This window comes from Tiliqua scincoides, chromosome 13, assembly GCF_035046505.1.
Source record: "Tiliqua scincoides isolate rTilSci1 chromosome 13, rTilSci1.hap2, whole genome shotgun sequence".
Lineage (NCBI taxonomy): Eukaryota > Metazoa > Chordata > Lepidosauria > Squamata > Scincidae > Tiliqua > Tiliqua scincoides.
Window position 1 is genome coordinate 10,520,677 of NC_089833.1, and position 142,444 is coordinate 10,663,120.

A 142,444-nucleotide genomic window follows, 5' to 3' on the forward strand; every position below is an offset into this window, starting at 1 on the left:
TCTTCCTGTTTGAAAACAGGGAGGAGGAAGTTGCCAGGTTCCCCCACCCATCCAGAACTTGCTGAGCTTCTCCTTTTGTGAAGCTGACGCCCATGTGCATGTTGTACATTTAAAAACCATCAGTAATCTGTCACTGGAATGGTCTCTGAAATGCTTTCTGTTTCAGACAGTTGCTTGGTTTTTTTTACTTCAGATGTCTGTTTTGGGGTGTAGTGGCACAGGTGCCAGGCTCATTAGTAACTTAACAGTAGTCAACTGGTGGATCGCAGAGTTGCATAACAAAATAAATGACCGCAGGCAGAGTGGTCCATCTCCATCCCCCTGTAAGCAAGCAGCCATAGATGAGAACACCACCGTAAAAGTCCAACTCACAGCAGTTGGGTGGATTATGTGTCGGTGTCTCCAAAGGGATCTGATGTGCTGTCTATTTACAATATTTATTAATACATTGAGTGTCGCAAAACGTAGCCAACATGCCACAGTGTGTTGAACGCTACCTGTCAAGGGGGAAAAATATGTGGAACGCATCCTATACACACAGACTATTCAAAACGGCTATTCTATGTATTAACTGCATGGTTTTTCTAGTTCACAGCTGGCAAGGGGGTGGGGCTTTTGTCTCCCCAGGTGTTTACTTTGAATATCTATACAGTTGACCCCCACTATCTGCAGGTCCGGTGTCTGCGGATTCCACTCACCGCAGATGCCAAAGTGGGGATTCGGATTTAAATGCCTGTAAACAAAAAAGCACGCCAAAATCAGCTTCCTAACTTTTTGTAGCCAAACCACACAGTTTCCAAGCCTCTAGAGCAGTGTTCTTTAACCTTGGGGTCAAGAAGTCTCCGTTGTGGGGTTGTGGCAACTTATGGGAATGGGTTGGCAACCTTCAGTCTCGAAAGACTTATGGTAGAAGCCTACAGCACCCGCTATTCCCAGGCGGTCTCCCATCCAAGTACTAACCAAGCCTGACCCTGCTTAGCTTCTGAGATCAGACAAGATCAGGCATGGAAAGACTATGGTATAAGCCTACAGCACCTGCTATTCCCAGGTGGTCACCCATCCAAGTACTAACCAGGCCTGATCCTGCTTAGCTTCCGAGATCAGACGAGATCGAGCATGGAAAGACTATGGTATAAGCCTACAGCACCCGCTATTCCCAGGCGGTCTCCCATCCAAGTACTAACCAGGCCTAACCCTGCTTAGCTTCTGAGATCAGACAAGATTGGGCATGTGCAGGGTCACAGTTGCTGCTAACTTATGGGAATGAAAAAGGTTGAAGACCACTAGACTTAGAGCACCACCAGGCAAAGGGGGAGGCAGCTGGTGTACCCCTTCAGGAACTAGGAGATAGTGTCCCAGTCCTGCTCAGGTTCTTAGCAATTAGTGAAAAAGCTTTCACTAGTGCTAGACTTCATGGTACTGTTTCTGTTCTCTCTAATAATATTTTGGTACAGTGCATTACGTGGGCAGGGTGGATCCTGGTGTAATTGACAATGGTGTCCTCAATCTCATATACTGGAGTCATGGCATGGAGAAGGTTGAAGACCACTGCTCTAGAGCTATTTTTAGCACTGAAAGGCTCACTTCCAGGGGTCATCGCGATGCGTTCTGGGGCGAGACTGGGAGGAGGAGAACCTTTGCATGACCCAGAAGTGGATCTTTTGAGTGCTAAAAATAGCTCTAGAGCAGTGGTTCCCAAACTTGGCACCAGGGCCCACTTCTTAAAACGACACTCTATCGGGACCCAGCTAGCTTTACAAGATATTAAAGTAATCTGCAAAGAAACAATGTTTTGTTAATAATGGCCAGAAAAAAAGCTCCTCAAACTTTCTATATTTGCACATGCTTGCAAATTTGGCAGAAGTTCGGCTGTTTGCAGGGTAATTAGCAGCTATCTTGCAAACTGCAGAAGCTGAGCTCTTTGCTCAGGATCATTAGCAGCTACAGTATTTGGTTTTCAGTAGTCTCGGGGCTTGAGGCAATTATCTGATCTTTCTATCAAGCTTTAGCAACCCACCAAAAACAAGGTCGCAACCCACCAGTGGGTCCCGACCCACAGTTTGGGAACCACTGCTAGAGACTTGGAAACGGTTTGGCAGCAAAAAGGTGGGAAACCTGATTTAGGTATGTTTTAAGGCATTTAAGTTTGGACCCCCTGTATCTGCGGATTCTGTACCTGCAGGAGGGGGGGGGAGTGTTCTGGGATGGGGTCTAACTGTATATAATTTACATTTCCCTATATAGGTACATGGTTAAAAATGGATACCTGCCTGTTACCTGCGATCCATCCCTCCAGTATATGTGTCGTTTTTTTCTATACAAGTCTTCCCTGTTCTCTGAATATAGTTTATATGTAGATAATTCTACTCCTTGTCTTAGCTAGGCATGCTCATTTGAGTGGTCCATGCAACAGTAAAGGAGTCACCAACTGGGACGTTCAGCACATAACAGCGACTGTCAAAAACAGAACAGGAAATTCAACTATCAAGGTACTGCAGATGCTTCAGTCCTTTTTTTCCCTACAGTTTTCGTCCATTGGATCCATGGTGGGGGGTTGACGAGGGTGGAGCTACATGATGACACACTGGGAGGCCCCACAGCAATCCTTAATGATAGCGGTTCCGGTTTTGGCAATGGTGGGCTTGTTTGGAGGAAGCGGTGGAGGTTCCGCCTTCTTCTCTGTGGGCGTACCTGTGGGGTGGTTCAGGTAAGGAACATCGGTTAATATCCATGCTGGGGTTGAAATGGCACCTGGCCTTTCCCAATCAAGGTGCGGTGTGGCGGCTGCAGTGACTGAGTTACGGATCAGAAGTTCCAGGGGTTGAATCTTGCCCACAGGCACGAACGCACAAGGGAAAGGTTTCGACAGGGCCGAAACGATCTAAACCTTGCGTGAGTCACAACACTGATAACCAGTTAGCACTGTGAACCTTTGCATCTGATGCTCTTCCACTCGAGACCTTTAAGGCCCTCTCTTCCTTATCCAAAATGGCAGAAGGGGCAGAAGCAGTTCAGACCAGGAAGAAGCAGTTTAGTGCCTCTTCCCTCTGCCCATTTGAGATTTATTGCCACAAGTGGGCACCTAGACAAGTCAGGCCTGAACAGGGGACTGCATGGGTTGGGACTAGGGAGGTTGAGGAATTTTACCTGCCCAGCCATGCTTCAAGTCTGGATTGGATTCCCCCACAACTGTATCATGGCACAGTGAATTGTAGTCCCATTTCCACCAGGTTTTGAAGGGAGTCATTCTCCTTGTGTTTTTTAAAACTATTTGTTCCATCAGCCACTAATGTAGCTAATGTATGGGGGGTGAAAGCCCTTGGGTACCAAGCCTGGGGGGATGTCAAGGATGCCTCATTCACTTGTGGGCCCGCAACCGCCTGCAAGGGAATAAGGTGGCATTGATGGGGTGCGAGAGAAGATACTCTGGCAGCAAGGAGGCCTCCTCCCTGGCAAAGTACCTTCTTCTGCATCGCCTGTCAAGCATTCAGAGCGGTGGGGGAGGGAAGCAGTCAGCTGCTCCGGGCAGCACGCAACCACTCCAAGCATGCCCGGGAGTAATTGGTGGTGATGTCATGCCACTGCAATTACTTCTGGGTCAGGCATTTGGGGGGGGGGGCTGACATCTTGAGTCATGGTCCTGGATGCTAGCGAGGCCAACTACACCAGCGCCATCAGAACTGAAATGCCAGACTAGTTTTGGCTCTTAAGTACAGTAGTATGGCCTTAAGTAAGCGACTGGTTTGCAACCTTCAGTCTCGAAAGACTCTGGTATAAGCCTACAGCAGCCGGTATTCCCAGGTGCTCTCCCATCCAAGTACTAACCAGGCCTGACCCTGCTTAGTTTCCGAGATTGGGCATGGAAAGACTATGGTATAAGCCTACAGCACCTGGCATTCCCAGGCGGTCTCCCATCCAAGTACTAACCAGGCCTGACCCTGCTAAGCTTCGGAGATCAGACAAGATCAGACACATGCAGGGTATCCCCTTGTGATTGGGTCCATCATATTCTCTCCTTCACACACTAGAGTTAGGATTTACCCAGCCCCCCCCCCCCCGCAATCTGGCATTACCAGTGCCATTACCTCCCCCTCCCCTCCCAGATTATGGAGCAGTTCCCAGGAGGAGGGTCCCAAGAGTCTTGCTTCACAGACACCTTCAAAACCCAAAACTTACTGGCTGGACATCTTGCTACTTTGTTAAGGGGTTTCAACTTGATTCGGAGGAACTCTGCCATCTCCTTGTCTTCCTCTTTCTCTCTGTGGAAGCAAAACAATGGACTTGTGGGAGAGACCAAAAAACACTCCTGTTTTTGTGAAGCTGTGAGATAAATGGTTGGCAACCTTCACTCTCGAAAGACTATGGTAGAAGCCTACAGCAGCCGGTATTCTCAGGCGGTCTCCCATCCAAGTCCTAACCAGGCCTGACCCTGCTTAGCTTCTGAGATCAGACGGGATCGGGCATGGAAAGACTATGGTATAAGCCTACTGCACCTAGTATTCTCAGGTGGTCTCCCATCCAAGTACTAACCAGGCCTGACCCTACTTAGCTTCCGAGATCAGACAAGATCAGGCAGCACCACAAAAAGATCTTTAGTGTATGCTCATGAAGGGCTGGCCCATGCCTGAGGCTGGGTGAGACAGTAAATTGGAAGGAGGAAACCCACCTGCTTACCGCCATGGGTCCTCCTCCTGCTCCCTGGCTTAGAAAAACTAATGGTGGACAGAGCAGAAGAGAAAGCAAGGAGGAGAGGAGACTGGTTAGCTAAAGCTTCAGGGATGGGCTGACCCTGCTGTTGTATGCAAGTTTAGGACAAATGTAGTGAGGTAGAAAAAATAAGCAAGGGTACCTTGGTTAAAATAAAAAAGGCTCCAACCCATTCCTACCTCAATGAGCTATTCAATGCTCACTCTGTACCTTAATCGCTCCACTTCTGCGTCGTCTACGAGGAAGTCTCTCTTTTGCACCAGTTTGTGGATCTTCTGAATCAATTCATCTTCCCTTTGCTTCTCTAGTTTTGTCTTGTCTTTTTCTGTCCAAAATGGGGGGGGGGGGAAATATGCCAGGGGTGGGTGAAGATGATGAGAGAAAACATGAGTGTCCTCTTCTGGTTATTAACATAAGAAGAGCCCCATTGGATCAGGCCAAAAGCCCATCTGGTCTAACTTCCTGTATCTCACAGTGGCCCACCAGATCCTTCGGGGAGCGCACATGACAACAAGAGAGCTGCATCCTGGTGCCCTCCCCTGTGCCTCCCTTCCATCAGCTATTCAGAGGTAGCCAGGTGGTTGCATCTACTGATCATGGCTTGCAACCTGTGAATTCTACAAATCTGTCGAATAGCCTTTTAAAGGCATCCAGGCCAGATGCTATTACCGCAGCCTGTGGCAAGGGGTTCCCATTGGGTTCTCCTAATTCTGTGGCAATACCTGCAGCAAGCAAAGCCCGGATTTCTCTTTGGGTTCTCATGCGAAATCTCAGACTGGATTAATCCAACCTGGGATCTTGACCTCTGCCAGGCAAGTCCAAGCTGATAGCTGGGTGAAGATTTGGCCCCAACGCTCTCTCCCCAACATTCCTGCTACTGCTGGACTGTGGCACCCTGTGGAAAACTGAAGGGACATGCCCCTCCCCGCCAAAGCTGGCTTCCAAGCAGCATTAAATATACATCAGATGTGGGTTTATCTCCAGCTGGGGAACTCCATCCCGCTCAGACAGATCAATTTAAGTCAAAAATGCTGAAAAAGCCCTTGGAATCATGACAGGTTGACTATAAACGGATGGATCCAATATCTGTTTCGCTTCCAATTTTAATCGAGCCTTGAAATATTTCTAAGTCCAGACATTTGCAAAGAGCGGTTATGCCTCTTTAATCTTTTGGGTCGTTGGCGGCTCTTCCTGTTGAAGATGTGGGCAGTAAATCCATCTCTTTCCAAAGGGGGATGAACTATCTTTTGGCAGTAATGAAAAAACTCTGCAAAGGAGAGGTGAAGGGTTCCTCAAAGGAGTGTAAATTACAATGGGACTCCCAGTGGAGTGGGTAAATAAGGGCACAGTCCTAACCAGGTCTACTCAGAAGTAAGTCCTATTTTGTTCAATGGGGCTTACTCTCAGGAAAGTGGGGTTAGGATTGCAGCCTTATTCTTTAGCGCAAAGAGAGGCTGCTTGCTTCTGTAACTGAGGATCTGGCTTTGGAATGAATGAGAAGCAGTCGCTGGCTGCCACAAAGCAAGTCACGTCCCACCCTTTGCCATATCAGGTTTGTGGGCACTTCTAAATGGAAACCTTAAGTTAGTGGTTTCCGAAGTGTGGGTCTGGTATATTTCCTCAATCATTTCACAGTCACTAAAACAAGTGGTCACTAAAACAACTATTTATTTTTCAAAGGTGAGCTCCACATTTTGTTTTGATCCTACAGCCTTTGGTTGTGAACTTAGGTTGTTCCGCCCCCCCCCCCCCCACACACACAAAGTGTTTCCAATTAGGCCCCACAGATGCAACTAGAAACCTGAGATCCCTGCAATGGGGGGAAGGGGGGAGAGGTCTGATGATGCCAGAAGGCTGCCAACAATCTGGGGGATCTCTAAAAACCAACTTTGACACTACCCCACCACTATACCCCTAAAGTAAACATCACAAAGAAATTACCTGGAATTGCCACTAAATTCTGCAGCTCTTTCTTAAGGGTCATGATGTCCTTGCACAGCTGGATGTCATCCATCCTATGGAAACAGGCAAAAATACAAGAGCAGAAGGTGTGAGCCTTCCATTTATTTCCGGAATTAGCTGCCTGGGAGTCATCTATTTACTGAATGGGATCCAGTAACAGCTGACCCCTGAGGTTTTCCTTGGAAGAGCCTGCCCTGTGAGTCTGCTCCTATAGAGCAAAAATAGTTTTTTGCTTTGTTTTTTAAATGGAAACCCAGGGAAGTCTTGAAGTTGACGATGTGACGATCATGTATGCAGGGAGTCTCGTTAATATTAATATTTATATACCACTTTTCAACAGAGTAGTTCACAAAGTGGTTTACATAGATGCAAACCCATAAATGCTTCCCTAACCCCAAAGGGCTCACATTCTAAAATGAAAGCCCGCCACTCTCCTTGCCTCTCCTCCACACCACCTCTTCCTTTTGAAGGTCAGAGAGCAGGAGAAGGAGCCGTGGAGGCAGGCAGCCCCATCAATCTCCCATCTGAAGCTTCACTGATGATGGGCTGGCCCTAACTCCCAAAGACTCTCCTGCCTGCCTCGAACTGCATGGCAGATGCTACCTCGGCATTTGGAGCTTGGCCTAGTCAGGCCAACCACGGCCCATGAGAGGGGGTAATTTGCCAAAGGAGGGGGCCCAGAAATTTCCTGGGCTCTTCCATTTTCCAGTTTCACCCAGACTCACTTCACGCAAGGTATCCTAGGGGCACTACCACGGGAACTCACTGGCCGCCACCGCAATCCATATGCGCCGGGCCGAGGAATGCATCCATGACACTCCTTAGCACAGTGTCACATCTGGGAGGAAGCAGGCCTGCTCCAGTAGCTCTTTGGCTTGTGGATTTGCTTAACAGGAAGGACCGTATAGGAGCTCAGAGAGACAGCTGTGGGACTACAGCTGCTGCAGAAGGAGGTTTTGGTGCACACAGATCACGTGCCATTCTAGTGTGAGCCTAAATACAATGGTGCACATTTTCTGCCATGCTTTTCTATATTTAAAAGATTTTAGAGACACTTACGAGTGTGTTTGGTTTTCCAGATTACTGTATCTAGCAGTTGATTCCATGTGGGTAGGTAGACCTGGGTTCCACTTGGGAAGCCTGGTAGACCTGAGCTCCAAAGACTTCAGGCTGTTGTCACCTTCCACCTGCCCTGTTTCACCCCCCTCCCCACCCATGTTCTGCCCACTCCATCACCACCTTCCCGTGCTGTTTTGCCCCCTCTCCCTTGGAAAGGGGCCCAAAAGAAACTTGGCACCCCCTGATAAAATTCCTCTGGGAGGCCCTGAGACCACTCGTATTTGCTGGGAATGGGCCAATGTCCAACTCCTGATGCAATCGGTCTTCCCCTTCTCCCCTTTTACTAATAACCAACACCTTTCCTGCCCCATACATTAAAACATACCATAGATTGACTATTCTGCCTTTGTTGTGTGCACAGGATTCAAGGAAGCCAAACCCCCATTCCCTAAGCAAGATACAGCTATTTCCATTCAAGAGCCGTCCCTTGGCACAAATTAAACTCATTGGAGTTCTTTGAGGAGGGGAGGTTAAAAAGGCAAATGGAAGGAAGGACACCCTCTCTAATTGGAAACAGCAAGTTCAGGCCAGGGACTAATTACTTTCTCCGGACAGCGAACACCAAACAGTAGAAATGCCCCCCTGGGCAGCCGATTATTGATGCAAAATCAGGTCTTGCCATGTGCCCACGACATGAGAGATAATTGCTTCTGGGGTTATGAAGCAGCAAATGAGCTTAGCCAATATTCAAGTGGCCAAAGAAACAGTGTGCCTTTGGAGAATGGATGTCAGCTATTAATTGGGACGTTGGATGCTGTTGACTGAATCAGACTTTGGTCCACTTAATTGCCAATACTGATTTGGCAGCCATTCGCCAAGATCCCGAGCAGTGTTCTTTTCCAGCCCAAATGAATCCTGGGATTTTAGTGCGCAAAGTAGGCGCTCGACCAACAGGTTGCTTATAAGGCTCGCATCAAGATAATCCAAACCTGTTTTGTATAGTGGGCCGAACCACATTCATGGCGCCTGCTGAGGCCTAGAAGTGACATCATTAAGCAGCTGAGGGCCACAAATCAGCGCTTGGTTCTCACATCAACACTCACAAGCTGCACATGACCAAAGATGGAAATGTGCAAACCTGGTTCATAAAGATATGAGAGAGCCCAATTATCATGGGTTCTATATCATTTATATCATGATTTATATAATGATATAGAGCCCATGTTCTTATGTTCTTATCATTTATATCATGATTTATATAATGATATAAATCATGATATAAATGATAAGAACAAAAAGAACATAAGAACAGCCCCACTGGATCAGGCCATAGGCCCATCTAGTCCAGCTTCCTATATCTCACAGCGGCCCACCAGATGCCCCAGGGAGCACGCCAGATAACAAGAGACCTCATTCTGGTGCCCTCCCTTGCATCTGGAATTCTGACATAACCCATTTCTAAAATCAGGAGGTTGCGCATACACATCATGGCTTGTAACCCGTAATGGATTTTTCCTCCAGAAACTTGTCCAATCCCCCTTTAAAGGCGTCTAGGCTAGACGCTAGCACCACATCCTGTGGCAAGGAGTTCCACAGACCGACCACACGCTGAATAAAGAAATATTTTCTTTTGTCTGTCCTAACCCGCCCAAAACTCAATTTTAGTGGATGTCCCCTGGTTCTGATGTTATGTGAGAGTGTAAAGAGCATCTCCCTATCCACTCTGTCCATCCCCTGCATAATTTTGTATGTCTCAATCATGTCCCCCCTCAGGCATCTCTTTTCTAGGCTGAAGAGGCCCAAACGCCGTAGCCTTTCCTCATAAGGTGCCCCAGCCCCGTAATCATCTTAGTCGCTCTCTTTTGCACCTTTTCCATTTCCATTTTGCACCTTTTCCATTTATATCATGATAATCATATCTATTATCATGGGCACTATAACTGGAGAGCCCAGTTATAGTGGGGGGGTCATAGATATTGCTGCTGGGGGGGTGCATGCGGCTCATGGGCCTTATGTTCGACACCCCTGAGATACACCATCCAGGAAGGAGATTTGTATGGTGCTCCCAACTCTGAAGGGTTGGGGGTGTGCACTTCATCAAGCTTGATGCTCCATGATGATAGTTTTGGGAGACGTTTTTACCGCTGCTTCATCTTCCTTTCTCTTGCAAAGACCTGCGCAGTTTTATTATTTATTCTTTCAAACGCTATAAAAGCCTCTCACATTTGAGGGCCTTCCAGCTGGTTCTCAGCGATTGTCCCAAACCTTTGGGGGAAGATGAATTATGAGAAAAGGAGGCCAAACCCAGTCGAAAGGGCACGTTTGGCCAAAGCTCTCCCTACGGCAGCCTGGCTGTCATCGGATTGCCCGCACTTGGGTCTGCCTCGTCGGCCGCTTGATCCATGAAAAATAGCACGGAAACACTGGGGAAATTAAAAGGGCAAATGGAAACTGGGAACCGACAGAACAAAAGCCAGTGATGGGAAAGGATGACAGACAGATGGCTCCCAGCATAGCCTTTTCTCTGGGTAAATTTATTGCAAATCCTTTGCATTGTCGGCTTAGAAAGTGTCAAGGGAGTTCCACGCTCCAAGATAAGGCTCTGACTCGGAGCCACGATCTGTGTACCGAATTTGATCGCCGAGGCTTTGCTGGGTGATTAGACAGCGCCAGGTGTCCCACACCGAGCCCTGCTCTGGGTTGCCATCAGACAACCACACTGACTAGTATTTTGTCATGACGGTTTTAATGGCAGTACTGATCCACTCTAATTTCCAGGAGCTTTTCGGGTTGATGTTCATCCTACCCAGGCAACCTCACAGGAAGCTGCCTTGAAGCCGAATCAGACAGTTGATTCATCCCACTTGGGGAAGGGTTGTCAGGGTGGCTGTGTCCCAAATCCTGAGCTTTCTGGGTCAGAGCCTGGTGATGCAGTGGCGTCCACTGTGTTACCAAGGGGCATGCCTGCTGCCCCCCCTTCTAAGGCCTCTGGAGGGCCTGAAAACATCACTTCCAGTTTTGGGCCTAAAGAAAACCAGAACTGGAAACGATGTCTCTCCGGATACCTTCAGAAGGCCTTCGGAGGTTGGGAAGGTTACACACATGGCAAGGGTGGCCCTCTGGGCATCGGGACTGGGGCTGCAGTGGCACCTTCCCCAGCTGTGCCCCCCGGGGTCACTTGCACCCATGGACCCCCCTCCAGGTATGCCACTGCTGGTGAGGTCACAATCCCTTGACCAATGGGAAGAGAATCTTGGCTCAGGGCGGACCCAACAGGAAAAGGGGTGGAGCCAGCAACGGTCCACATATGGCCTGAGACCAATCTTTTGGTGCCCATTTGCCTGAGGAAAAAAGGGGGGGGAAACACAGGCCCCCTGAGGCAGCTCAATAGCTGCCTCCCCTTGCTGTTTTCACGACTTTCTTTGAACAGAAGGGAGGCGACTCTGCCTGCTGCCTCCCCAGAGCTTGCTGATGCAGGTATCCTGCCTTTTTTTTCATTGGAAGCCAGCCATGATTGCAGAGAATCAGCTGCTAGCTGCCTCCCTGGCTATTGTTTTGTGTGTATATGTGCTGCTTAACTCACCGACTGTGCCGGAGAAGAAAGGACTGGCACGGAAAGGCAAGGTACTTTCGTTTTGGGTTTGGTCTGGTGAGGCTCTGCCTCCCCTAGCCTCTCTCGACTACACATCACTGGCTTGAAGACCTCAAGCAAAAAGCTGTCTCTGCCATCCCCTCAATAATGGGTTCCATTGTTGAGTGCTGAGTTCCACCATTATGTTTCTCCTGCTGTTCAAGCAAGATGTTCCTCTCCTATAACTTTAACCAATTAGATCGTGGGCAGCAAAGAGCAGGTCATAGGAAGCAACTTCATACTGCCATCTAGCTCAGTGTTGTCTTTACCTACTGGCAATAGGTTTTCAGGAATCTTTTCCTGTCCTACCAGAAGATGCCTGAATGCAGGCCCTTCTTCAAGCATCTGTTTCGCCTCTAAGCTATGGTCTTCCCCGTTTGTCATCATGGTCCCCCCCCACAAGCCCTTTTCTATGTGAACCCTTCTAGTATTTGAAGATGCAACCATGTGCCCCCCTTTAAGTCTTCCAGTGTCCAGGCTAAATACACACAAGCCTTTCAACCATTCCTCACGGGGCTGGTTTTCCAGATTCCTGATGCATCTCCATGGGCATCTCAGGTTGGCCTTAATGTGTGGAGTAAACGTCTGGGTTCGGTGCACATAGAAGCTGGCCATGCTCTTGTCTGAAACACCAAGCAGACGAGTATCCCTCAAATGGATTGTGTCTCGCCTTTCTCTGACTCAGTCGCTCTCCGTCTCTCCCAAAAGGTTGTTTACTTACATAAACCGGAGCTCTGACTCTCTCCTGACTAAGACTTCCCGAAGCCGCTGGATCTTCGCCATCTCCAGTTCGATCTCCTCGGGCATCATGGTCGTCTCGGCCATGGAAATGATGTCAAGTTGATCTGTGTGGAGCGGAAGACAGGTAGGAAGCGGATGAGATGGGTCAGGCTGGCTTGCCAGTCCTCTTTCGGGAAGGCACAGCCGTTGGCAAAGGAGGCATCACGCTGGGAGTTTTGTGTAGGAGTGGCACATTGTGTTGAGGGTGGCATGAGTGTGTTCCTTTTCAAAATAAGACATTCTCAAGTCGGGTTTTGCAGGCTGAGCTCAGCTGAGATGCTCCCTCTCAACCGGCCCTTTTCCTTTTCACACACTGTGAGATTTCAGGGTGGAATTTTGGTGATATGAGGAGAGGGCATGACCCAAGACCATGCAGGGCTGGCGCAAGACCTCCCAGTATCCCCAGTGGTACATCAGAGTCTACCCTCCCTTTATCTAGCAGTGTCCTCAACACTCCTACTTCTCCTCTGCATTCCCCCTGCCACTCCTCCCCACTTCCTCTTCTGCTCCATTCTACTCTCTTCAAATCCAGGGAACAGGTCAGGAGGGGAGGAGGAGTGTGGTGGTTAGAGCTCGGTGTCTCCCCAATCCAGTGCCCAAGAAAAATGTGCTGTGTGGGACTGTGGCATCACTAGGGGACGTGGGGAGCTGCAGCTCAAACACAAGCTCACATCCCTGTACATGCCTGATCTTGGAAGCTAAGCAGGGTCAGGCCTGGTTAGTACTTAGATGGGAGACCGCCTGGGAATACCAGGTGCTATAGGCTTATACCATAGTCTTTCAAGACTGAAGGTTGCCAACCATCCCCACTGAGAAAAATTAGGCCTTGATTCATTACCAGGGCTCTACCTTCAGAGCGGCGCAATGAACACAGGGCCTTCAGCATGCGCTGCACATGCGCTCTCCTTGCGCTACAGTCCCTCCATGCACATGTTAATTACGGCACGTGAAACAAGTTGGCTGCTTTGCAGTCGGAGTAACTATCTCAGGGAGGGGAGGAGGAAGAAATAAATGAAGGAGATGCTAATACCATCAGAAGAAACGGGGGCTAACCCAAGAGTAATTACTGCAGAGAAATAGATCAATCAATTAAAGCCATTACACACAACATAAGAGAGGCTGCAGGGAAAAGCCAATTTCCACCCATTCTGGGTGTGCTCTCCAAGCAAAGCTGCTCTGCAAAACCAGGACCTTAGTATAATGATTGCCGTCTTTCTGGAACATGCCGGTAGCACTGAAGAATCAGGGAGTGTTTGTGGGCACTGGCATGAGTAAGGGGGCACATTGCTCCAGGTATCACGTCAGGAGAGGGTATCTTAGAGGCCTCCAAAAGGCCCTTTGAGGCTTGGGGGCTCAAGTGGCTATCATTAGAAGTGCAAATTTTTTGTTGGCAACCTTCAGTCTCGAAAGACTCTGGTATCGCGCTCTGAATGGTGGTTCTGGAACAGTGTCTAGTGTGGCTGAAAAGGCCAATTCGGGAGTGACAATCCCTTCCACACCGGGAGCAAGTGCAGTCTGTCCCTGGTCTGTCTCCCCGGCTATGGGCCTTCCTTCTTTGCCTCTTAGCCTCAGACTGTTGGCCAAGTGTCTCTTCAAACTGGGAAAGGCCATGCTGCACAGCCTGCCTCCAAGCGGGACACTCAGAGGCCAGGGTTTCCCACCTGTTGAGGTCCATCCCTAAGGCCTTCAGATCCCTCTTGCAGATGTCCTTGTATCGCAGCTGTGGTCTACCTGTAGGGTGCTTTCCTTGCACGAGTTCTCCATAGAGGAGATCCTTTGGGATCCAGCCAATGAAGCGCAAGTGATGGGTAAATAAACAGGGGATATAAAAGTCTACTGTCATGTAGTTGTGATTGGAAGTGCTTATTTGCTGAAATTGCTTATTTTTATGCCAATAAAGTAAAAAAAAAAAAATTAAAGATTGGCAAATAAACAGGGAATATAAATTCTGCCCTCTTGTGCCTGTGATTGGACATTTAAAGGACGGGTAAAGAAATAGGGGGTATAAAAGTCTGCCCTGTTTATTTAGCAATTTCATACAAAGTCATAGGACAGAGAGAGGAATGTAGCTCCTTACGAGGAGCTCTAGCAGGTCACTTCAGATCACCTTCACCTTTACTGTGTTACACAATAGACCAGTCGCATATTGCGAAGTGATCCTCTTGTCTCCAGACATTGCTGTCCTCCTTTGAATGACTGGTTGTAGATCTATCCCTGTTGACCACACAAGATCCTCACCTTTGGCGGCTAGTAAATTGCAAACAATATCTGTGTCCTATTTTATAGATAAGTGAACTAAATATGGGGCTTGGTCTGTTTGATGCAGATCATTGGTACCTAGGACAGAGCAAAAGCAAATGGCTATGCAGAGTGTTATCCTGCTTGATGATGGCACTTCTGACCATGACATCACTTCCAGGTTAAGGACACCCATTCCGGTGGGTCCTGACAGACCTTCATTCTAAAAAGCGGGTCCCTGTGCTAAAAGGTTTGAGAACCACTGAACTAGAGGATTGAGGCTGCAATCCTAGCCACACCTACCTGGGTGTAAGCCCCATTGATGGGACTTACTTCTGGGTAAACATGCATTAGATTGGGCTCTTAGCCAACTAGGGTATGCTGAAAATCTGTTCAGTTCTGGCAGCTTTTTTCACTGCCTGTTGGTCAAGCCAGCCCTGGTTTTACTGGTCTATCCATATATACAGAGTCACAAATTGGACAACGATGGGGGAGGGGGAGAGAAATTACAGTTCAGCTCTGTATGTGAGACTTTGTACCCACTATACTGATTTACGCCATCGATTTCTATATCCATTCCTGGAAAGCTTTCATGGTTCAGATACAGACTTGGTCTGGTACTTGTTAGATGGGAGAAATGAGTGCTGCTCATCAAATGTAAGAACATAAGAACAGCCCCACTGGATCAGGCCATAGTCCCATCTAGTCCAGCTTCCTGTATCTCACAGCGGCCCACCAAATGCCCCAGGGAGCACACAAGACAACAAGAGACCTGCAAGGTTTCCTGGGAATTGTAGTTAAGAACATAAGAACAGCCCCACTGGATCAGGCCACAGGCCCATCTAGTCCAGCTTCCTGTATCTCACAGCGGCCCACCAAATGCCCCAGGGAGCACACCAGATAACAAGAGACCTGCAAGGCCTCCTGGGAATTGTAGTTAAGAACTTAAAAACAGCCCCACTGGATCAGGCCATAGGCCCATCTAGCCCAGCTTCCTGTATCTCACAGCGGCCCACCAAATGCCCCAGGGAGCACGACAGATAACAAGAGACCTCATCCTGGTGCCCTCCCTTGCATCTGGCATTCTGACATAGCCCATTTCTAAAATCAGGAGGTTGCGCATACACATCATGGCTTGTCCCCGTAATGGATTTTTCCTCCAGAAATTGTCCAATCCCCTTTTAAAGGCGTCCAGGCCAGACGCCATCACCACATCCTGCGGCAAGGAGTTCCACAGACCAACCACACGCTGAGTACAGAAATATTTTCTTTTGTTTGTTCTAACTCTCCCAACACTCCATTTTAGTGGATGTCCCCTGGTTCTGGTGTTATGTGAGAGTGTAAAGAGCATCTCCCTATCCCCTCTGTCCATCCCCTGCATAATTTTGTATGTCTCAATCATGTCCCCCCTCAGGCATCTCTTTTCTAGGCTGAAGAGGCCCAAACGCTTTAGCCTTTCATATTTAAAGCACTGTCAAGGCGTAAATTCCTCTGTATTTCTTTGCCTGATCAATGATTGGTGGCTACCATGAGTGTTTTAATTTTGCTTTCTTGTTGGATTGTTTATGCCAATAAAGGTGGAATGAATGTATATGGGACTACGTGCCGAAAAGAAGTTACGAAGGCACACAGTTGCCCATTTTGTTGTGTTCTGTGAAATGTACACAGCTAGCTCTCTTCATGCCTCGAGGACCGAAAATGAACGTTGGCAGATAATGCGTGCAGGTGATAAAAAGGGCCCTTTGTTCACTCGCTCTGCCGTCTGCCACAATATTTTATTCTCACTGAATACTAAAAATGATGGGATTTGGTGCATACGTACTTAATACTGCCCGCCAGCCACTCTCTGCAGAGGGGGGTGGTAGTTAAGGTTCAGGCACATGGATCCAACAGGATGGCCTGGTACCAGAGATGGGTTAATGGGTGGAAAACTTGCAGGAGTAGCAGATTTGGCAGGCCTGAGGCAAAAAAAAAAAAAAAAAAAAGAACCTCTTCTGATGCTGTAGAGGGTGTTAAATTTGATTTTGTAGTATGGGGGGTGTTAAAAAGTTTTGTACCCCCAGGTACCTGATGACTTAGCTATGCCACTGGCTCCAGTCTCATCCTGAGTGTGAGCATCTCTCTCACGCTCTAGGAAGCCATCCCTCTTGGATTCAATAACACCTCGAACAATCATTTTTCCCACCTTGCTCCAGTAAACTGTCAATGTCACCTGCTGGCTCTTGTCACCTTCCTGGTGCGAGAATTCTGACTCACAATTATTTGTGATGGAGGGCATTTGTCAGTCTTTCTTTTTTTTTTTTTAACAGCTCTACTTCCCTTCAGTGTTTTATTGCACATCCCCATCTCATGATACTTTCCCTTCACCCTCCTGCCAAAGAGGGAGAGAGAAAATAAACCCTGGGCATGTCTTATTTGTTCCATAGAGGGTCCGACACCACTCCAGCTCACCACTCTCTTGTCTTCCTCTACTGATCCGCTCCTCTCTTGCTATTCAGAAAATGAACAGGAAATGGGGCAGCAGAAGGACCGCCTCGCAAGGAGAGCAGATTCAGCACGTTGCCTAAGGATCCTGGAAGTCCAGGGCCAGCCCTGGAAAGCAGGGACAATCAGTGTGCACCTGGGCAGGTGGATAGCTGATTTTTATTTTTTTTTGCTTTTTCTTAATATTTTTATCATTGTACTTTTGTGCCAAACATCCTCTCCAGAGCTTAAAATGCTCCATCACCTTAAGAACTGAAGGTGTCACATGCTTTTGGAGGGTGTAGCAAGTCTCTTGAGGGAGAACTACCAAAATCTTCATCAGCATCTGGGGTTGGCATTTGTGGGGCAGGTGCTAAGGATTCTAAAAATACAAGGTGGTCCCTGAGACCAGGACTGTAGCTATAGCCATAACGTAATGGCAGAATGGCTCTCTTGGGGCCCACCTACATAGGAAAAGGCCCATCCCAGATGGCATCAGAGGTTGGCAAAGACTGGCACACCCAATGGGGAGGGCCCAGCTGGCCAGGCTGATCTATGAACCCTCAGTACCAGCTGCATTGGTAGGATCAACATACCATCAGTGGGTTCCATGGGAACTTTGTAGGGAGCTGTTTTCCCAAGGCTCCCAGTAATCTGGCTCCTGGTATTTGGGCCCGGGAAGGCAGTTGGCCTAAAGTCAAAAAATGTTCCTGCTCAGTTGACTTGTAAGTGTAAGTGGCACCCAGAATTACAGCCTTGTTTACTCTCTGAAAATACACACAAGGTGTCGTTCACCTTGTTAGATCTTCCTGCCCTCCCCATGCTCAGCTTGTTAAGGTGTGAAGAGAGCTGGGAGTTCACACAGCCGTGAAATCTCTTGGAGATAACTCTGCTCTCCATTGTGTCGATATAAGCAGCCGACATGTTTGTGCAGTCAATAAGCCCTCTGCCTTAGGCCATTTTGGTTTCCGCTCCCTTAAAAAGCACTGACAAGCAACCCCTCCCCAAAGAATGCAATGTGGGAACTGCTCAGTGTACCTCTTGCCTTTACTGGAAAAAAAAATTCCTATTTCAAGAACATTCTTCCCAAGGTCTTTTTTCCAGCTCTCCCCCTTGTATGGAGTCAGGAAAATGAGATCAATCCAACACTTGGCTGCCAATTCTGTGGGGTATTACCTGGTTTTTTTGGTGGGCAACTGCTTTGCTGGGTGACTAGTACTATTACGTATTCAAATGACTACATCGGGGTTACCCCGACACTGGTGATGCCACTGCATTTGGGCCGCGCACATGATATTGTCATTGATTCTGTATGGTCTGGCACGGGAGGAGGTTCGTAATGGGGGTGACGCCATGAGCTCTCGCACCGGGTGACACAAGCCCTAGTAATGCCTAGGTGTGGTGAGAAAACAGGAAGCCTCCAGGTCACACACACAGTTGCACCGACGGCAAGGGAATCGCGTTCAGCACTCATGCTCAGAAACCATGCTCAGGAAGAGTGCCTGCAGAAAACCATGCCCCCGGGTTCCATCTCCAGCTTGAACAGGTGGGGAACAGGTGCCCGAGACCTCAGAGAGGCGCCGTCCATCAGAGGAGACAGCACTGCCAGGTTTTAATAAGCTGTCCAAAAGAAGCACTGGCTCGGGATTACAAATAATTTGGCTAGGAGATCAGCAGACATCCCTTCTGTTCCCACCTCAGCTGATATCTTAATATTGCATAAGGCACTTTTCAAAATCTCCGTCAAGTGCCACATTCTGTCACACGATGTTTTTTACCCTCCGTTGCCAGAACTGTTTGACCCTGCAATTGAATGAGTTTTCCTTCCCCCCGGGGGGGGGGGGGTGTCAGCTTCTGATTTTTCTACTCAACAAAGAACTGTCAAGAACAAGGAAGTGTGTGGCACCTCCAAGGGCAACGTGGTTTTCTGGATTGCCCTTTTGCGGACACAGATAGGACCAAATGCCATTGTGCATCCAAGTCTCTCTGCTTAGCAAAGCATTCAGGAAGACGACAGCAAGAAAGAGCTGAATGAGCGCATAGAATTGTGATGTTTGGTTCTGTTGCTTCTGGTCTGAATAAAGGCCAGTTTTTTTATGCCACGCAACACCGCTAATTAGCCGGGCACCGCTAGGAACGTGTTGCAATCAGCTATTCCTTATCAATTTGCCCTGCACATGCCCGATCTCGTCTGATCTCAGAAGCTAAGCAGGGTCAGGCCTGGTTAGTACTTGGATGGGAGACTGCCTGGGAATCCTGGGTGCTGTAGGCTTATACCATAGTCTTTCCATGCCTGATTTTGTCTGATCTCGGAAGCTAAGCAGGGTCAGGCCTGGTTAGTTTTTGGATGGGAGACCACCTGGGAATACCAGGTGCTGTAGGCTTATCCCATAGTCTTTCCTTGCCCGATCTCGTCTGATCTCTGAAGCTAAGCAGGGTCAGGCCTGGTTAGTACTTGGATGGGAGACCGCCTGGGAATACCGGGTGCTGTAGGCTTATACCATAGTCTTTCGAGACTGAAGGTTGCCAACCAGCCAACCAGCTATTCCTGCGATTGTTGAGTATCGCCATACTTGTATGCTATGAGGTACATCACCAGACAAGGCCACCTACTTGGATTCAGGCCTCTGATGAACATTACAACAACCCTATTAGATCAGTTCAAAGACCTGATCCCAGTACCTGTTTCCCACAGGGACCTACCATTTGCTCTGGATAACCCACAAAGCAGGGGCTGAAGGCCTGCACCTCTCGCGCCATTGCTCCCCTGTCACTGCTCTTCAGAGGTGCACTGCTTCTCAATCTGGATGTCTGGCCGTCATGACTAGAAGCCTGCCCTCCATGACTTTGGCCGATCTCTTTTGAAAGCCATCCAAGGAAGCGGTCGTTACCACAACGTGTGGCAATAAGGTCCACAGAACAAAGGTGCACTGTGTGAGAAAGTGCACTTCCATTTTTCTATCCTACACTAACTGCCAGGCTGTGTCACTGGGCGGCAGTGGCATAACTAAAGGGGGGCCAGGGAATCAATTGCTCTGGGTGCTATGCCTGGGGGGGGTGGTATCAGAGGGTGGCCTTCTAAGCCCCGTGAGGAGGTCCATGGCCTTCCCAAGCCTCGGAAGGCCTCAGAAGACCTGCTGAAGTCTTAGAAAGGCATTTCCTGTTTTAGCAAGAACCAAAAGTGCCTTTCTAAGGTGTTTGGCAGGATTTTAAAGCCCTCCCCCCCCAAGCCTTGGAAGTTTTTGCCAAAAACCAGAAGTGCCTTAAGAAGGGGATGTTAAAAAATGTGCCCCTGGGTGGCAGGTGGCAAAGCTACACCACTGCTGGGTGGCCCCTGGTTCTAGTGTTGGGAAAGGAGAAATCTCTCTCTCTCTCTCCCCCCCCCCCACACACACACAGACGCACCTGACATCATTTTATAAGCCTCAATCATGCCCCTCATCATCTTTTTTCTGAACTAGAAAACCCCAAGCATTGTCACCTTTCTCACAAGGAAAGCATACCATTCTTCTGTTGTGATTGTCCTCTTTTGCACCAAGTTCACACTAGGATCACTTAATGCTCTATTCTAGATTGTGCGTCGGCTGGTTTTTAAATGCGTTCCGCCTTAGCGAATCTATTTTTGCTTAAGACACAAATTGAGTTTGTCATCCTGGTTCCTTTGCTGTTCCCAATGTTGACGTGCAGACAGCCTAATAGCTCTGCTGGGGTGCTATGGTGTAAGCAAAATATTGGAAAGGGTAGCCTGAAAGAAACAGGGTCATGTCAGACCCTGATTCTGAGGAAGACTCCTTGGAAGCCTGCCTCCTTAGGTGGCCGTAACACCACTCAGGAGCTGGCCCTTGAGGGATCCTTCAGACTCGGGGCTCTAAGGACTTGGAGAATTCAGCACCCCCCATTCCAGAACACCCCTTCCCAGGAGCAGAAGCTGTGCAGCTGTACAGAAAGACCTCCTCTGGCACCCTATCATCTCTGGGCTTAGTTGGGAGGAGGGTTTAATAACCACCCAACAAATCAGTAACCAACAGAAAACCAGTAGCCAACTTGATGACACTCACTCAACTGAATAAGAGTTCTAGTGTTAACTCTGAGACATGGAAATGACTCATACTAACACCCGATTAGTTAAGAACATAAGAAGAGCCATGCTGGATCAGGCCAAAGGCCCATCTAGTCCAGCTTCCTGTATCTCACAGTGGCCTGCCAGATGCTTCATGGAGCACACAAGACAATAGACACAACGTGTGTCCTGGTGCCCTCCCCTGCATCTGGTAATCAGAGGCAGCCTACCTCTAAAACCAAGAGCTTGCACCTACCTACCATTACTTGTAACCTGTGATGAACTTTTCCTCCAGAAATGTGTCCAATCCCCTCTTAAAGGCATCTAGGCAAGGGGTTCCACAGACTAATTACATGCTGGGTAAAGTTCCCTGCCACGTCATAATAAAAACTCTTTGGCTCTCGGAAAAATCAGTCTCATTGGTCAATTTTGAGTAAAGGAGTTCACCGGCCACACCACACAGTGCTCTTGAGCAGGTCACATTTTTAAAGAGGTGACACTCTTAACAACTTGGGGTACCTGGCAATCTCAGAGAGGTTTCTCCAGGGGCCTCTGCCTTTTTTTCCCTGCACATGGCATCAAAATGTTTGGTGAGACTGATGCTTGCACGGCAGTGAACACACGAGGCTAAAACATGAAAAGCACACACACAAAAAAATTCCAAAATGATGAAAGAGAAGCTGAAATGGGGTTTGAGGAGGACCTCTATGCTGACATCTCCTAAGGGGGGTTTGAAATTCCCAAGCAAATGTGTTCAGAACACTTAGAGATTCACTCCTGAACCAGAGTATTAAAATTGCAGGATATCCTGAACCGGAAGTGAGCCAAACATTTAGCCAATTGTTATTTTTATGGTTATTGCTGCAATCCAGATGGACACCAGGAAAACGGTGGAGGAAGGGCATGACGGCAGGTGAAGAGTAGTTTACACAAACTTAAGTGTGAATTACAGTAGGGAGAGAGGCCTAAAGTTGCAATTCTAGCCACATTTACCTGGGTGTCAGCTTCCTTGACTATAACAGGACTTAGTTCTGAGTAGACATGCATAGGATTGGGCTCTAAGGCTGCAATCCTATCCACACTTACCTAGGCTTTGAAAGTAACAACAAAGAGTTCATATCCCTACATATGACTACAGTTGTAAAGGACAAACAAGGCTGGAGATAGTGGCATTGATCTGGTGTGTGCCAAGGCAGTCTTGGCATTAATTCTTAGGCCATAGTGTACTGGCCTTTTGACTTTGATGGGAAAAGAACATTCACAGCTGAGATAGGTTTTTGGGGTTTGCAATAGCAGCACTTGGTGTCACTTGGGTTTGCATGGGAGGCCATGATGGACCTCCTCCCATGCAGTAGGCATCACCCCCATGATGGACCTCTTCCCATGCAGTAGGCAGGGCAATGCCCCAGGTGGTGGGTGTGGTGATGAACCCTTGCCCCCCCTAGCTGGTTTTTTGGCTATAACGTTTGATAGAATAGAGATAGTTCAACGGGGTTTGTTTCATTGCATTCAGTGTGAAATTACACATCGATTGATATATAACATGATGATATTATTCAGAAACACCAAGATTTAAAAAAATTTTGGCCAGTAGTGGTGTCACACACACCCCTGTGCACATCATCCACTGCCCCCCTTAGCAATGCTACTACATAAGCCACAGTTTGAATGCTTCCTACCAGCAAAATGCATATCTATATGTCTTGCCATCATTGAACTGGCCTGCCCTGGCTGTGAAACTCAGCCCTAGCACCAAAGGAGAATGAATTTATTTTACTTTTTTTTTTTTCAATTCACTGAGAAGCACCAAGTGTGTGAAAACTCCATATGGAAGTGGGAAACTAGCATTGCTATTAATAGAGGCTGCAAATCAGGGGGTTCTCAGACTTCATCACACTCAAAGGTTTTGTCAGTGACTCAATGAATAACTTGTACTTTCCTTCCATGTAACTGAAGGCCAAAATTGAGCCAAGGAACCCAGCTTACATCATGCCCCACACAAGAGATTGTGAGGTCAACAGAATCTCCGGCACTGCTGCCGACTTGAGTCCATCCATGGACCTGTCTAGGTCAGTATTAGCAACACGGGCTGACAGCATCTGTCCAGGGTTTCAGACAGAGGGTTTTTTTTACAGTTCTGTTTCGAGGTGCTAAGGTAGCCATTTTCAACCGCTGTGCCGTGGCACACTGGTGTGCCGTGAATAGTCCTCAGGTGTGCTGTGGAAATTTGGGAGAGGGTCATTTATTAGTAGGGCTATTGGGGGATGTGACAGCACAGTGTGCCTTGTCAACTGTCAAACAACTGATGGTGTGCCTTGACCATTTTAGTGCCTTACCAAGTGTGCCATGAGATGAAAAAGGTTGAAAATCACTGAGGCATGAACCTGGGACCTTCCGCTGCAACAGAGATGCCCTACCACTGATCTATAGCTCCTCTCCCAAAACCATCAAAAGGAATTTATCGTACTTCAGTATCTCCAAGGAAGTAACTTCTCCAGACATTAAAAAAATGTCTTTGATGGATCTATTTCATTGGCCTCCAATCTTGTCTGTCAGGGGCAAAGCATCTAGTATAGTGACTGAAAAATGGGAAGAAGTTCACACATTTCCACCTGATCCACTTAAGACATACTCTTTGCTCCCCAGATTTTGGGTACGTCCACCAACCCAGCAACAATCCCTAGGGAAACACCCTTTTCCTACAGATAGCAATCAAGGAAAAAGACCAGTTCTGTGTTTGGACACAATGGGGAAACGGACTCCTGGAAGGGTCCAGACTAGATTTGGAGGGGGGGGGGTTCCACCACGGCCGACCCAGTTGCCAGAACCAACCCCAGCGTTGTTGTCGCCTGACTCTGTTGTGTTGTGAGTCATCCAAGCCTGAACTTAAGCCAAGCATTGCGGGCTTAAAACCAATGCTGCAATAAGAGCATCAGGTGTGGGGGAGAGTTACACTGACTGTATTGAAATGTCGCCATGCAGGTTCACCCTCAATCTCAGGAGGTTCACCCTCTTCCCCGTACTGAAAGATCTGTCTTTTTTTCCCATCAATCCACAGCTCGAGAGGGATTCTGCAAGGAATTCTGGGCAAAGTCTGATTTCATGGGTAACTGTTGTGAGCATCCATTGAGCATGTTATCCAAGTACAGTCCTCAGTGGAAAAAAAGGTAAGTGCTTTTGAGAGCAGAGGGGTTTGGACAGAGAGCTATTTTAAGGGGAAGGGATAAAACACATATTTTCATTGATGGTTCCGGAGCCATGGCTGTGAATGGTGACAACCTCAGGAGGGAGGAATGCACCACAGCCTTGGCTCTCAGGTCAGCCTGCCTGTTGGGGCATGAAACACGATGGCTGCTGGCCACTCCAGAGCACTGGGCGCAATCAAAAAGTGCGCCCCGAAACACACAACCCCTTGGAAGCAGTTTGCTGCAACTGTCACATCATGCTTGTTCCAACAACAAAGGAACACGTCCCTTCCCACCCACATCTCTCCTTCCCCCCCCTCCAGAACATCAGTGTACTTTGCTTTGATGATGGGCTCTGGTTCGGAAAGGGGACAGTGAAGTCACTCGAGCTTCAGAAGCAAACACCCAGGATATGAAACCAATGGGGAGAAGGGGGGGGGACCTTGTGCACCCCCCTGCCCTGTTTCTGATTCCCTTACTCCCTCCTAAGTGATACCAGGAGTCTTCTCTTTCTCTCCAGGTTCACCTGGCAACCTAAGAAGGCAAATGTAATAGTTGGGCGCTTTCTGGGCCAACCCTGGTCAAAAGCAAGAGGTAGATCCTTTGGGTTATGAGAAGTGGGGGTCCCTCAACTGCCTGCCTGCCTAGGGAGGCAGAGGTGTGTGTGTGTGTGTGTGTAAGGTGGAGAGATGGTCTTGTTGGCTCCTTGTTCCTGAAAGTGCTGATGCGGGGATCTGAGAGGGGAGGCTGCATCTGTGTGCCACTCCATCCCCCCCCTCCATACACAAACATACACACACCCCAAGTACTTACTTCTCCCCAGGCCGTCCGCTTTCCATTCAGTCTCTTCCACTGCCCCATAGCGTCTCAGTGGCTTCTCAGCCTCCATGCTGGCCGAGATGGATTTCTTCAACTCCATGCTGGTGCACAAGCCCCCCCTCCCGCCTTTCTGCACTCCTGTCCTTTTTTGTTTGGCTTGGTGCCCCCTCCCTTCCTTTTCAGTCCATCCCAGCCAGGCACCAAGAGAAAAAGGCAGGACTTTCCCAGCAGAGTCTGTTTTGGTCGCTTCTCCTCTTCCTCCCCCCCACCTCCTCAAAGCCAAACTGGGAAGCACTGATGTGCTCACCGCATCCCTCTGCCGCGCTGTGGTACCCAAGGAGGAGAAAGGATGCAGCGCGCATGCGCAGTTGGAGAGTGGACTTCAATGGAGCGCCTGGGCGAAGGGAGGGGGAAGGAGAGGCAGGCAAACAATGGGGACAAACATGCCATAGTGGGGAGGAAGCCTAGTGGCTGAGCATCCCTGTTTGGGAAGGGGGAGCAGGGGGCACACAAATGCCAGTTAGTGCCCACCCAAAACAGCAGATCTGGCCTATGTCTGAAGCTTTCTGCTTGTGGGAGGGGTGGGGAGCAAATGACTGCCCCCCCCAACCAAGAAAAATAACACTTTCTAGTCTATGTGAGAAGCCATAAACTGGGCTTAATTTTAATTCCAGGCTCGAGTCCTACTGGTTATCATAATGGAAGGAAGGTTGTCCCAATAACCCCAGCAAAATTCAATGGGGGGGATGGGGGAAGGGATAAAATCACCCTGCACATGTTCAGAGACACTCTGCTCCGCTAAATGGGCTGCATCCGAAGGTGGCCTGAAGGGGTGGCAAGATGAACCCACTGCAAACCCTGGTTCTTCGGCAAGGAGAGAATCACTCTGCACATGTTCAGAGGTGCCCTGCTCTTGACTTTCAGCTTCCCAAGCTGGACTGAAGGGGTTGCAGGAGAGACCCTGATGCATGCTGAAGGGAGGCCCACTGCATTTCCGTAGGACTTGCTCTCTGGTAAGCGTGGAAAGGACTACAACCAAAGCTTGGTGATAAAAAGCAGATAAATAAAAAACAGATACAAATTTTCTGCTTGATAAAAAGCAGAAGAAAAATAAGCAGATACAAATTTTCTGCTTGATAAGAAGCAGAAAAAAATATCCAGTGGAGGCACAATAGGGGCATTTTGGAGAGGGAAAACTTTAGCTCTGGTGCTTAAAGCAAAAGAACAGTTTATCTTAGATGCATTATCTCATCCTGAATATGAATGGAAACAATCTCACCATGAATTGGGCTTAATGTTTACAGGGAACTCAAACTTATTAAGAATATCAGAAGAGCCCCACTGGACCAGGCCAAAGGCCCATCTAGTCCAGCTTCCTGTATCTCCCAGTGGCCCACCAGATGCCTCAAGGAACACACAAGACAATAAGAGACCTGCATCTGCTGTGTGATAGGTGTAATTAGTCTGTGGAACTCCTTGCCACAGGATGTATATAAGAACATAAGAAGAGCCACACAGGATCAGGCCAAAGGCCCATCTAGTCCAGCTTCCTGTATCTCCCAGTGGCCCACCAAATGCCCCAGGGAGCACACCAGATAACAAGACCTGCAAGGCTTCCTGGGAATTGTAGTTAAGAACATAAGAACAGCCCCACTGGATCAGGCCATAGGCCCATCTAGTCCAGCTTCCTGTATCTCCCAGTGGCCCACCAAATGCCCCAGGGAGCACACCAGATAACAAGACCTGCAAGGCTTCCTGGGAATTGTAGTTAAGAACATAAGAACAGCCCCACTGGATCAGGCCATAGGCCCATCTAGTCCAGCTTCCTGTATCTCCCAGTGGCCCACCAAATGCCCCAGGGAGCACACCAGATAACAAGAAGACCTGCAAGGCATTCTGGGAATTGTAGTTAAGAACATAAGAACAGCCCCACTGGATCAGGCCAAAGGCCCATCTAGTCCAGCTTCCTGTATCTCCCAGTGGCCCACCAAATGCCCCAGGGAGCACACCAGATAACAAGAAGACCTGCAAGGCCTCCTGGGAATTGTAGTTAAGAACAGCCCCACTGGATCAGGCCAAAGGCCCATCTAGTCCAGCTTCCTGTATCTCCCAGTGGCCCACCAAATGCCCCAGGGAGCACACCAGATAACAAGAAGACCTGCAAGGCCTCCTGGGAATTGTAGTTAAGAACATAAGAACAACCCCACTGGATCAGGCCACAGGCCCATCTAGTCCAGCTTCCTGTATCTCACAGCGGCCCACCAAATGCCCCAGGGAGCACACCAGATAACAAGAAGACCTGCAAGGCCTCCTGGGAATTGTAGTTAAGAACATAAGAACAGCCCCACTGGATCAGGCCAAAGGCCCATCTAGTCCAGCTTCCTGTATCTCACAGCGGCCCACCAAATGCCCCAGGGAGCACACCAGATAACAAGAGACCTGCAAGGCCTCCTGGGAATTGTAGTTTAAGAACATAAGAACAGCCCCACTGGATCAGGCCAAAGGCCCATCTAGTCCAGCTTCCTGTATCTCCCAGTGGCCCACCACACGCCTCAGGGAGCTCCCAAGACAACAAGAGACCTGTAACCTGTGGCCACTCCCTTGCATCAGGCCTTCAGAGATAGGCTACCTCTAAAATCAGGAGGCTGCACACACCCATCACAGCTTGTAACCTGTGATGGACTTTTCCTCCAGAAATCTGTCCACTCCCCTTTTGAAGGCATCTCAGCCAGACACCGCCGCCACCTCCTGTGGCAAGGAGTTCCGCAGATTAATTGCACACCTATATGCCATCGCCTCATTAATGAATGGTTCAAGCAACTTCCCTACAAGGAAACATACACTATGGCTTTCTCATGAGGAAGCTGCTTGAACCATGCACTGGCGAGGCTATGTTTGGTCTCTGAAACTAGACAGACACACTAGGGCAAAACTGAAGCCATTTTTTTAAATCAGCACCCTAAATTCATATAAAACCACCATAAATAAATTAAAAAAACCATTTCTGACCCTCAATTTGCAGGCCTGTGTTATTTAATTTTTTTTTTAAAACAACTGATGGTTTTTACTGCCGCTGTTTGCTGCTGGTTGTGCCTTTAATATGATTTTTTTTTGTATTTTTATAGTTTTGTGTATTTTAAAGTAGACTGTATTTTTAATGTGTTGTGAGCTGCCTTGGTTGCCCTTCAGGGAGAAAGATGGGATATAAGTCGAGTAAATAAAATAAAATAAAATAAATACAAAAGCCCCCTAGCCTCCTGGCACAATTCTAGCATCTCCCACCCCACCTGGCGCTATTTATAAAAGACATTTCAAAAAGCATCTCAGAGTCAGTTTTACACATTTAGAATCTTGTCTCGTTGACCCCTTATAAAATACCCTGAAGAGGGCCTGTCAGTCAAAAGTAATAGCTGCACATGACATTTGGAGTGCAGTACATTATTCTTCTGTTTTTCTCTCATTTACAGCCACAGAATTGGGACCCTGAAGTTTGGGCCCAGGGGTGGAGGAGCTTGAACACTCCCCTCTGCCATGGTCCGAATCCACAGGGGGCCTTGATTGGATTGCAATTAGCTAACACAGAGTTAACTTTCAGTCCGTCAAGGTTAATAAAGTCTTAAACAACCCCAATCTCTGCACCCTGAATCCGTACAAGGAACCGTAAAGTGTTCGCATTACACCTCACTGATATTGCATATGCTCAGGGCTGTGGGGACTCTGTACTATAAATAAAAACATGTAGTTGTTGTGCGTTAATTGTTGTCTGCTCTGGTTAGTCACAGAAGTGGCCAGCAAGCTCTATGAGACGCTGAAGCTGCAGCCACGGCCGCAGTGAGGTAAAGGGACAGGGGGTCATATGTGGAGAAAGCAGCTTTAGAGAAGGGGTCTGGAGGACTGATCCCACAGGTGATCTAAGCAGGGAGGTCCAAGTATAGTAAGGGACAATGCGTGGGTTCTTTGAAGGGCAAGAAGTTTCATGGAGACTTTGGAAGCTGGGCAAACAAAGATCATGCACTGTGTTGAAGACCCTGAGAGCAGAGGGGTAAGGAGAGGCTTGACCAGGACTTCCTGATGCCTGAGGTGGCCCCCTTACCTAAGGTTGTGCCAGCCTCTGCTCTGCCCACTCTCCCATGTTCCTGCTCAGCATTCTCCGCCCCTCCACACTTCCTCTTTCTCTCTCTCTGGCTCTTCCTTTTCCAATCCAGGATGGAAGAGGGGAGTACATAAGAACAGCCCCACTGGATCAGGCCATAGGCCTATCTAGTCCAGCTTCCTGTATCTCACAGCGGCCCACCAAAAGCCCCAGGGAGCACACCAGATAACAAGAGACCTGCAAGGCTTCCTGGGAATTGTAGTTAAGAACATAGGAACAGCCCCACTGGATCAGGCCATAGGCCCATCTAGTCCAGCTTCCTGTATCTCACAGCGGCCTACCAAATGCCCCAGGGAGCACACCAGATCACAAGAGACCTGCAAGGCTTCCTGGGAATTGTAGTTAAGAACAGCCCCCCTGGATCAGGCCATAGGCCCATCTAGTCCAGCTTCCTGTATCTCACAGCGGCCCACCCAATGGCCCAGGGAGCACACCAGATAACAAGAGACCTGCAAGGCCTCCTGGGAATTGTAGTTAAGAACATAGGAACAGCCCCACTGGATCAGGCCATAGGCCCATCTAGTCCAGCTTCCTGTATCTCACAGCAGCCCACCAAATGCCCCAGGGAGCACACCAGATAACAAGAGACCTCATCCTGGTGCCCTCCCTTGCATCTGGCATTCTGACATAACCCATTTCCAAAATCAGGAGGTTGCGCATACACATCATGGCTTGTGCCCCGTAATGGATTTTTCCTCCAGAAACTTGTCCAATCCCCTTTTAAAGGCGTCCAGGCCAGACGCCATCACCACATCCTGTGGCAAGGAGTTGCACAGACCAACCACACGCTGAGTCAAGAAATATTTTCTTTTGTCTGTTCTAACTCTCCCAACACTCAATTTTAGTGGATGTCCCCTGGTTCTGGTGTTATGTGAGAGTGTAAAGAGCATGTCCCTATCCACTCTGTCCATCAAGTAGGCAGACTCAGTAGGAGGCCTGAGGCAACTGCTTCAGTTGGCCTCATGGTTGGGCCGGCTTGGCACTGGACCTCCAAGGTAAGGACTACAGAGGCAGCCTCCGTGCAGCGCTGCGCCAGTGCTCCCCCCCCCCCCCGGAGGGTTCCTTTGAACTATTTTGGGAGATCAGAAACATGATGATAAGGTACAGTTGGTTGTTGCCATCGAGTCAGAGGAAAAAGGGCAGACAGTGCAGTGAGTCACAAGCCCAATAGCAGATGGCGGTGTGATGTTTACGACTAATTTGGACTGACGACTGCGGGGCTACTTGCCGGGGTGGGCCAGGCTGAATCATAGGGAGCAGACCGTCGCATGTGAGTGGGAGGAAGGCCTGGGCCCAGGGTGGGAGATAGGATGGGAGGGGAGTCTGGCTGGAAAGACAAACCACCCATTTTGGAAAGACAAACCTGCCATTCTCCAGAAATGACAGCCAGGTGAGGAGTTAAGAAATGACTGTGTTACTCATAGAGTGGAACCTTTCATCCCAGTTCAAGACATAGTAATGGAAATGTGCAAGATCCCTCCAGGAGATGGGATGTGGTGTCAGCAGTGGCCCCTTTAAGGGTTAAGGCCTGGGCGAATGCCCAGCAGAGGCATTGGGTGTGCTGCACAGCTCCAGCCACTTGAAGGCAATAGGGACCTCAGGGATAAAAGCAGCACCTGATAAAGGGAGAGTTTGGTGGGTAGCAGGAGGAGGAAAGCTTGGAGACTGGATTGATGGACTGAGGAGCTAATGGACTACTGGAACTACTGACGGGTGAATGGACTTTGCTGGAACAGACTGCTGGAGACACTGAGATTGGTGTGTGGCTGCCTTGCCCAAGGCCTGCTGAGGACCAAGATGCTGCTGTAGTGGTGGGAGGAGCTGCTGGCAGGAGAGGGGAGAAAGAAGGACCTCTGCAGGTGAGCTACAGGTGAACTACAGGTGAAGGAGGACCTCTGCAGGTGAACAGGTGAGCTACCCTGGTGGGTAGGGGTCCAGCAGTGCTGCAGGGCTGAAATAGAGCCATTGTTGGGGAAGGAAGGGGAGCTAATTAGCTTAAAGTGGGCATAATTCTCTAAGCAAAGCTTAGACTGGGGATCTGGCAGAACAGACCCCCCCACAATAGATAAATTACGTATGGAGTCCCTCAGCTGATTTCACCACCCCACCTGGGACCCAATCCGCCCGACCCCCCTGCCTGTTTTCCCCTCTTGTGTCTTCACAACACCCCTGTGAGGTAGGCAGCCTGAGCACGTCCGGCCTTCGGAGCTGCAGGGCAAGACAGCAAGGCTGTGCAGGACTGCATCAAGAACTCAGTTTGGATTAGGTGGTACCGTGATTGGATTGGATCCAAGCCCTCTCTTGCATAGGCTTTGACAGGTTGCCCCCAAATGAGGCTTCGCTACCCCATTGAGGTCCTGCCCCACAGCTTGAAGAACACTGTTCTAGAGCAATGCATTGCTGAAAACCACACAAGAGCCATCCCCAAGTCCGTCTGTCCACCTGCCACCCTCATTTCTCTTTATCGAGCCCTGTCTCCAAGCGACAATGTCGCAGGTCTCTTGCTGCAGTTCCAGTGCCCAATGGCCCTGCGGGGCTTTGGTTGTGGCTATAAAGGTAGGTGATGCATGAAATGAAGTCAGCCAAGCATCTCTCTTTGGGCAAATAAATGGGGATCTCCATCTTCTAAGTTTTAGCAGAAGCGCCAACATTGACACACGGAGAACCTGCAAATGAACCATAGAGCAAGTTCGTCCAAATTCTGACAGAAGGATTGGGCCATTACAAGCATGTAGGTCCAGGAAGAGCTATAAGGACAATGAATGGAATTGGCTCATGTCCAAGGCATGATTGACATATGTGGAGCAGGGAAAGTATCTCCTTTATGTCAGATGGACTCGTTTGCACAGAGTTTTACTGAGCTACACATTGGAACTTCATCCGTTCATCTGCTGCAGACTCACCAGGTGGCCTCAGGCAAGCCATTCCCTCTCGTCCTCCGTCTTCCCCATCTGCAATATGGGGGTAACTGTACTTTCACATGGGGGGTCACTTTTCAGGGTTGTTGTAAAGAATGCATCCACTTAATACACGCAAAGCACCTTTGTTCAGCGCTCAATCAGAACGGGGACCACAGTCTCATTTCATCTTGTCCCTTCTGGACCAACAGTGCTCATGCACCACATGTCAAGTGAGAAACTAGAGAGATGCAGGGCTCAGGCATCACCTGGTCTTTGGAAACCACATTCCCTATGGTTTGAAACCCAAGTTTGGAGGAGGAGGTTTATTTGGAGGGGGAGGTGTCTAGGTCAGTGGTTTCCAAATCATTTAGCACTTGGACCCACTTTTTAAAATGACTCAGGAAGCTTTATGAGACTAAAAAAAAGTGTCACCAGCTCAAGGCTCTGCTTTTATCCGTTTTACTACTACTACTACTACTACTACTACTACTACTACTACTACTACTACTACTACTACTACTACTATTATTATTATTATTATTATTAACAGTATTTATATACCGCTTTTCAACTAAAAGTTCACAAAGCGGTTTACAGAGAAAAATCAAATAACTAAATGGCCCCCTGTCCCAAAAGGGCTCACAATCTAAAAAGATGCAAAAGAATACCAGCAGGCAGCCACTAGAACAGACACTGCTGGGGTGAGGTGGGCCAGTTACTCTCCCCCTGCTAAAAAAAGGAGCACCCACTTGAAAAAGTGCCTCTTATCCAATTAGCAGGGGTTAAACCTCCTGCTGGAGCATTTGTAGAGCTCCATTGGATAAGGACCATTCTGGTGGTCTTGAATTCCCCAGCACCTATGAAATGTGTTTGACACCCCTGGCCTAGACTATTCTTGTTTGGGGGCTGTATCGATGGTATACTGGGCTACCTGATTGTATACTGGGTGCCTTCCTGGAAAGTTCCAGTGGTGGTGGTAGAGAGTAGCACCAGATCTTCTCCTATTGTAGGAACAGTGATGTCATCAGCAAGAGTGATCAGGTGCTGCCTCTGCCTATGTTAGCGATTTATTCCAACTTCTAATATGTTGCATTTGATGGCTTGATTGCTTGAGATCTGTTGTGAGTTACATAAGGTGGTGACAGAAGGATGGGATAAAAAAAAAGTCACAAAGCAATAAGCACACTGGATTAGATGAGATATTTTAAAGCAGGGCTTTACCACCATGTCACAAAAAGCTAACTGAAACGTTGAACTGACAAGTTTATTTCCATCAAAGAAATGAATATCATTCATCGCTGTACACATACAATTATTATTATTATTATTATTAACAGTATTTAATACAACACACACAGTCAATGAAAAAAACATGAAGAAACCATTCCTAAAAAGATGACAAAGATTTGGGAAGGCTGTTTTCCCCATCAGTTATCGAACCACGCTAAAAGTCTTGCAAGCCTACATAATATATACAAAATTTGAGAATATAGAATGCCAACAAAACTGCAATCAAGCAATTTGGACTGTAAGATTGATGATAATAATAATTATTATAATATTATAATAATATAGCCAAACACTGGAGTGAAAACCATTTTTTTTTAAAAAGAGATCAAGGGTGTTTGCCTTTTCCCAGGCAAGTCTCAGCCCACAACCTGAGTCAGACCGAAGCCAGGAACTAGGTTAAAAATGTTTATCTTGGTCCCTGTGAAATAATCTTGTACGCAATCGAGCTGACTTTTTGCAAGTGTAAGTACATCTCTAGCTACAGGAAACATAATAACCCCATATGAAACCTTAATAATGAGCAAGTAAACAAACTGATGACTCACCCCCCTCCTTTTTAATACCCCCTTCCTATTTTATTTTTGTTTTTCAAGCAATTAACTATTGCAAAAAATTAAATTATACAGTTCATATTTCTCAGCAGTAAAACCGGCTGCTGAGACGTGCAAATGTTTGCACTACCCCAGCAAAGGAGCAAGCCAGCTTGGTCCCTGGAGGGCTTAGCTGCATGGAAATTACTCAGCAGGAATACAAAACTGGCCTTTTTTGCACAGGTATAAATGCAGGCAGGAATAAAACATCACACTACTAAATATGCTGATCGGAGAGGGCCTGATCCACAACTCGCTCCTAAGCCAATTATTAAAGTGTGCCAACCAGCCACATGGGCAGGTTGTACCAGGCCCTTAGGTAAGGGATCTGGACCCTGCGCATGCTCTCACCCACCACGCACACACACAGTTTTTTAATTAGAGAATACTCACTGTTGCCTCTTAGTCCCAATACAGTCTGACATCACTTTTGCACCAGGCATAGTGAAATTTAATTGAGCCTAACTTTCAGGTGGTAGACAATATGGGTCCTGGCCCTGTGACAGACAGACAGGCCTGGCAGACAATTTTTTTTTTTTAAATCAATCAATCAATAAAAAGCAAAAGCAATTAGTGTCAGGCTCTTAATCCCATTGCCCTCAGTGGGATCAAATGGGCTTACTCCTAAATTCTCTCAGTTACCGGGTGATCAAGTTGTAATTTACTGCATTGGGAATATGCATAGGGGGTCTTTTATTGACTAGACACATGCAGCAGAAAGACATGGGAATGAGATGGTAGAGTCCTGCGATGGTACTGTACCACTCAAGACCATAGGTAGGGGACCACGTTTTTCAATATCCTCCACAGGTACTACTCTCCGCAGATACCTGATCATCTTCTTGTACGGTGTGCCTATTCTTTTAGGGCAGCGTTCCTCAAACAGTGGATCGGGACCTACTGGGTGGGTCATGAGCCAATTTCAGGTGGGTCCCCATTCATTTCAATGTGTATTTTATTTTTAATATATTTGACTTGAATGCTCCCATGGTATGCGACTACATGTGGGGAAATGTTACAGAGCCGTACTTTTAACAGGCTACTATGTATATATGTTTAACAATGAGAGTCAATGGGGCTTACTCCCTGGTGAGCATGGATAGGACTGCAGCCTTTGGGATGTTTGGGGAATTTTTTTTTAACAGATCAGCAACTGATTGGGAGGGTTAGGAGGGTTCTTCTTCATTTTAAATAAATTTTTAAACTTATACTTTATTGTAAACTTTAATTTACTTACTTTATCAGTTAATTTAATTTTTTGTATGGTGGGCGTTAAATTTTCCTGCTTGATGATGTAACTTCTGGTCATGACACCACTTCCAGGTTAATGACATCACTTCCGGTGGGTCCCGACAGATCATTTTAAAGTGGGTTCCTGTGCTAAAAAGCTTGAGAACACTAAAATTTAGGGAGGAATATTTTTTTAAGTATAAACAGGTGGAGCTGCGCTATGCTGAGTCAGACCCCTGGATCGTTTAACTCAGCACTGTCAACAGGGATTGGCAGTGGTTCTTAAGAGTTTTTCTCAAATCTACCTGGAAATTCCAGGAATCGAACCTGGGATTTCCTGCATGCAAAAGCTCTAGCACTATAAAAAAAAGTCCCACCGCTGCAGAGGGAGTATTGAAAACTGTGTCTCCTGCCACCACAGACTGACATGGGGGCAGTTCAGTCTACCACCTTGGAGCTCAACCACTTCTTTGATGCGCATGTGCAGACTAGCATCTGTGGCAGAAGTCAGAGAATGGTAAAATTACTCACCCCCCCCCCCCCATGGACAAACTCTGCACCAGAACTCCCTGTGTGATTGTATCCCCACTGCAGTAAACAAGTACAATAGTTTGCCTTCAGTTACAGCATCACTGAAAAAGGCCATTCAGGTCCCACGATGCAGCTTTCCCCCTTGGACAATCGAGAAGCACTCCAGAACAGTGGCACGCTCATTTCTCCGGAGATTTCTCATCTGCGCTGCTTCTCTCTCCTCGGAACAAGAGAAAAACCGACTTGGCAGTTCCATCGCCACTTTGCTGGGAGAAGCACAAGAAAGCTGCCCAGATAAAACCACACAGACCAGTGTACGCCGTCCTCAGGTGGACGGGGACCAGGCTGAAGTTTGAAAGCTATTTGGGAGAGAGGCAAGATCGAGTTAGAGCTCCGGGCAGAAAGAGGGAGAGAAATGGGAAGATTCTGGAACGTTTGCACTGCAAAGCAAAGAATGTGCGTGCAACCTGGGGTTGAACTCATGGGTTCCTTACAAGACAAAGATCGGGGGGGGGGGCATTCAAGTAACAGTATATTTGGAAATATAAAATCCAGTGAAGGTGGTTTATGAAGCTGTAGTCAATTGGAGGCATATTTGCTGTATTATCTAAAACTGGGGTGTCATACATAAGGCCCATGGGCTGGATGTGGCCATTATCAGGTCCCCATTATAATTGGGCTCTCCCAGCTTGATAATTGGGCTCCCTCATATCTTGAAATTATGCCTGCACATTTTCTCTTCTGTCGTGTGCAGCTAATGAGTTTCTATGTGAGAGCCAAAGTGCTTCTTTCGGGCCACTGTCTCAGTGACGTCACGTCTGGCCCTTAGCAGGTGTCGTGAATGCTATTCTCCCGCTGTAGGAAATGAGTTTGACACAGCTGATCTAAGCTCATGAAAGCATCTCACCCTCTCCAGAATACAGCCCCACTGTCTGGTGGTAAAAGACCTCCGAGAGCTGTTAGGCATACAACTTAACTTTACAGTGGTATAATCCATTTGTTGTTGGGAGGTTTGAGTGATCAGCAACCCCACTCCCCACCCACAATTAAGCAATGGTGGAATGGTTCCAAGCAAGTCCCAAAAGGACTTCCCTTTTAAACCATTCATCCCAGAGGGAGTGGAGCGTGAGATGGGTAGCCAATGCTGGAGCGAATGTAAGAAGGGCACAGGTGGGCTTTGGTCACCGCTGGAACAAGCAGCCTCTTGGAGCTCTCCCGGCTCCAGGGATGGCAGCCCAGTACTACAGCCTACAAGCCAGAGTTTCTGAGACAGGAGAAAAGAACATGCAAAACTCACCTGCACAAAAGGCCAGTACATCAACCCCGTCTGAAACGAGAGCAATGGCTTAAGATCAATGTGGCACATACAGAAATAAGAGCAAAACCTTAACAGGATGCCGGTTTCTGCTGAGTCAAACTTGTGGCCTGTCTTTTGTGAATTTTTAGTTGAAAAGCGGTATATAAATACTGTTAATAATAATAATAATAATAATAATAATAATAATAATAATAATAATAATAATAATAATTAATATTCTGCTGCCATCAATGGCGGCACCTCTTCTAGGGTTTCAGAGAGGGGTTCTCTTTACCCTCCCTGGCTAAGAATCACACCTTCTGCAAGCAAAGCTGGTGCTCTACCCATTGGCCTGCAGACCCTCCGAAGATAGCTGAAGCTACTCCATGCCCACAGGTATATTTAAAATAGTTAATAAAGGTGAAAATGGATATAAATAGGAAATTTTTTTAAAAACATGTTCAGCACAGTTTGTTAAAAATGGAAGCATCACAGATCCAAATCACAGATCCAGATCCAAATCTCCATAATAAACATGCCTTGGCAGCTGGGACGGATAGACAGACAGACTTCTCTTTACGCCAGCCATTTTCAACCAGTGTGCCATGGCACACTGGTGTGGCACAGACGGTCTGCAGGTGTTCCAGGAGAGTTTGGGGGAGGGTCATTTGTTAGTAGGGTCACTGGGAGGGGGTGCAAGCTCCTGCAGTCAAGTGGGTGTGCCTTGCCAATTGTCCAAAAATTGATGGTGTGCCTTGACAATTTCAGCGCCTTGTCAGTGCGCTGTGAGATGAAAAAGGCTAAAAATCACTGCTTTATGTACTGTTTAACTGCCCCACTTTGGAGTATGAAAAGTCTATTTCACCTCTCTGAGCTGCCACCTTAAGAACTGCAGAAAGAGAGAGATCAAACGGCCTCCTTTTCAACACAGCAGGTTGAGCGTAGGGGACCAGAGGGATTACACGACACCTGATACACTCCATACTTTTGCCGGGTGAACAAATGTTCAGAGGGATGAATGCTTCCTTTGGCCATAAGTGAGAGGTGTTTAGGAATGACATATCCATTTCGCACCACAAAGCTCATTTCCTTCTTCCCATCATGCCTTTTCTCAGAGCTGAAATTTCATGAGTCTAAGTGCACTGAGAAAGGCTACCAAGGCTTCAATCCTATACAAAATTTCCTAGGAGCAAGCCTCATTGAACATAACCAGATGTACTCCTGAGTAGACATGAATAGGATTGCACTATGAGAGTCGAAACACACGTGATATTAGCATGGCTTTACTTCTGGGGCTTGACTTGAGTCAGTGGGGTCACTAGGGTTGGTATCACCCAGTGTGGGAGGTCAGTGTGACAACCCCATGATGGACCTCCTCCCGTGCAGCGGGCGGGGCAATGCACAATTGCTCCGCCCCACTGGTTTGTTTTTTTTTTGCAATATTTGATAGAATAGAGATATTTCAACGTGGCTTATTTCATTGCATGCTGCATGAAATTACACATTGATACAGTAATATGATGGTATTATTCGAAAACACCAAGATTTTAAAAGACCAACTGTAGTGTCATCCACCACGTTTCACCCGGTGTGGCCCACACCACCTGCAACCCCCCCCCCCCAGCAACACCACTGCTAGAGTGAAGACCTGGTTACTGCCTGCCTCTCCTTTTTTTTGTATTCTCATGCATGATCAGTCACTTCCTCTGCCCTTTATCATTTGACTGAACACCTTTCCAGCTTCTTCTCCTCTGTAGTCCTCAGTATCTGCATTCCAATAGACTCTGTGGTTAAGATCAATTTAATCGATAACTTGATCTATTGATTGGTGAGTTAAGTTTCAATGCAGTGTGGCTGAAACACCTCCTAATTCACGAAAGGGAAAAAAGACTCGCAGAACTGGAGTGTAAAACCATCTGAACTACATATTAAACTTATCTATCTATCTATCTATCTATCTATCTATCTATCTATCTATCTATCTATCTATCTATCACATTTTCCTTAGAGGGTGCCCTCCCTTTGTCTTCACAACAACCCTGTGAGGTGGGTGAGGCTGAGAGAGAGTGACTGGCCCAAGGTTACCTAGGAAGCTTCATCACTGAGTGGGGATTTGAACCTGGACCTTCTAGGTTTAAGTCCAACTCTGGAACCACTACCAGGCTCACTGACATACACGGCACTGTACATAGACCTATTTAGTATTTCCATAGATAACCTACGTGAATACCTATTAACATGCTTGATCACTAACTGGAGACACTTCCAGACTATTAAATGAACTGATTATTTAATGAATACAACTACTAACAAGACTTGGGGCCCAATCCTATCCAACTTTCCAACTCCGGTGTAGCCACAACTCAACCTCATGGTAAGAGAATACATGTTCCCATACCTTAAGAAGGTCCCAGTGACTGCCCCTCCACCACAGGATACAGCGCACACCCCACTGACACAACGACACCAGCACTGGAAAATTGGATAGGATTAGTAGGCCCTTAGTACTACGTTTAAAATCACGGCTGAAATGATTCACTGGATTGCAGAGGTGCATTGAATACCACATTTCTTTTGACCCTGAAGAATGTTCAAAAGCAGATTCACGGCTGGGAGAGCTGGGGGGGGGTCTGCACCCCTCAGGGAAATTCTAGATCTGTTTCTATAGTTGAATAATGAAAAGACACCCCATGACGCAATAAACTTACCTTATAGGTATTCCAGAATTTCTGCCTGCAGTCGGAGAAAATGTCTTCTTTTCCTTGAAGCAGACTCATGCCTGATCACAAAATATTTTCAGGAAAATCAACACAACGGGAAATTACGCTGCATTTTAATTGAAGCTTAACATTCTGTCATTGTGCAGCCAAGCAGTTTGTTTTTCTGTTTATTGGGGGGGGGGGGGTTGCCCTTGTTTCCCCTTGTTCACCCTTTTTCTCCCTAAATGCCAGATGCAAAGGAGTGACAACAGGATACAGGTAACTTGTTGTCTTGTGTGCTACCTGGTGGGATATGGTGTGCCTGATGTACCTGGTGTGCTTCGCTGGATCAGGCCAAAGGCCCATCAGCTTCCTGTATTGCACAGTAGCCCACCAGATGTCTCTGGGAGCACACAAGACAACAAGATACGAGAATCCTCGTACATGAATCCTGGTGCCACTCCCTTACACCTGGCATTCCAAGGTAGATTACTTCTAAAATCCAGGAGGTTGCACATACCCATGGATTGTAACCTGTGATGGACTCTTCTCCACCAATCTGTCCAATCCCCCTTTAAAGGCGCCTGGGTCAGATGCCATCACCACATCCTGTGGCAAGGCGTTCCACAGACTAATGACATCCTGGACAAAGAAGTACTTTTGTCTGTTCTAACTCCCCCAACACCCAATTTGAGTGGCTGTCCCCTGGTCCTGGTGTGGTGCGAGAGGGCAAAGAGCCTCCGTCTACGCACTCCATCCATCCCATGTGTCATGTGCAGCACATGGATGTTCAGTGTGTGCCCCTGCCTGGTGGGAAGCAATGCTGAGCTTGCATCATGCACAGTGCACAGATGTTCAGTGCACGCGCCTACTCGGTGGAAAGCAATGCTGAGCCTGCATCATCTGTGACACATGGATGTTCCGTTTGCATGCCTGCCTGGTGGAAAATGATGCTGAGCCTGCGTCATGCGCAGTGCATGGATGTTCGGTGCATGTGCCTGCCTGCTGGGAAGTGATGCTGGGCCTGTGTCATGCGCAGCGCATGGATGTTCGGGGCATGTGCCTGCCTGATGGGAAGCGATGCTGAGCCTGCATCCTGTGCAGCGCATGGATGTTCAGTGCATGTGCCTGCCTGGTGGTAAGCGATGCTGGGCCTGCAGCATGCGCAGCGCATGGATGTTCGGGGCATGTGCCCGACTGGTGGGAAGCGATGCTGGGCCTGTGTCATGTGCAGCGCATGGATGTTCGGGGCATGTGCCCGACTGGTGGGAAGCGATGCTGGGCCTGTGTCATGTGCAGCGCATGGATGTTCGGGGCATGTGCCCGACTGGTGGGAAGCGATGCTGGGCCTGTGTCATGTGCAGCGCATGGATGTTAGGGGCATGTGCCTGCCTGGTGGGAAGCGATGCTGGGCCTGTGTAATGCGCAGCGCATGGATGTTCGGGGCATGTGCCTGCCTGGTGGGAAGCGATGCTGGGCCTGCGTCATGCGCAGCGCATGGATGTGCAGTGCATGTGCCTGCCTGGCAGGGAGGGGCGCGGGCTGCGCGCACTCACCGGTGTAGAAGGCGAGCACGGCCACGGGCGCGCCGAGCAGCTGGTCGCACAGCACCTTGGCCAGCACGGCGCGGGGCGCCCGGCCGGGCAGGAGGCGCTCCAGCGCGCGCAGCCAGAAGAAGCTGAAGTGGCCGTGGAAGGCCAGCGCCACCAGCGCCACGCGCCGCGTCTGCGCCCAGTCCGCGCGCCCGCCCCGCAGCCGCTGCTGCGCCGCGTCCCCCGCCGCGAACAGCGCCCCGTACAGCAGCACGTTGCCCGGCCAGCGCGCCCGTCGAGCCCAGCGCCCCGCGCCCATCGCCCGCTGGCAGGCAGGCAGGCGGCTCTCCGCCCGGCCTCCTCCAGCGCGGGGCTGAGCCGGCCGGGCGCGGGCGGAGCGGGGACGCCCAGCAAGGAGGAGAAGGGCGCCTCTGAGCCTGCGCAGAGGGCCGCGCCCGGGAAAGAGGTGGCCGGCAGTAGAGAGCAGGGCGCCTCTGAGCCCGCACAGAGTGCAGCGCCCACGGAAAGAGGTGGCTGCGCAGTGCCAGGAGTAGAGAGTGTTGGAGTTTGGAGCAACTCCGCCTGCTGTCCAGAAGGGGTTAAGCCATGACCCAGTGACTCTACTCTTTATTACCTGTTCTCTTCTGTGACCCTTGTGGGGGTGTGGCCAAGACCCTAAAACCTTCCCTTCTTCTCCCAACACATCTCTCTCTTCTCTCACCACTGACCTGTCCAGATGGCACACAGCAGGGCTCTGCTGGCTACTCCATCTTGAGCACATGGCATGCAGCGCAGGCAGCTCTTTGGGCTTTGCAATCTCTGAGTTACTTAGCTGAACCTCTGATCCTAATCAGATGCTGTAAATATGCATTCTATGGAGCCGTGAGTAAACAGCTTCCTTTGCAACTTTAAGGAGCCATTGTCTCTTGTCTTTTATTGATTAGCAGTCAGCCATGTGAGGGAGGTTCCCTGGGGTGATACCCAATCGAGAGGGGGGGGGTCTGTTGCTGAAGCTACTCTGCTTACCCCCCCAAGAGGAAACCATTTTTTAGATATTAAAATTTCCTCCAACAGGTTATGGGCCCTGGAACCAGGCACAAAGAAACCCAGAGACCAGGTACTAAGAAACCTAGGTGGGTTGTGCACTAGGAAGCCCAGATACCTTGAAAGAATATTTTGTTTTTGTTTTTATTTTTGGGAACTCTCCCCACTCACTCTGTAAGGCTGAACTTGCTTGCTAAGTAAACAATGGCAGAAGGAACAGATGTAGAAGCCTTAGCTGTCCAACCAATGGTCAGGCTGAATCCCAAAAGGTTCCACAACTGGCATTGTAGAATAATGGCACAAATTCAAATGCATGGAGCATTGTCCGCTCTAGAGATAGAGTGTCCCACTAGTGGAGAGGCTGCAATCGAGGCATGGAGCAGAAAAGATGGGAAAGCCAAATGCCTCATTCTCAGATCTCTAACTGAGCTTCAACTGTCTTACGTACGAGAGGCTAAAACAGCAAAGGAAATGATAACAATCCTAACTGAAACCTATGCAAAAACAGGAATGAAGGACCAGTTCAGATTGATTATTGAGTTGTGTCGCCTCAAACTAGAAAGAAAGGAGGATTGTGATAAATATTGTAGCAAATTGACTCAGCTTCTCAATGACTTAGCGCTTACCAACTTGGTTTTTTCAGAAGACCAAAGAGCGGCATTCCTTGTAGGATATCTGGATGAATCGGTTTTTGGAAGTTTTAAGTCAGCAATATTTGAAAGAGAGAAAAAGGAGTATAAAATTATACTTGCAGAGCTGAGATCATATTGCAAACCCTTCAGATAAGGGGATCTTGCAAGGAGTGGATCGGATTACAAGGCAGAACCCCACAAAAGACCCCTGAGATGTTACAGCTGTAATAAAGAAGGCCATTTGGCTCGCTTTTGTTATTCAAAGCAGCCAGGCATGAAGGAGCAGCACCTAAGCTCCGCCCAAGACAGAAAAACAAATCACAAAAGGGGGAGTAAAAGGCCCACTGACAAAGTTGCAGGCAGCAGCTCAAGCCAAAAGAACAATCATGATTGTTGCATCAAAGGAGAAAAACCAGAAAAACAAGAACGGATTATTTATTCAGGATACTGTTTTCACACATGTTCAATCTAATGTTTTTTCCAAGAAATGGACACAAATGTAGACTGTCAGATTACTATAGCTGATGGAAAGAAAGTTGAAATTCAAGGAAAAGGGGAAAGTGAAACTGACCCGTGTGGCGAATGGTTCAATAACTAATGTTACAGTACATGGAGTTATGTATTCTCCAGATATAAGCGGAAACATGCTTAGTGTATCAATGTTAATCAAACATGGGTATACAGTTAACTTCACAAAAAATGGCTGTGACATAATACGAGAAAGTGATAATGATTTAATGGCTCAAGGTTTTGAGCGGGATGGAGTTTATGTTTTAGATTTGCACCAAGGAGAAGCACAGCTGATGAGTGCCAAGCAAACATGTACCAACGATTGTCTGAACTTGTGGCATCACAGGCTGGGACACAGAGACACAACTGTAGTCCTAGACTTGCAAAACAAGGACCTTGCAAAGGGCATAAAGGGAAAACACTGTGAAAACCATCCAGACAGATGCGTATGTTGCATCAAAGCCAAGGCAGTCCGTCCTTCCTTCCCAAAGAGGACTGAACAGCACAGCACCAAAGTTCTGGAAATTGTACACAGTGATTTAGTAGGTCCAATGCCCAGTCCCTCACTAGGAAACTATAAATATGTACTAACATTTGTGGATGATTTTTCAAGATATATAGTGCTTTATCTGAAGTTCCTGAGATGCTCAGAAAATACCTAGCCATGGTGAAGAACAAATTTGGAAAGAATCCTGGCACGTTACAGACGGACAACAGTGGTGAGTACACCTCAGCACACAAAGTCACTTTTAGAAAGCCAAGGAATCAAACATAAATTAACTGTCCCATACCATGCCACAACAGAACGCAGTTGCAGAACTCAAAAATAGAAGCCTCTTCGAAATGGCTAGATGCGTGCTAACTGATGCAGAGTGACCCACAAATTTTTAGAGTGAAGCAATAGTCACAACCAACTATTTGCAAAACAGACTACCCACTAAGGGTGTATTAAACAACAAAACCCCTTTTGAGCTGTGGCATGGCAGAGCACCAGACATGAAACATCTTCCTGTGTTTGGATGCAAAGTCTATAGTTATGTTCCAAAGGAGAAAAGCTAGACCTGAGAGCTGAAGAAAGTCTCTTCATAGGATATGCTCCAGGAACAAAAGGTTACAAAGTTATGGACATGCACACCAGAAAGGTGACCACTAGGCATGGTCTATACTTTGCTGAGAATGAAAGAGCTGACAATGGTCAAAGGTTCATTAATGGTCTATTACAGACAGATGGGGAACTCATGTATGTACCTGTTTATCATAACAGCATACCAGGACCCTCATCGCCAGAGTCTGAGACCAGTGCAGCAAAAGAAGAGGAGACTGATGGGGGAAGAGGAATTGTTGAAGCCAGAAGTTGCTGCAGAAGCAGACCAGGTTCCAGCAGAACCCAGACGTTCATCCCAAGAGAACAAAGGCGTACCACCTCCATAACTTGGACTGACCTACCTCGCAGGGTCGTCGTCAGAATGCGAACCAGAATCCTGGGAAGAAGTAGAAGCAATGCCTGCAAGTGAATTCAAGTGTTTGAAGACAACCAAAGCTGTATCAGATTGGCACAGTCAGAAAGCCACAATGCACGCACTAAGCACATAGATATCAGAAATCACTTTGTGTGTGACATGATCAAGAAAGGACTTGTCAGGTTGGACTACTGTCCAACCCCAAAATTGATAGCAGACATCCTAACCAAGCCACTAACAAAAGATAAATTCCAGAGTCTACGAGAAAGTATGAATCTACTAGGCTTGTGCATCCGGAGTTGAGAAGGGGTGTTGGAGTTTGGAGCAACTCCGTCTGCTGTCCAGAAGGGGTCAAGCCATGGCCCAGTGACTCTACTCTTTATTACCTGTTCTCTTCTGTGACCCTTGTGGGGTGTGGCCCAGATCCTATAACCTTCCCTTCTTCTCTGAACACACACCTCTCTCTTCTCTGACCACTGACCTGTCCAGATGGCACACAGCAGGGCTCTGCTGGCTACTCCATCTTGAGCACATGGCATGCAGGGCGAGGCAGCTCTTAGGGCCTTGCTATCTCTAAGTTAGCTGAACCTCTGATCATAATCAGATGCTGTAGATATGCATTCTATGGAACCGTGAGTAAACAACTTCCTTTGCATCTTTAACAAGCCATTGTCTCTTGTCTTTTATTGATTAGCAGTCAGCTGTGTGAGGGAGGTTCCCTGGGGTGATACCCAATCAAGGGGGGGGGGGTCTGCTGCTGAAGCTACTCTGCTTCCCCCCCCCCAAAGAGGAAACCATTTTTTAGATATTAAAATTTCCTCCAACAGAGAGCAGGGTGCCTCTGAGCCTGCACAGAGTGCATCGCCCAGGGAAAGAGGTGGCTGTGCAGTGCCAGGAGTAGAGAGCAGGACGCTTCTGAGCCCGCACAGAGTGCATCGCCCAGGGAGATGTGTGTGTGTGTGTGTGAGAGAGAGAGAGAGAGCCTCTGAACTTATGCCCAGCGCATTACCCAGGAAATAGATTTGTCACTAGGAGAAGAAAGCAGGGTGCTTCTGAGCCTGTGCAGAGTGCATCACCCCTGGGGGGGGAGAGAGAGGGGGTGTATTTCTCTCTCCCTCCCTCTCCCTATAGATATAGATCTATCTATTTGAGACACACACACACACACCCCAGGTTGGCAACCTTCAGTCTCGAAAGACTCTGGTATTGCGCTCTGAAAGGTGGAAAGGAGCCATTTAGTTATTTGATTTTTCTCTGTAACCGCTTTGTGAACTTTTAGTTGAAAAGCGGTATATAAATACTGTTAATAATAATAATAATAATAATAATAATAATTCTGGCACAGCGTCTAGTGTGGCTGAAAAGGCCGATTCGGGAGTGACAATCCCTTCCACACCGGGAGCAAGTGCAGTCTGTCCCTGGTCTGTCTCCCTGGCTATGGGCCTTCCTTCTTTGCCTCTTAGCCTCAGCCTCATATATATATCTCATATATATATAAGAAAAAATATATTATAAGAAATAATATATATATTATTATATATAATATAATAATATTTTCCTATAATTATATGTATTATATATAATTTTCCTATAATATATTTTGCTAATGTATATATAAAGGCAATATACATTTCTCTCTCAAATAGAAAGATAGATGGATAGATAGAAATTACTGAAATTCGTCACACTGAACAGTTGGCATTCAGACCAGCAAGCAGCCCCAAAATTGTATACGTGTGTGTGTGTGTGTGTGTGTGTGTGTGTGTGCATATATAGTCTTATTGTGCATATATATGTATTGTGTGTGTGTGTGTATACACACACACACACAAGACTTTTAAAACCAATAAAACTTGGATCCCTATTGTATTTATTTACAGCCTTCCCTGGCTGCGATGAGGCTGGGGCTACGCCTGCCTCCTACCGCAGGCGGGACTCGAACCCAGGTTCTCAGCACTTCAGGCGCTCCTCTCCCCCCCCCGTGAGCGCGCCGCGTCATCCCCGCAGCGCGCAGACTCAGTTCGTACCATGCCGTCACTGTCGGCCTCCTGGCGCATCCTTTTGGAATGTTCCATTATCAATCACAGGGAGGCCAAAAGCCCCAAAGTGACCCTGTTGTCTTCCGAAGTGCTCCACAGACCCCAAATCGATTTATAAGTCACTTTGAAAGGCAGGCGCTTCCTCGGGCTCCCCGAATCCTGCTTGTGGAGTGAGAAGGACGAGTGCCCCCCTCACCCCCATATTTGGGACTTGGTACATCCCACCCCGCCTTGGAACGCGGCGCGCGGGCGCCCCCTGTCAATCACGCGCGGTACGGAGGCCGGCGGGGGCCACGACGCGCTCTGGCGTCTCCTTGGTGTGCGCGGGCGCTGTTGCTTGGCACTGTCGTCAGCCCTGCCAGCGTGGAGCGGCCCGGCGAAGGCGGAAGTGCCCGGAGGGAGGGGGCGCCACCCGCCGCAGCTGAGGAACCTCCGGCCATGGAGAGCTCCTTGGACAAGGTCGGCTGTGGGAGGGGAGGAGTGCCAGGGAGAGGAGTGGGGGGCGAGTGCCAGGGGGTGGGGTGTCAGGGGTGAGGCCTCATGCCAGTGGGGACTCATGCCAATGGGGAGCTCCTGCCAGGGGGTCTCAAGTCTGGGGGGGAGGAGTGGGGTGCCAGGGGGCCTTATGCCAGGGGTTGGAGTGAGAAGGGCCTCACGTCAGGTGGAGGAGTGGGAGGTCTCATGCTAGGGGGTGAAAATGGGGAGCCTCCTGCCAGGGGGAGGGGTGGGGGCTGAAGCCAGGGGGGAGGAGTGGTGTGCCAAGGGGGAGAGGGTCTCGTGCAAGGGGGTGGGGTGGTGGACCTCATGCCAGGGAGAGGAAGGCTCATGCCAGGGGGGTGGAGTGGGGGGGCTTATACCAAAGGGGGGGGAGTGGGAAGGAAGGCCTCATGCCAGTTGGAGAAGTGCGAAGGGGGGCCTCATAACATGGGAAAGGTGTGGGGGGCTTCATGCGGGGGGGGAGATTGGGGGGCTTCATATGGGGGGAGTGGGAAGGGGGGCCTTGTGCCAGGGGGGAATGGAAGGCCTCATGGGGGAAGGAGTGGGGGGGGCATGTCAGGTTGGGGGCAGCAGTGGAGAGGGAAGGAAGAAAAAGATCCAGCATTTATATAGTGCTTTCCGAGTGTGTGAAGTGGTTCCCCATAATATCTTGATGTGACTCTTACAACAACCCTGCAAGGAAGTCAGCCCGATTCTTCTCCCTCTCCCCCCCTGCAGAGGAACTACAATAGGGGCATTTACAATAGGGGCATTGCACTAAAGGTTGCAAAAGTGCTGGTTTTCCTTTTGCTTGGGGGGATGGGATGTTTTTTGTTTTGCAGTTAGAACATGGAGCATGTCAATCCAATTTTTTTTTTCTTCTTGGGGAGTGGCAGGGATGGGGTAGTAGGTTGGGGGGCCTAGAGCAAAGAATGATGGGTAGTAGATGGGGGGGCCTAGAGCAAATGTTGGAAGGTGAGTGTGACACACTGAAGAGGTAACTGCTTGTTTGACATGAGTCATCGTCACCATAATCTGGATTTTTTTCTTCAGTTACATTGTATGTTGACAATTTCTTTTGCAATTTAACTATCTGAATATCTGATTGTAGCCATGCTGTGTGTTTTTTATTTATGTGTGAATCAAAAAAATGCACATGTAGTGGATCTGTCTATGCATGTAAACACGTTTATGTGCATACACAGACATTCACACTGGGTGTGTGTGTATGTGTGTATATAAAAATGCATGCACACATGAAATGAATAGAAACACAATAACCTTTGCAGTTAATGTAATTTGTAGTTATAATTAATGATTTGTGATTAATTTTGTGTGTTCCATATAAAAATGCACACAAAGTAAATATATAACTATACCCAGAATGGATAGAAATTGAGGTTTTGTACATTTCTTTTACCATTTTGTTCCTACTCATTTTGTATATTGTGTGTGCTGTTGAGAAACATTCAGTTTATTGAATTATTAAATTGTAAGCACATGTACGTAGGCCAGAGCCATCCTTTGGGCAGGGCAGCTGAGGTGGCCACCCTGGGCCCCGCACTTTCTTGACTAAATTATGGCCATAATGGGAGGCCACGTACTGGTTGAGGGCCCAATCCTATCCAACTCTCCAGCCCTGGTGTAGCTGCAGTGCAGCCCCTAGGCAAGAGAACAAATGGTACCTTTCCTTGTGGAGGCCTCCATAATTACCCACCCACCACAGGATGCAGCGCAAACCCCGTTGGCACGGCTACACCAGGGCTAGAAAGTTGGATAGGATTTGACCCTGAGTTGTCTCAGGCCCTCACTCTCCTAGGGCCAACTCTGTATAGCTAAACAGAAGTGTCTGATAAAGCTTTATCGTTATCAGTGAGCCATTATAAATACAAAGTTAACACTGAAAAGTAATATATCAGTACTCCAGTATGTTGGAACAAAGCTAAACCAGCAAGAGATACATTCTGATTAGTATGTCTGTTCCAATATAGTTCAAATTTTAATTTGACATAAAAGTTCTTTATCCGTTCTGGGTTCTCCCCTTTCTTCCTCTTCAACAGAAATTTTTCTGATCAGAAGAAGGTCTGTCCTATACAGGGCACTGAGCCACCTGAATTGAAAATGCCAGCTATAGGTAGTGCCAATTATAAGATATTCTAAATAATCTCATCTAACATAGGTTCAAATCTTGGGCTTCTCAGGTAGCTGGTGCTCTCCTCTCAGTTTGGAGATGGCCGCCAGGCAGAGGAGGCACTACTTGGTAGGTAGATCTAATGTGAGCCCACATCAGGAAGTGTGTCTGCTGGGCTGAGTGGGTCAGCATGAATTTCTTGGCCCTTCCAGGGAAAGGATCTCTGGTGGAAAGTTCTGGGAAAGGCTCTTTTTGGGACCTATGAATTTGACTCAGCATGGATCTCAGCCTACGGCAGGAGGGTCTCGCTGTACCTCCCAGACATGACTGGAAGAGTTTTCTGGTCACATCCAGAAGGAGTTCTGAGGCCCGGGGAGGCCGTGCATGGCCTCAGGAGGCTTGCTGGAAAAGCACTTCAGGTTTTGGGTGAAAACTGCCTTTCTGAGACCTCCAGAAGTCCTTTGTGCAGGCCTCAGAACTCCTTCCCGATTCAACCAGAAGGCACTTTTGGTTGCGTCCAGGAGGGTCTTGAGGCCCTCCCTATGGATTCCATTCTCCACAGTTTCAGTATCTGTGGGGGGTCCAGGGACGGATCCCCCCACAGATGCCGAGGGCCCACCTGAAAAGTAATACCTCCATTGATGCTGGGGATCCATTCCTGGAAAGCTTGGTGCTGTCTGAAGTAGTGCTATAGAGATATTTCTTTCTGGCGAGTAAGATAAGGTTACAGCCCAAATTTTACTGAACGCAAAGGGCTTACTTCTGAGTAAAATAAATAACACAGTTTCCAAACATTTCTAGTTATAAGACCTGTCGGTGGAGGAAAGGGGTGCGGATTGGCCTTGCCCTACCCAGAATTCACAGCTTTCATTGGCTACCATGGCTATCAGATTGTAGCAAGTTGGCGCTAAATGAGTTGGTATTATGAGGAGGTTTTTCCTGAACTAATAATAATAATAATAATAATACAGGTATTTCTATACCGCCTTTCTTGGTCCTCAGATTTCTCCTCGGACTTTATTCAAGGCGATTTACATAGGCAGGCAATTTAAATCCCTGTAGGGATTTTTACAATTTGAAAGGTTCTATCTTTCAAGAAACCACAACAACAACCACATCTAGTTAGTACATGGGCACCTCCCACAACACCATTTAGTGCTGACTGGTGACTCCGGTCACCCACTTCAGTGACCTGATTCTGCATTTGGTAGCTTAATGCGTTCATAGGCTGAGCTTAGTGCGTTAGCCTGTGGAAGGGTTTTGCAGGTGGTCTCTGGCATTTATACTTAGGACATTTTCAGGTAGTAGGTGCTGGTTCCAGCCTCAGAGAGCCACTGGCAGTCAGAGTAGGATGTACTGGATCAGATGAACCAAGGGTCTAACTGGATATAAGGCAGCTTTCCATGTTATCTTCTAGAGACTGACATTAGGCCACAGACTGTCCACACAAGAGATCTGCAGGTGATGACCCTTGAGAAGAATCTCTTGCTTTAAGCTGACGTGTCGGATTTATCTCAAGTCACGCTCAGCATCGAGAATGAAGGTTGTTACTTAAAAAAACAACAACAACTATATGAAAGGCATATATAATGCTATCAGGGCTGGACCACCTCTGTGTAGTTATATTCTCATGGATGTGCAACCTCTTGAAGTCAATACATCAGATTTGTTTTTACAACAATTTTCAGAACCAGGGTTTGGCAATGAAGGGTGGTCTGTTCTTTTAAAGCAAATACTTAAATGAATGCTTACATTTAGAGCCAAGTAGCTTACATAAGATGCTTCATCGAAGCTGCATTTGCATGCATCTCCCCCCCCCCCCGCCGCCGCCGCTTTTTAGTGGAAGTTCTTGTGTGGTGCAGGAGTGTACCGCTTTAAGCCTAGGTTCCATATACTGTAAATGAGGTGATAAATATGTGTCCACTATACACTCTTGTTCTTGTCTATTATTTAGATAGTACCCTTCTTCCAGGGTGATAAACTTGATGCTCCCACCTCTTTTTATGCTTACAAAATCCCTGAAAACCTGAGAATGAGTCCGTGGCCCAAAGTTCTCCATAGCTTCATGGCTGTGCCACTTTGGACTGGAGATCTGAATGTGGGTTTTTCAAATAGAGGAGCAGTCAAAGAGGACAGTGCCTTATCAGTGGTGCCCCCCCCCCAACCTTCCACAGAGGGTTGGTGGTTTTCCCTCTCTCCTGGCTTTTTCCAAAGGTCCTAAAGGGCCACCTGTTCAGGTTAGTTTTTAGTGGGTGAGTAGGTGCTGCAAGGGGTTGTGGTGATGCTGTTGTTCGGCTGGCTTATTGATTCCATTGGTTTGCTTCTCTTGGTCTCATTTATGTAAAAACAAACAGAACCCCTCTGTCCTTTTCTTTTAACCATTTCAGTGTTTTAAAACTGGTATTTTTGTTAGCCACCTTTTGGCGTGGTGATAAAGTAGGATGTATAACCAAAGCTAAACAAATGTCACTGTCCCTGTATATAGAAAACTAGCATGTTGGAAGGGGGACTTTTAGCCTGATCTTCTCCCTTATGCACTAGTTTTATGTGGGCAGGTATCTGTGTAGCTGTGTAGAGAAGATGTGGGTGATTAGAGTGAAAGTTTGAGCTGTGGTGAAAGAAAGGACAAGGTTTCATGTTTAGTTCTCCTACCACATCCTTTTTCATGCTTAGAATTTATCAGGCTAAGGTTGCAGTCCTATCTACACTTAGCTGGGAGTAAGTCCCAATGAACGTTAATGGGGCTTACTTTGGGCAGAGGATTGTACTGGAAACTGTATCTGCAAGCAAGGCAGTTGTGTTGGTCCTGTGCCTTGTATCCGTGTTCATCTCTTTGCTATACTGCCTCTCAGCCCACATGTACAATTGATTGAGGTATGGGTAGGGAGTGACAGTATTTTAGTCCTGCTCTGATGTTGTCTCTTGCTGAAGCTTAAGTGCCTGCAAGGCAGGGCCTTTCCTACAGTGGACCCCCCACCTTTGGAACTTTCTCTCATTGGAGGTTTGCATTACTCTTTTCCTCCTGAGCTACGAGGGAACATAAAATTCCATCTCTTCCGTAATGCTTGATGGTTGTGGGGCTTAATTGTTATGTGACTTATATATTTCCATTGTGTTTATTCTTACTGTGGTTTCACTATGGGTTGTATCTGTGTTGAAATCAGGGGGACTTAATTAATCACAATGACAGCCCTACATTTTGGTATTATTTTGGTTTTAATTATGTTCTTAGCTATTTTGGGATGACTTTATATGGGGAAAAATATGCCTTTAAAAAATGGACTCTTGGAAAAAATGGATGCTTGAATTAATTACTAGAGTAGTGTAATCGCCCACACAAACTCTAACTTCTCGTATCTTCTTTTATGAATTTAGTCATAGTGTTGAGCAGAGACCATGAGCTATAAACAGTTGAATGTATATACCTGGCATCTGTGTTCATGTTGTTCCGATGGTGTAGGGCAGGGGTGTCAAACATAAGGCCCGTGGGCCAGATGCGGTCCCTAGAAGCTCTGTATTTCGACCCCAGGCCCTCCCAGCCCTCCCATGAGCTGCTGAGCTGTGCTGAGGTGTCACTGCTGAAAGGGCAGCTCACGTAATAACAGGGCTCTCCCATATCTTGACAGTACAATCAAGATTTGTGTATTTTTTCTTATATTGTTTGTGACTAATGAATTCTTAAGAGATAAAAAAAGTGCGTATTTCTGGTCACGACCTGCTTCATGCCATCACGTCCAGCCTGTAGCAGGCGTCATGAATTCTGTTCGGCCCACTGTATGAAAAGAGTTTGACACCCCTAGTTTAGGGTGTGTATTGACACACATTTCCTTGGCCTTTGAGGAGTGTATATTGTGTGTTTTATAACAAGGATCTTACTTCCTGGATGCTTTTGAAGCATGAGGAATTTCCTTGTAGCTTCTCTCACTAGTTCTGGCTCTTACTGCATTCAGCTCCTGTCTTGTCCCACCTGTGTACCTTTTCTGATTTGTGGTACTCAGGTTGGTTAAAAACCCACCATCGTAATGTTGTCTGGTTTCTGTTCCACCAGCTCCTGAAACTTGTGACGGTTGCCTTAAAAACATGCGTAGCTCAGTCCGCATTTGTCTATTTTTTGTCGCTTCTTCGTGAGTGATTTTTCAGAAATCTATTTCTGGGTCGGCCCCTTGTCTGCTTGCTAAAACAAGAGCAGCTGTCAAACTGCAGTGGAGACCCACTTGCCGGGTCACCAGGGACGTGAAGGCAGTTGGTGGGTTGGTTCCACCGGCTATCCTTCTCTCTGCCCAGTAGTATTTACCATCTGTGTTTGCGTGACTTTGTATATATAGAACAGTTAATCTTAGATGTGTTAAAGCAGGGAAGGTTCAAACGGGTAGCAGTGTTTTTCCCTAAAGTGGTGTTTTATGGCTGAGCTCAAGAGAGCTACTTCCGTCTTTGATATGGCTTTTTATTCCAAGACCACAGAGAGTTTGCATGCGACACCTTGTCACTGGCCTTTTGCACTGCAGGCACACGCTGCTGGATCACAAAATGCTCTTCAACCCTTCCTTGGCTTCAGTGGCTTGTCCAGCAGCTGGAGGAAGCTGCTTTATGCGAGAGGCCAAGTCCTGAGTCACCCTGAGCGTTGGATCTTATAGTGTGGCTCTTTGGAACCAGGACTGTGTTGGTGGCAATTATTTTTCATTTAAAGGGTGTGATTTAAAAGTAGAAATGACCTGTCATCACCCCTATACTGTAGGAAGGCTGTTGGTGAACCTAGATGCATCGATACACGAGTGATGGTCACTTCCCAGTAGCCAAGATTATTCCTCTTGCCTCAGCCCCAGAATTTGCCCCCCTACACAAGTGCTTGAGTTATGTGGTTCCTAATGTAATAAACCTCCAGTTTCCGCTAGTTATGCCCCCCATAGTACAGGTTGGGCATCCCTTATCCAAAGTGCTTGAGACCGGTATTGGATTTTTCCATTACTGGTTGGATACTGGGTTTTTTTCTGAATACTTGCACACGTAATGAGAGATCTTGGGGATGGGGCCCAAGTCTAATCACAGAATTCATTTATGTTTCACGTACCCCTTATCCTCATAGCCTTTTATACAATATTTTTAATAATTTGTGCATGAAACAAGGTGTGTGTTTGAAACACTATTTGTGATTTTATTTCTTCAGGCAAAAATGTAAAAAAAAAAGTCATATTGGTGCTCAAAAAGTTCCATATTTCAGAATTCTGGGTAAGAGATGCCCAACCTGTAGTACTTTTTAACTAGTAGTTGAAAATTAGTACAGCTAGTGGGAAGAGGTCCTTCACCCCACTACCATGGTGACTACATGGCACTTCCACTCCTGTCCTGATGTCTCTGGAAGTGGAGATGGGGGAGTGGTATGGTGGACACCAATAGGCAAGATGTGACTGAGAAGCTGCCTTGCCCTTCTGAAAGGGCCTGTTTTGGGGAAGGATGAGACAGATCAGAACTCCAACATTAGGGCAAGCAGCCTGCTTCTGTGCACTTCTGTTGCCTACTTGCAAAAGTGGTACCCACTCAAGATGAGACTTGGAAAAGTCCTGCTCCATAACCATCTCAAAACACTCACAAAGGGCCCAGCCTCTTTCTGACGCTTTTGAAAATGGAACACTGGGGAGGAGAGATGGGATTAAGCCTGCAGGTAGAAATCCACACCTAGAGACTTCGAGGGGGTTGCTTCAGCTGATCTGCTCTGCAGTCCTTACGCCCACATTGGGCACAGGGGACCTTTGTGCATGACTTCTGCAGTAATGCTCTGAGTGCCTTTGTCGAAAGCCGCATTATCTTGCTTGCATATATGTTTGGAAAATTGGTGCTAAACAGGACATAACCTTGTACCTGGCCTTACTAGGTCAGTTTGGCAGATGGAAAATCTTTCTGGTTGTCTCTACTCTTTCATAATCCCCAAACCCAAACTTCAGCTGGCGCAAAATGTGCTAAGTCAGAGGTTCTCAAAATGTGGGTCATGGCCCTCAGGGAGGTCTCAAGGAGATTACAAAGCTCTGAAGAACTAGGTTCAATCCCTGGCATCTTCAGGAAGGTTCTGAGGAAGACCCCCCCCCTCTGAAACCCCAGAAAGCCAGTGTTAGTAAGTGTAGGCAACACCGAGCTAGATGGGCCAATTGTCTTATTCCAGGGGTTCTCAAAATGTGGGTCACAACTGATGAGGATGAATTAACATTTTCAGGGTTGCAGGAACATAATATTTGAGAACCCCTAAGCAACTGTAAGGCGTTTTCTCATATCCATCAACCCTTTTGAGTCAATTTTTGAGCCATCTGTGATGCGCGGAAATTTGTGTGCGCACATCTGCTGGTTTGTTTTCTCTGCCGCTGTTGTTCCACGACAAGTCTGCTTTGGGGTCATGCCAAGTCCATGACTTCTGAGTCTCTTTGTTATTTCTGTTGTTGCCATAACATTCTGGTGGGTTTTGCTGAAAACATCTGCCCAGGGATCTAAGGTAAACCATTCTGTGCAACAAGGAGGTAGAAAGTCTAACAAGAGATCTTGCATAAACAAATAATTAAATTGGAACTTGTAAATGGGACATTGGGGAGGAGAGATGAGATTATATGAAATTGACATGTATACTGACATATAATTGACATAAATTAAAATATATGAAATTGACATATATTTGTACATTGTTATAGGCTAGGGTGAGAGAGGCATAACTGGAAAATAAGGATAGATAAGAGTGGGGTTTTTTGTAGTTCCAGTGTATTTTTGATGTGCCATGTGCAGATTTGAGGTGTGTTTGGATGAGTCCAGAGACTGCACAGTTGTAACTATAGTCTGCGGTAAACACCAGGCTAAGCATCATGGAAGACAAAAATGAAATCCCCCAGCTCTTGGGACATGCACTGTGTCCTGGTTTCAAACCAGCCAGAATTGGCTGTGGAATCGAAGCTGACTCTACCCAGAATGTCAACATAAATTCAAAATAAAATAAACTTGGACTTGAACCCCAGGTTCAGATCCAGAGAACTGGTGCAGCGTAATGACCAAGAGACGGAGCTGTGGATTGAGCTTTCCCTTGGTTTGAATTCTACCTGTGCCATGAACCCATGAGGAAGCCTTAGAAAAAACGGCCCTCTTGGCTTCAGTTCCCTGACTGTGATATGGGGATAATAAAACACTCTTGCCTTACAAGGATGTTGCAACTGTTGGGCAGGTGCTTTGAATACCCAGAAAGGGCTGTAAAATTGCCAAGTATAGTAGCTGTTGTGTTTTATATTGAAATTCTAGTTAGATTAAGCCATGATCAGTCAGTTTGGACATCGTGGTCAATCCTGGCTTGTTCTAAACCACAATAGAAAGTAGAATTCTACTTCCCATCCATCACATGTTGAGGAGAAGGGGACCTGAACAATGATGGGTATCATTTAAGATATAGTAGAATATGTCTGTGGATGCCTGATCTCTCCCCCCCCATCATGAGATGATCACCCATACTGATTTTTATGCTCAGTAGGCCTGGATTTTTTTCTTTGCATGGATAAATGTCCTTGTAATTCACCTTTCACCAATTAGCCCAAGGGGGTTATGAGTTATATCTAGCTACAAACGCAGGTAAAAATTTTCCATAGCTATGGAATGTAGCTATATTTTAAGCATAATGTCCAAAACAAATTGCAAAACACACACACCCATTCAGCTGGCTTCAGAATTCTGGGGCGTGCTATATTTTAAAGCCATTCCTATGAGCCTTGAATAATTCATTGTGGAAAGAAACTAGTGAAGGCCAATTTACATTTTTTTTTTGGGTTCTGCTTTCTGCCAGTGGTACTAGCAAAAAGATTTACACACATGGCAGTGTGGCAGTTTGTGACTGGCTGTGTAGGTGTGTGTGTGGAAAGACACCTCTGCAAATATAAAAATTACAGCACCCTGGGGTGCCGTCACGTGTCTAGCACCCCAGGCCCTAGTTTGCTTCAAGGTAGGGGAGAGCTGGTATGGAAGAGCGTCTCCATTTATCCCAATGGAGAGCCCCAATCTGCACCCTTGCTCTGTTGAAAACGGGAGTGTCCAAGCACGCATCAGAGCTCAGATCAGCTCCTCCTGTCTCCATTTTAGAAGTTGCCACCCATCACTAATTGTGGCTACAGTTCACAAATGGGTGTTTTTTTTAAAATCATGATTGGCGTCTTGCTTTTGCACTGGGAGAGATCAGGCAAAATCACTCTGGGACTTCCACCCTCCACCTTGAGAACCTTAATAACAGATGCAGGTGGACCATTGGGAATCCTGTTCCTTCCTCCTGCAACCAAGCAGCATATTGCACCAGCTAGGAAATGTGAGCAGCATTTTATCTCTCTTGCTGCTTTTTTTTAAACCGTCCAGGTCTGAAGGTTAAAAACTAGAGAAGTAGAAAGAAATTCACATCTGCCTTGATCTTATAAGGAAAAAGAGGATCTTCTCTTTGTTTCACCTGATCTCTAAGGCACCAGTTTGCTTGTTATCTGGTTCCTATATTGTTGATTTCATGCAAAGGTTGCTGCTATTGATTCACCTTCAGCTCTTTGGGTATTCAAACTCACTTGCTGATCTAAGACATACCCAGCGCAAAAGTGGGACTTGTGTCGCCGTGGATTCATTGCAGCTCCATTGCGATACTGTGTGGCCATATCCACCAGGGATCCACTGCTTTTATGGTTCCGGTACAGTGGCAGTAGAGGGCTTCTTTTGGACCTGGTCTGACCAACTTACTTGGCACTCTGGGGCAGCCAAATCAATAGAAGCACATTCTGGAGTTTTTAAAAATGGCAACCAGTCAGTGATGTAGGATTTCCAGAAAACTTTCCCCAGTTTTTGTCCTAAATTGACCTGGGATCTGGTGTTGTTGTGTTCAATATGTGCCTTACAGACACATGCTGGATATGCTTTTTATAAAAACTCGGGCAGAAAAAGTTAATTTCTGCTTTGAAACAACCCATTTTGACTGGCAATTGTATGTTTTCGCTGTCTTTAATTTTAATTTTATGTAACGGTGCATTACTAGAAAGGGAACATTTTCTACCCTTTGTTGGTACTATCAGAGTGGAAATGAACCCTTGAAGGACACGTTAAAGTCTTTAGCATAATGTTTATGCAGTTAATGCTGTTGACTTTGTGTTATTTTTATGTATGTAAAGAGTGGTGGCTTAAAATTAACATCATTTTTTGTTATTTTTTAATAACAGATAGTTGACCCTACCTTAGTAGAAATGGGCAAGAATCTTAATGAGGCCATGAAGATGCTTGAAGACAATCAAAGGTAACTGCCAGTAGTCCCCTGCAAGAATGCCCAAAGCAATGGAGGGATACTGCTGGTTAGTAGCATAGCTACGGGGGGCAGTGCAGTAAGTATTGCAAGTGCTGCAATGCGCCCTGTAAGTGATCCCTCCCCCTCACAGTGGCTCCACTTAATGGTGAGTAGAGCACAGTGGGGCACCTGCAATACTTACCATGCATTCTTCCCCATAGCTATTCTGCTAACTTTTCTATGCAACGTGGTACTGCCACGCTGTGGCCAGAGTGACCCAGTTCAGGTGTGGTAGGTGAGAAGCAGAGGACCAGAGAGTGGAGGAACAGGCAAGGATGGGCCAGGGTTACAGTCAGACCATGGGCCTGAGGCAGAAGGTGGCAGTTGGGGCAAGTCTGGGGTCGAGTCCCAAGGGCATCAGTCAGGCAAGTCATCTTCACGATTCTGACTTGTTGCTCAAACGGGCAAGCTGACCTAGAGGCAAGTGTTTTATAGAACCCAGAAGTCCAGAGACCATATCAGGCTGAGCTCAGCCGACAGGGCTACACCCAGCATCGCACCCCAAAGGGCACTCTTTGATCCATGAGGTTTCAATTCCTTCAGTTTGCTGGTAGGCCAGGATGTGGGTGACTCTAAACATAAAGTGCTAGAGGTCGTCCACACTGACCTGCACAGATTGACCAGCAGTGTTCAGGTCTTCCTATCCCACACACCCAGCCTCCCCTTTAATTATGGGCATTCCACTAGTTAATAATGGCTCACTGTGTTCATACATGACTGATCCACAATGTAAATCTTAGCATCCCATTACGTTTTTCCCCTACCAGCTTCCTTTCTTTGATCCAATGTGAGCATTTATGTGTGTTCAGTTTTCCGCTTTTGGTTACAGTTGGTGTATGTTACAAATAATGTCTCCCACCTGTTCTTTTTACAAGAAAATTCAAGTTTCAAAAATGCAAATGAGAAGCACGTTAAGCTGTGGTGAGCAAAACCTCTTATCAACACAAAGGCAAACTGATCAGAACTAAGTTGGTGGTCACCCAATGCCTTGTGGAACAGTCATGCCTTTTCCTAATGGTGAAATGGGGCCAAGTGAGCCCCACTGGGGAGATCATTCCAAAGCCATGATGCCACAATGGAAAAGACACTGTTTCCTTTACAGCCCAATCCTGATAAGTTCTGGCACAGTGAGGCCGCATGGCCTCAGCTGTATCCAGTGCCACATGGCACAGATCCGAAGAGCCCCATGTAGGGCTTTCAGGCCCAGGATGGGGGATAGGATCTGGCAGCAGCCTCTGCTGTTGTCTCTGCCCCCCTCCCAGGCTTGAACCCTTGCCCAGTTTTACCCCTTCCCTTTGCCCTGGAATGCCAGGTGCCACATGGCGGCGTACTTCCTGCTGATAGCTCAGAGGGCTCCCCTGACCAGTGCAGAGGCCCAGCACTCACCCGCACTGGCCCCCACGCCGGTGCCTCCCTCCTTCTGGCCACTGCAAAGTGCTTTACGGCACTTTTGCAACAACCCCCAGACGGTCCATGGGAGAATGGCACTGATCAGGGGTTGAATGGGACCATTAACTTCACGAATGTCAGTGCTTTTTCCTTTGTAGTGGGAATTCTGTGACATTCAGCAGAAGGTCAACCTATAAGCAGTTTACCTTGTTATGTTCAAACTAGGAAAGCAGAGGAGGAAAATGAAAAGAAGTATGCAAGGAAGGATCTCCCTGGACCACTTCAAGGGAGGTGGGTAACTTGATTGAGGGTCAAGATTTTTCCTACCTCTTGTCAATTATTTTTTTAAGGCTTGGTCTCTCTAGATGTTGGGGCCCAATCTCAGTGGAAGGGGAGAGGTCACCATTCGGTGCCTTCCATGCAGAGGTTCAGTTTTCAGCATTTGAAACTGAATTTGATTATGCTGTCCTCTGGGAAGGTTTGTGAGGCTTGCAGCCCCCTCTGTGGGCTTCCTCATTGCTACAAATAGCTCCATTTGGTGACCAGAGCCCACTTCCGGTTTTCAATTGACTTCAGCCATGGGTCTGATGGAGCAGAAAGTGGCATTGTACATTTGATGTACTGCCATGATGGCACTTTATCCAAGGTGCTCTCATGTGCTCGGTGAGCACCTGCACCTCTGTCTGAAAAAAAAGACCTGTTGTTTGTTTCTTTTGGTGCTGTCCAGTCGTATGGAACAAGAATTTCTAACCTGCCATTTAACCAACTCGCCCCCCCTCCTGCCAGTTAAGTCCACAGCAAATTACATGTTTTTGTGGATCAAGCCTCTCATGATGAGAAGAAGCTACCAATGGTGTCTCTCCCCCCACCGTCTTTCAAATACTTTAAGTGAGTTGTTGTATAACATTACTAGAATGTAGTAATATATGTTATAATTTTGGAGTTTAGGGTTCAATTTGTTTAATGGCCTGCTGTTTATAGCAAGCTACTCACACGACCAAATATTCATAAGGGCTTCATGCATTAAAATGTCTAATTTATTATTATTATTTTGTCTCTAGTGGACAAGATATGGTGAGCATTCTCCAGTTAGTACAGAACCTGATGCACGGAGATGAGGAGGAGGAATCCTTGCAGTCTTATCGGTAATCATTTATTTATTTAATAGATTTGTATTCCACCTTTCTCCCCGAAGTGCACCCAAGGCGGTAATCATTGAATTGGTGGTGTTCTTTCCAACAGTGGTGTCTTGGCCAGATATCCCTACAGGTTCTCCCCCTAGTTTTTCACTGTTGGTTTTTTATCCAAAGGTATCTTGAATGCCTTGGAATTCATCCACTTCTTCCAACCTGTTTTACTTTGTGTAATGCAAGAGACCACATGCCCTGATCCATGTAAACCATTAAGGCATATCTGCCTACTTGCAAGTAAATGCACATGCGTGCCTCAGCTTTGCTTTCCATAGGGCTCAATTCATTTTCCTTGTCAGTTGGGGGGGGGGGGGCTTCCTTCTTGAGTGTTTTGGAAGGCCTGCATTCAACAGATTGGGACCGTTCTGGTGGTTTTGCGTTCCGGCCTGCCCTTCAAAGTGGACTGAGGCACGCTTTCTTCTCCTAAGTAAACATACACATGCAGCTCAGTTTCACTTTCTGTAGAACTCAATACATTTTCCTAGTCAGCTGTGTACGTCGTGACCCACAGTTTAGGAAACACGGATTTAACCAAATCCAGTTGCGTTAAAACTAGATTCACCTTCGCCCAACGTCTCCCCAGAATGCATCACAATGCATTCTCTTCCTGGTCACAATACATTCTGGGGCAACCCTGAGTGAAAGGAGGAGCCTCTGTGTGATCAGGTAGGACTGCAAGCAGCTCTCACGATCAGGTAGGACTGCCTGTGATCAGGTAGGACTGCTGTGAAAACACAGCAGTTTCACTGCACAAAGGTAGGCTGAACTATTTTTGGCTGTTTTCTCCAAGCGAAATAACCAGATATGCCCCAGAACAAAATGTACTTGATCGTTCCTTTGCTATCTTTATTATTCTCCATTTTTTGTAGTAACTCAAAGGTGTTTCTGGTTTGCAGACTTCAGAATGTTGGAGAGCAGGGTCATATGGCTCTACTAGGCCATAGCCTGGCTGCATATATTTCAGTGCTGGACAGAGAGCGGTTGCGAAAACTGACAACGCGGATCCTTTCTGATACTTCCCTGTGGCTCTGCAGACTCTTCAGGTTGGTAAAATATATTCTGCCTTGTAAACTGTTTCTGTGTACCAGCAACAGTAAAAAAAAAAAAATATTGGATCAACTGGCATCCGGAGATGGTTTAATGTGATTGTTGTAAGTTGTGGAACAGATGGCACTTGCACACCATATGTCTCTCTATACCAGGTTGTTCTTGAAAACAGCGTACTTGTCAATTATATACCAGTCATAAAACTGGCAGAATAAGGAAGTTTACAGCAGTTTGTTTGCCAGGATACAGCATTTCTCTGTGACTTTGTGCAGATTTCTTTCTCGGGGTTGTAATGATTATTTTTTACTTCCTGTGCACGAGTTTATGTGAGGAAAACTCATCTTTCTTAGTAGTCTGCCATTACGTGGCAACTTGTCAAAACACTGACATTCTAAAAAGTAACCTTTTTTTCCCTTTCATATGAAAGAGGGTGAATAATAGAAATGTATTGTCGTAGGAACTAATCCCAGGGCCCCTTCTCAATGCAGGGTTACTGCTTGCAAGGGGAACCAGCCCACTTGCAGTCTAGACCAGTGGTTCTCAAACTTTTTAGCACCAGGACCCACTTCTTAGATTGACAATCTGTTGGAACCTACTGGAAGTGATGTCATTAACCTGAAATTGATGTCATGGCCGGAAGTGACATCATCAAGCAGGAATTTTTTTAGTATCCTCATATGACACCATCTAAGTTTGGGTGCAATCCTAACCAACTTTCCAGCACCGAGGTAAGGGCAATGCAAAGATTCCCTTACCTTGAGGAGGTCTCCGTGACTGCTACCCAACTGCAGGATGCAGCGCATGCCCCACTAGCACAGCTATGCCAGTGCTGGAAAGTTGATAAGGTTTGGGCCTCAAGTAAATTGTTTACAATAAGTAAACATTATTTAAAATAAAGAACCCTCCTAGCCCTTTCAAGCAGTCGATGGTCTGTTTTAAAACATTCCCCAAACAACCCTGAAGGCTGTAATCCTTTCTACGATTACATGGGAGTAAGCCCCATTAACCGTCATTGTTAAAAGGATATACATGATAGCCTATTAAAAGTACAGATCTGTAATATTTTCCCGAATGCAGTCACATGACATAGCAGCATCAAGTCTAATATTGGCTCCTGACCCAGAGTCTGAGAAACGCTGGTCTAGACATCACGGGCCGCACAGGCATGGAGGAGGCTGTCGTAGGAGTCTGCCACTTAATAATAATACAGTAATAATAATACAGGTATTTATATACCGCCTTCCTAGGTCCTCAGATTTGTCCTCAGACTTTATTCAAGGCGGTTTACATAGGCAGGCTAATTTAAATCCCCGTAGGGATTTTTACAATTGAAAGAAAGCTCTATCTTTCAAGAGCTACAACAATTCAGATGTTTCGTTCTGATCTGGCCTCCATCCTGGCCTCCATCCTCCCACGCTCAGAGCAGATGGAATAACTCGGCTGGGCTTGTCAGCTGCTTCAAGGTCTTGCCGTTCACCGTGCCGGTGGCCTCCAACTGGCGACCTTCGGATGTTATCTTCAGGCAAACGGAGGCTCAGCCCTCTAGACCAGACCTCCTGCTCTTGGTCCAGGTATTGTCATCACCGACTGACAGTGGCCTTCCAGAGTTACAGGTCCTTCCCAGCTTTACCTGGAGATGTCGGGAGTTACTTCTGCAGGTGTTCTACCACTGAGCCCCAACACTGGCTGCCGGCTGTTTCATTTTGAATAATGCTCAGCACCAAGCACTTCCTGTGTATTCTCTTGTTCTTAGAGAGTCGCTGAAAGGATGAGTGAGTGTTATCTCCTTATTGTGGTTGAGGCCGAGTGGCTTCCCTAAGAGAGAGGTGAGGTTTGAACTGGGAGAGTCCTGATTTTGTTGCTCAGTAGCATAGCTAGAGGGGCAGCGTGGTAAGTACGGCAGGTGCTGCAACACACCTTGTAAGTGGCCCCTCCCACGCGTTGCTAGAGCCATTCAGGGCAGTGACAGCAATACACAGGAAACACCATTTGATTCTGCGAATAACTGTATGTTGCCATCACTGCCCAGGATGCCCACCTTTTTGTGGCTACACTGCTGAGCTTAATCTCTCAGCCACTCTGCTGCAGTCACTCTGCTGTTACAACAGGTTAGAACAGCAGTGGCTCAGAGCTGGGTGCTTTCAGTCATAGCTCTGGAATGATGAAATTTTCCTCCTGCAGTGGTTAGCAAAGCAACATTTTTCTAATTGAGCTTTTGGAAGAGCCAAGAGTCTTTTAACGAGTCTGTTTTTTTATCCTGTTAAGTGCAGGGACAGAAAGGGCCCTCGTAATGGCTTCGTCGTGCAGCGACACAAGCAAGCTGGCTGCTTCTTCTCTGCGAGCTCGTGTTTAATTCATAGCGTCCCTTAACAGGTTTGAAAATGGGTCAGCCTTTTACCACGAAGACGATCGCGAGGGCCTCTTGAAAGTCTGCCGACTGGTGATTCACTCGCGCTACGACGACTACACGACAGAAGGTTTCAACGTGCTATGTGGCCAGCAGCCAGTGATATACATCAGTTCTGCAGCCAGAGCAGGCTTGGGCCAGTTCCTCTGCAACCAGGTAGAGTCAGAGTGGTGAGGTCGTATCTGTACGTGCAACTTTTCTCACTTTAGTTCATTGTTTCCCAAACTGTGAGCCATGGCTCCCCGCGTAGCCGTGGAATTCAACCAGGAGAGCTGCAGAATCCTTGCAAAAAAACCTACAGTGTACAGGATTGTAGCCAGGATGGGGAACCGCAGCCAGTGGCCCAGTAGGTCAAGGGAGCTGCAAGTCGAGAAGGTTTGGGAGCCATCGCTTTAGTGTGACTTGTTTAAAAAGAAATTATTCAGTCACTTCTCACCATACGCAAATTCACAACCCCTAAAATGGACAAACCTGTAAACGAGCAAGTGAAAGCAGAATTACAGACTATATCTTTCTCCCTGCAGCTGGGCCTCCCCCTTTCCTGTATGTGCCGAGTGCCTTGCAACACCATGTTTGGCTCTCAGCATCAGATGGTAAGTTTTTAGCAAGACAGATGGGGCGTTGCCTGATGAACAAGCAAAGCTGCTTAACGCTGAGTCAGGCTCTGGGTCCAGTCGGAGACCTTTCCCGGTCCTGTTCTCTGAGAACCTTGTGGGGTGGGATTGAACCAGGGACCTTGGGCAAGTAGAACAGGAGTCGTATCACATGGCCACAGCCTTATCGGTTTGCATGCACAAATACCTTTTCCTGTGTTTGGTGACAGGATGTTGCTTTATTGGAGAGATTGATTAAGGAGGACATTGAGTCTGGAAAGCTGCCAATCTTGCTTGTGGCTAATGCTGGTAGGTGTGTTTCTCCAGTATCGCTTGTGGCTTCATTTCCTCCTCCCCAGCCGACTTCCCCATCCTCGGCCGAGCCTTGTAACTCTCATTATAAATAAATCAGAGTCCTGCAGCAAAATATCGCAGTATGTGCATTGTTCTGTCAGTCCCACTGCACTCTGGCTTGCATCAGAGAAAACATGCCCTGGATCATGCCGTGAAGCTGGGTTGAAATCTTCATTATTGATTAGGCAGCCTTCCCTTTTTCTCTCTTCCTTTATCTTCCTATTTCAAATCTTCCCAGTTCTGTACATCTTCCCAGTCTGTTCTCTCCCTGCCCCAACACACACTGCCTTTAAAATGAATTTTCAGGTTTTAACTTCATAGTGCAATGTTGACACTGAATATTAAAAAATAAAAGTAGGGGGAGTGGAACCTCTCTAGGAATCTTTACACACACACACACACACACACACACACACACACACACACACACACACTCTTTAACCCTTTAACACCCCATAAAACAAAACATAGGAGGGGGACTGCCTCCTTTGTGGTTTTTGTATTTAAAAGTTCCTAGCCTCTGCAAATCTTTGGAGTTCAGTAAGACCCCAGAAGCCTCCATCTTGTTTGTGGATGTTCAACTCTGGCTGCAATCCAGTTGGTCTGCATGACCTGAGTTTGCTAATGGGGAGGATAATCATTAACTAGTCAGCTGCCAGTATTCTAGAGCTGTAGTCTTATGCACACCGTACCTGAAGTCCCATTGGAATCGGTAGGATTTACTTCTGAGTAGACACGCATAGGTTTGCACTGTAAGTTAACTCTGTACTGTTGTGCTGAGGCCACCTTGAGGCGCAGACCTGTGTCTGGGCTGTACCACTCCAGACTGTGGATGGGGTTGGAGTTTATATGGTAGAAGTAAACTCCAAAAAACCCTTCTAACTCAGTGGTGCTCAAACTTGCGCCCAGAATGCGGTCCCCGTCCATCATCCTAGCGTTCTGCTCGGGCACCGCATGACATCCTCCTCTTTTGGAGGACAGGAATGCTCTGGGCAGTCACGTCGCCTGTCCAGTGTCCCAGAAGGCCACGCAACAGGACATCTGGGCAGACTTGACTGCCCAGAGCATCCCTGTCCTCCTATAGAGGAGGACATCATGTGGCACCTGAGCTGAACCAAAAGGACTGCCCACTGGGTGGACAGATCCACGCCAACACCGGATCCGGCCCCTGGGCCTGGGTTTGCTAGCCCTGCTCTAGCTCATGAAATTTAGAAAAATCTCCTTTTAAATGAAATCTGGGTTTTGTGTTTGCAGTGGGGAGGGAGGGATAGCATGGACCCTGACACTTGGCTGAGTTAAACCGGTTCACAGGCAAGAGCATTGACTGATTTCTCTCCCCCTCGTTCGATGCAGGGACGCCTGGAGCAGGGCATACAGACAAGCTTGGGCGGCTAAAGGAACTCTGTGAGCAGCACAGCATGTGGCTACATGTTGAAGGGTACGACCCAGTGATTAGAATGATCTTGCTTTTCGCATTAAGTGGAGTCGCTATGTGTGATAGCAGTCTGCAAAAGTGAATAAAATGCGCGTGCAAAGGGATGCAGCGAGGCCTTTCCATTTTGTTTCTTTAGCAGTGCTCCACCCTAAACATCAGTGTTAAGATCTCAGAAGTTTAAAGAGTAAGGGTTTTGTGCTGTTGAGAAGATACTAGTTTACTGGGAAGCCGCTGCAGCAGCTTGCTCAGTTGATGGGCTTCCAGGAAATAAATGTTATGAACAGGAAGTAAGCCCTTATAGACCTTTGGTTTGGTCCAGCAGGGCTATTTTGTGTTCTTGGTGCGCGTTGGGGACTGTGCCCTTGGAAGCACTCCATATCACAATTCCTCTGCTTGTGGAAAGCTTGCACAGTAGTAACCTTTCTGCATATGACACAGAGACATGGACAAGCTCATATGTTCTGGCATGGCGCTCTTGCACTCCCCCCATCAGTCAATCACACACAGTATGGAAGCCTGCTGGGCCCCAAGCACTCATGTGTATTCAGTTCTGCTGTGGTACTGTTGTGTGAACCAAAGATGTGACTCTACTTCTGTTAAGCCAAAGATGTGACTTCTGTTGAGCCAAAGATGTGACTCTACTTCTGTTGAGGTTCCCTCAAAACGCAGTTCTCCTTTTCCCATTCCTCCTTCTCCAGCACACTTATGAACTGAAACTGAGTTATAAAAGTATGGACAGTAAAACCCAGGTACTGGATTGCTAGCAAGTTCAGAAATGGGTTTCTCATTCAGATCTTGGAAATAAATGCCAGTTTCTACTGTCTGTGCAGTGAAAATACATGCATCAAAAAATAGTTCCCAAAATGCTGCATTGTTAGATACTGACAATGGCATCTGTAGCAAAATGTGACCCTTTGGTGGAAAGACAGTTAGTATTTCATCTGTGTTCCTTTTGTTTTTCTCACAGGGTGAATTTGGCCACTCTGGCGTTGGGCTACGTCTCGTCCTCCGTCTTGGTAATTTGGTGTGCTTGCAGGCGTGTGTGTTGACTCTTAAAACGACAGGCATTTTTTTTGTAAAGGCCAAACCTTTAGCATTGAGAAAGTGTGTGGGAGAAGATCCATGAGCTCTGAAGACAAGTGAAAAACTAACAAACGAGTTTTACTTCGAAGGAGGTGTAGAGTGCGCCCTTTCTTCTGTAGTAACATAAGATATAAGTTGAACGCAAGGTTGTTTCAGCCAAACTGTTGAAGTTTTGGTACAATAACATGCTCTGTGGTTGAACTCGGTGCTGGCAGAAGGTGGCCAGAGAACTGTTATAGCATAGTAGCAAAGAGACTTGAGATGTGAACTGGGATTTTCCCAGGTTGGATCTCGCCACCTGCCACTCACTCGTTGTCCTTGGGCAAGCCACACCTCAGCCTCAGATAAAGGGATGTTAGCATCAATTTTAAGGGGTGTTCTTGTAGTGCCTGTCAATTACTGCCTGGATCGGATTCCCTCTTTATGAAGGTGTTTTCATCTTCACTAGACGCTGCCTGTGCCTTCTCCTTAAGAAAGCCCACTTCTTGTTTTGAAATTTAGTTTCTGTGTTCCGAGTTGCCCTGTGTTGTATACTTGTCGTACATTTCTGGGTTTTGGGTGCTCAGAGTTCTTGGTTCTTGAACCCTAGAGCCTCAAGGGACCCCTGTTCGGTAGAACTGCCTCCACCCTGTATGTGCCAGTCCAGGGACACTGAGACCCTCTAGGCTTAATTCTATCCCTTGCAGGCACTGAGTACTTTCTTTAATTTAAAGCCTCAGACCTCAAGTTACTAGTCCTCAATGAGTATTTGGTAGCTTGCTGAACGGCTAGGCAGGATTCTGAACCTTTGTCCCCAACAGACAACGAACAACTTAGTAAAAGGATTTTTACTTTATTAAGTACATATGGTTACATAAAGTTACAAAAGGCAGCAAATACTAGAGGCATGAAACTTCTAGGAAATATCTCAGCATTAAAATAATAAGGCTAACTGGCTATCTCTATTATTCCCTGACTCTCACCTGGGTCAGCTTCTGTTGTAGCTCTTCAGCCCCAGTTACCTATGAGGCCCCATGGCCCTGGTGGGGCAGGATGAGCACCCACCACCTTTCCCACCAAGAGACAAAGACCAAAGAATAAGAGACAAGACACCCCTTTGGGCTTTGTTCTTATACTTCTCATGCTACAGGATGAGGTGACTCTGTCCTTATTTGAACTGACCAATCAGAACTCTTGGGGACAGAATCTTCTCGAAGTGGGGCTGGATGCCAGCCCTCTTAGTTCTCCCCCTCCCCACTGGGGATTCATGGGTGCCTCTCGGTCTGCTGAGGTGCTACATTATCACCTTTCATTGAGTTGTAAATTCCTTGCAGCTAGGATGCAAGCCACTTCTGTGTTACTGGGTTACTTTGGTTCAGACTTTGCCGTGCTACTAGGCCTGAACTGCACATATTCATGACACCCTGCAATAATAAAAACTGCCCTTTCCTCTCGTGTAGGCGGCAACCAAGTGTGACAGCATGACCCTGACGGTGGGGCCCTGGTTGGGTCTCCCAGCAGTCCCCGCGGTGACTCTCTACAGGCACGAGGACCCATCTTTGGTAGGCTCACTCATTTGAATATATCCTTTCAGCCAAATCTTGCATCTCCAAAGAGCTACAATGGGTGTGTGTCGTGCTCACATGTCTTTTGTTGATTTCAGCATCAGTTCTGTGCATACAGTAGCGGGATACTCCGGTAGAACTGCAGCTGACACAGAAGGGAGTGCAGAAGGCTTTGCTTGCACAAAGTGTACAAAATGACACATGACGTTTTTTTCTTTTAATTCTAGTCCTTAGCTGCAGGTCTCACCTCTACTCAGGCGGTGGAGAAGCTTCGTGCTCTGCCATTGTGGCTGTCGTTGCAGTACCTCGGACACGACGGGATCGTGGAGAGAATAAAGCACGCATCTCAGTTGGTAAGGAGGTGGTGATAGTTTGCTTCCCTCTCGCCCTTCAGTTGGACAACTAGGTTTTATTTCCTAAGTACATTGTGAAGCTTTTAATCTGATGAGGGGGCCAAAGTGAAGACTTGTTCTCCGCTGTCCCAAAGGGCAGGGGTTGGATCTAATGGACTTAAGCTGCAGGTAGATTTTAGTTGAATATTAGGAGAAGCTTATTAAAACAGAGCAGTTCAACAATGGAACTACGTAATAACCTAGTGGGTTGGTTTGCAAATCCTCTCTGGATTTTCAGTTAGAAGCGGAACTGCCATTGGTTGGGGTTGTGCTAGCGCTGGACTTCTTGCCTCGAGCAGGAGATTGGAGTAGGTGGCCTACAAAGTCTTCCTCCCACTCTGTGCTCCTGTGATAAAACATGATGCTTGAGGTCTGTGGTCAGTCTGGTACCCAGAGGCATATTCCCTCCGAATGAACCTTTCCTCACCCATGAATCTGTCTAATCCCCTTTTAAAGTCACAGGGTTAGTGGCCATTATTGCATCCTGTAGCCCCTAGTTCTCTAAGCTAGTTGTTCATTGTGTTAACTGCATGTAAATGCATTTCCCAACATTCATTGCACTTGAGGACATACATTGCCGTCTGCTGTCAGAATGGCTCTGATGGCAAATGGGAGTGGTTGCTTACATGGTGCATTTTGGCGCCTGCAGTACTTGCTGCCCTGCCCTCGGGTACGCTACTGTCTCTCTGATATATGGGTGCATGTAGGGCAACCTCCATACTGGTTTCATTCTAGTTTGTCATTCCTTAAATTTATACTTGTGTGAACCGGTGCCTCTAATTAGCCTCTTGTAATTCTTATCTTCTTTTTCCCCCTGCCACTTTCTTTAGAGTCAGCGGCTCCTGGAAAACATGAAAAATCAAGATTTTATTAAGACCTCAGTAAGTAGGTTTTTGTTTGTCATGCAAAAAGCAAGTCCTTTCATATAGCTTGATGCACGTAGCCTAATCTGCCCTGTCAGTTTCGCAACTCACTAGAAATTGGATCATGACCCCCTGGTGGGTTCCAGACCCACAGTTTGAGAACCACTACCTTAGTACATTTTTGACACCATTTCAGCGCAAGATCACGATTGCATAAACCAGAATGTGGCCGATACCCTTTGTGAACAAGAGTGGAATGTGGGCAGTACATGGCGCAAACAATCAGGGAACCTATTAGTGATTTGAACTTGTATGTGGGAGTCTGGGTCTGAAACCCTCAGAGATTGCATGTCCATATAAATCGGGCTGTGAATTCATTGCCTTGGCAAGATCTGGGGGTACTTAGCTGCAGATGTTTTTGTATCTAATCTAATGTCTGGTTTGAATGTTAAACTGACAAACTATAATGATTTTGGCTGTCCCTGGGGAGTTGGACTCTTGGTGTACCATCATAACATGTTGTTGAAATTCCATTTCCAAGGTTGAAGATGAACTTAGCTCTCCTGTGGTGGTCTTTAAGTTTTCCCCAGAGCTTCCACACATAGGTGAGTGGCAGGTAGAGAAAATGCATTATCCTCTCTTGTGTGTGTGTGTGTGTGTTCTGTTCATATCATTTTACAACGGGTGCTTTTCTCATTCCAAATGCGCATTCAGAAGACCTGCAAGAAAATGTCGCACTTCCCTAATCGGATTGCTTTGAGTCATGGCAATCCTACAAAGACTTGGTGAACAGGCATATTTTGCTGCATGGGGGCAGTGCCCACACACTGAGCCGCTTCTATAGTCTGTAAATGACCCCTGTTCTCCCTCCCCCTGGCATGGAAACATCAGGCACAAATATTTTGTACTTACTTTGGAGAACATGAGTCACTAATCATCTACTTTCTTTGTCACGTGAAAAGCAGGTTGTGAAATATCTGCTTTTGTACTTTGCTAGGGCAGGGGTGCCCAAGCGAAGTTATCCTACGGTAGGGGCTGACCTCCTTAGACAAGTTGCTCCTCTCACTTCTCCCAGACAGTGTGAATGAAGAACTCCGAAGAATTGTGGGAGGTTGCCATGTGGCTAGCTCCTTTCCCTGTCTTGCTCTAGGGAATAGGGCTGCCACAAATCTGATCAGTCTGTCACCATCCCAGTGCTTTGTAGCCTGATCTGTTTAACTGATCCTTGCTAAGTAATTAATCAATTTGTTAGGATTCAGTAGTCTCCTTGAATGAATCCTTCAGCAGATAGAAATGATGTATAATGAGTAAAAATGTCAAACATTAGCAAATATTCTGACCAAAAAAAAGTTGCTGTTTGCCAGATAAAATCTGGTGGCAGGCTGAATTTGGCCCCCCCGGGCTGTAATTTGGAGACTCCTAATCTAGACCTTTTGCAGCCTCTGTTTTTGACACCCAGCTGGGCAAAGGGTGTCCTTGGCAGCTGGAATGTCCACTCATTCTAGTCACAAGCAGAGGCTCCTGTACAGAAATACTCTTAACCCATCTCTCGCCTCTCCTCCACACTTCCTCTCTTTTTGCAGTCCACAAGTACAGGCAACAAGTACTCCAAGCCAGTCCACCCCATGAGGCCCCCCTCCCCCTCAGTCAACCTCATAGGTGGGCTAAGCTTGTTCCCAAATTCTTTAATAAGACGTCTAAAGAGCATGTATGTGAAGTATGTAGTTATCATTAGCAACATTCAGCTCCATTTAGCTTTGAATTGGGAGAGTGAGAGAGAGCCCTTGGTGTCTTCAGTCTCTGCTATGTCGATTTCCTAGGCTAAGGTTTGTTTTTCCCTTTCCTTGAATCCAGATCAAAGGCTGCACACTGCGCAAGTGCCTTCGTTAACTGGCAATGAACGAGATGTTTGTGATACCTTTAATCAGTGGGTAGGTATGTGTGTTCTTCACCTCTCCCTAGATGCACCAAACGTGGGTAGATCAGAAGCCCGAGAATAACCGCTGCTACAGTGAAACCCGATCCCACACGAACTCGCCATCAAATAAAAATCAATCCTGTACTTTTGTAATCAAAATGTTGTAGTTATTAGCATTGTATCTTGAGTCTCATTCTGGAGCAGTCACCAAGACCCCTGGATGGGGCTGAACTGGACCACCTCCGGACCAGCCACAGGAGCACTGCTGGGCGACACCAGTCCACGCAGTGGCATAGCTATAGGGGTGAGTACTGCAGGTGCCAAAACATCCTCTCCTCCTCGGCGTTGGAGTTGCTGTTGCTGCCAGGATTGGCTCCGAGATAGTGGAAGAGGCCACTTACACTGCACATTGTAGCATCTGCAGTACTTACCACCCTGCCCCTCCTGTATCTATTCTACGCCATTGAGCTAAATAGACTGATGGTCTAGCACAGCATAAAGGTGGTTTTGTGTGTCCCTGTGACTCATCACTTCTCTGTCTTGTTTCTGCAGCTGGGAGAGCAGCTGGCTCAGTTAGTGCCAGTTAGTGGCGTTGACATCGTAGAGCTGGAAGATGAAGGCACCTGTGTGCGCTTTAGCCCACTGATGACCGCTGCAGGTAACTGGGGGGGGCGTGCGCTCATGTTCATACCATGTATATTTTCTTAACAGTGCAAAGATCGTGCTGTCCTAAAGCTTTCATTAACTAAATTTGGGTTTTGTTTTTGTACAAGTGTGCTGCTGCTTGCTGTGTGTGTGTCAGCATTTCCCAAACTGTGTGTTGGGACCCACCAGTGGCTCAAGAGCCTATTTTTGGAGGGTCACAAAAAGTTGCTGAAACATTTTTAAAAAACCTTTGCTCAGTTGGCGGCAGCGGTTCAGTCTGGATGGAGAGACTGCTCTCATGGCTGGAATGCTAACCTGTAGTATGAGGTCATCTTCATAACCTCCAAATGCAAATGTCACATTTTCTGATTTTTTTCTCTGGTAATTGGCATGCTGGCAGAACACATGTGAACCCAGTTTCAGCCTTTTGTCTGGCCTGGAAGTCCTTAACTGTACATCTTGCTCTCCAGTTCAGCCTTCTGGGTTACCCTGGAACGACTGTAGAGGTTTGGGCGAACAGTCTTTGAACTCTTTTTCTAGGAAGGATCTAACAAATGTGTGCACACAAATAGTATATGTAAGGTCTTTAGCAGCCTAGTCAGTACAGGACCCAAGTTATTATTAATTAATACATTGTTGGCAACCTTCAGTCTCGAAAGACTCTGGTATCGCCCTCTGAAAGGTGGTTCTGGAACAGCGTCTAGTGTGGCTGAAAAGGCCAATTTGGGAGTGACAATCCCTTCCACACTGGGAGCAAGTGCAGTCTGTCCCTGGTCTGTTTGCCTCTATTATTACTACTATTATTATTATTATTAAAATAGTTCTTTTTATATTTTTTTGCTCTAGTAAAGCTATGTGGGTCTTGATAGAGTGTCATTTTAAAAAGTGAATCCTGGTGCTAAAAGTTTGGGAAGCATCACTCTATGTAAATGTTAACTGGAATCAGTGACCATTTTGGCAGTAGATATCACTAGCTTCACACATGCATAGTTTAAAACCCAGAAAGGTGTGGGACTGGGAAACCTCAAGAGCCACCTCCCATATAAACCTGGCTGAGCCTTGAAATTGGGCCAAGGGGGGCCCCTACTCTCTGAACCATCACCATTAGAAATTCAAACAGATGGAGGGGGCATGGCCTCTTCAGAGGTGCCACCGAACTGGAACAGTCTCCCTGATGAGACTTGACTGGCTCCCTTTTTCTATATTCAGGCAGGCTCTGAAAATGTACTTGTTTAGAAGATGCTTTGCTGCTACACCACCCCCATCTCTTTCAGCAGAGTAGGTTGCCAACAGAGTAGGTCGCCAACAGGACAGTATATGTGCTGTACCACGTGCTAACAGATCAAGCCCTTCAGTTTTAGGAACAGAAGTGCAAGATGTTGACCAGTTGGTGGACTGTTTGAAAATGAAGATTCCCGTTCTGATGTGTACGCTGCAATTAAGAGACGAATTTGAGCAAGAGGTGAAAAGAACTGTAGGCTTGTCCTACGTTGAAGATCTCGGCTGGCCTGGCCTCGGTGTTGTACGGTGAGTGTGTTCTGCCTAGATTGTCGTGCAGCATTATGAGAATTTCAGGTTGTCTACAGATGTGTGTGTCTTCAGAGCTGAGCCTGCTATAAGAATTGGGGGCAACTGGTTGTTCTTGTTTCCAGTTTGATTAGACAGAACGTTGATTGGCTGGCCCCTCCAGCAATCACAAAGCCCACTCCTCTTTCCCCCCCATCCGCAGCCAAAATATTTTTGCAATTCCATGAAGTTCACAATTTCTACAGCAAGCGTCCGCCATTCTTCCCCCAACCACACCCCAAACTTAACATGTTTCTTTCAAATTGCTTTTGAAAGGTACGAGGGGCAAAATGAAGGCAGACAGGAAAAAGAAGTGGAGAAGATAAACAGTGGACTTCTAAAAAAGTTAAACGAGCTTGAATCAGATCTGTCATTTTCTTTAGGTAATTAAACGACCTTTAAACCGTTCTTGGGCAGTCAGGGGGTCGGCGAGTCTAGATTTCTGCTTTTTTAAAAATTCCCTCGCCAAACATCAACCATCTAGCGATACCAGTTTCTCTGCAAAACTGGGAAGAAATTTTTTGTCTTTGGCTTTCGGTCCTGAAATCATATTTCATTTTAAATTTTAATGTTTTCTAGAATGTGGCTTTTTTTTTTAACAAGGGATTGGAAGGATGAAGAGACAAGAACATTGTGTTGTGAGTGGGGCAAAGGTCACGTGTGGGGCACTGCTATGTGCTGTCATTTCATTGCAATCACTGCTTGATGACCTGAAAGGCACAGAAAGTTGGGTACCGAATATGTGATTCATGAAATTCCGGCACTTGGGGGATTTTTTTTCCCCCAGTGGGACTAATCAGCCTCATTACTTCTTGTTTTATTTTAATAATCCTGGGTATTGGTCCTTATCATTCAGCTGCCTCTAGACCAGGGGTGTCCAAACCCCGGCCCTGGGGCCACTTGCGGCCCTTGAGGCCTCTCAATACGGCCCTCAGGGAGCCCCCAGTCTTCAATGAGCCTCTGGCCCTCCGGAGATTTGTTGGAGCCTGCACTGGCCCAGTGCAACTGCTCTCAGCGTGAGGGCGACTGTTTGACCTCTCACGTGAGCTGTGGGATGAGGGCTCCCTCCACTGCTTGCTGTTTCACGTCTGAGACAGCAGTGGCAGCAAAGGAAAGGCCAGCCTTGCTTTATGCAAGACCTTTTATAGGCCTTGAGTTATTGCAAGACCTTCATTCATTCATATAAGTTCATCTTTAATATATTCATTTATGTAAATTTATTCAAATTTTAAATGTAAATTCTTTTTTTGCCAGGCCCCTGACACAGTGTCAGAGAGATGATGTGGCCCTCCTACCAAAAACTTTGGACACCCCTGCTCTAGACCGTAGGGGTCAGTTGCCTGAGTACACCAGGGTCAGACACTGAGCTCCAAGTTCTTCACTTCTAAACTGAATTCTGCAACTTGTTATGGTTTCAAAAAGAGATGCTTTTGCAAGTTCACAAGTATGTGTAAAATCTCATTCTGCTTCTCTCCCACCCCAAGGCCCAGAATTTGGAGGGGAGAAAAACTGTGTTTATATTGGAATGGTAACCGAGGATCTCGATATGTCGGAGCTGGTTGAAACAATTGCAGCCACAGGCCGAGAAATTGAAGAAAATTCCAGGGTATGTACTTGAAGGCCCTTCTGACCTGCATTATGACAGCACAATGGGCAGAAACACACCCTCTTTATATACGCTGCACCTATATTCCTGTAGATGGCAGCAATAATAATAATAATAATAATAATAATTATTATTATTATTATTATTATTATTATTATTATTATTATTAATATTTATACATCTTTTCAACCGTAACGAAAAGTTAATGAAAGCGGCTTACATAGGAAAACCAAAATAAATGGGTTGCCCCTTCCTAAACGGGCTAATGGTCTTTAAAAGGACAGGAGGGAGGAAGTGATGCTATGTTGGGGTGAAGAGGGACAGTCGCTTTCCCCCTTGCTGAATATGAGCAAATACACCACTTAAGTTGCCCCAGTGAACGTCTGCTAGCAAGGAAATTGAGTGTGGCATGTAGGGCTGACAAAAACTTCCCCTACAGAAATGATGTTGTTGAAAAGTACAAGGGTCCTATTCTTCATCAGATTTACAAACATAGAGTCTCTCTATTTCTTTTAAAAGGAAACTGATATCACCATCAACAAAGGGAAAATGATGGCGGAGATGCCACTGATATGCCTTCAGGGCTGGCACTGGGTTCCTGAAAGCCCTGGACCAAAGTTCTCTGCAGGCCTCTCCCCACCCCACCTCAGCCTATAGAATGAAAACTGGTGGAAAGAGCAGGAGTGGTCACTTGACCAAGAGACTTACCCAGCAGCCTTTTCTTCTGCCCTCCCTGCCCCGGCCAGCAGGAGCAACTTGGAGGCATAGCGATGATGCTGGAGTCTCTGGAACAATAGTATAGCTATGGGGGGGGGGTAAGTATTTCAGATGCCGCATCGCGTCTTGTAAGCAGCTCCTCCCACTTGCCTCCTGAACCATTCTGGGTAGTAACAGCAACATGGTGTGCTGCCATCACTGACCAGAATGAGGGCAAGTGGGAGGGGCTGCTTTGCTGCACCTGCAATACTTATCATCTCCCTGTAGGTATGCTACTGCTGTGGAGGGCACTCCCATTTGCTGTATGGGTGCCCAGTGAAGCAGTACTGCAAGTCTCTTGGTGGGGGGGGAGAGTTCAGGGGTCAATCCAACTGGGTGGGTGTCTGATGGGATGTGAATCCTCAACTAGTGCCAGGTCTGGGCTGCTCCTAGTTCAAGGTGCAACCTGCTTGGGGGGGAGTTGGAAATCATGCAGATGTTATAAGGCCACTTGCTTGTTCTCTGAAGAGGCAGCTGTGATAGCACATCTGTTTGCAAAGTATTAACTCTGTTCCTGTTAGCGTGGGGTTAATCCTCCCCTCCCCATTCGTGCTTGGCCTCCCTCCAGAATCAATGTGTACATTAACCTATTCGACTGGCCTTGGCATAAACTGCAGGCTCATGAATCTTCACTGGGTGTTAATCACAGCTGGGCTGACTAATGAGCAAGGTACTAATTAGTTACTGGATAGGAAAATCTCCCCCACCCTAACGCCTTGATCTGTAGCCTCATAACTGAATTGCTTACTGCAGCTTCTCTGCCAATTTGCCTCCTGCTAATTATTTTCAGTGTTCTCCGCACAACTTCTAAAACCCAAGTGAAATCAAAGCCCTAGCTTGCCTCTGAGGCAGGGCAGCGCTCAGAGGCAGTTAATGAATGGTTTTTGTTTCTTGTGGAGAAGTAATGAACTTCCCTGCCTCTTCAGGAGCAGCTTGTTTACTTTCAAACTGTCACGGGCAACAAATCAAGCAAGGCTATTAACATGCTGATTATCCCATGAGCGTGACTAGCACCTTTCCCACACATTAATATGTGCACACATTAAACACATTAAACAAATCTGCGAGTCTGGTCCATAGGACCTCCGGACTCGACCAGAGATGTTCTCTGGTCATTGTCCAAATGTGATCTGAAGCCTCTACAGGCCTCAGAAAGGTGCTAGAAAAGCACTTCCTGTTTTTGGAAAAACCAGAAGTACCTTTCTAGCACCTCTGAAAGCCTTTCCGAGGCCCATAGAGATCACTCGCAGTCTCTGCGGCCCTCAGAAATGACCAGAGAACATCTCTGGTTGCATCCTTGAGTTCAGTTTTGGCATCCACCGTGGGTTCGGAATCCACAGTGAGTTAAACCCATGGGTCTCAAATCTGCAGATTCTGAGGCAGGACCTGAACTTAAAATATGCCAGCATTAAAAAAGCAAAGCTTCCATTTCCTGCTCATCTTCTGGCTTGATGATACCCTTAGAGCAGGCTACTTGCATTGCAACATGTGTTCTGAAGTGGGAATAGCCTAAGTTATCAGTGATCAACTGGTGCTGGCCTCTGAGATCCTGTACCTCGTTTGCCCGCCACTGGCGAGGATGTGTGGCATCTGTAGCACCCTGCCTGAAGGAGGCCTGTCTGGCCTCCACCAGTTGCTTCATCCAAGACTCTTCTGTGCTTTTAAGCATGTGATATGGTTTTGCCTCCCCCTTATCTCTTCTCTGCTTGCTGTTCAATCATGTTTTTATTACATGTTTTTTATGACATAAAAATCATTATTTTTATTGCCTGTTTGTCTTACTGAATTATTTTTTTCCTGCCTTGTGTGCCACCTTTTGAGCCCCCCCCCTTTGCAGAGGGTGCTAAAGCAGGTAACAGATACCCAACTGACAGCTAAGAATGACTGCCTCCTCCTTGCCTTCGGCTGCTGTTTTGGCGCTGCACATTTTTCCCCCCAGTGCCTGGAATAAGGAGCTGGCTGACATACAGTTAACGGGTGCTGTCCTGTTTTTAACCAGCTGCTGGAAAACATGACTGAGATTGTACGCAAAGGTATACAGGAAGCGCAAGTCCAGTTACAGAAGGCCAACGAGGAGCGGCTTCTTGAAGAGGTAAGCCCTGTGTGATGGTCTTCCCACACCAACCTGATGCTCCTGAAAGGGCTGCTTTTGCAAGAGACTAACTTTTTTCTTTCCCCCTCTTCCACATCTCTCGTTTGTCCAGGGGCTGCTACGACAAATTCCCGTTGTGGGCTCTGTGCTGAACTGGTTCTCTCCGTTTCACGCTTCAGCGAAAGGAAGGACGTTCAACCTGACAGCAGGTGGGTGAAATATTAATTGCATCCATGATATACAGTCAGGCCTTGGCATCCACGGGGGTTCTGTTCCCCCAAATCCACGGATAACGAAGTCTTCTGATCGGCCAATCTGTACCCGCCAGGCACGACTGGAGGTGTTGCATCCAGAGGGTATAGGTTGGCTCACCTCACAGGTTTGGAACCCACAGATAGTCAGATCCGTAGATAAAGAGGACAGACCTGTACTATAGTCAAACAAAACTTAGCAGGCAGCATAGACTACAGGCACTGTGATTTTGAAGGAGGGTAGACATGAACCCAGTTGATACCCAGGCTTCCCTCCTCCTGCAGCATCCTCTCATGGTCATCTGTCCAGATGGTAGTTATGGAACCGCCTTTGCTCTCCCCCTCCCATCCACAATTACTCATAATGTGTCTTCTGATGGGTTTGTAATTGTGATCAATGTTGGGACTGAATTGGGTCGTAAAGGATAGCTGTAAGTAACATGATATTAACAGGAGGTGGCACCCAGCAATTCACGGTGGTCAGGAAGTCTCAGGAGGAAGAGAATCATGTTAATATTTCAAAGACAAAATGCTGGAAGGGCAGCAGCACATAAGGAATCTGTGGAACTCACTGCCACGTGATGCGACAGCCACTAGCTTAGACTATTTTAAGAGTAGAAGGCGCATTTCATTGAGGCCTGTTGATAGGTTGGTCTAAATACTGGTTGGTGGAAGGAAAGCTATGGCCATTTTAACAGTTTCCTGATTTTGGACTTTCCAGAGGTTGTGGAAACACAGGGTGGTGGAACTATCCAGCAGGGTCTCCTTTTATTCTTACAGGATAATGAGTGGCTACTTTTAGTCTCCTCCCCCTCCCCTGAAAGTGTAAAAATCCATATGTGACAGAGCGCCTTGCTTCATAAATGAGCTCAGCTCCCCGAAAGAATAAGTTCAGACAACCTAGATTTGAGGCCTGATAGGTCTCTACCCTCTCTCTCCTTGCCAGGTTCTCTGGAATCCACAGAGCCCACTTACACCTCCAAAATGCAGGGCACCGGGATCACCCCACCTCCCACCCCCACGTCGGGACGCTCCAAGCAGAGGTTCCCCGGTGAGTCTTCCTCGCCGTTTGCTAACAAGAGTTTGCTAGCAAGAGTTGTTTTGTTTAGCTGGCAGCTGACAGCCAGGGTGGTAGTGGCTGGAGTGTCAGACAAGGTCCTGGGTTCAAATCCCCATGTAGCCTCCAAGTTCACTGTGCTGCTCACTACGTCTCAGCCTAATCTCTCTCTCTCTCTCTCTCTCACTCACTCATAGTTGCCACGAGGACCAGGGAGGAGGGGGAAGGAGCTGTGTATGCTGCCCTGATCACATTGAGTAAAGCAATGCTTCCCAATCAGGCCATTGAGCCATCTGACTTGGTGTTGTTGACACCGACTAGCAGTGGTTCTCCAGGGGCCTTCCAACTGTTACCCTGCACATGCCCAATCTCGTCTGATCTTGGAAACTAAGCAGGGTCAGGCCTGGTTAGTACTTGGATGGGAGACCGCCTGGGAATACCGGGTGCTGTAGGCTTATACCATAGTCTTTCCATGCCTGATCTCGTCTGATCTCTGAAGCTAAGCAGGGTCAGGCCTGGTTAGTACTTGGATGGGAGACCGCCTGGGAATACCGGGTGCTGTAGGCTTATACCATAGTCTTTCGAGACTGAAGGTTGCCAACCATTTCCCAGACCTACTTAGAAAATGCTGGGCTGGGTGGGGTGTTGAACCTTGGACCTTCTGCACGCTAAGCAGGTGTTCTGCCACTTTTTTAATTGGCCTACCTCCAGGTAAGACTGGTAGAAGCCCTTGTCTTAAGCTCTGAAACCTGCTGCAAGTTCATATGTGTACCAGCCATTGCCTGATTTTTGCAGTCATAAGGACTAGAATGTTTCTGAAGTTTTTTGTTAAAAAGAGAATCTCAGGGTGCTGAATGATGCAGTAGGTATCATGTTTTTTTTGCTCTGTCCGTGCTTGCAGAATCGGTTAACACCAAAAGTCATGTCTACCTTGACCACTGAAGTAGCATTAGCTGTCGACTTGCATGTGCCCTTTTACAAGGGCAGAAAACCAAAATTGAGAGGCCCGTACGTGTGCACGCTTTAATGTGTTGTTAACCATTATTGTCCCAGGACAAAAACTCTTTAAAAGGTCTTTGAGGAACTCAGACGGGTTCAGTGAGACCAGCTCAGTGAGTCATATTGAAGATTTGGATAAAGCTGACCAACGACCCAGCACTTCATCCATCGGGCAAGAGAACCCGGAGCGACCGGATGAGAGCCTGCACTCAAGCCGGGAAACTGCCGAAGACCCTGCAGTTGACCAGGTCCCGGTGCTGGAAAATGAATGCACTAAATCGGAGGAACAAGAGAGTCTCAGATAAAATCCAGACCCTGTGCATTTAAAGACGTTTGTACAGAAAATTTATTTCCTCTACAGCAGGAGAATTTAATGATGCATTTTAAATGTGAACAGTGCCACAGTTAGTTCAGTAATAACTACTGTTGCTTGTGATTTGAGTGGAGATTTTGCACAAAGATTCGTGGAAGAAAAATCTTCTCGTTTCCTTCTCCTCCCCCACTGCCCTCTCTTTACCGCTCACTTGTCGGTTGTTTTTGGGGTCCTGCGCATGTTTATATTTCCAAGATGATGTTCCAGGACTACGGCGTTCAAGTGGTGCATATGCATTTGCCTCTTGACGAAGAATTTTGCAGATGTCGTTTAGAGCTTGGCTCCCGGTTGCATCCGAAAGAAGGCTTTGCTTATGTAGACAGAAACGTTTTGCCCACATAATGCTTGGTTTTTAAGTTTGAATGACCAGTTCCACTTGGTGCTAAGACCTCCTTTTCTCCCTGTTGAATAAACCTACCTGTTGATTGATCAGTCTTTTTTAAATTCCCAATGTTGACAACTTCATTGGTAAAACAAGCCTGTAGTCACCCTGACTAGACTTCTGATTTCACGCTTTCTTAGCTGAATGCTTTATTTCTTTGAATTCTGTGAAGACCAGCCGTGTGTGAGAGCATGTGCGTGCTAGTGGCGGTTTAAGCATTGCCATTTTTTCCCCTCTTGTGCCTGCTATCCCTCTTGCACGAGGAATCCTTTCCGCTGCCAGCTGCTCTCGGCAACTACTAGGAACCGATGAGCTCCTAAATTCCCACCTCCCTTTCCAGCACCACTGGAAACCCCAGTCAGCAGAGTTTCCCATCAAGTACCACATCACCAGAGTCTCTTGTGTCACGTGTCTTTTGAAAGATGCTATTAGTGAAATACTTGAAACTGACATGTCACACATCTGTGCTGTTATCTCCTTGTCTAGATTTTTTCTGGACAGTAGGCTTATGTTTGTTAGATATTGTAAATACCCAGAGAAATGACTAGGATATATATATATATATACTGTTGCACTATTTAAACCACAGGCGCGCAACACTAACTTCTATATCAGAGGGCAAACATCAGAAACCTGTTTCTTCTCCCAGTAATTTAGTCTTTGCTTTCAGTGGTAGCTTGACATTCCTGAGTTTGCCTCTTGTTCTGCAGTAAGAAAATGTCTAGAGAAACTTAAGATTGAGTCCATGTCAGGTGTCCCCACTCTCCACAGGAGTCTTTTGGTCTACAACAGGCCACTCCAAACCCCGGCCCATGGGTTGGGGGAATCCTTCCCCTTCCAGTGAGCAGCACTTAACATTCTACTGTACTGCAGCTCTTCTGGGCACCAGATCTGGATGACACAATGCCCTGGGCAGTCGCATCTGCCTGGCAATCTGGGCACAGTGCCTGCCGGGGCATTGGGCCAGAGATGCAACTGCCCAGAGTGTTGCATTGTCCAGATCTGGTGCCAAAAGAGCTGCAGTATGGTGGAAATGTAAGTGCCATTCATGCCAGGGAAGGCTTTCCCAGTGCTCAGTGGTCTCCAGTATATGTGTCTGAAATCCAACTGGTTGAAAAGGCATCTTATTGCATTTGGAACTATGCCAAGTTCCCTTTGCTTGCACTAGGTTCATTCTTGAGGTCTGTATGGAAGTTGGAATGAATCAGCACTGTAGCATCTGTGCATAATTCCAGTTTGGGGAAAGACCCTTTCATGTACTTAATGGTTATTGTTTCTTCCCCATTGTTGATTATATCAACTAAATCTAGTCATAACTGGGGAGATGAATTTATCTCTCCTCCCCCCCCCCCCAGCCCAGTTAATGAGCTAAAAAGTAGTTGTGGTTTTTAATCAGAGGTTGATGCTTGTGCACAGCACAGACTTCTATCTGGTCACTGCTGTGGAAGGTACTTCTTTGCTACAGGTACCTGCCTAAACAACCATAGAAAGAGGACATGGACAGTGTGTCCACTAGACATAATGGCTCAACTAATTAGTTGAACACAGAATGTTGTGACACGATACCACAAGGTTCATTCTGCTCACTGTTACAGAGGCAGAAGGGGGAAAATGAGTTGTTTGCCATCTCAGCTAGTTTGGTCCTCTTCCATAACAGCCAAAGTATAGCCCTGCTTGATTACGTATTGCATTGGCTTCCCGTTGTCTTGGCTAAAAGAGATCAAGAGCCACTCGTGCAACAAGGGGACAGGTGTTCTAAGTTGGATGTGTTTACCAAATGAGGGTGGATTTTTAGAGTGCAAATTTTATCTTGTCTTCCTTGACCATTTAATTTTGGTGCAATGAATTAACTTGGGGACACTGTGGGGAAAGCATTTAAAAGTTGTAGTGCTTAATACAAATTTTCATGTTTTTATATCTGACAAATGGTTAAGCCAGTTTTGCTGGAAACACAGACCTAATTTAGATACTTCCCAAATTCTTCAATAAAGATTCTTCCAATTGTTATATCTGGATTTAAGGTTTTTGCTAGTAAGAGTCTCTCTCTCTTTTCTCTGGCTGCATCGGCTCTGGAAAATTGGATAGGATTTGGGCCTAGGTCTCACTGACATTAAATGTAAATAAATTTTGGATACAGTCTACAGTAAAGAGCAGAACCACCAATGATAAACCCAACCTTTATTAAGCAAGCAGTCAGTTAACGTTCCATGGAAGAAAATGAGCAGAGACCATCTCAAGCTCCGTGTCCTTGAGGGGAGCTGCTTCTCAAAGAGTCCGAGAAAATAATAAATTAATGAAAGTTAAATGTAAAAAAAAAAAAATCAAGGGTAACAGCATGGAAAGCTTGAGTTTTTATGGGATTACTACTTGGTTACAAATATTCTGCTGGAGAGGACTTGTACTTGTTAAATAACTTTTATAGCCCCCATTTTTTTCTAGCATGGTTGGAGCAAGCATATGCCCTGGGGATGACTGTACAGTTTGCTTCCCTAAATCTTGAGAAAAAAGGAGGAAGGATGGACCCATTGCCACAGGTGGCAGAGATGCAGTACACACAGTGAGTTTTTCTGCACCAAGAAACATTCTAAATCAGACTCTTTCCTCCTGCCCCCCCCATTTGCAGTGTGAAATGGAACAGTCTAGGAGTCCATCTTTCTCTGGAATGTGGAGACTAGTCTTGGAGTGTGATGGTGTTTGAACCATCACACATGTGCGAAGCTTGCCCCCCATCATAGATCCTTGTTCTCTTTAACAGTTGAAGCTGATCTGTGTTCATGTATTCCTTCCACTGAGCTAGGCAGACCAACACCCTTCAGAGCTCAATTCTACAAGTCGTATAAGCAATGTTTGAAGGGGGGGGGGCTTTTCAGAACAGCAGCTCATGATTATTATTATTTTGGACCCACAGAGGAAAAGACAGGTAAGGCAACTGATTGGCATGGTTTCGAGCTTACTTGGGTTCTTACAGAGCAGACCTATCTATGGAAAATGGCCCCTGTTTTCCATATCAGCTGTTAGAACATGATCCTATAAGGCAGGGAGCTGGGGGTCAGTTTGAAGCAAGAGAGGGACACACACACACACACACACACACACACACACACACTAGACTGAGAAACTTGATCCTACACCAGTGGAAGGTCATCCACATTGTATATGGAATCATTTTGGAATCTTGTAACCTCTGCCTGCAACAGCAGGCCAACAGTTGCACCTCTGTTCAAATGCTTTTGTCTGATGGAAATCTAGAGTTAATGAAGCAGTTGATGCAGGTGAAGTTTCGTACCCCTAGTAACATCAGCTCGCTCCTCCTTAAGCACGAGCAGGCAGACAGAGTTCTCCTCGCTGTCGGTTAGATCTGGTCCGAAGAGACCCTCTCCCAGAGGCCATCTTCATTTTTTCTGTAGAGCCTTGGTTTCCTGCTTGGGAATAAGGACTTATCTGGGAAGGGGTGCTCTTTTAAATATGTCAGGGCAGCTCTGATGTGAGAAACAAAGTGAGGCGGTTCAGCGGCTGGGGACGTGGAGAGGTTCTGCAAAAAACCATCGCCTAATGAGTGATGCCTGAATTGGTTAGCACAGTGGTTCTCAAACATTTTAGCACTGGGACCCACTTTTTAGAGACCCACATCTCATGTCAGGCCCCAACAGAAGTGATGTCATGGTGGGAAGTGACATCATCAATTTAGGTTTCAGACCTAAACCACGATCAGCCAAAGGTCCCATTACACAGCGCGCTCGTGCTGTTATTTTGCATAGCTCGGAAGTCAAAGACAGAATGCAGTCTTGGATCCTTCTCCAACCACACAGCCCTCCCCCCTTTCCAGTGTCCCATCTTCCCACCTAGGCCTCTTCCCCACCAGAAGCCCAGCTCTGAACCCTATATTTTCAATGGCAACTGAGCTAGATGCTATTCGACCCACTTGGTGGGTACCAAGCCACAGTTTGAACAACACTGTGTTTACATTTAGGGTGCAATCCTTACCACCTTTCCAGCACCAAGGTAAGGCCAATGCAGCTCTGAGGTATGAGAACAAACTCCCTTACCTTGAGGAGGCCTCCATGACTGCCCCCCAACTGCAGGATGCAGCACATGCCCCACTGGCGCAGTTGTGTCAGTGTGGAAAAATTGGCTAGGATTTGGGCCTTAGTCTGGTCCTACCTGGACTAACTTACTTGCAGTATGGTTTGATCATCTTTCTCCAACCAGAATTCCACATGGGGGAAAGGCATCCAGTAGTAAGGCCCAATGCAAAGCTGCTCCTTTTTTGAGTCATAAATGTTGACCATCTACAGTGGGAAAAAATGAGTCATAAATGTTGACCATAAATGTTGAGTCATAAATGTTGACCATCTACAGTGACCATCTACAGGAGGGACAGGCAGGGGCGTGTTGGAGGTGGGGTGGCCCTTTATGTTAAGGAAGGGATAGAATCCAGCAAAGTAGAGATTGAAGGTGGGTCCGACTCCACCGTAGAATCTCTGTGGGTTAAATTACCAGGCTTGTGCAGCGATGTAATACTGGGGGCGTGCTATCGTCCTCCAGACCAGAAATCTGATGGGGACCTTGAAATGAGGAAACAGATCAGGGAGGTGACAAGGAAGGACAGGGTTGTAATCATGGGGGACTTCAATTATCCTCATATTGACTGGGTCAATTTGTGTTCTGGTCACGATAAGGAAACCGGATTTCTTGACGTGCTAAATGACTGTGGCTTAGATCAGCTAGTCACGGAGCCCACCAGAGGACAGGTGACTCTGGATTTAATTTTGTGCGGTACGCAGGACCTGGTTAGAGATGTAAACGTTACTGAGCCATTGGGGAACAGTGATCATGCTGCGATCCGTTTTGACGTGCACGTTGGGGGAAGAATACCAGGCAAATCTCTAACAAAAACCCTTGACTTCCGACGGGGGGACTTCCCTCAAATGAGGAGGCTGGTTAGAAGGAGGTTGAAAGGGAGGGTAAAAAGAGTCCAGTCTCTCCAGAATGCATGGAGGCTGCTTAAAACAACAGTAATAGAGGCCCAGCAGAGGTGTATACCGCAAAGAAAGAAGGGTTCCACTAAATCCAGGAGGGTGCCCGCATGGCTAACCAGCCAAGTTAGAGAGGCTGTGAAGGGCAAGGAAGCTTCCTTCCGTAAATGGAAGTCTTGCCCTAATGAAGAGAATAAAAAGGAACATAAACTGTGGCAAAAGAAATGTAAGAAGGTGATAGGGGAGGCCAAGCGAGACTATGAGGAACGCATGGCCAGCAACATTAAGGGGAATAATAAAAGCTTCTTCAAATATGTTAGAAGCAGGAAACCCGCCAGAGAAGCGGTTGGCCCTCTGGATGGTGAGGGAGGGAAAGGGGAGATAAAAGGAGACTTAGAGATGGCAGAGAAATTAAATGAGTTTTTTGCATCTGTCTTCACGGCAGAAGACCTCGGGCAGATACCGCTACCCGAACGGCCCCTCCTAACCGAGGAGTTAAGTCAGATAGAGGTTAAAAGAGAAAATGTTTCAGACCTCATTGATAAATTAAAGATCAATAAGTCACCGGGCCCTGATGGCATACACCCAAGGGTTATTAAGGAATTGAAGAATGAAGTTGCAGATCTCTTGACTAAGGTATGCAACTTGTCCCTCAAAACGGCCACAGTGCCAGAAGACTGGAGGATAGCAAATGTCACGCCTATTTTTAAAAAGGGAAAGGGGGGACCCGGGAAACTATAGGCCGGTCAGCCTAACATCCATACCGGGTAAGATGATGGAATGCCTCATCAAAGATAGGATCTCAAAACACATAGACGAACAGGCCTTGCTGAGGGAGAGTCAGCATGGCTTCTGTAAGGGTAAGTCTTGCCTCACGAACCTTATAGAATTCTTTGAAAAGGTCAACAGGCATGTGGATGCGGGAGAACCCGTGGACATTATATATCTGGACTTTCAGAAGGCGTTTGACACGGTCCCTCACCAAAGGCTACTGAAAAAACTCCACAGTCAGGGAATTAGAGGACAGGTCCTCTCGTGGATTGAGAACTGGTTGGAGGCCAGGAAGCAGAGAGTGGGTGTCAATGGGCAATTTTCACAATGGAGAGAGGTGAAAAGCGGTGTGCCCCAAGGATCTGTCCTGGGACCGGTGCTTTTCAACCTCTTCATAAATGACCTGGAGACAGGGTTGAGCAGTGAAGTGGCTAAGTTTGCAGACGACACCAAACTTTTCCGAGTGGTAAAGACCAGAAGTGATTGTGAGGAGCTCCAGAAGGATCTCTCCAGACTGGCAGAATGGGCAGCAAAATGGCAGATGCGCTTCAATGTCAGTAAGTGTAAAGTCATGCACATTGGGGCAAAAAATCAAAACTTTAGATATAGGCTGATGGGTTCTGAGCTGTCTGTGACAGATCAGGAGAGAGATCTTGGGGTGGTGGTGGACAGGTCGATGAAAGTGTCGACCCAATGTGCGGTGGCAGTGAAGAAGGCCAATTCTATGCTTGGGATCATTAGGAAGGGTATTGAGAACAAAACGGCTAGTATTATAATGCCGTTGTACAAATCGATGGTAAGGCCACACCTGGAGTATTGTGTCCAGTTCTGGTCGCCGCATCTCAAAAAAGACATAGTGGAAATGGAAAAGGTGCAAAAGAGAGCGACTAAGATGATTACGGGGCTGGGGCACCTTCCTTATGAGGAAAGGCTACGGCGTTTGGGCCTCTTCAGCCTAGAAAAGAGACGCTTGAGGGGGGACATGATTGAGACATACAAAATTATGCAGGGGATGGACAGAGTGGATAGGGAGATGCTCTTTACACTCTCACATAATACCAGAACCAGGGGACATCCACTAAAATTGAGTGTTGGGCGGGTTAGGACAGACAAAAGAAAATATTTCTTTACTCAGCGCGTGGTCGGTCTGTGGAACTCCTTGCCACAGGATGTGGTGCTGGCGTCTAGCCTAGACGCCTTTAAAAGGGGACTGGACGAGTTTCTGGAGGAAAAATCCATTATGGGGTACAAGCCATGATGTGTATGCGCAACCTCCTGATTTTAGGAATGGGTTAAGTCAGAATGCCAGATGTAGGGGAGAGCACCAGGATGAGGTCTCTTGTTATCTGGTGTGCTCCCTGGGGCATTTGGTGGGCCGCTGTGAGATACAGGAAGCTGGACTAGATGGGCCTATGGCCTGATCCAGTGGGGCTGTTCTTATGTTCTTATGTAAAAATCATACACAGGAAGCTGCCTTCTACCAAGGTCAATTCCTACCTGGAGAGGCCAGAGATTTCTGGGATGCCCAACGGCCCTTTCCGCTACTGACCTTGGTTCCTGTTAAGCCGCTAGCTGATCGCAAATCCTCATCTGGGCCCTTGTCTGGAAAGGTCGCCGGGAAAATCTCTCCCGTTTTAACATTCACTGCTTGAAAGCAAAATTTGAACACAGTTTATTCTGAAACAGCAATGAAACAGACCAACATACATTTTGCTATCTTAGAACTCAGACCTATCCGGGGGTATATTTGGGGTGCCAATTCCAGCATCTGTTTTGCCCTTTTGCATCCAGTTTGGGAGATTAGTGAATGGTTCAAGCAGCTTCCTCGTGAGGAAGTCTACGCCATGGCACTTGAACCGTGCACTAATACAGCTATGCCCCTTCTCTGAAATCCGATACAAAAGGACAAAACTGATGCCATTTTTTCGAATTGGCACCCTAAATTCATATAAAACCACCATCAATCTTGGGAGAAAAAGTTTTTCTGACCTTCAATTTTGAAGACCTGTGTTATTTTTTCAAATGCCTCATTGTTTTGCCACTGCCTTCTACCTCTGAACTCAGGTGATGGGAAACAAACAGGCTCTTAACAGGGATAACTTCCAGTGTTCATCACAGAGAAACAAGCCCCTTTTGCATTCAGTGGGGAGCTGAGTTGCACTGATACAGTATTCAAAATTCCACTTACCAATGCCATAAATAAGGGGAAAGTGATGGGCTTTTTCTTGCCGGTCATTTAATTCTGTTACAGAAAAAGAGTGAGGAATAAAGATGCTGTGATTACAAGGATTATCTTCTGCTATTAATTATGAATACTTATATACCACTTTTCAACCAGAGTTGCTGACAAAGCAGTTTACATAATAAAAATCAATCTTCAGAACATAAGAAGAGCCCTACTGGATCAGGGCAAAGACCCTTCCAGTCCAACTTCCTGGATCTCCCAGTGGCCCGTGAGAAGCGTCGGGGAGTACACAAGACAAGATACCTGTGTCCTGAGGCCCCTCCCTTGCACCTGGCATTCTGAGGTCACCAGGAGGTTGCACACTTATGTTCTTAAAGGTGCCTTTTTACCCAGTTAGCAGGGATAAACACCAGTAGTGACTAACACTATTAACAGTAGTAGTGTCAACAACACCCAATGGCAGCCTCTGTCCAGCATGTCAAAACACCAGGTAGGGGCAAAGCCAAGCATTGGTTTCAAATAATTACCTGTCACACAAAAGGTCATTAGATGGATGTTCTCCTGCAAGCGGTCAAATGCTCCTAGAAATAACAGTCACACAGAACTTCTATTGTACCATCTTAAAGTTAGGCGTAATCCTAGAATTTGAGGGTCCTTAAAGGTCATCTAGTCCATCCCTGCCTTAATGCAGACAATCCAGCGACATGCTGTCCCCGACAGATGGATGGTCAAACTCTGTTTGAAGACCCAGCCAAGGAAAGACCAGCCACCCCACTTTAGGCAATGGGTTTCTTAATGGGCTCTCTAGGTAGAGAGCAGCCGTTATAAATATAACCAGAAAAAAAACTCAAATGCGCAGACCCAGAAGGCAGAAAGAAAAAATTGTGAGCTTACTCAAGAGCTGCTTGGTGAGTCGCTGGGATAAGTGCCTGTCGTCATTGAAACCTCCAACCAGATGTACCTCCAACCTAATATCCAGTGATAGAAGAGAGTATTATCCCCATATTGAAGATGGGAAAGACCGAGTCCGTGTGGAAGTGGTTTGCCTAATGTAATCTAGGTAATTCATTATGGAGGCAAGATGCCAACAGGACCATCCCAATTGACTGCCTATCCATGCAGGCAACAGGTTTAATGTGATCATTTCCAAGAAAGCCTTCCAAAAGGCTCATCCAGTTTTAATTAGCAGAGTGCAAATTTAAGTATACGACAGCTTATAGTTTAACCTAGAAAAGCAGAGTATAGCATTTTTTATGCACCGAGAGAGATACAAGCGCTCGTAAAGTTCAACCTTGATATCCTTGGGGGATCTGTTCCCAGACCCCCCCACGGATAAGCGAATCCGCGGGTCTGCTCCATAAGACCACCAAATGTGACCAGAGAACACCTCCAGTCGCATCTGGGAGCTCAAGCTCTGCCCTGAACCATTAACCTGTGGTGAGTTAAATCCTCAGATTCCAAACCCGCAGATAAACAGGTTGGACCTGTAGTATTATTATTTAACGTTAACAAGGGAAGAGTTGATCATTTGTTCTTGATGGATTGTTATGCGATGGTCCTAAATACAACAAATAATTAAAAAGAAACAAGCTGACCTTCCACATTCCATGTTTGGGGAGAGCACCTTGACTGCATTCATGATTAACAATACTTCTGTTTCTGTGTCCGATCCATCACAGTGGGTCAGACAGATAGCCCCACTACCTGAAAAAAACACACACAACACACCCAAAACAATATAGGCATTAGCACTCACCATATCCTGTCTATTTTCATTAAGAAAGCAACATGATTGGGGGGGGGGGGGAGACATGATTGACACTTATAAAAATGATGTGTGGAGGGAGAATGAGAAGCAACTCCTTCACACAGCATGTAATGAGTCTGTAGAACCTTCTGCCACATGATGTGGTGGTCACTAAGGTTGTGTGACTTTAAAAAAGGACAGGACAAATTCATGGAGGACAGAGCTTGATGGAGAAGAGGACTTCTGGTGGCTGAGACAGAAGGGCAGATATGAATAAGAGCAATTCTCTAGCACAGTGGTTCTCAAACTTTATAGCCCAGGACCCACTTTTCAGAATGATAATTATCTGTTGGGGCCCACTGGAAGTGATGTCATGGCCGGAAGTGACATTATCAAGCAGGGAAAATTTTTAACCATCCTAGGCTGCAATCCTATCCACACTTACGCAGGAGTAAGCTCCACTGACTATCATTGTTAAAAGCGTATACATTGCAGCCTGTTCAAAGTACAGATCTCCCCAAATGCAGGCACATACCATGTTGGCATCAAGTCTAATATACTAAAAATAAAATATTGAAATGAATAGGGGACCCAACTGAAATGGGCTTGCGACCCACCTTATGAGTTCTGGCCCACAGTTTGGGAAAGAGTGCTCTAGTATTTTAATAGAACTTCTTAACAGTGGCAAGCATTTAACACATTATCTAGATGTGAACCTCACAACGACCAAGTAAGTTATGAATTATCCCCATTGTGCAGTTGGGGAAGACTGAGGCTGAGAGGGAGATGCTTGTCTGAGGTCACCAGGTGAGGTCTGATCCAGGGCATGATTCTGCACATCACATTCAAAAAATGAGTACAATTCACTTGGCCTGTTTTCAAGGAGAAGGTAAGGGGTGGAAAAAAAAAACAGACCTGACACAGCTTTACTAAAACAAAAGAGCACAAAACAGAAGTATCATAGTGTTATTCTAAACAAGCTATATCAATTCAGCTCTGTGATTTAGTACCTGTATGTCTAAGCACCACCAAATGGCAGGTTGTTGCATCATCAGACCCGAGAATCGACACAGAACCTGGTCAAGAACAAGGAACACAATTAAGATCCGGTCTGTTGTTCCTGGATTTCATCAGGGAACCCGGCTAGAGCTCCACCTACCATCCTTCGGCGTGGTTGCCGCAAACTCTCTTTGCCGAACGTAGAGAAGTCCTTTCGGTCCAACTGTTTGAGCAGATTGGCTTCTGAGTAGCTTGGCTCTCTCCTGTGAAGGAAGATGGAGCTTCTGGTAGCATCTCACAGCCATTCTAAAACTCAGCCCCCAATAATTACAGATGACACTTTTCATGTCACGTATTCCCCAACAGAACTGGGTTCCCAGCAAATTGAAAACAAGGGTGTTGTTTTAATGGACTGCCATGCAGCTTAAGAGGAAGAAGCCACATTGAGGTTGCAAGACCATACAACACACTTTCAATGGAACTGACTTCTAAGTAGACTCATAGAGGATTGTGCTCTGAGACAGCTTTAAGAGGGGTTGAAAAGCATCACAGATTTCACCCATAAGTACATTGGCAGTCCAATCTCAGTGGGGCCACTGCACCCAGTGCAGGAACAGAGGCTGCTGGAGGTCCCTTTACCCCAGGTAAAGCCCCAGCAGCCTCTATAGGATTACTCAGATCCATGCCAGCAGTACTGCTGGTGCAAATCCAGGATGTCCTGGGTTGAGCTTTCAGGCCTGGTTTGGGGGGGGGGGGAATAGGATGCATTCATTCAACAAAATGAGCAATCCAGGAAGAGACTGAAATTTAAGTTTGTTATCTACGTATAGGATAAAACATCTAGATCTGAGCAGGGTTTGGCATTGAGATCCATGTGCAGGGAAACCATGGGGGGGAAAAACCGTATAAACATCATCAAAGTTCAACCAAGGAGTTGATTTAATGTGCATCCTTTGGCTACAGCAAAGCTGCAATCCCATGCACCAGCGTTTCTCAAACTGTGGGTCCTGACCCGATTCCCGGTGGGTCCCGCAAAGCCTTCAATGAAAACAAGGGTGAATAGAAAGGTAACTATTTGCTTCCAGCCTGAGGCTGTTCAAAACTCAAAACTGTGCAATTATTACACACATTCTCAAAGAGCACTACACAAAATACTATACTTTGTGTAGCACTTTTTCCAGTCACCGTGCAGGCCTTACTTCTGAGATTGTGAGGCCCTTCAAGGCAGACTAGCCTCTTGCTCCTTTTGCAACAGACACTATTTTTTGGACCATGCCTTGCTGGTTGTTTCAAAGCCTTACTCATTCTCAAACGCATTATTGTTTAGTTTTATTTTTTTCCTTGCAGCCAGGCTTTGTATTGCAACCATCAAAAACAAGCAAACATACACAACTGCCCAACACAACACTATAAAAATGTGTTCAAGGCAAGGGAAACAAAACCAGAATTCATCCATTGCCTCCTCCGGAGTCCCAGTTTGCTCCGAGTTGCAGAACGTGGAACCCTCTGAATACCATCTAGGGAATTATTGCCCTATAAAATCACCCGTATCCATCATTCAATCACAGGTGGTTGGACTTGTAGATCCCTTCCAACTTTATAATTCTATAGCAGTGGTTCCCAACCTTTAGTGGTCCGCAGACCACTGAGGCAAAAATCGGAATTGTCATAGACCACAAACAACCCCACCCCCTTCCCCTGCACACACACACAAAATTAAATTTGTGAGAATTAGAGAAGATTTAGTAAACATGTAATAGATTTAATATTTATAGAGAAGATTTTGTGCTCGGCTGCGGCTACAAGTGGTCTGTTCTCTGCCCTGTCCCCATGGGCTGCTAGAGAGGGCAAAGAATAGACCTCCCACAGACACAACAGACACTTCAGCCCTCTCTGGTGGTTCACGGGGTAGCGCTTGCTCAGCGAGATGCTGGACGTGATCAAAGGTTGTCTTATATTTTCTGAGGGTCTCGCGGACCACCTGCGGTCCATGGACCACAGGTTGGGAACCAGTGTCCTATAGGAAGGTGCTCAGTGGAAACCCCCCACCAACACCTCAGCAATGGATAAGTCAGACAGAATTGATTCAAGGGTGGTGGTTTTCAGGGCTGGCCTTAAGGAGCTGCGGGACCCAGTTAGAAACATGCTTTGTGTGGCCCTGGCTTCACAACCGGAGTCTGTAGAATCTTAAGAGGTATCAAGAAAATGTATTATAGACTTGCGATCTCTAGGGCAGCCATCAAAGTGTGTGCTTAAAAAGTGCAAGTGACTTAATGGATCAAATGAATCTAAGCACATTTTAAATATAAAATTGCATGCAAGACTAGATGACGCTAGTGCAGGGGATCCTTAGGTGCAGGGCTTCAAGCTGGCCCTGGTGGTTTTATTCCCTGGAATATCAGTGCACAAGAACCCCCATGCTTTGCTTGAGGGGTCCTTCTTTCTCCTTGAAAGGAATCTTTGCAGACAATGCAACCCATGCAGCTCACCTCCAGTTCTGGGTAGTTGTAGATGAGTTCCCTGGTGGGCTGGGCCACATCAATGCGCTCCCCTTTGATCAGCAAAGGCATCTCTCCTGCTAAGGCTCCAGCCCCACTGGCTCTGGTCCTGCAGACAGACTTCCTGCTCAGGGCTTTCCCCCAGCTGAGCTTTATCAGGCTGGGGGGAGGGGGGAGAAGCCCGCAAAGCTGCCTGGGAAATGTAGTCCCGATTTGGAGCGGCTCAGCAAAAATGTGCCACCTCCTGGTTTGTGGTTCTTCTTTGCTCCTTGCAAAATCGAGCCAAGTTGCTGAAAAAAGCAGGGAGGAAAGGGGGGGGGGAGCCTGTTCTACACTTGACCTTTCCAAAAATCTAATAGTGCATTTCACATTCATCATCATCATCACCACCACCCTTTTGGCTGCCCATGCATATATACCCAAGCAAACTATGGCTCTACAGCCCCTGCTCAACCCCCTTCCCCTCCCACTCTGTTGTCTCCCTAGTGCCACTATTCTAAACTGTAAGCTCCTTGGGGCAGGGGCCTGCCTTTTTTCACTCTTTGTTAACCCATTTTTGCCCAGGCCACACAGGGTGACCAGTGCAAAAGAGGACAAGGCACCCCCAAAATGTAGGACTTGCAAGAAAAACAGAGGCCAGGACAAAATAAAAGCTAAAAACACTCATATATTTATTTCACATGGTTAGTTTAAACCAACCATTTTCAACCACTGTGCCGTGGCACATTGGTGTGCCATGGGAGATCCCCCAGATGTGCTGCAGGAATTTGGGAGAGGGCCATTTATTAATAGGACCATTGGGGGATGTGAGCCCCCCAATGGCAGCTCAGTGTGCCTTGTCAATTGTCAAAAAAATGATGGTGTGCCTTGACCATTCTAGTGTCTTATCAGTGAAATGGACTCTTCGCTCACAACAGGAGAGGAAACTGAACGCTTTCCACATGCGCTGCCTCCGACGCATTCTCGGCATCACCTGGCAGGACAAAGTTCCAAACAACACAGTCCTGGAACGTGCTGGAATCCCTAGCATGTATGCACTGCTGAAACGGAGACGCCTGCGTTGGCTCGGTCATGTCGTGAGAATGGATGATGGCCGGATCCCAAAGGATCTCCTCTATGGAGAACTCATGCAAGGAAAGCGCCCTACAGGTAGACCACAGCTGCGATACAAGGACATCTGCATGAGGGATCTGAAGGCCTTAGGAGTGGACCTCAACAAGTGGGAAACCCTGGCCTCTGAGCGTCCCGCTTGGAGGCAGGCTGTGCAGCATGGCCTTTCCCAGTTTGAAGAGACACTTGGCCAACAGTCTGAGGCTAAGAGGCAAAGAAGGAAGGCCCATAGCCAGGGAGACAGACCAGGGACAGACGGCACTTGCTCCCAGTGTGGAAGGGATTGTCACTCCCGAATCGGCCTTTTCAGCCACACTAGACGCTGTTCCAGAACCACCTTTCAGAGCGCAATACCATAGTCTTTCGAGACTGAAGGTTGCCAACAGGTGATGTTCCTTTTTATTCTCCTCATTAGGGCAAGACTTCCATTTACGGAAGGAAGCTTCCTTGCCCTTCACAGCCTCTCTAACGTAGCTCGTTAGCCATGTGGGCACCCTCCTGGATTTAGTGGAGCCCTTCTTTCTTTGCGGTATACACCTCTGCTGGGCCTCTATTACTGTTGTTTTAAGCAGCCTCCATGCACTCTGGAGAGATTGGACTCTTTTTACCTTCCCTTTCAACCTCCTCCTAACCAGCCTCCTCATTTGAGGGAAGTCCACCCGTCGGAAGTCAAGGGTTTTTGTGAGAGATTTTCTCAGTATTCTTCCCCCGACGTGCATGTCAAAACGGATCGCAGCATGATCACTGTTCCCCAACGGCTCCGTAACATTGGCATCTCTAACCAGGTCCTGAGTACCGCACAATATTAAATCCAGAGTCACCTGTCCTCTGGTGGGCTCCATGACCAGCTGCTCTAAGGCACAGTCATTTAGCATGTCAAGGAATCCGGTCTCCTTTTTGTGACCAGAACACAAATTGACCCAGTCAATATGAGGATAATTGAAGTCCTCCATGATTACAACCCTGTCCCTCCTTGTCAACTTCCTGATCTGTTTCCTCATTTCAAGGTCCCCTTCCGATTTCTGGTCTGGAGGACGATAGTACGCCCCCAGTATTACATCGCTCCACAGGCCTGGTAATTTAACCCACAGAAATTCTACGGTGGAGTCGGACCCACCTTCAATCTCTACTTTGCTGGATTCTATCCCTTCCTTAACATAAATGGCCACCCCACCTCCAACATGCCCCTACTTGTCCCTCCTGTACAGTTTATAACCTGGCATTGCGGTATCCCACTGATTCTCCGCATTCTACCAGGTTTCCGTTATGCCCACTATGTCAATGTTTTCCCTTGTCACCAGACATTTCAGTTCTCCCATCTTTGCTCGGAAACTTCGGGCATTCGCATAAAAGCATTTGTACACGGAATGCCCCAGGATGGGCTGCTTATTTGCTCCTTTGTCCCTGCATCCTCTCACTGTGCCAAACTGTCTATCACATCCTATCACGCTACCTTTCCCAATTTCTTCTCCTACTCTGCCTTTGTCTTGTTGTTCTCTAACCTCCCCATCCCGAACCGGATGCCCCTCGGCTCCTGTCGGCCTTCCCCCAGGGATCAGTTTAAAAGCTGCTCTGCCACCTTTTTAATGTTATGTGCCAGCAGTCTGGTTCCATTCTGGTTCAAGTGAAGCCCATCCCTCTTGTACAGTCTCTGCTTGTCCCAAAACGTTCCCCAGTACCTAACGAATCTAAACCCCTCCTCCCTACACCACCATCTCATCCACGCATTGAGACCCCTGATCTCCTCCTGCCTAGCTGGCCCTGCACATGGAACAGGTAGCACTTCAGAGAACGCTACCTTTGAGGTCCTGGCTTTCAGCTTCCTACCTAAAAGCCTAAATTTGGCCTCCAGGACCTCCCGGCTACACTTGCCCACATCGTTGGTGCCGACATGCACCACAACAGTTACCTCCTCCCCAGCACTGTCTACCAGCCTGTCTAGACGAGAAGTGATGTCCGCAACCTTCGCACCAGGCAGGCAAGTTGCCGTGCAGTCCTCACATCTGTCGCAAACCCCCCTCTCTATGTTTCTAATAATCAAATCCCCCACTACAAGAAGCCCCTGACCCCCCTCCCGCCGAGGAGTATCCTGAGTGCGTTCGGATATGGGCCCGTCCTCTGGAGAAGGGGTCCCCCCTAGGGGATTGTTTCCCTCTTCTCCAGGATGACGTCCTCCAGCCCCGAGACTCCCCACCCGGGCAGCTGAGGAGCTGCACGCCTGAGGTTGGGACGAAGCCTGATCGTCCCCGGAAGTCTCCCCACGATCCATCTCTGCCTGCCTCTGCTTCTCCAGGTTGGCCGCCAAGGCTTCAAGGGAGCGAATGCATTCCCTGAGACCCTGGAGCTCCTTGCACCGAGGACACACCCATGACTTATGCCCCAGAGACATATAGTCATACATGTGGATCTCAATGCAAAACACTGGATAGCCTCCACCCTACTGCTGGCTGTCTGACTGCATAGCTGTTTTTGTTGTGTTTTTTTAGGGGTACTTAAAAAACCCTACACTGGTTTTCTGTCCTCAAGGGAAGAGAAGGGCAGTGTCTGGGGCCCTGGTCTCCTCGCACCACTGCTGAACTCGCTCAGATGCTAAACTCGCGATGCCTTACCTGGCACTTTGTTCCCAAAGCACTCGGTGTCCCAGAGGCCACACGCGCTTCTGCGGAGAGATTTACTTGAGAGTAAATCCATTGAATTGGGTGGAATTTACTTGGAAATAACTATGCAAAAGGCTCAGGTGAGATAGAACAGAGGTGCTTGGCTTTTTCAGCCAAACCCTATGCAACCCATTTTTCCAGAATCGCACAAATCCTCTCCCAATCAAGTTTCTTGATGCTCCAGGGTTTCCTTGGGTGACAAGCAATGCCCCTGCTACACCAAACTTTGTCTAGGGAAAATATTTTTTTTCCATCAAAATTTTTGATGACTCCGGTGTCATCGTTTTTCTGTCCTGAAACCCATTTTTCCAGGATCGCACAAATCTGCTCCCAATCAACTTTCTTGATGCTCCATGGTTTCCTTGGGTGACAAGCAATGCTCCTGCTACACCAAAACGTGCCTAGGGAAAATATTTTTTTCCCACGAAAATTTTTGATGACCCCGGGGTCATGGTTTTTCCAGGATCGCACAAATCCTCTCCCAATCAAGTTCCTTGATGCTCCAGGGTTTCCTAGCATGACAAGCAATGCTCCTGCAACTTCAAACTGTGCCTAAGGAAAAAAAATTTATCACCAAAATTTTTGATAACCCCGGGGTCATCGTTTTCCTGGCCTCAAAACCATTTTTCTAGTATCGCACAAATCTTCTCCCAATCAAGTTTCTTGACGCTCCAGGGTTTCCTTGGGTGAAATGGAATGCTACTGCAACTCCAAACTCTGCCTAGGGAAAATATTTTTTTTCTATCAAAATTTTTGATGACCCCGGGGACATCGTTTGTCTGGCCTCAAACCCATTTTTCCAGGATCGCACAAATCTTCTCCCAATCAAGTTCCTTGATGCTCCAGGGTTTCTCTGGGTGACAAGCAATGCTCCTGCTATACCAAACTGTGCCAAGGGAAAATATTTTTTCGAACCGAAATTTTTGATGACCCCGGGGTCATCGTTTTTCTGTCCTGAAACCCATTTTTCGAGGATCGTACAAATCTGCTCCCAATCAACTTTCTTGATGCTCCATGGTTTCCTTGGGTGACAAGCAATGCTCCTGCTACACCAAAACGTGCCTAGGGAAAATATATTTTCTCCACAAAAATTTTTGATGACCCCGGGGTCATGGTTTCTCTGGCCTGAAAACAATTTTTCCAGGATCGCACAAATCCTCTCCCAATCAAGTTTCTTGATGCTCCAGGGTTTCCTAGCGTGACAAGCAATGCTCCTGCAACTTCAAACGGTGCCTAAGGAAAAAAAATTTATCACCAAAATTTTTGATGACCCCGGGGTCATCGTTTTCCTGGCCTCAAACCCATTTTTCTAGTATTGCACAAATCTTCTCCCAATCAAGTTTCTTGACGCTCCAGGGATTCCTTGGGTGACATGGAATGCTACTGCAACTCCAAACTCTGCCTAGGGAAAATATTTTTTTTCCATCAAAATTTTTGATGACCCCGGGGTCATCGTTTTTCTGGCCTCAAACCCATTTTTCCAGGATCGCACAAATCTTCTCCCAATCAAGTTCCTTGATGCTCCAGGGTTTCTCTGGGTGACAAGCAATGCTCCTGCTATACCAAACTGTGCCAAGGGAAAATATTTTTTTTCAACCGAAATTTTTGATGACCCCGGTGTCATCTTTTTTCTGGTCTCAAACCCATTTTTCTAGTATCGCACAAATCTTCTCCCAATCAAGTTTCCTGATGCTCCATGGTTTCCTTGGGTGACAAGCAATGCTCCTGTTACACCAAAATGTGCCTAGGAAAAATATTTTTTTTCCATCAAAATTTTTGATGAACCCGGGGTCATCGTTTTTCTGGTCAGAAACCAATTTTTCCAGGATCATACAAATCCTCTCCCAATCAAGTTCCTTGATGCTCCAGGGTTTCTCTGGGTGACAAGCAATGCTCCTGCTATACCAAACTGTGCCAAGGGAAAATATTTTTTTTCAACCGAAATTTTTGATGACCCCGGTGTCATCTTTTTTCTGGTCTCAAACCCATTTTTCTAGTATCGCACAAATCTTCTCCCAATCAAGTTTCCTAATGCTCCAGGGTTTCCTTGGGTGACAAACAATGCTCCTGTAACACCAAAATGTGCCTAGGAAAAATATTTTTTTTCCATCAAAATTTTTGATGAACCCGGGGTCATCGTTTTTCTGGTCAGAAACCAATTTTTCCAGGATCATACAAATCCTCTCCCAATCAAGTTTCTTGATGCTCCAGGGTTTCCATGGGTGACAAGCAAAGCTCCTGCTACACCAAACTGTGCATAGGGAAAATATTTTTATTCCATCAAAATTTTTGATGACCCTGGGGTCATCGTTTTTCTGGCCTGAAACCCATTTTTCCAGGATCGCACAAATCTTCTCCCAATCAAGTTTCTTGATGCTCCAGGGTTTCCATGGGTGACAAGCAATGCTTGTGCTATACCAAACTGTGCCAAGGAAAAATATTTTTTTTCCACCAAAATTTTTGATGACCCTGGGGTCATCGTTTTTCTGGCCTGAAACCCATTTTTCCAGGATCGCACAAATCTTCTCCCAATCAAGTTTCTTGATGCTCCAGGGTTTCCATGGGTGACAAGCAATGCTTGTGCTATACCAAACTGTGCCAAGGAAAAATATTTTTTTTCCACCAAAATTTTTGATGACCCCGGGGTCATCGTTTTTCTGGCCTGAAACCCATTTTACAGGATCGCACAAATCTTCTCCCAATCAAGTTTCTTGATGCTCCAGGGTTTCCTTGGGTGACAAGAAAAGCTCCTTCTACACCAAAATGTGCCTAGGGAAAATATATTTTTTTTCCATCAAAATTGTTGGTGACCCCGGTGTCATCGTTTTTCTGGCCTGAAACCCATTTTTCCAGGATCGCACAAATCTTCTCCCAATCAAGTTTCTTGATGCTCCAGGGTTTCCATGGGTGACAAGCAAAGCTCCTGCTACACGAATCTGTGCCTAGGGGAAATTTTTTTTTTTCACCAAAATTTTTGTTGACCCCGGGGTCATCGTTTTTCTGGCCTGAAACCCATTTTTCCAGGATCGCACAAATCTTCACAAAATCAAGTTTCTTGATTCGCCAGGGTTTCCTTGGGTGACATGGAATGCTACTGCAACTCCAAACATTGCCTTGGGAAAATATTTTTTTTCCATCAAAATTTTTGATGACCCCGGTTTTCTGGCCTGAAACCCATTATTCCAGGATCGCACAAATCCTCTCCCAATCAAGTTTCTTGATGCTCCAGGGTTTCCTTGGGTGACAAGGAATGCTGCTGCACCTCCAAACTTTGCCTAGGGAATATATTTTGCCTCCTAAAATTTTGATGACCCCGGGGTCATCGTTTTTCTGGCCTGAAACCCATTTTTCAAGGATCGCACAAATCCTCTCCCAATCAAGTTTCTTGATGCTCCAGGGTATCTATAGGTGACAAGCAATGCTCCTGCTACACCAAACTGTTCCTAAGGAAAATATTTTTTTTCCACCAAAATTTTTGATGACCCCGGGGTCATCGTTTTTCTGGCCTGAATACCTTTTTTCCAGGATCACACAAATCCTCTCCCAATCAAGTTTCTTGATGCTCCAGGGTTTCCTTGGGTGACAAGCAATGCTCCTGCTACACCAAAATGTTTCATCACAAAATATTTTTTTTCCACCAAAATTTTTGATGACCCCAGGGTCATCGTTTTTCTGGCCTGACACCCATTTTTCCAGGATCGCACAAATCTTCCCCAATGAAGTTTCTTGATGCTCCAGAGTTTCCTTGGCTGACCAGCAATGCTCCTGCTACACCAAATTGTGCCTAGGGAAAATATTTTTTTTCCACCAAAACTTTTGATGACCCCGGGGTCATCGTTTTTCTGGCCTGAAACCCATTTTTCCAGGATCGAAAAAATGCACACCCAATCAAGTTTCTTGATGCTCCAGGATTTCCGTGGGTGACAAGCAATGCTCCTGCTACACCAAACTGTGCCTAGGGAAAATATTTTTTTTCCTCCAAAATTTTTGATGACCCCGGGGTCATCGTTTTTCTGGCCTGAAACCCATTTTTCCAGGATCGCTCAAATCCTCTCCCAATCAAGTTTCTTGATGCTCCAGGGTTTCTTTAGTTGAAAAGCAATGCTCCTGCTACACCAAACTGTGCCTAGGGAAAATATTTTTTTTCCACCAAGATTTTTGATGACCCCGGGGTCATTCTTTTTCTGGCCTGAAACCCATTTTTCCAGGATCGCTCAAATCCTCTCCCAATCAAGTTTCTTGATGCTCCAGGGTTTCTTTAGGTAACAAGCAATGCTCCTGCTATACCAAATTGTGCCTAGGGAAAATATTTTTTTTCCACCTAAAATTTTTGTTGACCCCTGGGTCATCGTTTTTCTGGCCTGAAACCCATTTTTCCAGGATCGCACAAATCCTTTCCTAGTCAAGTTTCTTGATGCTCCAGGGTTTCTTTAGTTGACAAGCAATGCTTCTGCTACCACCAAACTGTGCCTAGGGAAAATATTTTTTTTCCATCAAAATTTTTGATGACCCCGGGGTCATCGTTTTTCTGACCTGAAACCCATTTTTCCAGGATCGCACAAATCCTCTCCCAATCAAGTTTCTTGATGCTCCAGAGTTTCCTTGGGTGACAATGCTCCTGCTGCACCAAAATGTTTCATCGCAAAATATTTTTTTTCCACCAAAATTTTTGATGACCCCGGGGTCATCGTTTTTCTGGCCTGAAACCCATGTTTCCAGGATCAAACAAATCCACACCCAATCAAGTTTCTTGATGCTCCAGGATTTCCATGGGTGACAAGCAATGCTCCTGCTACACCAAACTGTGCCTATGGAAAATATTTTTTTTCCTCCAAAATTTTTGATGACCCCGGGGTCATCGTTTTTCTGGCCTGAAACCCATTTTTCCAGGATCTCTCAAATCCTCTCCCAATCAAGTTTCTTGATGCTCCAGGGTTTCTTTAGTTGAAAAGCAATGCTCCTGCTACACCAAACTGTGCTTAGGGAAAATATTTTTTTTCCACCAAGATTTTTGATGACCCCGGGGTGATTCTTTTTCTGGCCTGAAACCCATTTTTTCAGGATCGCACAAATCCTCTTCCAATCAAGTTTCTTGATGCTCCAGGGTTTCTTTAGGTAACAAGCAATGCTCCTGCTATACCAAATTGTGCCTAGGGAAAATATTTTTTTTCCACCTAAAATTTTTGTTGACCCCTGGGTCATCGTTTTTCTGGCCTGAAACACATTTTTCCAGGATCGCACAAATCCTTTCCTAGTCAAGTTTCTTGATGCTCCAGGGTTTCTTTAGTTGACAAGCAATGCTTCTGCTACCACCAAACTGTGCCTAGGGAAAATATTTTTTTTCCATCAAAATTTTTGATGACCCCGGGGTCATCATTTTTCTGGCCTGAAACCCATTTTTCCAGGATCGCACAAATCCTCTCCCAATCAAGTTTCTTGATGCTCCAGAGTTTCCTTGGGTGACAATGCTCCTGCTACACCAAAATGTTTCATCGCAAAATATATTTTTTCCACCAAAATTTTTGATGACCCCGGGGTCATCGTTTTTCTGGCCTGACACCCATTTTTCAAGGATCGATCAACTCCACTCCCAATCAAGCTATTTGATGCTCCAGGATTTCCATGGGTGACAAGCAATGCTCATGCTACTCAAAACTGTGCCTATGGAAAATATTTTTTTCCCACCAAAATTTTTGATGACCCCGGGGTCATCGTTTTTCTGGCCTGAAATCCATTTTTCCAGGATCGCAGAAATCCTCACCCAATCAAGTTTCTGGATGCTCCAGGGTTTCCTTGGGTGACAAGCAATGCTCCTGCTACACGAAACTGTTCCTAAGGAAAATATTTTTTTTCCACCAAAATTTTTGATGACCCCGGTGTCATCATTTTTCTGGTCTCAAAGCCATTTTTCAAGGATCGAACAAATCCTCTCCCAATCAAGTTTCTTGATGCTCCACGGTTTCCTTTGGTGAAAAGCAAAGCTCCTGCTACACCAAACTGTGCCTAGGGAAAAAAAATTTCACCAAAATTTTTGATGACCCCGGGGTCCCAAATGCCAAGTTCCAAGTTCCAAGTCCCAAATCCGAAGTCCCATCCCCATTTCTCCAGTTTCACACTCATCCACCCTTAATCAAGTCTGTTGATGCTCCAGAGTTCCTTTGGATGACCAGCACTGCTCCTGCTTGTGCAAATTGTGCCTAGGGAAATGTTTATTTTTTCTCCAAAATTTTTGATGACCCCGGGGTCATCGTTTTTCTGGCCTGAAACCCAATTTTCCAGGATCGCACAAATCTTCCCCAATGAAGTTTCTTGATGCTCCAGAGTTTCCTTGGCTGACCAGCAATGCTCCTGCTACACCAAATTGTGCCTAGGGAAAATATTTTTTTTCCACCAAAAATTTTGATGACCCCGGGGTCATCGTTTTTCTGGCCTGAAACCCATTTTTCCAGGATCGCACAAATCCTCTCCCAATCAAGTTTCTTGATGCTCCAGGGTTTCTTTAGGTAACAAGCAATGCTCCTGCTATACCAAATTGTGCCTAGGGAAAATATTTTTTTTCCACCTAAAATTTTTGTTGACCCCTGGGTCATCGTTTTTCTGGCCTGAAACCCATTTTTCCAGGATCGCACAAATCCTTTCCTAGTCAAGTTTCTTGATGCTCCAGGGTTTCTTTAGTTGACAAGCAATGGTTCTGCTACCACCAAACTGTGCCTAGGGAAAATATTTTTTTTCCTCCAAAATTTTTGATGACCCCGGGGTCATCGTTTTTCTGGCCTGAAACCCATTTTTCCAGGATCGCTCAAGTCCTCTCCCAATCAAGTTTCTTGATGCTCCAGGGTTTCTTTAGTTGAAAAGCAATGCTCCTGCTACACCAAACTGTGCCTAGGGAAAATATTTTTTTTCACCAAGATTTTTGATGACCCCGGGGTCATTCTTTTTCTGGCCTGAAACCCATTTTTTCAGGATCGCTCAAATCCTCTCCCAATCAAGTTTCTTGATGCTCCAGGGTTTCTTTAGGTAACAAGCAATGCTCCTGCTATACCAAATTGTGCCTAGGGAAAATATTTTTTTTCCACCTAAAATTTTTGTTGACCCCTGGGTCATCGTTTTTCTGGCCTGAAACACATTTTTCCAGGATCGCACAAATCCTTTCCTAATCAAGTTTCTTGATGCTCCAGGGTTTCTTTAGTTGACAAGCAATGCTTCTGCTACCACCAAACTGTGCCTAGGGAAAATATTTTTTTTCCATCAAAATTTTTGATGACCCCGGGGTCATCATTTTTCTGGCCTGAAACCCATTTTTCCAGGATCGCACAAATCCTCTCCCAATCAAGTTTCTTGATGCTCCAGAGTTTCCTTGGGTGACAATGCTCCTGCTACACCAAAATGTTTCATCGCAAAATATTTTTTTTCCATCAAAATTTTTGATGACCCCGGGGTCATCGTTTTTCTGGCCTGACACCCATTTTTCCAGGATCGCACAAATCTTCCCCAATGAAGTTTCTTGATGCTCCAGAGTTTCCTTGGCTGACCAGCAATGCTCCTGCTACACCAAATTGTGCCTAGGGAAAATATTTTTTTTCCACCAACAATTTTGATGACCCCGGGGTCATCGTTTTTCTGGCCTGAAACCCATTTTTCCAGGATCGAAAAATGCACAACCAATCAAGTTTCTTGATGCTCCAGGATTTCCATGGGTGACAAGCAATGCTCCTGCTACACCAAACTGTTCCTAGGGAAAATATTTTTTTTCCACCAAATTTTTGATGACCCCGGGGTCATCGTTTTTCTGGCCTGAAACCCATTTTTCCAGGATCGCTCAAATCCTCTCCCAATCAAGTTTCTTGATGCTCCAGGGTTTCTTTAGTTGAAAAGCAATGCTCCTGCTACACCAAACTGTGCCTAGGGAAAATATTTTTTTTCCACCAAGATTTTTGATGACCCCGGGGTCATTCTTTTTCTGGCCTGAAACCCATTTTTCCAGGATCGCTCAAATCCTCTCCCAATCAAGTTTCTTGATGCTCCAGGGTTTCTTTAGGTAACAAGCAATGCTCCTGCTATACCAAATTGTGCCTAGGGAAAATATTTTTTTTCCATCTAAAATTTTTGTTGACCCCTGGGTCATCGTTTTTCTGGCCTGAAACCCATTTTTCCAGGATCGCACAAATCCTTTCCTAGTCAAGTTTCTTGATGCTCCAGGGTTTCTTTAGTTGACAAGCAATGCTTCTGCTACCACCAAACTGTGCCTAGGGAAAATATTTTTTTTCCATCAAAATTTTTGATGACCCCGGGGTCATCGTTTTTCTGACCTGAAACCCATTTTTCCAGGATCGCACAAATCCTCTCCCAATCAAGTTTCTTGATGCTCCAGAGTTTCCTTGGGTGACAATGCTCCTGCTACACCAAAATGTTTCATCGCAAAATATTTTTTTTCCACCAAAATTTTTGATGACCCCGGGGTCATCGTTTTTCTGGCCTGACACCCATTTTTCAAGGATCGATCAACTCCACTCCCAATCAAGCTATTTGATGCTCCAGGATTTCCATGGGTGACAAGCAATGCTCATGCTACTCAAAACTGTGCCTATGGAAAATATTTTTTTTCCACCAAAATTTTTGATGACCCCGGGGTCATCGTTTTTCTGGCCTGAAATCCATTTTTCCAGGATCGCAGAAATCCTCACCCAATCAAGTTTCTGGATGCTCCAGGGTTTCCTTGGGTGACAAGCAATGCTCCTGCTACACGAAACTGTTCCTAAGGAAAATATTTTTTTTCCACCAAAATTTTTGATGACCCCGGTGTCATCATTTTTCTGGTCTCAAAGCCATTTTTCAAGGATCGAACAAATCCTCTCCCAATCAAGTTTCTTGATGCTCCACGGTTTCCTTTGGTGAAAAGCAAAGCTCCTGCTACACCAAACTGTGCCTAGGGAAAAAAAATTTCACCAAAATTTTTGATGACCCCGGGGTCCCAAATGCCAAGTTCCAAGTTCCAAGTCCCAAATCCGAAGTCCCATCCCCATTTCTCCAGTTTCACACTCATCCACCCTTAATCAAGTCTGTTGATGCTCCAGAGTTCCTTTGGATGACCAGCACTGCTCCTGCTTGTGCAAATTGTGCCTAGGGAAATGTTTATTTTTTCTCCAAAATTTTTGATGACCCCGGGGTCATCGTTTTTCTGGCCTGAAACCCAATTTTCCAGGATCGCACAAATCTTCCCCAATGAAGTTTCTTGATGCTCCAGAGTTTCCTTGGCTGACCAGCAATGCTCCTGCTACACCAAATTGTGCCTAGGGAAAATATTTTTTTTCCACCAAAAATTTTGATGACCCCGGGGTCATCGTTTTTCTGGCCTGAAACCCATTTTTCCAGGATCGCACAAATCCTCTCCCAATCAAGTTTCTTGATGCTCCAGGGTTTCTTTAGGTAACAAGCAATGCTCCTGCTATACCAAATTGTGCCTAGGGAAAATATTTTTTTTCCACCTAAAATTTTTGTTGACCCCTGGGTCATCGTTTTTCTGGCCTGAAACCCATTTTTCCAGGATCGCACAAATCCTTTCCTAGTCAAGTTTCTTGATGCTCCAGGGTTTCTTTAGTTGACAAGCAATGGTTCTGCTACCACCAAACTGTGCCTAGGGAAAATATTTTTTTTCCTCCAAAATTTTTGATGACCCCGGGGTCATCGTTTTTCTGGCCTGAAACCCATTTTTCCAGGATCGCTCAAGTCCTCTCCCAATCAAGTTTCTTGATGCTCCAGGGTTTCTTTAGTTGAAAAGCAATGCTCCTGCTACACCAAACTGTGCCTAGGGAAAATATTTTTTTTCACCAAGATTTTTGATGACCCCGGGGTCATTCTTTTTCTGGCCTGAAACCCATTTTTTCAGGATCGCTCAAATCCTCTCCCAATCAAGTTTCTTGATGCTCCAGGGTTTCTTTAGGTAACAAGCAATGCTCCTGCTATACCAAATTGTGCCTAGGGAAAATATTTTTTTTCCACCTAAAATTTTTGTTGACCCCTGGGTCACCGTTTTTCTGGCCTGAAACACATTTTTCCAGGATCGCACAAATCCTTTCCTAATCAAGTTTCTTGATGCTCCAGGGTTTCTTTAGTTGACAAGCAATGCTTCTGCTACCACCAAACTGTGCCTAGGGAAAATATTTTTTTTCCATCAAAATTTTTGATGACCCCGGGGTCATCATTTTTCTGGCCTGAAACCCATTTTTCCAGGATCGCACAAATCCTCTCCCAATCAAGTTTCTTGATGCTCCAGAGTTTCCTTGGGTGACAATGCTCCTGCTACACCAAAATGTTTCATCGCAAAATATTTTTTTTCCATCAAAATTTTTGATGACCCCGGGGTCATCGTTTTTCTGGCCTGACACCCATTTTTCCAGGATCGCTCAAATCTTCCCCAATGAAGTTTCTTGATGCTCCAGAGTTTCCTTGGCTGACCAGCAATGCTCCTGCTACACCAAATTGTGCCTAGGGAAAATATTTTTTTTCCACCAACAATTTTGATGACCCCGGGGTCATCGTTTTTCTGGCCTGAAACCCATTTTTCCAGGATCGAAAAAATGCACAACCAATCAAGTTTCTTGATGCTCCAGGATTTCCATGGGTGACAAGCAATGCTCCTGCTACACCAAACTGTTCCTAGGGAAAATATTTTTTTTCCACCAAAATTTTTGATGACCCCGGGGTCATCGTTTTTCTGGCCTGAAACCCATTTTTCCAGGATCGCTCAAATCCTCTCCCAATCAAGTTTCTTGATGCTCCAGGGTTTCTTTAGTTGAAAAGCAATGCTCCTGCTACACCAAACTGTGCCTAGGGAAAATATTTTTTTTCCACCAAGATTTTTGATGACCCCGGGGTCATTCTTTTTCTGGCCTGAAACCCATTTTTCCAGGATCGCTCAAATCCTCTCCCAATCAAGTTTCTTGATGCTCCAGGGTTTCTTTAGGTAACAAGCAATGCTCCTGCTATACCAAATTGTGCCTAGGGAAAATATTTTTTTTCCATCTAAAATTTTTGTTGACCCCTGGGTCATCGTTTTTCTGGCCTGAAACCCATTTTTCCAGGATCGCACAAATCCTTTCCTAGTCAAGTTTCTTGATGCTCCAGGGTTTCTTTAGTTGACAAGCAATGCTTCTGCTACCACCAAACTGTGCCTAGGGAAAATATTTTTTTTCCATCAAAATTTTTGATGACCCCGGGGTCATCGTTTTTCTGACCTGAAACCCATTTTTCCAGGATCGCACAAATCCTCTCCCAATCAAGTTTCTTGATGCTCCAGAGTTTCCTTGGGTGACAATGCTCCTGCTACACCAAAATGTTTCATCGCAAAATATTTTTTTTCCATCAAAATTTTTGATGACCCCGGGGTCATCGTTTTTCTGGCCTGACACCCATTTTTCCAGGATCGCACAAATCTTCCCCAATGAAGTTTCTTGATGCTCCAGAGTTTCCTTGGCTGACCAGCAATGCTCCTGCTACACCAAATTGTGCCTAGGGAAAATATTTTTTTTCCACCAAAACTTTTGATGACCCCGGGGTCATCGTTTTTCTGGCCTGAAACCCATTTTTCCAGGATCGAAAAAATGCACACCCAATCAAGTTTCTGGATGCTCCAGGATTTCCGTGGGTGACAAGCAATGCTCCTGCTACACCAAACTGTGCCTAGGGAAAATATTTTTTTTTCCTCCAAAATTTTTGATGACCCCGGGGTCATCGTTTTTCTGGCCTGAAACCCATTTTTCCAGGATCACTCAAATCCTCTCCCAATCAAGTTTCTTGATGCTCCAGAGTTTCCTTGGGTGACAATGCTCCTGCTGCACCAAAATGTTTCATCGCAAAATATTTTTTTTCCACCAAAATTTTTGATGACCCCGGGGTCATCGTTTTTCTGGCCTGAAACCCATGTTTCCAGGATCGCTCAAATCCTCTCCCAATCAAGTTTCTTGATGCTCCAGGGTTTCTTTAGTTGAAAAGCAATGCTCCTGCTACACCAAACTGTGCTTAGGAAAAATATTTTTTTTTCCACCAAGATTTTTGATGACCCCGGGGTCATTCTTTTTCTGGCCTGAAACCCATTTTTTCAGGATCGCACAAATCCTCTCCGAATCAAGTTTCTTGATGCTCCAGGGTTTCTTTAGGTAACAAGCAATGCTCCTGCTATACCAAATTGTGCCTAGGGAAAATATTTTTTTTCCACCTAAAATTTTTGTTGACCCCTGGGTCATCGTTTTTCTGGCCTGAAACCCATTTTTCCAGGATCGCACAAATCCTTTCCTAGTCAAGTTTCTTGATGCTCCAGGGTTTCTTTAGTTGACAAGCAATGGTTCTGCTACCACCAAACTGTGCCTAGGGAAAATATTTTTTTTCCTCCAAAATTTTTGATGACCCCGGGGTCATCGTTTTTCTGGCCTGAAACCCATTTTTCAGGATCGCTCAAGTCCTCTCCCAATCAAGTTTCTTGATGCTCCAGGTTTCTTTAGTTGAAAAGCAATGCTCCTGCTACACCAAACTGTGCCTAGGGAAAATATTTTTTTTCACCAAGATTTTTGATGACCCCGGGGTCATTCTTTTTCTGGCCTGAAACCCATTTTTTCAGGATCGCTAAAATCCTCTCCCAATCAAGTTTCTTGATGCTCCAGGGTTTCTTTAGGTAACAAGCAATGCTCCTGCTATACCAAATTGTGCCTAGGGAAAATATTTTTTTTCCACCTAAAATTTTTGTTGACCCCTGGGTCATCGTTTTTCTGGCCTGAAACACATTTTTCCAGGATCGCACAAATCCTTTCCTAATCAAGTTTCTTGATGCTCCAGGGTTTCTTTAGTTGACAAGCAATGCTTCTGCTACCACCAAACTGTGCCTAGGGAAAATATTTTTTTTCCATCAAAATTTTTGATGACCCCGGGGTCATCATTTTTCTGGCCTGAAACCCATTTTTCCAGGATCGCACAAATCCTCTCCCAATCAAGTTTCTTGATGCTCCAGAGTTTCCTTGGGTGACAATGCTCCTGCTACACCAAAATGTTTCATCGCAAAATATTTTTTTTCCATCAAAATTTTTGATGACCCCGGGGTCATCGTTTTTCTGGCCTGACACCCATTTTTCCAGGATCGCACAAATCTTCCCCAATGAAGTTTCTTGATGCTCCAGAGTTTCCTTGGCTGACCAGCAATGCTCCTGCTACACCAAATTGTGCCTAGGGAAAATATTTTTTTTCCACCAACAATTTTGATGACCCCGGGGTCATCGTTTTTCTGGCCTGAAACCCATTTTTCCAGGATCGAAAAAATGCACAACCAATCAAGTTTCTTGATGCTCCAGGATTTCCATGGGTGACAAGCAATGCTCCTGCTACACCAAACTGTTCCTAGGGAAAATATTTTTTTTCCACCAAAATTTTTGATGACCCCGGGGTCATCGTTTTTCTGGCCTGAAACCCATTTTTCCAGGATCGCTCAAATCCTCTCCCAATCAAGTTTCTTGATGCTCCAGGGTTTCTTTAGTTGAAAAGCAATGCTCCTGCTACACCAAACTGTGCCTAGGGAAAATATTTTTTTTCCACCAAGATTTTTGATGACCCCGGGGTCATTCTTTTTCTGGCCTGAAACCCATTTTTCCAGGATCGCTCAAATCCTCTCCCAATCAAGTTTCTTGATGCTCCAGGGTTTCTTTAGGTAACAAGCAATGCTCCTGCTATACCAAATTGTGCCTAGGGAAAATATTTTTTTTCCATCTAAAATTTTTGTTGACCCCTGGGTCATCGTTTTTCTGGCCTGAAACCCATTTTTCCAGGATCGCACAAATCCTTTCCTAGTCAAGTTTCTTGATGCTCCAGGGTTTCTTTAGTTGACAAGCAATGCTTCTGCTACCACCAAACTGTGCCTAGGGAAAATATTTTTTTTCCATCAAAATTTTTGATGACCCCGGGGTCATCGTTTTTCTGACCTGAAACCCATTTTTCCAGGATCGCACAAATCCTCTCCCAATCAAGTTTCTTGATGCTCCAGAGTTTCCTTGGGTGACAATGCTCCTGCTACACCAAAATGTTTCATCGCAAAATATTTTTTTTCCATCAAAATTTTTGATGACCCCGGGGTCATCGTTTTTCTGGCCTGACACCCATTTTTCCAGGATTGCACAAATCTTCCCCAATGAAGTTTCTTGATGCTCCAGAGTTTCCTTGGCTGACCAGCAATGCTCCTGCTACACCAAATTGTGCCTAGGGAAAATATTTTTTTTCCACCAAAACTTTTGATGACCCCGGGGTCATCGTTTTTCTGGCCTGAAACCCATTTTTCCAGGATCGAAAAAATGCACACCCAATCAAGTTTCTGGATGCTCCAGGATTTCCGTGGGTGACAAGCAATGCTCCTGCTACACCAAACTGTGCCTAGGGAAAATATTTTTTTTCCTCCAAAATTTTTGATGACCCCGGGGTCATCGTTTTTCTGGCCTGAAACCCATTTTTCCAGGATCACTCAAATCCTCTCCCAATCAAGTTTCTTGATGCTCCAGAGTTTCCTTGGGTGACAATGCTCCTGCTGCACCAAAATGTTTCATCGCAAAATATTTTTTTTCCACCAAAATTTTTGATGACCCCGGGGTCATCGTTTTTCTGGCCTGAAACCCATGTTTCCAGGATCGCTCAAATCCTCTCCCAATCAAGTTTCTTGATGCTCCAGGGTTTCTTTAGTTGAAAAGCAATGCTCCTGCTACACCAAACTGTGCTTAGGAAAAATATTTTTTTTCCACCAAGATTTTTGATGACCCCGGGGTCATTCTTTTTCTGGCCTGAAACCCATTTTTTCAGGATCGCACAAATCCTCTCCGAATCAAGTTTCTTGATGCTCCAGGGTTTCTTTAGGTAACAAGCAATGCTCCTGCTATACCAAATTGTGCCTAGGGAAAATATTTTTTTTCCACCTAAAATTTTTGTTGACCCTGGGTCATCGTTTTTCTGGCCTGAAACCCATTTTTCCAGGATCGCACAAATCCTTTCCTAGTCAAGTTTCTTGATGCTCCAGGGTTTCTTTAGTTGACAAGCAATGGTTCTGCTACCACCAAACTGTGCCTAGGGAAAATATTTTTTTTCCTCCAAAATTTTTGATGACCCCGGGGTCATCGTTTTTCTGGCCTGAAACCATTTTTCCAGGATCGCTCAAGTCCTCTCCCAATCAAGTTTCTTGATGCTCCAGGGTTTCTTTAGTTGAAAAGCAATGCTCCTGCTACACCAAACTGTGCCTAGGGAAAATATTTTTTTTCACCAAGATTTTTGATGACCCCGGGGTCATTCTTTTTCTGGCCTGAAACCCATTTTTTCAGGATCGCTAAAATCCTCTCCCAATCAAGTTTCTTGATGCTCCAGGGTTTCTTTAGGTAACAAGCAATGCTCCTGCTATACCAAATTGTGCCTAGGGAAAATATTTTTTTTCCACCTAAAATTTTTGTTGACCCCTGGGTCATCGTTTTTCTGGCCTGAAACACATTTTTCCAGGATCGCACAAATCCTTTCCTAATCAAGTTTCTTGATGCTCCAGGGTTTCTTTAGTTGACAAGCAATGCTTCTGCTACCACCAAACTGTGCCTAGGGAAAATATTTTTTTTCCATCAAAATTTTTGATGACCCCGGGGTCATCATTTTTCTGGCCTGAAACCCATTTTTCCAGGATCGCACAAATCCTCTCCCAATCAAGTTTCTTGATGCTCCAGAGTTTCCTTGGGTGACAATGCTCCTGCTACACCAAAATGTTTCATCGCAAAATATTTTTTTTCCATCAAAATTTTTGATGACCCCGGGGTCATCGTTTTTCTGGCCTGACACCCATTTTTCCAGGATCGCACAAATCTTCCCCAATGAAGTTTCTTGATGCTCCAGAGTTTCCTTGGCTGACCAGCAATGCTCCTGCTACACCAAATTGTGCCTAGGGAAAATATTTTTTTTCCACCAACAATTTTGATGACCCCGGGGTCATCGTTTTTCTGGCCTGAAACCCATTTTTCCAGGATCGAAAAAATGCACAACCAATCAAGTTTCTTGATGCTCCAGGATTTCCATGGGTGACAAGCAATGCTCCTGCTACACCAAACTGTTCCTAGGGAAAATATTTTTTTTCCACCAAAATTTTTGATGACCCCGGGGTCATCGTTTTTCTGGCCTGAAACCCATTTTTCCAGGATCGCTCAAATCCTCTCCCAATCAAGTTTCTTGATGCTCCAGGGTTTCTTTAGTTGAAAAGCAATGCTCCTGCTACACCAAACTGTGCCTAGGGAAAATATTTTTTTTCCACCAAGATTTTTGATGACCCCGGGGTCATTCTTTTTCTGGCCTGAAACCCATTTTTCCAGGATCGCTCAAATCCTCTCCCAATCAAGTTTCTTGATGCTCCAGGGTTTCTTTAGGTAACAAGCAATGCTCCTGCTATACCAAATTGTGCCTAGGGAAAATATTTTTTTTCCATCTAAAATTTTTGTTGACCCCTGGGTCATCGTTTTTCTGGCCTGAAACCCATTTTTCCAGGATCGCACAAATCCTTTCCTAGTCAAGTTTCTTGATGCTCCAGGGTTTCTTTAGTTGACAAGCAATGCTTCTGCTACCACCAAACTGTGCCTAGGGAAAATATTTTTTTTCCATCAAAATTTTTGATGACCCCGGGGTCATCGTTTTTCTGACCTGAAACCCATTTTTCCAGGATCGCACAAATCCTCTCCCAATCAAGTTTCTTGATGCTCCAGAGTTTCCTTGGGTGACAATGCTCCTGCTACACCAAAATGTTTCATCGCAAAATATTTTTTTTCCATCAAAATTTTTGATGACCCCGGGGTCATCGTTTTTCTGGCCTGACACCCATTTTTCCAGGATCGCACAAATCTTCCCCAATGAAGTTTCTTGATGCTCCAGAGTTTCCTTGGCTGACCAGCAATGCTCCTGCTACACCAAATTGTGCCTAGGGAAAATATTTTTTTTCCACCAAAACTTTTGATGACCCCGGGGTCATCGTTTTTCTGGCCTGAAACCCATTTTTCCAGGATCGAAAAAATGCACACCCAATCAAGTTTCTGGATGCTCCAGGATTTCCATGGGTGACAAGCAATGCTCCTGCTACACCAAACTGTGCCTAGGGAAAATATTTTTTTTCCTCCAAAATTTTTGATGACCCCGGGGTCATCGTTTTTCTGGCCTGAAACCATTTTTCCAGGATCGCTCAAAACCTCTCCCAATCAAGTTTCTTGATGCTCCAGGGTTTCTTTAGTTGAAAAGCAATGCTCCTGCTACACCAAACTGTGCCTAGGGAAAATATTTTTTTTCCACCAAGATTTTTGATGACCCCGGGGTCATTCTTTTTCTGGCCTGAAACCCATTTTTCCAGGATCGCTCAAATCCTCTCCCAATCAAGTTTCTTGATGCTCCAGGGTTTCTTTAGGTAACAAGCAATGCTCCTGCTATACCAAATTGTGCCTAGGGAAAATATTTTTTTTCCATCTAAAATTTTTGTTGACCCCTGGGTCATCGTTTTTCTGGCCTGAAACCCATTTTTCCAGGATCGCACAAATCCTTTCCTAGTCAAGTTTCTTGATGCTCCAGGGTTTCTTTAGTTGACAAGCAATGCTTCTGCTACCACCAAACTGTGCCTAGGGAAAATATTTTTTTTCCATCAAAATTTTTGATGACCCCGGGGTCATCGTTTTTCTGACCTGAAACCCATTTTTCCAGGATCGCACAAATCCTCTCCCAATCAAGTTTCTTGATGCTCCAGAGTTTCCTTGGGTGACAATGCTCCTGCTACACCAAAATGTTTCATCGCAAAATATTTTTTTTCCATCAAAATTTTTGATGACCCCGGGGTCATCGTTTTTCTGGCCTGACACCCATTTTTCCATGATCGCACAAATCTTCCCCAATGAAGTTTCTTGATGCTCCAGAGTTTCCTTGGCTGACCAGCAATGCTCCTGCTACACCAAATTGTGCCTAGGGAAAATATTTTTTTTCCACCAAAACTTTTGATGACCCCGGGGTCATCGTTTTTCTGGCCTGAAACCCATTTTTCCAGGATCGAAAAAATGCACACCCAATCAAGTTTCTGGATGCTCCAGGATTTCCGTGGGTGACAAGCAATGCTCCTGCTACACCAAACTGTGCCTAGGGAAAATATTTTTTTTCCTCCAAAATTTTTGATGACCCCGGGGTCATCGTTTTTCTGGCCTGAAACCCATTTTTCCAGGATCACTCAAATCCTCTCCCAATCAAGTTTCTTGATGCTCCAGAGTTTCCTTGGGTGACAATGCTCCTGCTGCACCAAAATGTTTCATCGCAAAATATTTTTTTTCCACCAAAATTTTTGATGACCCCGGGGTCATCGTTTTTCTGGCCTGAAACCCATGTTTCCAGGATCGCTCAAATCCTCTCCCAATCAAGTTTCTTGATGCTCCAGGGTTTCTTTAGTTGAAAAGCAATGCTCCTGCTACACCAAACTGTGCTTAGGGAAAATATTTTTTTTCCACCAAGATTTTTGATGACCACGGGGTCATTCTTTTTCTGGCCTGAAACCCATTTTTTCAGGATCGCACAAATCCTCTCCCAATCAAGTTTCTTGATGCTCCAGGGTTTCTTTAGGTAACAAGCAATGCTCCTGCTATACCAAATTGTGCCTAGGGAAAATATTTTTTTTCCACCTAAAATTTTTGTTGACCCCTGGGTCATCGTTTTTCTGGCCTGAAACCCATTTTTCCAGGGATCGCACAAATCCTTTCCTAGTCAAGTTTCTTGATGCTCCAGGGTTTCTTTAGTTGACAAGCAATGGTTCTGCTACCACCAAACTGTGCCTAGGGAAAATATTTTTTTTCCTCCAAAATTTTTGATGACCCCGGGGTCATCGTTTTTCTGGCCTGAAACCCATTTTTCCAGGATCGCTCAAGTCCTCTCCCAATCAAGTTTCTTGATGCTCCAGGGTTTCTTTAGTTGAAAAGCAATGCTCCTGCTACACCAAACTGTGCCTAGGGAAAATATTTTTTTTCACCAAGATTTTTGATGACCCCGGGGTCATTCTTTTTCTGGCCTGAAACCCATTTTTTCAGGATCGCTAAAATCCTCTCCCAATCAAGTTTCTTGATGCTCCAGGGTTTCTTTAGGTAACAAGCAATGCTCCTGCTATACCAAATTGTGCCTAGGGAAAATATTTTTTTTCCACCTAAAATTTTTGTTGACCCCTGGGTCATCGTTTTTCTGGCCTGAAACACATTTTTCCAGGATCGCACAAATCCTTTCCTAATCAAGTTTCTTGATGCTCCAGGGTTTCTTTAGTTGACAAGCAATGCTTCTGCTACCACCAAACTGTGCCTAGGGAAAATATTTTTTTTCCATCAAAATTTTTGATGACCCCGGGGTCATCATTTTTCTGGCCTGAAACCCATTTTTCCAGGATCGCACAAATCCTCTCCCAATCAAGTTTCTTGATGCTCCAGAGTTTCCTTGGGTGACAATGCTCCTGCTACACCAAAATGTTTCATCGCAAAATATTTTTTTTCCATCAAAATTTTTGATGACCCCGGGGTCATCGTTTTTCTGGCCTGACACCCATTTTTCCAGGATCGCACAAATCTTCCCCAATGAAGTTTCTTGATGCTCCAGAGTTTCCTTGGCTGACCAGCAATGCTCCTGCTACACCAAATTGTGCCTAGGGAAAATATTTTTTTTCCACCAACAATTTTGATGACCCCGGGGTCATCGTTTTTCTGGCCTGAAACCCATTTTTCCAGGATCGAAAAAATGCACAACCAATCAAGTTTCTTGATGCTCCAGGATTTCCATGGGTGACAAGCAATGCTCCTGCTACACCAAACTGTTCCTAGGGAAAATATTTTTTTTCCACCAAAATTTTTGATGACCCCGGGGTCATCGTTTTTCTGGCCTGAAACCCATTTTTCCAGGATCGCTCAAATCCTCTCCCAATCAAGTTTCTTGATGCTCCAGGGTTTCTTTAGTTGAAAAGCAATGCTCCTGCTACACCAAACTGTGCCTAGGGAAAATATTTTTTTTCCACCAAGATTTTTGATGACCCCGGGGTCATTCTTTTTCTGGCCTGAAACCCATTTTTCCAGGATCGCTCAAATCCTCTCCCAATCAAGTTTCTTGATGCTCCAGGGTTTCTTTAGGTAACAAGCAATGCTCCTGCTATACCAAATTGTGCCTAGGGAAAATATTTTTTTTCCATCTAAAATTTTTGTTGACCCCTGGGTCATCGTTTTTCTGGCCTGAAACCCATTTTTCCAGGATCGCACAAATCCTTTCCTAGTCAAGTTTCTTGATGCTCCAGGGTTTCTTTAGTTGACAAGCAATGCTTCTGCTACCACCAAACTGTGCCTAGGGAAAATATTTTTTTTCCATCAAAATTTTTGATGACCCCGGGGTCATCGTTTTTCTGACCTGAAACCCATTTTTCCAGGATCGCACAAATCCTCTCCCAATCAAGTTTCTTGATGCTCCAGAGTTTCCTTGGGTGACAATGCTCCTGCTACACCAAAATGTTTCATCGCAAAATATTTTTTTTCCATCAAAATTTTTGATGACCCCGGGGTCATCGTTTTTCTGGCCTGACACCCATTTTTCCAGGATCGCACAAATCTTCCCCAATGAAGTTTCTTGATGCTCCAGAGTTTCCTTGGCTGACCAGCAATGCTCCTGCTACACCAAATTGTGCCTAGGGAAAATATTTTTTTTCCACCAAAACTTTTGATGACCCCGGGGTCATCGTTTTTCTGGCCTGAAACCCATTTTTCCAGGATCGAAAAAATGCACACCCAATCAAGTTTCTGGATGCTCCAGGATTTCCGTGGGTGACAAGCAATGCTCCTGCTACACCAAACTGTGCCTAGGGAAAATATTTTTTTTCCTCCAAAATTTTTGATGACCCCGGGGTCATCGTTTTTCTGGCCTGAAACCCATTTTTCCAGGATCGCTCAAAACCTCTCCCAATCAAGTTTCTTGATGCTCCAGGGTTTCTTTAGTTGAAAAGCAATGCTCCTGCTACACCAAACTGTGCCTAGGGAAAATATTTTTTTTCCACCAAGATTTTTGATGACCCCGGGGTCATTCTTTTTCTGGCCTGAAACCCATTTTTCCAGGATCGCTCAAATCCTCTCCCAATCAAGTTTCTTGATGCTCCAGGGTTTCTTTAGGTAACAAGCAATGCTCCTGCTATACCAAATTGTGCCTAGGGAAAATATTTTTTTTCCACCTAAAATTTTTGTTGACCCCTGGGTCATCGTTTTTCTGGCCTGAAACCCATTTTTCCAGGATCGCACAAATCCTTTCCTAGTCAAGTTTCTTGATGCTCCAGGGTTTCTTTAGTTGACAAGCAATGCTTCTGCTACCACCAAACTGTGCCTAGGGAAAATATTTTTTTTCCATCAAAATTTTTGATGACCCCGGGGTCATCGTTTTTCTGACCTGAAACCCATTTTTCCAGGATCGCACAAATCCTCTCCCAATCAAGTTTCTTGATGCTCCAGAGTTTCCTTGGGTGACAATGCTCCTGCTACACCAAAATGTTTCATCGCAAAATATTTTTTTTCCATCAAAATTTTTGATGACCCCGGGGTCATCGTTTTTCTGGCCTGACACCCATTTTTCCAGGATCGCACAAATCTTCCCCAATGAAGTTTCTTGATGCTCCAGAGTTTCCTTGGCTGACCAGCAATGCTCCTGCTACACCAAATTGTGCCTAGGGAAAATATTTTTTTTCCACCAAAACTTTTGATGACCCCGGGGTCATCGTTTTTCTGGCCTGAAACCCATTTTTCCAGGATCGAAAAAATGCACACCCAATCAAGTTTCTGGATGCTCCAGGATTTCCGTGGGTGACAAGCAATGCTCCTGCTACACCAAACTGTGCCTAGGGAAAATATTTTTTTTCCTCCAAAATTTTTGATGACCCCGGGGTCATCGTTTTTCTGGCCTGAAACCCATTTTTCCAGGATCGCACAAATCCTCTCCCAATCAAGTTTCTTGATGCTCCAGAGTTTCCTTGGGTGACAATGCTCCTGCTACACCAAAATGTTTCATCGCAAAATATTTTTTTTCCACCAAAATTTTTGATGACCCCGGGGTCATCGTTTTTCTGGCCTGAAATCCATTTTTCCAGGATCGCAGAAATCCTCACCCAATCAAGTTTCTGGATGCTCCAGGGTTTCCTTGGGTGACAAGCAATGCTCCTGCTACACGAAACTGTTCCTAAGGAAAATATTTTTTTTCCACCAAAATTTTTGATGACCCCGGTGTCATCATTTTTCTGGTCTCAAAGCCATTTTTCAAGGATCGAACAAATCCTCTCCCAATCAAGTTTCTTGATGCTCCACGGTTTCCTTTGGTGAAAAGCAAAGCTCCTGCTACACCAAACTGTGCCTAGGGAAAAAAAATTTCACCAAAATTTTTGATGACCCCGGGGTCCCAAATGCCAAGTTCCAAGTTCCAAGTCCCAAATCCGAAGTCCCATCCCCATTTCTCCAGTTTCACACTCATCCACCCTTAATCAAGTCTGTTGATGCTCCAGAGTTCCTTTGGATGACCAGCACTGCTCCTGCTTGTGCAAATTGTGCCTAGGGAAATGTTTATTTTTTCTCCAAAATTTTTGATGACCCCGGGGTCATCGTTTTTCTGGCCTGAAACCCAATTTTCCAGGATCGCACAAATCTTCCCCAATGAAGTTTCTTGATGCTCCAGAGTTTCCTTGGCTGACCAGCAATGCTCCTGCTACACCAAATTGTGCCTAGGGAAAATATTTTTTTTCCACCAAAAATTTTGATGACCCCGGGGTCATCGTTTTTCTGGCCTGAAACCCATTTTTCCAGGATCGCACAAATCCTCTCCCAATCAAGTTTCTTGATGCTCCAGGGTTTCTTTAGGTAACAAGCAATGCTCCTGCTATACCAAATTGTGCCTAGGGAAAATATTTTTTTTCCACCTAAAATTTTTGTTGACCCCTGGGTCATCGTTTTTCTGGCCTGAAACCCATTTTTCCAGGATCGCACAAATCCTTTCCTAGTCAAGTTTCTTGATGCTCCAGGGTTTCTTTAGTTGACAAGCAATGCTTCTGCTACCACCAAACTGTGCCTAGGGAAAATATTTTTTTTCCTCCAAAATTTTTGATGACCCCGGGGTCATCGTTTTTCTGGCCTGAAACCCATTTTTCCAGGATCGCTCAAGTCCTCTCCCAATCAAGTTTCTTGATGCTCCAGGGTTTCTTTAGTTGAAAAGCAATGCTCCTGCTACACCAAACTGTGCCTAGGGAAAATATTTTTTTTCACCAAGATTTTTGATGACCCCGGGGTCATTCTTTTTCTGGCCTGAAACCCATTTTTTCAGGATCGCTCAAATCCTCTCCCAATCAAGTTTCTTGATGCTCCAGGGTTTCTTTAGTTGACAAGCAATGCTTCTGCTACCACCAAACTGTGCCTAGGGAAAATATTTTTTTTCCATCAAAATTTTTGATGACCCCGGGGTCATCATTTTTCTGGCCTGAAACCCATTTTTCCAGGATCGCACAAATCCTCTCCCAATCAAGTTTCTTGATGCTCCAGAGTTTCCTTGGGTGACAATGCTCCTGCTACACCAAAATGTTTCATCGCAAAATATTTTTTTTCCATCAAAATTTTTGATGACCCCGGGGTCATCGTTTTTCTGGCCTGACACCCATTTTTCCAGGATCGCACAAATCTTCCCCAATGAAGTTTCTTGATGCTCCAGAGTTTCCTTGGCTGACCAGCAATGCTCCTGCTACACCAAATTGTGCCTAGGGAAAATATTTTTTTTCCACCAACAATTTTGATGACCCCGGGGTCATCGTTTTTCTGGCCTGAAACCCATTTTTCCAGGATCGAAAAAATGCACAACCAATCAAGTTTCTTGATGCTCCAGGATTTCCATGGGTGACAAGCAATGCTCCTGCTACACCAAACTGTTCCTAGGGAAAATATTTTTTTTCCACCAAAATTTTTGATGACCCCGGGGTCATCGTTTTTCTGGCCTGAAACCCATTTTTCCAGGATCGCTCAAACCCTCTCCCAATCAAGTTTCTTGATGCTCCAGGGTTTCTTTAGTTGAAAAGCAATGCTCCTGCTACACCAAACTGTGCCTAGGGAAAATATTTTTTTTCCACCAAGATTTTTGATGACCCCGGGGTCATTCTTTTTCTGGCCTGAAACCCATTTTTCCAGGATCGCTCAAATCCTCTCCCAATCAAGTTTCTTGATGCTCCAGGGTTTCTTTAGGTAACAAGCAATGCTCCTGCTATACCAAATTGTGCCTAGGGAAAATATTTTTTTTCCATCTAAAATTTTTGTTGACCCCTGGGTCATCGTTTTTCTGGCCTGAAACTCATTTTTCCAGGATCGCACAAATCCTTTCCTAGTCAAGTTTCTTGATGCTCCAGGGTTTCTTTAGTTGACAAGCAATGGTTCTGCTACCACCAAACTGTGCCTAGGGAAAATATTTTTTTTCCATCAAAATTTTTGATGACCCCGGGGTCATCGTTTTTCTGACCTGAAACCCATTTTTCCAGGATCGCACAAATCCTCTCCCAATCAAGTTTCTTGATGCTCCAGAGTTTCCTTGGGTGACAATGCTCCTGCTACACCAAAATGTTTCATCGCAAAATATTTTTTTTCCATCAAAATTTTTGATGACCCCGGGGTCATCGTTTTTCTGGCCTGACACCCATTTTTCCAGGATCGCACAAATCTTCCCCAATGAAGTTTCTTGATGCTCCAGAGTTTCCTTGGCTGACCAGCAATGCTCCTGCTACACCAAATTGTGCCTAGGGAAAATATTTTTTTTCCACCAAAACTTTTGATGACCCCGGGGTCATCGTTTTTCTGGCCTGAAACCCATTTTTCCAGGATCGAAAAAATGCACACCCAATCAAGTTTCTGGATGCTCCAGGATTTCCGTGGGTGACAAGCAATGCTCCTGCTACACCAAACTGTGCCTAGGGAAAATATTTTTTTTCCTCCAAAATTTTTGATGACCCCGGGGTCATCGTTTTTCTGGCCTGAAACCCATTTTTCCAGGATCGCTCAAAACCTCTCCCAATCAAGTTTCTTGATGCTCCAGGGTATCTTTAGTTGAAAAGCAATGCTCCTGCTACACCAAACTGTGCCTAGGGAAAATATTTTTTTTCCACCAAGATTTTTGATGACCCCGGGGTCATTCTTTTTCTGGCCTGAAACCCATTTTTCCAGGATCGCTCAAATCCTCTCCCAATCAAGTTTCTTGATGCTCCAGGGTTTCTTTAGGTAACAAGCAATGCTCCTGCTATACCAAATTGTGCCTAGGGAAAATATTTTTTTTCCACCTAAAATTTTTGTTGACCCCTGGGTCATCGTTTTTCTGGCCTGAAACCCATTTTTCCAGGATCGCACAAATCCTTTCCTAGTCAAGTTTCTTGATGCTCCAGGGTTTCTTTAGTTGACAAGCAATGCTTCTGCTACCACCAAACTGTGCCTAGGGAAAATATTTTTTTTCCATCAAAATTTTTGATGACCCCGGGGTCATCATTTTTCTGGCCTGAAACCCATTTTTCCAGGATCGCACAAATCCTCTCCCAATCAAGTTTCTTGATGCTCCAGAGTTTCCTTGGGTGACAATGCTCCTGCTACACCAAAATGTTTCATCGCAAAATATATTTTTTCCACCAAAATTTTTGATGACCCCGGGGTCATCGTTTTTCTGGCCTGACACCCATTTTTCAAGGATCGATCAACTCCACTCCCAATCAAGCTATTTGATGCTCCAGGATTTCCATGGGTGACAAGCAATGCTCATGCTACTCAAAACTGTGCCTATGGAAAATATTTTTTTTCCACCAAAATTTTTGATGACCCCGGGGTCATCGTTTTTCTGGCCTGAAATCCATTTTTCCAGGATCGCAGAAATCCTCACCCAATCAAGTTTCTGGATGCTCCAGGGTTTCCTTGGGTGACAAGCAATGCTCCTGCTACACGAAACTGTTCCTAAGGAAAATATTTTTTTTCCACCAAAATTTTTGATGACCCCGGTGTCATCATTTTTCTGGTCTCAAAGCCATTTTTCAAGGATCGAACAAATCCTCTCCCAATCAAGTTTCTTGATGCTCCACGGTTTCCTTTGGTGAAAAGCAAAGCTCCTGCTACACCAAACTGTGCCTAGGGAAAAAAAATTTCACCAAAATTTTTGATGACCCCGGGGTCCCAAATGCCAAGTTCCAAGTTCCAAGTCCCAAATCCGAAGTCCCATCCCCATTTCTCCAGTTTCACACTCATCCACCCTTAATCAAGTCTGTTGATGCTCCAGAGTTCCTTTGGATGACCAGCACTGCTCCTGCTTGTGCAAATTGTGCCTAGGGAAATGTTTATTTTTTCTCCAAAATTTTTGATGACCCCGGGGTCATCGTTTTTCTGGCCTGAAACCCAATTTTCCAGGATCGCACAAATCTTCCCCAATGAAGTTTCTTGATGCTCCAGAGTTTCCTTGGCTGACCAGCAATGCTCCTGCTACACCAAATTGTGCCTAGGGAAAATATTTTTTTTCCACCAAAAATTTTGATGACCCCGGGGTCATCGTTTTTCTGGCCTGAAACCCATTTTTCCAGGATCGCACAAATCCTCTCCCAATCAAGTTTCTTGATGCTCCAGGGTTTCTTTAGGTAACAAGCAATGCTCCTGCTATACCAAATTGTGCCTAGGGAAAATATTTTTTTTCCACCTAAAATTTTTGTTGACCCCTGGGTCATCGTTTTTCTGGCCTGAAACCCATTTTTCCAGGATCGCACAAATCCTTTCCTAGTCAAGTTTCTTGATGCTCCAGGGTTTCTTTAGTTGACAAGCAATGGTTCTGCTACCACCAAACTGTGCCTAGGGAAAATATTTTTTTTCCTCCAAAATTTTTGATGACCCCGGGGTCATCGTTTTTCTGGCCTGAAACCCATTTTTCCAGGATCGCTCAAGTCCTCTCCCAATCAAGTTTCTTGATGCTCCAGAGTTTCTTTAGTTGACAAGCAATGGTTCTGCTACCACCAAACTGTGCCTAGGGAAAATATTTTTTTTCCTCCAAAATTTTTGTTGACCCCTGGGTCATCGTTTTTCTGGCCTGAAACCCATTTTTCCAGGATCGCACAAATCCTTTCCTAGTCAAGTTTCTTGATGCTCCAGGGTTTCTTTAGTTGACAAGCAATGCTTCTGCTACCACCAAACTGTGCCTAGGGAAAATATTTTTTTTCCATCAAAATTTTTGATGACCCCGGGGTCATCATTTTTCTGGCCTGAAACCCATTTTTCCAGGATCGCACAAATCCTCTCCCAATCAAGTTTCTTGATGCTCCAGAGTTTCCTTGGGTGACAATGCTCCTGCTACACCAAAATGTTTCATCGCAAAATATTTTTTTTCCATCAAAATTTTTGATGACCCCGGGGTCATCGTTTTTCTGGCCTGACACCCATTTTTCCAGGATCGCACAAATCTTCCCAATGAAGTTTCTTGATGCTCCAGAGTTTCCTTGGCTGACCAGCAATGCTCCTGCTACACCAAATTGTGCCTAGGGAAAATATTTTTTTCCACCAACAATTTTGATGACCCCGGGGTCATCGTTTTTCTGGCCTGAAACCCATTTTTCCAGGATCGAAAAAATGCACAACCAATCAAGTTTCTTGATGCTCAGGATTTCCAGGATTTCATGGGTGACAAGCAATGCTCCTGCTACACCAAACTGTTCCTAGGGAAAATATTTTTTTTCCACCAAAATTTTTGATGACCCCGGGGTCATCGTTTTTCTGGCCTGAAACCCATTTTTCCAGGATCGCTCAAATCCTCTCCCAATCAAGTTTCTTGATGCTCCAGGGTTTCTTTAGTTGAAAAGCAATGCTCCTGCTACACCAAACTGTGCCTAGGGAAAATATTTTTTTTCCACCAAGATTTTTGATGACCCCGGGGTCATTCTTTTTCTGGCCTGAAACCCATTTTTCCAGGATCGCTCAAATCCTCTCCCAATCAAGTTTCTTGATGCTCCAGGGTTTCTTTAGGTAACAAGCAATGCTCCTGCTATACCAAATTGTGCCTAGGGAAAATATTTTTTTTCCATCTAAAATTTTTGTTGACCCCTGGGTCATCGTTTTTCTGGCCTGAAACCCATTTTTCCAGGATCGCACAAATCCTTTCCTAGTCAAGTTTCTTGATGCTCCAGGGTTTCTTTAGTTGACAAGCAATGCTTCTGCTACCACCAAACTGTGCCTAGGGAAAATATTTTTTTTCCATCAAAATTTTTGATGACCCCGGGGTCATCGTTTTTCTGACCTGAAACCCATTTTTCCAGGATCGCACAAATCCTCTCCCAATCAAGTTTCTTGATGCTCCAGAGTTTCCTTGGGTGACAATGCTCCTGCTACACCAAAATGTTTCATCGCAAAATATTTTTTTTCCATCAAAATTTTTGATGACCCCGGGGTCATCGTTTTTCTGGCCTGACACCCATTTTTCCAGGATCGCACAAATCTTCCCCAATGAAGTTTCTTGATGCTCCAGAGTTTCCTTGGCTGACCAGCAATGCTCCTGCTACACCAAATTGTGCCTAGGGAAAATATTTTTTTTCCACCAAAACTTTTGATGACCCCGGGGTCATCGTTTTTCTGGCCTGAAACCCATTTTTCCAGGATCGAAAAAATGCACACCCAATCAAGTTTCTGGATGCTCCAGGATTTCCGTGGGTGACAAGCAATGCTCCTGCTACACCAAACTGTGCCTAGGGAAAATATTTTTTTTCCTCCAAAATTTTTGATGACCCCGGGGTCATCGTTTTTCTGGCCTGAAACCCATTTTTCCAGGATCACTCAAATCCTCTCCCAATCAAGTTTCTTGATGCTCCAGGGTTTCTTTAGTTGAAAAGCAATGCTCCTGCTACACCAAACTGTGCCTAGGGAAAATATTTTTTTTCCACCAAGATTTTTGATGACCCCGGGGTCATTCTTTTTCTGGCCTGAAACCCATTTTTCCAGGATCGCTCAAATCCTCTCCCAATCAAGTTTCTTGATGCTCCAGGGTTTCTTTAGGTAACAAGCAATGCTCCTGCTATACCAAATTGTGCCTAGGGAAAATATTTTTTTTCCACCTAAAATTTTTGTTGACCCTTGGGTCATCGTTTTTCTGGCCTGAAACCCATTTTTCCAGGATCGCACAAATCCTTTCCTAGTCAAGTTTCTTGATGCTCCAGGGTTTCTTTAGTTGACAAGCAATGCTTCTGCTACCACCAAACTGTGCCTAGGGAAAATATTTTTTTTCCATCAAAATTTTTGATGACCCCGGGGTCATCGTTTTTCTGGCCTGAAACCCATTTTTCCAGGATCGCACAAATCCTCTCCCAATCAAGTTTCTTGATGCTCCAGAGCTTCCTTGGGTGACAATGCTCCTGCTGCACCAAAATGTTTCATCGCAAAATATTTTTTTTCCACCAAAATTTTTGATGACCCCGGGGTCATCGTTTTTCTGGCCTGAAACCCATGTTTCCAGGATCGCTCAAATCCTCTCCCAATCAAGTTTCTTGATGCTCCAGGGTTTCTTTAGTTGAAAAGCAATGCTCCTGCTACACCAAACTGTGCTTAGGGAAAATATTTTTTTTCCACCAAGATTTTTGATGACCCCGGGGTCATTCTTTTTCTGGCCTGAAACCCATTTTTTCAGGATCGCACAAATCCTCTCCCAATCAAGTTTCTTGATGCTCCAGGGTTTCTTTAGGTAACAAGCAATGCTCCTGCTATACCAAATTGTGCCTAGGGAAAATATTTTTTTTCCACCTAAAATTTTTGATGACCCCGGGGTCATCGTTTTTCTGGCCTGAAACCCATTTTTCCAGGATCACTCAAATCCTCTCCCAATCAAGTTTCTTGATGCTCCAGGGTTTCTTTAGTTGAAAAGCAATGCTCCTGCTACACCAAACTGTGCCTAGGGAAAATATTTTTTTTCCACCAAGATTTTTGATGACCCCGGGGTCATTCTTTTTCTGGCCTGAAACCCATTTTTCCAGGATCGCTCAAATCCTCTCCCAATCAAGTTTCTTGATGCTCCAGGGTTTCTTTAGGTAACAAGCAATGCTCCTGCTATACCAAATTGTGCCTAGGGAAAATATTTTTTTTCCACCTAAAATTTTTGTTGACCCTTGGGTCATCGTTTTTCTGGCCTGAAACCCATTTTTCCAGGATCGCACAAATCCTTTCCTAGTCAAGTTTCTTGATGCTCCAGGGTTTCTTTAGTTGACAAGCAATGCTTCTGCTACCACCAAACTGTGCCTAGGGAAAATATTTTTTTTCCATCAAAATTTTTGATGACCCCGGGGTCATCGTTTTTCTGGCCTGAAACCCATTTTTCCAGGATCGCACAAATCCTCTCCCAATCAAGTTTCTTGATGCTCCAGAGCTTCCTTGGGTGACAATGCTCCTGCTGCACCAAAATGTTTCATCGCAAAATATTTTTTTTCCACCAAAATTTTTGATGACCCCGGGGTCATCGTTTTTCTGGCCTGAAACCCATGTTTCCAGGATCGCTCAAATCCTCTCCCAATCAAGTTTCTTGATGCTCCAGGGTTTCTTTAGTTGAAAAGCAATGCTCCTGCTACACCAAACTGTGCTTAGGGAAAATATTTTTTTTCCACCAAGATTTTTGATGACCCCGGGGTCATTCTTTTTCTGGCCTGAAACCCATTTTTTCAGGATCGCACAAATCCTCTCCCAATCAAGTTTCTTGATGCTCCAGGGTTTCTTTAGGTAACAAGCAATGCTCCTGCTATACCAAATTGTGCCTAGGGAAAATATTTTTTTTCCACCTAAAATTTTTGTTGACCCCTGGGTCATCGTTTTTCTGGCCTGAAACACATTTTTCCAGGATCGCACAAATCCTTTCCTAGTCAAGTTTCTTGATGCTCCAGGGTTTCTTTAGTTGACAAGCAATGCTTCTGCTACCACCAAACTGTGCCTAGGGAAAATATTTTTTTTCCATCAAAATTTTTGATGACCCCGGGGTCATCATTTTTCTGGCCTGAAACCCATTTTTCCAGGATCGCACAAATCCTCTCCCAATCAAGTTTCTTGATGCTCCAGAGTTTCCTTGGGTGACAATGCTCCTGCTACACCAAAATGTTTCATCGCAAAATATATTTTTTCCACCAAAATTTTTGATGACCCCGGGGTCATCGTTTTTCTGGCCTGACACCCATTTTTCAAGGATCGAACAACTCCACTCCCAATCAAGCTATTTGATGCTCCAGGATTTCCATGGGTGACAAGCAATGCTCATGCTACTCAAAACTGTGCCTATGGAAAATATTTTTTTTCCACCAAAATTTTTGATGACCCCGGGGTCATCGTTTTTCTGGCCTGAAATCCATTTTTCCAGGATCGCAGAAATCCTCTCCCAATCAAGTTTCTGGATGCTCCAGGGTTTCCTTGGGTGACAAGCAATGCTCCTGCTACACGAAACTGTTCCTAAGGAAAATATTTTTTTTCCACCAAAATTTTTGATGACCCCGGTGTCATCGTTTTTCTGGTCTCAAAGCCATTTTTCAAGGATCGAACAAATCCTCTCCCAATCAAGTTTCGTGATGCTCCACGGTTTCCTTTGGTGAAAAGCAAAGCTCCTGCTACACCAAACTGTGCCTAGGGAAAAAAAATTTCACCAAAATTTTTGATGACCCCGGGGTCCCAAGTGCCAAGTTCCAAGTTCCAAGTCCCAAATCCGAAGTCCAATCCCCATTTCTCTATTTTCACACTCATCCACCCTTAATCAAGTCTGTTGATGCTCCAGAGTTCCTTTGGATGACCAGCACTGCTCCTGCTTGGGCAAATTGTGCCTAGGGAAATGTTTATTTTTTCTCCAAAATTTTTGATGACCCCGGGGTCATCGTTTTTCTGGCCTGAAACCCAATTTTCCAGGATTGCACAAATCTTCCCCAATGAAGTTTCTTGATGCTCCAGAGTTTCCTTGGCTGACCAGCAATGCTCCTGCTACACCAAATTGTGCCTAGGGAAAATATTTTTTTTCCACCAAAACTTTTGATGACCCCGGGGTCATCGTTTTTCTGGCCTGAAACCCATTTTTCCAGGATCGAAAAAATGCACACCCAATCAAGTTTCTGGATGCTCCAGGATTTCCGTGGGTGACAAGCAATGCTCCTGCTACACCAAACTGTGCCTAGGGAAAATATTTTTTTTCCTCCAAAATTTTTGATGACCCCGGGGTCATCGTTTTTCTGGCCTGAAACTCATTTTTCAAGGATCGCTCAAATCCTCTCCCAATCAAGTTTCTTGATGCTCCAGGGTTTCTTTAGTTGAAAAGCAATGCTCCTGCTACACCAAACTGTGCCTAGGGAAAATATTTTTTTTCCACCAAGATTTTTGATGACCCCGGGGTCATTCTTTTTCTGGCCTGAAACCCATTTTTCCAGGATCACTCAAATTCTCTCCCAATCAAGTTTCTTGATGCTCCAGGGTTTCTTTAGTTGAAAAGCAATGCTCCTGCTACACCAAACTGTGCCTAGGGAAAATATTTTTTTTCCATCAAGATTTTTGATGACCCCGGGGTCATTCTTTTTCTGGCCTGAAACCCATTTTTCCAGGATCGCACAAATCCTCTCCCAATCAAGTTTCTTGATGCTCCAGGGTTTCTTTAGTTGACAAGCAGTGCTTCTGCTACCACCAAACTGTGCCTAGGGAAAATATTTTTTTTCCATCAAAATTTTTGATGACCCCGGGGTCATCGTTTTTCTGGCCTGAAACCCATTTTTCCAGGATCGCACAAATCCTCTCCCAATCAAGTTTCTTGATGCTCCAGAGTTTCCTTGGATGACAATGCTCCTGCTGCACCAAAATGTTTCATCGCAAAATATTTTTTTTCCACCAAAATTTTTGATGACCCCGGGGTCATCGTTTTTCTGGCCTGAAACCCAATTTTCCAGGATCGCACAAATCTTCCCCAATGAAGTTTCTTGATGCTCCAGAGTTTCCTTGGCTGACCAGCAATGCTCCTGCTACACCAAATTGTGCCTAGGGAAAATATTTTTTTTCCACCAAAAATTTTGATGACCCCGGGGTCATCGTTTTTCTGGCCTGAAACCCATTTTTCCAGGATCGAAAAAATCCACACCCAATCAAGTTTCTTGATGCTCCAGGATTTCCATGGGTGACAAGCAATGCTCCTGCTACACCAAACTGTGCCTAGGGAAAATATTTTTTTTGCACCAAAATTTTTGATGACCCCGGGGTCATCGTTTTTCTGGCCTGAAACCCATTTTTCCAGGATCGCTCAAATCCTCTCCCAATCAAGTTTCTTGATGCTCCAGGGTTTCTTTAGTTGAAAAGCAATGCTCCTGATACACCAAACTGTGCCTAGGGAAAATATTTTTTTTCCACCAAAATTTTTGATGACCCCGGGGTCATCGTTTTTCTGGCCTGAAACCCATTTTTCCAGGATCGCTCAAATCCTCTCCCAATCAAGTTTCTTGATGCTCCAGGGTTTCTTTAGTTGACAAGCAGTGCTTCTGCTACCACCAAACTGTGCCTAGGGAAAATATTTTTTTTCCATCAAAATTTTTGATGACCCCGGGGTCATCGTTTTTCTGGCCTGAAACCCATTTTTCCAGGATCGCACAAATCCTCTCCCAATCAAGTTTCTTGATGCTCCAGAGTTTCCTTGGATGACAATGCTCCTGCTGCACCAAAATGTTTCATCGCAAAATATTTTTTTTCCACCAAAATTTTTGATGACCCCGGGGTCATCGTTTTTCTGGCCTGAAACCCATGTTTCCAGGATCAAACAAATACACACCCAATCAAGTTTCTTGATGCTCCAGGATTTCCATGGGTGACAAGCAATGCTCCTGCTACACCAAACTGTGCCTAGGGAAAATATTTTTTTTCCTCCAAAAATTTAGATGACCCTGGGGTCATCGTTTTTCTGGCCTGAAACCCATTTTTCCAGGATCGCACAAATCCTTTCCTAGTCAAGTTTCTTGATGCTCCAGGGTTTCTTTAGTTGACAAGCAATGCTTCTGCTACCACCAAACTGTGCCTAGGGAAAATATTTTTTTTCCATCAAAATTTTTGATGACCCCGGGGTCATCGTTTTTCTGGCCTGAAACCCATTTTTCCAGGATCGCACAAATCCTCTCCCAATCAAGTTTCTTGATGCTCCAGAGTTTCCTTGGGTGACAATGCTCCTGCTACACCAAAATGTTTCATCGCAAAATATATTTTTTCCACCAAAATTTTTGATGACCCCGGGGTCATCGTTTTTCTGGCCTGACACCCATTTTTCAAGGATCGAACAACTCCACTCCCAATCAAGCTATTTGATGCTCCAGGATTTCCATGGGTGACAAGCAATGCTCATGCTACTCAAAACTGTGCCTATGGAAAATATTTTTTTTCCACCAAAATTTTTGATGACCCCGGGGTCATCGTTTTTCTGGCCTGAAATCCATTTTTCCAGGATCGCAGAAATCCTCTCCCAATCAAGTTTCTGGATGCTCCAGGGTTTCCTTGGGTGACAAGCAATGCTCCTGCTACACGAAACTGTTCCTAAGGAAAATATTTTTTTTCCACCAAAATTTTTGATGACCCCGGTGTCATCGTTTTTCTGGTCTCAAAGCCATTTTTCAAGGATCGAACAAATCCTCTCCCAATCTAGTTTCGTGATGCTCCACGGTTTCCTTTGGTGAAAAGCAAAGCTCCTGCTACACCAAACTGTGCCTAGGGAAAAAAAATTTCACCAAAATTTTTGATGACCCCGGGGTCCCAAGTGCCAAGTTCCAAGTTCCAAGTCCCAAATCCGAAGTCCAATCCCCATTTCTCCAGTTTCACACTCATCCACCCTTAATCAAGTCTGTTGATGCTCCAGAGTTCCTTTGGATGACCAGCACTGCTCCTGCTTGGGCAAATTGTGCCTAGGGAAATGTTTATTTTTTCTCCAAAATTTTTGATGACCCCGGGGTCATCGTTTTTCTGGCCTGAAACCCAATTTTCCAGGATCGCACAAATCTTCCCCAATGAAGTTTCTTGATGCTCCAGAGTTTCCTTGGCTGACCAGCAATGCTCCTGCTACACCAAATTGTGCCTAGGGAAAATATTTTTTTTCCACCAAAACTTTTGATGACCCCGGGGTCATCGTTTTTCTGGCCTGAAACCCATTTTTCCAGGATCGAAAAAATGCACACCCAATCAAGTTTCTGGATGCTCCAGATTTCCGTGGGTGACAAGCAATGCTCCTGCTACACCAAACTGTGCCTAGGGAAAATATTTTTTTTCCTCCAAAATTTTTGATGACCCCGGGGTCATCGTTTTTCTGGCCTGAAACCCATTTTTCAAGGATCGCTCAAATCCTCTCCCAATCAAGTTTCTTGATGCTCCAGGGTTTCTTTAGTTGAAAAGCAATGCTCCTGCTACACCAAACTGTGCCTAGGGAAAATATTTTTTTTCCACCAAGATTTTTGATGACCCCGGGGTCATTCTTTTTCTGGCCTGAAACCCATTTTTCCAGGATCGCTCAAATCCTCTCCCAATCAAGTTTCTTGATGCTCCAGGGTTTCTTTAGTTGAAAAGCAATGCTCCTGCTACACCAAACTGTGCCTAGGGAAAATATTTTTTTCCATCAAGATTTTTGATGACCCGGGGTCATTCTTTTTCTGGCTTGAAACCCATTTTTCCAGGATCGCACAAATCCTCTCCCAATCAAGTTTCTTGATGCTCCAGGTTTCTTTAGTTGACAAGCAGTGCTTCTGCTACCACCAAACTGTGCCTAGGGAAAATATTTTTTTTCCATCAAAATTTTTGATGACCCCGGGGTCATCGTTTTTCTGGCCTGAAACCCATTTTTCCAGGATCGCACAAATCCTCTCCCAATCAAGTTTCTTGATGCTCCAGAGTTTCCTTGGATGACAATGCTCCTGCTGCACCAAAATGTTTCATCGCAAAATATTTTTTTTCCACCAAAATTTTTGATGACCCCGGGGTCATCGTTTTTCTGGCCTGAAACCCAATTTTCCAGGATCGCACAAATCTTCCCCAATGAAGTTTCTTGATGCTCCAGAGTTTCCTTGGCTGACCAGCAATGCTCCTGCTACACCAAATTGTGCCTAGGGAAAATATTTTTTTTCCACCAAAAATTTTGATGACCCCGGGGTCATCGTTTTTCTGGCCTGAACCCATTTTTCCAGGATCGAAAAAATCCACACCCAATCAAGTTTCTTGATGCTCCAGGATTTCCATGGGTGACAAGCAATGCTCCTGCTACACCAAACTGTGCCTAGGGAAAATATTTTTTTTCCACCAAAATTTTTGATGACCCCGGGGTCATCGTTTTTCTGGCCTGAAACCCATTTTTCCAGGATCGCTCAAATCCTCTCCCAATCAAGTTTCTTGATGCTCCAGGGTTTCTTTAGTTGAAAAGCAATGCTCCTGCTACACCAAACTGTGCCTAGGGAAAATATTTTTTTTCCACCAAAATTTTTGATGACCCCGGGGTCATTCTTTTTCTGGCCTGAAACCCATTTTTCCAGGATCGCTCAAATCCTCTCCCAATCAAGTTTCTTGATGCTCCAGGGTTTCTTTAGTTGACAAGCAGTGCTTCTGCTACCACCAAACTGTGCCTAGGGAAAATATTTTTTTTCCACCAAGATTTTTGATGACCCCGGGGTCATTCTTTTTCTGGCCTGAAACCCATTTTTCCAGGATCGCACAAATCCTCTCCCAATCAAGTTTCTTGATGCTCCAGGGTTTCTTTAGTTGACAAGCAGTGCTTCTGCTACCACCAAACTGTGCCTAGGGAAAATATTTTTTTTCCATCAAAATTTTTGATGACCCCGGGGTCATCGTTTTTCTGGCCTGAAACCCATTTTTCCAGGATCGCACAAATCCTCTCCCAATCAAGTTTCTTGATGCTCCAGAGTTTCCTTGGATGACAATGCTCCTGCTGCACCAAAATGTTTCATCGCAAAATATTTTTTTTCCACCAAAATTTTTGTTGACCCCGGGGTCATCGTTTTTCTGGCCTGAAACCCAATTTTCCAGGATCGCACAAATCTTCGCCAATGAAGTTCTTGATGCTCAGAGTTTCCTTGGCTGACCAGCAATGCTCCTGCTACACCAAATTGTGCCTAGGGAAAATATTTTTTTTCACCAAAAATTTTGATGACCCCGGGGTCATCGTTTTTCTGGCCTGAAACCCATTTTTCCAGGATCGAAAAATCCACACCCAATCAAGTTTCTTGATGCTCCAGGATTTCCATGGGTGACAAGCAATGCTCCTGCTACACCAAACTGTGCCTAGGAAAATATTTTTTTTCCACCAAAATTTTTGATGACCCCGGGGTCATCGTTTTTCTGGCCTGAAACCCATTTTTCAGGATCGCTCAAATCCTCTCCCAATCAAGTTTCTTGATGCTCCAGGGTTTCTTTAGTTGAAAAGCAATGCTCCTGCTACACCAAACTGTGCCTAGGGAAAATATTTTTTCCACCAAAATTTTTGATGACCCCGGGGTCATCGTTTTTCTGGCCTGAAACCCATTTTTCCAGGATCGCTCAAATCCTCTCCCAATCAAGTTTCTTGATACTCCAGCAGGTTTCTTTAGTTGACAAGCAGTGCTTCTGCTACCACCAAACTGTGCCTAGGAAAATATTTTTTTTCCACCAAGATTTTTGATGACCCCGGGGTCATTCTTTTTCTGGCCTGAAACCCATTTTTCCAGGATCGCACAAATCCTCTCCCAATCAAGTTTCTTGATGCTCCAGGGTTTCTTTAGTTGACAAGCAGTGCTTCTGCTACCACCAAACTGTGCCTAGGGAAAATATTTTTTTTCCATCAAAATTTTTGATGACCCCGGGGTCATCGTTTTTCTGGCCTGAAACCCATTTTTCCAGGATCGCACAAATCCTCTCCCAATCAAGTTTCTTGATGCTCCAGAGTTTCCTTGGATGACAATGCTCCTGCTGCACCAAAATGTTTCATCGCAAAATATTTTTTTTCCACCAAAATTTTTGATGACCCCGGGGTCATCGTTTTTCTGGCCTGAAACCCAATTTTCCAGGATCGCACAAATCTTCGCCAATGAAGTTTCTTGATGCTCCAGAGTTTCCTTGGCTGACCAGCAATGCTCCTGCTACACCAAATTGTGCCTAGGGAAAATATTTTTTTTCCACCAAAAATTTTGATGACCCCGGGGTCATCGTTTTTCTGGCCTGAAACCCATTTTTCCAGGATCGAAAAAATCCACACCCAATCAAGTTTCTTGATGCTCCAGGATTTCCATGGGTGACAAGCAATGCTCCTGCTACACCAAACTGTGCCTAGGGAAAATATTTTTTTTCCACCAAAATTTTTGATGACCCCGGGGTCATCGTTTTTCTGGCCTGAAACCCATTTTTCCAGGATCGCTCAAATCCTCTCCCAATCAAGTTTCTTGATGCTCCAGGGTTTCTTTAGTTGAAAAGCAATGCTCCTGCTACACCAAACTGTGCCTAGGGAAAATATTTTTTTTCCACCAAAATTTTTGATGACCCCGGGGTCATCGTTTTTCTGGCCTGAAACCCATTTTTCCAGGATCGCTCAAATCCTCTCCCAATCAAGTTTCTTGATGCTCCAGGGTTTCTTTAGTTGACAAGCAGTGCTTCTGCTACCACCAAACTGTGCCTAGGGAAAATATTTTTTTTCCACCAAGATTTTTGATGACCCCGGGGTCATTCTTTTTCTGGCCTGAAACCCATTTTTCCAGGATCGCACAAATCCTCTCCCAATCAAGTTTCTTGATGCTCCAGGGTTTCTTTAGTTGACAAGCAGTGCTTCTGCTACCACCAAACTGTGCCTAGGGAAAATATTTTTTTTCCATCAAAATTTTTGATGACCCCGGGGTCATCGTTTTTCTGGCCTGAAACCCAATTTTCCAGGATCGCACAAATCTTCGCCAATGAAGTTTCTTGATGCTCCAGAGTTTCCTTGGCTGACCAGCAATGCTCCTGCTACACCAAATTGTGCCTAGGGAAAATATTTTTTTTCCACCAAAAATTTTGATGACCCCGGGGTCATCGTTTTTCTGGCCTGAAACCCATTTTTCCAGGATCGAAAAAATCCACACCCAATCAAGTTTCTTGATGCTCCAGGATTTCCATGGGTGACAAGCAATGCTCCTGCTACACCAAACTGTGCCTAGGGAAAATATTTTTTTTGCACCAAAATTTTTGATGACCCCGGGGTCATCGTTTTTCTGGCCTGAAACCCATTTTTCCAGGATCGCTCAAATCCTCTCCCAATCAAGTTTCTTGATGCTCCAGGGTTTCTTTAGTTGAAAAGCAATGCTCCTGCTACACCAAACTGTGCCTAGGGAAAATATTTTTTTTCCACCAAAATTTTTGATGACCCCGGGGTCATCGTTTTTCTGGCCTGAAACCCATTTTTCCAGGATCGCTCAAATCCTCTCCCAATCAAGTTTCTTGATGCTCCAGGGTTTCTTTAGTTGACAAGCAGTGCTTCTGCTACCACCAAACTGTGCCTAGGGAAAATATTTTTTTTCCACCAAGATTTTTGATGACCCCGGGGTCATTCTTTTTCTGGCCTGAAACCCATTTTTCCAGGATCGCACAAATCCTCTCCCAATCAAGTTTCTTGATGCTCCAGGGTTTCTTTAGTTGACAAGCAGTGCTTCTGCTACCACCAAACTGTGCCTAGGGAAAATATTTTTTTTCCATCAAAATTTTTGATGACCCCGGGGTCATCGTTTTTCTGGCCTGAAACCCATTTTTCCAGGATCGCACAAATCCTCTCCCAATCAAGTTTCTTGATGCTCCAGAGTTTCCTTGGATGACAATGCTCCTGCTGCACCAAAATGTTTCATCGCAAAATATTTTTTTTCCACCAAAATTTTTGATGACCCCGGGGTCATCGTTTTTCTGGCCTGAAACCCAATTTTCCAGGATCGCACAAATCTTCCCCAATGAAGTTTCTTGATGCTCCAGAGTTTCCTTGGCTGACCAGCAATGCTCCTGCTACACCAAATTGTGCCTAGGGAAAATATTTTTTTTCCACCAAAAATTTTGATGACCCCGGGGTCATCGTTTTTCTGGCCTGAAACCCATTTTTCCAGGATCGAAAAAATCCACACCCAATCAAGTTTCTTGATGCTCCAGGATTTCCATGGGTGACAAGCAATGCTCCTGCTACACCAAACTGTGCCTAGGGAAAATATTTTTTTTCCACCAAAATTTTTGATGACCCCGGGGTCATCGTTTTTCTGGCCTGAAACCCATTTTTCCAGGATCGCTCAAATCCTCTCCCAATCAAGTTTCTTGATGCTCCAGGGTTTCTTTAGTTGAAAAGCAATGCTCCTGCTACACCAAACTGTGCCTAGGGAAAATATTTTTTTTCCACCAAAATTTTTGATGACCCCGGGGTCATCGTTTTTCTGGCCTGAAACCCATTTTTCCAGGATCGCTCAAATCCTCTCCCAATCAAGTTTCTTGATGCTCCAGGGTTTCTTTAGTTGACAAGCAGTGCTTCTGCTACCACCAAACTGTGCCTAGGGAAAATATTTTTTTTCCATCAAAATTTTTGATGACCCCGGGGTCATCGTTTTTCTGGCCTGAAACCCATTTTTCCAGGATCGCACAAATCCTCTCCCAATCAAGTTTCTTGATGCTCCAGAGTTTCCTTGGATGACAATGCTCCTGCTGCACCAAAATGTTTCATCGCAAAATATTTTTTTTCCACCAAAATTTTTGATGACCCCGGGGTCATCGTTTTTCTGGCCTGAAACCCATGTTTCCAGGATCAAACAAATACACACCCAATCAAGTTTCTTGATGCTCCAGGATTTCCATGGGTGACAAGCAATGCTCCTGCTACACCAAACTGTGCCTAGGGAAAATATTTTTTTTCCTCCAAAAATTTAGATGACCCTGGGGTCATCGTTTTTCTGGCCTGAAACCCATTTTTCCAGGATCGCACAAATCCTTTCCTAGTCAAGTTTCTTGATGCTCCAGGGTTTCTTTAGTTGACAAGCAATGCTTCTGCTACCACCAAACTGTGCCTAGGGAAAATATTTTTTTTCCATCAAAATTTTTGATGACCCCGGGGTCATCATTTTTCTGGCCTGAAACCCATTTTTCCAGGATCGCACAAATCCTCTCCCAATCAAGTTTCTTGATGCTCCAGAGTTTCCTTGGGTGACAATGCTCCTGCTACACCAAAATGTTTCATCGCAAAATATATTTTTTCCACCAAAATTTTTGATGACCCCGGGGTCATCGTTTTTCTGGCCTGACACCCATTTTTCAAGGATCGAACAACTCCACTCCCAATCAAGCTATTTGATGCTCCAGGATTTCCATGGGTGACAAGCAATGCTCATGCTACTCAAAACTGTGCCTATGGAAAATATTTTTTTTCCACCAAAATTTTTGATGACCCCGGGGTCATCGTTTTTCTGGCCTGAAATCCATTTTTCCAGGATCGCAGAAATCCTCTCCCAATCAAGTTTCTGGATGCTCCAGGGTTTCCTTGGGTGACAAGCAATGCTCCTGCTACACGAAACTGTTCCTAAGGAAAATATTTTTTTTCCACCAAAATTTTTGATGACCCCGGTGTCATCGTTTTTCTGGTCTCAAAGCCATTTTTCAAGGATCGAACAAATCCTCTCCCAATCAAGTTTCTTGATGCTCCACGGTTTCCTTTGGTGAAAAGCAAAGCTCCTGCTACACCAAACTGTGCCTAGGGAAAAAAAATTTCACCAAAATTTTTGATGACCCCGGGGTCCCAAGTGCCAAGTTCCAAGTTCCAAGTCCCAAATCCGAAGTCCCATCCCCATTTCTCCAGTTTCACACTCATCCACCCTTAATCAAGTCTGTTGATGCTCCAGAGTTCCTTTGGATGACCAGCACTGCTCCTGCTTGTGCAAATTGTGCCTAGGGAAATGTTTATTTTTTCTCCAAAATTTTTGATGACCCCGGGGTCATCGTTTTTCTGGCCTGAAACCCAATTTTCCAGGATCGCACAAATCTTCCCCAATGAAGTTTCTTGATGCTCCAGAGTTTCCTTGGCTGACCAGCAATGCTCCTGCTACACCAAATTGTGCCTAGGGAAAATATTTTTTTTCCACCAAAACTTTTGATGACCCCGGGGTCATCGTTTTTCTGGCCTGAAACCCATTTTTCCAGGATCGAAAAAATGCACACCCAATCAAGTTTCTGGATGCTCCAGGATTTCCGTGGGTGACAAGCAATGCTCCTGCTACACCAAACTGTGCCTAGGGAAAATATTTTTTTTCCTCCAAAATTTTTGATGACCCCGGGGTCATCGTTTTTCTGGCCTGAAACTCATTTTTCAAGGATCGCTCAAATCCTCTCCCAATCAAGTTTCTTGATGCTCCAGGGTTTCTTTAGTTGAAAAGCAATGCTCCTGCTACACCAAACTGTGCCTAGGGAAAATATTTTTTTTCCACCAAGATTTTTGATGACCCCGGGGTCATTCTTTTTCTGGCCTGAAACCCATTTTTCCAGGATCACTCAAATCCTCTCCCAATCAAGTTTCTTGATGCTCCAGGGTTTCTTTAGTTGAAAAGCAATGCTCCTGCTACACCAAACTGTGCCTAGGGAAAATATTTTTTTTCCATCAAGATTTTTGATGACCCCGGGGTCATTCTTTTTCTGGCCTGAAACCCATTTTTCCAGGATCGCACAAATCCTCTCCCAATCAAGTTTCTTGATGCTCCAGGGTTTCTTTAGTTGACAAGCAGTGCTTCTGCTACCACCAAACTG

General features: G+C 45.8%; 4 protein-coding genes and 1 pseudogene across 5 annotated transcripts; 2 read left to right on the forward strand and 3 right to left on the reverse strand.

The window, feature by feature from the left end:
- Window positions 1-2,569: 2,569 nt before the first annotated feature.
- Window positions 2,570-25,010, reverse strand: BMERB1 (bMERB domain containing 1). Its single transcript, XM_066640910.1, has 6 exons — window positions 24,899-25,010; window positions 12,081-12,204; window positions 6,649-6,722; window positions 4,918-5,032; window positions 4,177-4,259; window positions 2,570-2,691 (listed from the first exon to the last, which is right to left on the reverse strand). The coding sequence occupies exons 1-6, from the start codon at window positions 25,002-25,004 to the stop codon at window positions 2,570-2,572; spliced, it is 624 nt and encodes a 207-aa protein (XP_066497007.1). The 5' UTR covers window positions 25,005-25,010.
- Window positions 25,011-35,665: 10,655 nt separating this feature from the next.
- MPV17L (MPV17 mitochondrial inner membrane protein like) lies at window positions 35,666-47,251 on the reverse strand. The gene is made up of 6 exons (XM_066640833.1): window positions 47,079-47,251; window positions 44,759-44,793; window positions 41,151-41,660; window positions 39,604-39,674; window positions 36,896-36,925; window positions 35,666-35,957 (listed from the first exon to the last, which is right to left on the reverse strand). The coding sequence occupies exons 1-6, from the start codon at window positions 47,249-47,251 to the stop codon at window positions 35,778-35,780; spliced, it is 999 nt and encodes a 332-aa protein (XP_066496930.1). The 3' UTR covers window positions 35,666-35,777.
- On the forward strand, window positions 47,093-84,690 carry PDXDC1 (pyridoxal dependent decarboxylase domain containing 1). The gene is made up of 23 exons (XM_066640531.1): window positions 47,093-47,270; window positions 58,620-58,693; window positions 60,356-60,421; window positions 61,192-61,275; window positions 62,217-62,363; window positions 64,741-64,930; window positions 65,299-65,367; window positions 65,598-65,676; window positions 67,075-67,159; window positions 68,124-68,172; window positions 69,679-69,780; window positions 70,011-70,136; window positions 71,006-71,056; window positions 71,580-71,643; window positions 72,893-72,969; window positions 73,509-73,614; window positions 74,957-75,128; window positions 75,444-75,550; window positions 76,652-76,773; window positions 79,529-79,621; window positions 79,734-79,830; window positions 80,819-80,923; window positions 81,983-84,690. Exons 1-23 carry the CDS (start codon window positions 47,250-47,252, stop codon window positions 82,231-82,233), a joined length of 2,337 nt encoding a protein of 778 aa, XP_066496628.1. The 5' UTR covers window positions 47,093-47,249; the 3' UTR covers window positions 82,234-84,690.
- LOC136633707 (5S ribosomal RNA) lies at window positions 81,267-81,384 on the forward strand (annotated as a pseudogene).
- A 169-nt stretch (window positions 84,691-84,859) lies between the features above and the next one.
- NTAN1 (N-terminal asparagine amidase) lies at window positions 84,860-95,976 on the reverse strand. 2 transcript variants are annotated; one of them, XM_066640747.1, is made up of 10 exons: window positions 95,851-95,976; window positions 93,522-93,624; window positions 93,373-93,438; window positions 92,211-92,319; window positions 91,510-91,583; window positions 91,143-91,196; window positions 90,619-90,672; window positions 89,980-90,077; window positions 86,859-86,972; window positions 84,860-86,215 (listed from the first exon to the last, which is right to left on the reverse strand). In XM_066640747.1, the coding sequence occupies exons 1-10, from the start codon at window positions 95,929-95,931 to the stop codon at window positions 86,036-86,038; spliced, it is 933 nt and encodes a 310-aa protein (XP_066496844.1). In that variant the 5' UTR covers window positions 95,932-95,976; the 3' UTR covers window positions 84,860-86,035. The 2 variants fall into 2 exon arrangements, with proteins under 2 accessions (XP_066496844.1, XP_066496845.1); XM_066640748.1 differs by lacking the exon at window positions 91,143-91,196.
- Between the last annotated feature and the right edge of the window lie 46,468 nt (window positions 95,977-142,444).

What these genes read in the sequence shown, in the direction of transcription:
- NTAN1 (XM_066640747.1), bottom strand. Translation starts at nt 95,931, where the DNA reads ATGCCTTTGCTGATCAAAGGGGAGCGCATTGATGTGGCCCAGCCCACC. An exon ending in GGCAACCACGCCGAAGGATG is followed by an intron (nt 93,439 to 93,521) that starts GTAGGTGGAGCT and finishes GTTCTTGACCAG; the next exon opens with GTTCTGTGTCGATTCTCGGG. An exon ending in TCCCCTTATTTATGGCATTG is followed by an intron (nt 90,078 to 90,618) that starts GTAAGTGGAATT and finishes TTTGCTTTCAAG; the next exon opens with CAGTGAATGTTAAAACGGGA.
- BMERB1 (XM_066640910.1), bottom strand. Translation starts at nt 25,004, where the DNA reads ATGGAGTTGAAGAAATCCATCTCGGCCAGCATGGAGGCTGAGAAGCCA. An exon ending in AGCGGACGGCCTGGGGAGAA is followed by an intron (nt 12,205 to 24,898) that starts GTAAGTACTTGG and finishes CGCTCCACACAG; the next exon opens with ATCAACTTGACATCATTTCC. An exon ending in GAGTCAGAGCTCCGGTTTAT is followed by an intron (nt 6,723 to 12,080) that starts GTAAGTAAACAA and finishes CTGTTTCCATAG; the next exon opens with GATGGATGACATCCAGCTGT.
- PDXDC1 (XM_066640531.1), top strand. Translation starts at nt 47,250, where the DNA reads ATGGAGAGCTCCTTGGACAAG. An exon ending in ACGTCTCGTCCTCCGTCTTG is followed by an intron (nt 68,173 to 69,678) that starts GTAATTTGGTGT and finishes CCTCTCGTGTAG; the next exon opens with GCGGCAACCAAGTGTGACAG. An exon ending in AAGATTTTATTAAGACCTCA is followed by an intron (nt 71,057 to 71,579) that starts GTAAGTAGGTTT and finishes TCCATTTCCAAG; the next exon opens with GTTGAAGATGAACTTAGCTC.
- MPV17L (XM_066640833.1), bottom strand. Translation starts at nt 47,251, where the DNA reads ATGGCCGGAGGTTCCTCAGCTGCGGCGGGTGGCGCCCCCTCCCTCCGG. An exon ending in TCTGACGACGACCCTGCGAG is followed by an intron (nt 41,661 to 44,758) that starts GTAGGTCAGTCC and finishes GGCACTGCGCAG; the next exon opens with CCACCTCTTTCCGTGGGCGC. An exon ending in AATTCTGGAATACCTATAAG is followed by an intron (nt 36,926 to 39,603) that starts GTAAGTTTATTG and finishes CTCTCGTTTCAG; the next exon opens with ACGGGGTTGATGTACTGGCC.